This window comes from Hordeum vulgare, chromosome 7H (assembly GCF_904849725.1).
Source record: "Hordeum vulgare subsp. vulgare chromosome 7H, MorexV3_pseudomolecules_assembly, whole genome shotgun sequence".
In the NCBI taxonomy this organism is placed as follows: domain Eukaryota; kingdom Viridiplantae; phylum Streptophyta; class Magnoliopsida; order Poales; family Poaceae; genus Hordeum; species Hordeum vulgare.
Genome location: NC_058524.1, coordinates 334,097,980 through 334,242,158, shown reverse-complemented (window position 1 = coordinate 334,242,158; position 144,179 = coordinate 334,097,980).

Sequence of the window (144,179 nt, the reverse complement as noted above, 5' to 3'; positions counted from 1 at the left end):
ACAACCCCAATAACAGCATTGGTGGGAAGACCAACAACTTTGGGTAGGTCACGTGCTTTGGGTGTGGTTAGCCTAGACACATCTCAAAGTAGTGCTCAAACAAGAAGTAGTGACAGAATGGCAATCTCCAAGCAATGAAAGAAAGTCAGGAGCTTCCTCGGACTCGCCGGATATTGCCGCAAGTTCTTTGAAGGGTTCTCAAGCATTTCTCGACCTATGAATCAACTCTTGAAGAAGAACAAGAAGTGCGAATGGACATCGAAGTGTAAAGAGAGCTTCCAGGAGCTCAAGAAGAGATTGACAATGGACCCATTATTGGCCACTCCCGATATTCACTAGGAGTTTGTGATATATTTTGATGCATCAAGGATCGTTCAGGTGTTATGATGCAAGAAGTCGGGGTCATAACATATCTATGTAGATAGCTATTTCCCCATGAAGAGAACTATGCCACTCACGATCTTGAGTTGGCAGTAGTGGTTCATGCCTTGAGGACATGGCAACATTACCTTGTGGGAAAGCGATGTGAGATATATGCACACCACAAGAGTTTGAAGTATATTTTCACTCAAAAGAAATTGAACATGAGGTAGCGAACATGGTTGGAGTTGATCAAAGACTACGACCTCGGTGTTCAATACAACCCTGGAAAGGCCAATTTGGTAGGGTGACGCCTTGAGTAGAAAGGCTTGTTCCTTGAAAGCTATGGTCAAGGAATGGCTACCCGCCCTATATGAAGAACTTGAAAGCTTCGGTTGGAGCTCGTTGCACCAGGATTTCTGGCCAACCTCGTAGTGAAGCCTACGTTGATGGATGAGACCAAGGAAGCTCACAAGGAACACGAAAGAATCAAAGGCATTAAGAAGAAGATCAAGAAAGCCAAGGCCCCATGATTCTCACAGGATGAACAAGGAGTCGTGTGGTTTGGGAATCGCATCTACGTACCCAACAAAGTAGAGCTCAAGAATCTGATTTTGTAAGAAGCACATGACACTGCGTATTCCATCCATCCTGGAGGAACCAAGATGTACCAAGACCTGAAAGCAAGATTCTGGTGGCATGGCATGAAGAGAGAAATAGATTTTTATGTTTCTAAGTGTGACATATGCCAGGGAGTCAAAGTTGAGCATCCACGACCCGCTGGACTGTTACAACCTCTCAAAGTTCCCAAATGGAAGTGGGACAAGGGCGAGATGCACTATAACACTGGATTGCCCACATCGAGCAAAGGACATGATGCCATTTGGGTCATTGTCGATCACCTAACCAAGGTGGCAGACTTTATTCCCGTAAAGACCCCTTACACTGGACACAAGCTAGCTAGTCTCTACCGCGAGTGTATTGTGAGCCTACACGGAGTTCCTAAGGAGACCATGTCAGATAGAGGTACTTGGTTCTCCTCCGAGGTTCTGGAAGCACTTTCACGAAGCCTTGGGAACCGAGCTATATTTTAGTACTTCTTTTCACCCTCATACGGGCGGAAAAACGGAACAAGTAAATCAGATCCTCAAAGACATGATTCGTGCTTGTGTTTTTGCATACGGAGCCAAATGGGAGGGCTTCTTACCCTTTGCCAAGTTCTCTTACAACAACGACTATTGGTCCAGTCTTCATATGGCACCATTTCAGATGTTGTATGGACGCAAGTGACACACTCCCCTCAACTGGTCAGAAATCGAAGAAGGACTTGTCTTTGGACCGGATATTCTCCGTGAAGCAGAAGAGAAAGTTCACCTTGTTAGAGAATGTCTAGAGACCACCAAGTCAGGATAGAAGTGCTAGTCTGACTCCCGCCATCGGGAAGTGTGTTTCAACAACGGAGACCGTGTCGACCTTCGAGTCACACCTCTCAAGGGAACCAAGCGCTTCCACGTCAAGGGAAAACTTGCACCAAGGTACATAGGCACCTTCAATATCACAATACGACGAGGAGGATTTGCCTACCACCTAGAGCTACCTTCCGAGCTTTGGTATGTGCACAACATTTTCCATGTGTCACAACTCAGGAAGTGCCCCCAAGTTCCCAACCGCCCCAATCTCTACAAGGACATAGATCATCAAGCCACCAATCTTCAGCCATACCTCACTTATCGTGAGATACCTATTCGCATCTTAGATGAAGCCGAGATTTGCACCCGAAGCCTCACCATCAAGTACTTCAAGGTCCAATGGAGCAACCACATGGAAGCAGATGCAACCTCGGAGCGTGAAGACTACTTTAGATCAGAGTTACCTTATCTCTTTTGCTCTTAGCCTAGGAATATTGGGGATGAGATTCTTGTAAGTGGGAAGTGTGTCACACCCTCTGTTTGTACCGCTTTTCCACAATGTGTTTTTTGTAAATTTGGAACCATTTAAACCTTTTGTGTGCATGTAATGATTGAATTGGTTGCTATGTGCTTGTATGCCTATTTGGGTTTTTTATTCACAAAATTATTCCCTCTCTCAATACTCATCTTGTTTATCCAAATCCTTGCCCTATAATCATACCATGTATATAGGACCTAAAACTATTTTTACAAAATATTATTTTGACCCAAAAGGCATTTATTCATTTTAACGCTTCAAAACCCCCTGAATTGAGATTTGTACTACAAATCCTTAATTTAGGAGGAATGTTCTCCCACAAATATTTTATTTGGATTTCATTATCAAAAAGACTTCCCAAAACCATAAAATTATTATTTTAAAAGTTAATTTTTGGTTTTAATTAAATACCTCTTTTTGACGCCACAAATGGTCTTTCATAGAGAAAAATTCTTTTATTGCTTCAAAAATATTTGATTTTTTTTAGAAAAACTCAGTGGACATATATTTTCCATATATAAGAGTTTAACACATGGTCATATTCAAAATATTGGAGAAACCCCTCAAAATACTCTCTCCCTATTTCAAGCTTTTGAAATATTTTCATAAGAAATATTCTCAATAAATTCGAGGAAACTTCTAGCAAGTAACACATGATATATGTGATGATCTTCCCAAGTTTCATTTCAATCCAAATTGATTTGGTCCTCCAAAATATTCCAAAACCCTCTCAACCCAGAAACAAATTTGAGCAACTCTACATTTCCAAGTTTCTCCAATTGCTCTCAAACTTTGGAGAAGTGATCTAGACCCCAAATAAGGATACTACACCATGTTGTGAATTTGTGGGAGTTCATTTGCCCAGCTAGATCTATAGAAATGTGAGTCTTTTGATTTCTATGGTTTTCTATGTTTGCATTGCCAACTTTATCCAAATGAGAACAAACTTGGTGATAAAGCTCCATTGTTTCCACCATTTGATCCTGTTAAATATCACAACAAGTGGGTAAGGTGATATTTCCCAGAACTCCATCAGACACCTTCAAACAGAATGTAAAAGTCACTTTTTTGACCTCCAAAGCTATTCCCCTTGTCCCCAAATTATTACCACAACCTCATAGGAACCCAAAGCATCTCCAGGATTAACCTCAATGGCTAGCTCGATGATTGAGGGGGTGAAAATCCACTTGCACCACTTTGGACAACCTCTTTTCTCCTCTCTCTCTCTCTCTCTCATCTCTCTCCCGCCTGGCCAGTCTCTAGAGCATCCCATCCACCTTCCCCCTTTGTTAATCTCCTTGTAACTGATGGAGACAAGTGGCCGTGCCAGAGTGCATCAAGGGCATAATCATGTCGGCCAAAAGTGCACTCTGGAGCATGGTACACGATGCCCGAGGGTGGACATTGATCCATGCCCATCCCTGGCTGCCACGAGCCCCTCCCCTCGTGCTAGTCGAGGTTCCTCGGTGTCCGCAACATGCCAGTGTGTCGGGAGCTTCCGCTCTCTCTCATCCTCCGCAGCGCGTGCCAAACACCGCCCTGCTCAACCAGTAGGTGAGCTCGCACGCGTGACATCCGTAGCCCCTTTCCCGCTCCCCTCTATCTTCCTTTGGTCGTGGACGATGCCCACGAACGTGTAAGCTCCAAGATGCGACACTATCCATATTTGGGGATGAGGCCTTAATATGGATAGAGATGCATCGCGGCGTTTACCAAGTATAGAAATCATTGCAGATACTTTTAAAGAGGAAATGAGTATATGAGTTGGCTTGCGCTCGCCACATGCTAAACTATAATACATACAAAATTTATTCAAACATCCAGAAGGTACAGTGTGACTATGGACGATTCTAATGATAAAATGCTATGAAGTATATCTCTCTATCCCAGGAGGCCCTTCTACACATCCGAGTAGGTCACATACATGGACGTGTTGTCCTCATCTTACTCCGCCTGGAGCTGCGAAGCAGCAATTACCTTAGGATATGCGATAGCTGAACCTGTGGTGTTGTAGCTATATGTGAGCTATGGGGACTCACCAATATCGTGACCATGATCTCAAGACTAATTAAGTTATTTGGGTAAGGCATGGTTAAGTAGTGAGGTTGCAGAAACACTAACCATTATGTTTGTGGCTACCTGACGGGTACATAATGAAAATTGAGTGGTCTATGAATAAACGGATGTGATCTAGTAATGATCAAGAAGTGATCTTGAACACCTACTTACATCAAACATAACCCTGTCGTGTCCTCTCTCAGAGTTGAAACTCACGAGCAAAGACAGTCACGGTTGCGCACGCAGTTGACATATTTTAAATTTGTTTACTTCAAGTTTTCTATAACCGAATGTGAAACAAATTTCCAAGTTGCCACATAACCGCGGGCATGACTTTTCCAAAGATATTAACCCTGCAAGGGTGCTTCAACTCGTGCTCATAGGAAAACCTCGACCTTTGAAAACCCATGATCTCCTCGGATTCCTGGTGGTAAACCTCAACCTTGAGGTAGCCCAAAGTATCCTAGGAATCCCGGTGCACAATATATATGGAGAAGGTAAAACAAATCCAACAAGACCGCCCGACGTGGTGACCAACCATATAAGAGCCGCATATCTTATTCTTAGGACATGTCAGATTAGCGAAGCGTACAGTGGCATGATGCTCTAGCTTGGACCAACACTCTTGAGGAGCACTGGCCCGGGGGTTGATTAATTATCCACGGGGTAGCTATTCCCTATGCATTTTTATTATTAAGTTGATTAGCAAATGGAGTGCGAAAATTGGGGCTTGCCAGATGATTTTTAAGCTAAAACGATTTATCAAGGGGGTCCCCATAACACTCCAAGCGTGTTAGGAGCACTCAATATGGAAGATAACACCAGTAATCGAAACTAGGGAGGCAAAACCGAAAATATCACCGAGAAAAAGGCCAAGACTTCTGCCTTTTACCAAGTATATAGGTGCATTAAATTAAATATCAATAATCAGATGATATTCCAAATATCCATGTAAACACATGGATCAACTTGCACTTGCAACTATATCACTATAAGAAGCAATGAACAAACGCTATGTTAGCCAATCAAAGTTTGCTAGGAGGTGGAGGGGTTAGAGCCTTTTATGACATTTTTTAGGCTTGATGTTTAGGTGGTAGGCAGCACTAATTAACAATAGAAACGAGAGAGCTAAGCATAACCAAATTAGAAATGATATCAAGGACACGATCATCTTGCGTGGCACTTCTTCTCGGGGTAACACTCTTGCTCTTCAGGAACTTTCTCAATGGGATCCTCGTACTCATACTCTGCACCTGATGCTACCCAAAATAAAATACAATATCCAATGAACACACATCCATGACACAATGCTCAAAAAATGTGATGCGTGAATATGATGTGAATGAAGCATGACAATGCTAGACTAGTCATCTTTCAAGTGCAATTATTTAGTTATTATCATTCTGGACAGAACTTCAATATTAATTATTAGGAAATGCATGAACATTGAAAAAATGAATGCATCACGAGAAAACGATACAAATGCATCTAAGGATTATCGCAAACTGACTTGACGATATCTCCGAACTCTCACTACAAGGTATGGAAGGCAATGATGATAAAATCAGAATTTGACAAAGGCTATGGGAAATTCCTTGGCATCCCAAGTATACCACTAGATTGGGCACGAAATTCTAGGTCAAATGGACATAAGATCATGCAAAACAAAGGGGTACAACTCTCACAAATTGCAAAACAATTATACAAGCAATCTCTCAAAAAAAAGGCAACATGTCACTTTGCACACTCAAGATGCATTCATTTATCATGATGGCATGTTGACATCAATGAAACACTATTCTATAGGAACTTCCATGGCATGAAATTCAATAGGGTGATAGGGGGCAACAAATACTAAAATTAATAAAAACTAACACTCAACTAATACAACACAGATTAATTGGTAGCATCCATCCAACATGGCATGGTGATTTAAGCAGATTTTCTGACTTGGCCAAATTTCACAAATGTAAAACACAAGAGTTTACATCAACTTGGAGTGTTTAAGAGGAACAATAATTACGATGAAAAACCTATATTTCAAAGTATTGGTAAAATTTAACAGAGGACAACATGCTCTATCATTTCCACCATTATACCAGCACAAATAACCTGTAGATGCTTAGCAAACCTCATGTCAACACAACTACTTGAGAACAATTTTCAGACTTGGTCATATTTCATACTACCAAATCAACACATTGACATAACATGTTGACGGCAAGGGTCTTACAAGTAGACAAGGTTTTCATGTGTGGGCACCCCGACTTACGAGTCGAGATCGCCGAATGAACGTGCTCAGTGATCCCAGAGAGTCGAGCACGTTCATTCGGTGATCTCGACTCATAAGTCGGGCTCCCCATACGTGAAAACCGAATGTGTGGGGACCCCGACTTACGAGTCGAGATCGCTGAATAAACGTGCCCGAACACACAAATACTGAATATTAAGAGTCTTACATCCAAATACCGAATTATTACAAGTTCACAAGGTAGGGCCTATAAGGCCAAATCACACGGATACAACTAGTAGCGGAAATCTTAGGGGTAAGCGGGTGCCCATGCCATCAGCCTACACCAACATGCATTCTGACTGGGAAGCGTCCTAGTTCGTAGGGGCGTCTCCGAAGATGTACTCATCTCCAAACTCCCCTTCCATGTCTGGTCAATAATATAACCAATGGCAAGCCAACGAGTACTTTTGAATGTACTCGCAAACAGCCCATGATATGAATAATGCAAGTGAAGTATAACAATAATATGCATCTTTGGTGGACAACTACTTGTTGTAATAAACATGATCATGTGTATGCAATAAAGCTAAATGTTGAGTTGAAGAACAGGTTACAGATATCAATTTATTTGTCGTGGGCTGAACACTCCGGGTTCACCCTATATGCCAAGTCACCAAACTTGGTCAGATCAACTCTTTCATATAAACTCCATTTTCACACACACTTAGTTTATGCGGAAACGTCTGGATGTAGTTTTAGCAGTACCACCCAACTATCCTTGATCATGTACACGGCTATTCAAATAGTTTTCCACTCTGTAGAGGTAGTACGTTGGACCCACGAGATCCGGGAAACTTCCGTGTCATCCAGGACTCGCGGTATATATCATTCCCGAGGTAAGTACCCGATCAATGCCTTTCCCCTGACAATACTAGACAAAGAGGTCCACTCGATTGGTACCTAGCCCACATGTTGTACGTCTTACGAGCACCGACTCTGGACAGTATCAACCATGCGGGGACCAACGGTGTGCGTGGAACACGTAAAAACGGCATTCTTGCCCTACCTGGCACGACCCCATCATGAGAGTGACCACACATCACTCCCGTCACTAGTAATGTGGCCCTTTGCTAGCACCAACCAGAGTAATCAACAAAGCCCCGTCCCATAAAGGGGTAACGTGGTCTTACATGTAAGGTTGGGACGGTCGACACATCATAAATCTAATCCCATTTCCGAAAACATATTCACTCAAAATATCCGGTGCACCACTTCTCCGAAGGTGGCCACCTAACTCATCATCACCCTCGGGCATTAGTGGCACCCAATAGGGTTTTCATAAACCTTTGATTTATGTCATCATCATGCTAATTCTAATACTATTCTAACTTTACTTGTCAACATGATATTAGCATGACCTAAGGGTGGTAGGATCCAGCTCAATGCATGAGCTCCGGAGGAGCCATCGGTAACATCACCTTAATGATTTACCGGTAGTTATGATCATATGCAACGAAAATAATTGCTACAATAGCATGCATCGTAATATATGCTCAGTCATGGTCAAAGGGCTGCTTGCTTTGGTCACCTAGGTATCCGGGGTCTTCGAGGTCTTCCGCTCCGACTCCTTCGTCACACGGGTTCTCCATCATCGTATAAATATAAAATAATAAGTAGCTCACTCTAAAACAGATCACAAAGTCATTTTAAAAATGTTGGTTATTTCTGATAAATCCAGGTTGTTATTTTAAAATATTTGCTTCTATTTTTACTGAAGGATTATTTTTAAAATCAACTTAACACAAGCAAAACTATTCCAATTTAATTATTTTTATTATTATAAAATAGAATAATTGTTGCCAAAATTCAACCAATGGTTCTGTTAAATACTACACCTTTTTAGAAGAATAACAGTGAAAAATTATATTTTTACACTGGTTAAATCTTTTTATAAAAATCATGTAAACTCAGATTTTAAATAAAAAGAAAAAGGGCTACATACCCTGGCCTGGCTTGGCCTGGGACTCGGCCAAGAGCGTCGCCCCCACCTCGACGGTTCTCTGTAGCGCGCCCAGAGCGCAGCTTTGGCATGCCACGGCATGCTGGCGCGCTCTGGGGTGCCTTGGATGTGTCTAGCGTGTCGTGGGCACTGGCTGAGAGATGCCTAGACGTTGGAGACCCGTGGGAGCTTCGACTGGTCAAGGGGGACAAGGAAAACAAGTGTTGTCAGCCTTGAGCTGAATCGTAGATTGGGACTTTTGGCATTTCTACTTTGAACCAGAGAGGGGCCAGTTGAGTGGGGCTTGGCATTGATGTTGGCCACCTAATCTGAGAGTTTGGGAGAAAGGGTTGGGGTTTAGCTAAGGTTAGGAGGGTCTTACCCATGTGTCAGAAGGTGCTTGACAGTGGTTTGTGGTGGTTGCACCCCACCACTAGCTCTGCAACTTAACATGATTGGGTTTGGTGCTAAAACAAGGGGCTTCACCAAGTTTGAGCTCCATTGGACATGTTTAGCTTTGTAAACTTGGAAACTTCTCCAAATGAACAAATATGTTCCTTCCAAAGAGAGTGTGGGCAAATTAAGTCCCACAAATCCCATTTTTAGTATGGAGCCCTCATTTGAGGTATTATTCACTCATGCAAAGTTTCAACTCCATTGGACAAACTTTGCTATGTAGAGTTGCTCCACCTTCAATCTGGACAAAAGGGGGTTTGCAACTATTTGGTGTCCTTAATCACCTTGGATCAAGGTGAAATTTTATATGGGCACTAAATATGGCTTTGGGATACCACTGGAATTTTATAGTAATTTATTGAGAATATTTCCTTTGGAAGTATTTCAAAAGGTCAAAACAGACAGAAAGGGTTTTCAGGGTTTTACTCAAATAATAATAATATAAATAGGGGTTGAAAATCTTATGTATAGAAAATATATGTCCTTCTGATCATCTCCAAATTTTCTCGGATTTTTCTAAAGCAGAAAAATATTTTTCCATATAGGAATACCATTTCTGGCCTCAGAAATGGACCTGCAAATAAATTAAGAAAACAATTCATAAAATAATTATTTTGGGGTTTTGGTGCACCAAAATGGCGCTAGAACCAGATCACCAACTTTGGGTAAGAACACTTCTTCCCATCAAGGACTTGTAGTGCAATCCCAAAGCAGGGTTTCAGTTTAATCAGAAACAATAAAAAGGGTTTTGAAAATAATTAGGTCATGAGAAATGTGGTTTGTGATATCACATGATCAAGCATACAAGCATACAATGACAATCATGGCACTCAGAACATTAGTTTGGAATTTTTTTTAATAAACTAGTATTTTTTGAATTACAGAAGAAGTGATAGTGAAAACATGGTGTGAAATCATGGCAATCAAAAATACAAGGGCCTAGTACTCCTAACACACTACAACTTTCATGTTGACAAGTTTTCTAAGGGAGCAAGAATTTCTTCATACAAAAATAACAGAAGGACATCATGATGAAAATTAGCATGCACACCAACTTGCTCGAAAGACAAAACTAATGCCATTGATGAATTCCTTGGATTTTTTACCCCAAATTCATATATCAAACCTATATTGCGGTATAAAATGGATCCACAACCCACAATCAAAACTACAACAACTAGATAAAACCTAGTATATGCCAAATTTGGCATATGCCCAAAAAGGACATGGGCAGAAATGGAAACTTACTCTCTTTGGCATATTACAAATCAGCAAATAAAATAAAACAAAAATTAAAAAATAGAAATGCCCGGGGGTCCACGGGTCAGTCACACACGCCCCCTTAGGGATTGACAAGTGGGACGAGGGCCCACTTTTAGCCTCAGAATAAATCAACACCCACGGGAAAATAAAAGAGGCTCACCAACTTGCTCGAAAGACAAAACTAGTGCCATTGATGAATTCCTTGTATTTTTTTAACCCAAATTCATATATCAAACCTATATTGCGGTATAAAATCGATCCACAACCCACGATCAAAACTACAACAACTAGATAAAACCTAGTATATGTCAAATTTGGCATATGCCCAAAAAGGACATGGGCAGAAATGGAAACTTACTCTCTTTGGCATATTACAAATCAGCAAATAAAATAAAAAAACATTAAAAAATAGAAATGCCCGGGGGTCCATGGGTCAGTCACACACGCCCCCTTAGGGATTGACAAGTGGGCCTGCTCGAAAGACAAAACTAATGCCATTGATGAATTCCTTGGATTTTTTACCCCAAATTCATATATTAAACCTATATTGCGGTATAAAATCGATCCACAACCCACAATCAAAACTACAACAACTAGATAAAACCTAGTATATGCCAAATTTGGCATATGCTCAAAAAGGAAATGGGCAAAAATGGAAACTTACTCTCTTTGGCATATTACAAATCAGCAAATAAAATAAAACAAACATTAAAAAATAGAAATGCCCGGGGGTCCACGGGTCAGTCACACACGCCCCCTTAGGGATTGACAAGTGGGACGAGGGCCCACTTTTAGCCTCAGAATAAATCAACACCCACGGGAAAATAAAAGAGGCTCAGGGGGATCGTACCCAAGATTTCCCGTTGTTGACTAGAGTGGCGAATCAGTCTAGCTGGTGGGTCTGGCTTGACTTTAAGGGCGCCTCGATTTGATTGACTCCGCTCTGCACTAATCAGGGCCCACGCTGCAGCTGCACACATGTACACTCTACTCTAGCGACCAAGAGCGACGACGACAGAGGCTCATGGACACCGTGGCGCTGCTACGGTGACCCAACGACGCGACGGAAGGCTCAAATCACACCACAAATATCTTCCGCATGCAAAGACATACCTGCCACCTACCGTGCAAAATAGATCGATGCAAGCGACAGAAAACAGAGGTAGAGATGATGACCTTGGCTAGCTGACTATGGTGGTGCATATGACTAATCAACGGCAAAAATGGAACCACACCATGACACATACGCCTAACACGCTCCTACACGCACCAAACGAAGTTGGAGTTCTCTCCGGAGACGAGGTTCGACTATGGCGCTCTTAGGCATTCAAAGGGGCAAATGACTGGGAACACACCGATGCTCATGAGGAGGGGCTCGACGTAGGCGTACAAGATTGAGGACGACGCACTGCGACAAATTGCTGCCGGCCAGGAGCTTCTGCTAAGGAAGAATAACAGAGATTGCTCAATGGCCTTGACGTCCTCCAGGGAAAGACCAGGAAAAGGTGCAGCTTTTGGACGCTCAGCTCCTCCTTGGGGCTGTCCGAAGGCTCGCCGAGGACGACGGGCTCGTGGACACTCTCTGGACAGGGGCTAAACAGGTGGATCTAGAGGACTAGTTCACCTGGCACCGGCAGAGAGGTGGAAGAGCGAACCCTAGCGTCTCAAACACAGAGGGAGGGTTTAAATATAGGGGCTAGGGCCCTCGCTAGCTGCCACGACGTCTCTCCAATGCCGGCGCGACGAAAGTTATTATGGGAGCGCGGGGAAGGGGAAAGCAACGTTTCGGTCCCTGGTAGGTGGGGTCACCTACGCCCTACGGCGTTCAAACTGGAAAGGTGCTCTCACGCGAGAGGCTGGCTGTGGCTGCCTCTGCTGGGCTGCGGTGACGACGCTACTGCTGGGCCGCACGGCTAATGCTGCTGGGTTGGGCTGCTCTATCCACGGAAAAGGTTTTCCCTTTTAATAAAACCTTTTAGAAAGAGAATTCACCACGGAAAAAGGAGAGGTCTTTTGGATGGCGTAAAAATACATTTGGGATCACCAAAACAAGCTGTGTTTTAGAATGCACCTTGGACATTTTTAAGAATCAAGGTTTTAAATGCACCTAATTTAGCCTACCAAGCATTTGGAGTTTTTATGAAATGGCAGAGAGGTGCACAAGGCTAAGCTTAATTTTAAAAATCCAATCATAATATTTACAAGCTTGGCAACATTTTGAAAGGAGTTCGACAAGCAGAAAGTCACTACATTGCTTATTTGAAATTAAAGAGCGGGAAGGAGGTAATTTAACGAATTGCATGAAGGGGTTTCTTTCATGAACCACACTACACTTGAAACCACATCATCGCAACACCAACCTCACTTCTACCAACACAAGCAACAAGAAGAATAAAATAAAATGCATGCCATGATGATAAGATGATGTGATGCAAATGAAGTTATGAAACACCAAACTTATAAAATGAAAGCGAGGTTCCCAAGTATTACAAGGTTCAACATGCAAAGGTTATAGAGTTTTGCACTTGGGCTGTTACAGAACGCCCCAAGCCATTCCCACCTCCTGTGGTGGTCGCCAGCACCGTTGCCGCGGAGGCCGAGTCCCCCGTCCATGGTGCACTGACGGCCCCACTATTTAATCCCTCCCCGACCCCTCTCTCCCATTTGGCCTCCCTCTCCACCTCTCAATCGAGTAACACAACTAATCAAGCCCACTAGATCTCCATGTGCTCTCGATCGACTGGAGCTCCACCGCGTCGGGCCACCATCGATCTCCGGGTAAAACTACTCTCTATGCCTCCTTTCTTCTCCTACGGGCTTCCTTGCCTCCGTGATGTTTTCCCCTCTCTTTCCCTCATGGATTTCTGCAAGCAACATTGGCTTGGAGCTTGCCCTATTCTCCTCTACCGCGACCCCTTCATCGCCGGCGACTCCAGCTACCCAAACACCTACCTCAACCCCCACAAGAACGGTGGCTACCTCATGAGCTCATTCTTGAACCCACCTCTCCTTGGCGTGCCCTGGAGCATCGCCGGTGAGCACCGCCACCTCCTTAGTTGGAGGTTAACGATGACTTGACAAGTGCGGCCACTCGTCAGCCTCCCCTCTCTCCCTCTTTCGACCTATCGCTAATCACTCGGCCCCGTGCGTCAGGTTTAAACCTGACAACACGCGTGTGCCTGGCTCGCTCGGGCCTAGTTCGCTGGCTGGGCTACTTTGGACTGAAGAGTGCAGGGTCAACTTTTCCAAGGCTTGTCCAAATTGGTCTCGCTCCATAGCTGCACGGGAATGTGTAAGCCTATGTGGATCACATTGTTGTCAAGACCAATGATGAGGCCACGCTGGTTCAAAACCTTGAAGAAACCTTTGTAAATTTGCGCAAGATCAACTTGAAGCTCAACCCCGAGAAGGGCGAGTTTGGAGTCCCATCCGTCAAGATCCTAAAATTCTGTGTGTCACATCACAAAATAGAAGTAAACCCCACCAAGATTGAAGCCATTAAATAGTTGGAAGCTCCGAAGCGCGTCAAGGATGTACGCCGCTTGGCGGGCTGCATCGCAGCCCTCAGGAGGTTCATCTCCAAGTCTACGGAATGCGCCCTGTCATTTTTCAAGATCTTGCAAAAGGGTGATCCTATGAAATGGACTTCGGAGGCAGAGGCTGTGCTGGAAGATTTGAAGAGGCATCTGTCCTTTCCACCAACCCTAGTCGCTTCTTTACCCGAGGTACCATTGCTGCTATATCTGGCGGCAACAAACCAAGTGGATAGTGCTGCATTAGTGGTACAGAGGGAGGCTAAGGAAGACGAGGAAGTAGCCACTAAGATGACAAACGACAAACCAGGGCCATCCCCGTCAAGATAGGCAGCCGACATCAAGGGCTTGGTGCAGGAGGTTGGACGACGGGTTGTTCAAAGGAAGGAAACAATGAACGATCAATGGACTTTATCAGCTCTTTCCTGCAGAGGGGTAGATCAAAGTACTCCGGGATACATAAACTGCTCTTTGGTCTTCTGAGGGCCTCCCGGAAGTTGTACTACTACTTCTAAGCACACCACATCACCGTCATCACCTGCTTTGCGCTTTGGCGTATCCTTAGGAACCAGGAGGCCACCGGTAGGATTGTTGAGTGGTCCCTCGAACTGGCTAGCTTTGATCTAAGTTTTGATACCACAATGACCATATAGGGGAGAGCCATGGCATAATTCATTGTTGAATGGATGCTAACGCCACATGAAGAAATCCCAGAAATAGCCCTTCACGGCAAGGAGAAGACTCAGTTATGGATCATGTACTTCGACAAGGCTTTTACGCTACAAGGCGCCGGTGCCAGAGTGCTGCTTTTTGCACCCACCGAAGAGCACCTCGAGTACGTGATCCATATGCACTACCAATGAGAAACATCAACCAACAACACAACTAAGTATTAAGGGATGATTGTCGGACTACGGATATCAACCGATCTTGGCATCAAGAAGTGGATAGTCCGAGGGGATTCTTAGTTTGTGGTCCGCCAAGTGAATAAAGATTACGAGAGTCCTCTCATGGAAGCGTATGTCGATGAAGTGGGGAAGTTGGAGGAGAGTTTTGACAGTATGGAAATGGAGCACATCCCCCTTGTGGAAAATGATATTGCTGATAACCTGTCAAACGAGCCGCTCACAAGTCGCTTGTGGAACCAGAGACTTTCGTACTCCGACTCACTCAGTCATCCGGTACACCATTAGATCGATGAGCCAATAAAAGGATGGTTAACTCCGGCGACTATTTCCCGACAGAGCCATCAGTGGCCGCGAAGAAGGTTGCCACGGACGATAGAACATTTGTGGGTGACAATCAAGCTCCGGCAGGCCCAACGACCCTTGCCATGGAAGACAATGCTCCCGCAGTATAAGAAATGTCGTTAGTCATTGTCGTTGAGCCACTCGCTCCAGCATGGGAGCAACAGATCGTCTCATTCCTCCAACCAAAATATCTCCCTCAAGATCAAGAGTAAGCCAAAAGAGTAGCCCGATAGTCAATTATGTAGAACAAGCGGCCAATCGGGTTGAAACGGAGGTGCATCTGTTGGGAGGAAGGACAACAACTGTTTGCAGAGATACATGGAGGGATTTGTGGCTCCCATAATGGGTTGCGGGCCCTTCTCACAAAGGTGTTCCGACAAGGTTTAAATTGGTCGGCCACGCTCCAAGACGCCTTCGCGGTGGTGACAATGTGTGAAACATGCCAATACCACAAAAATCAAACACATCAACCCGCACAAGCCTTTCAAAACATAAGTCTCTCCTGGTTGTTCTCAATTTGGGGGTTGACATAGTCGGGCTCTTCCCCCGTGCTACTAGGGCTTTGAGTTCTTATTCGTTGTAATCGAAAAGTTCACAAAGTGGACTGAGGTAGATACAGTGGGAAAGGTAATGGCACTGGCAAAGTCAAGTTTCACACATGAATAGTCCATTGTTTTGATGTACCCAAGTGGGTCATCACTAACAATGACACATAGTTCACCAGCAACACCTTCATCCAACATTGCCGAGATGTAGGTGCCAAGATCAGTTTTGCGTATGTTGCTCGCCCAAGGAGCAACGACCAAGCAGAGAGGGCAAACTCTGAAGTGTTCCGGGGCCTCAAGACAAAAACTTTTGACAAGTTGTTCAAGGATGGAAGGCACTGGGTTAACAAGATCCCGACAGTTCTTTGGTCAATCAGAACGACTCCAAACCGATCCATCAGTGAGACACCGTTCTCCCTCATCTACGGGGCCGAAGTTATGCTCACCACGGAACACACATACGGGTCACCTAGAGCGCAGTCCACTGATGACCCACAAGTATAGGGGATCAATCGTAGTCCTTTCGATAAGTAAGAGTGTCGAACCCAACGAGGAGCAGAAGGCTCTGATAAACGGATTTCAGCAAGGTAATAACTGCAAGCACTGAAAGTAGCAGTAACAAGTCATGGTGTAGTGAGGTGAAACGTAGCAAGCGAAAAGTAACAAGTAACAAGTAGTAGAAATGGTGCAACAAGTGGCCCAATCCATTTTGTAGCAAGGGACAAGCCTGAACAAAGTCTTATAGGAAGAAAAACGCTCCCGAGGACACATGGGAATTTCTGTCATGCTAGTTTCATCATGTTCATATGATTCGCGTTCGTTACTTTGATAGTTTGATATGTGGGTGGACCGGCGCTTGGGTACTGCCCTTACTTGGACAAGCATCCCACTTATGATTAACCTCTCTCGCAAGCATCCGCAACTACAAAAGAAGAATTAAGACAATGTCTAACCATAGCATTAAACTAGTGGATCCAAATCAGCCCCTTACGAAGCAACGCATAGACTGGGGTTTAAGCTTCTGTCACTCCAGCAACCCATCATCTACTTACTACTCCCCAATGTATTCCTCTAGGCCCAAAGATGGTGAAGTGTTATGTAGTCGACGTTCACATAACACTATTAGAGGAAAAACAACATACATCATATCAAAATACCAAACGAATATCAAACTCACATGACTATTATCAGCATGACTTATCCCATGTCCTCAGGAACAAAAGTAACTACTCACAAAGCATAATAATAAACATGATCAGAGGTGTAATGAATAGCATCAATGATCTGAACATAAACTCTTCCACCAAGTAATCCAACTAGCATCAACTACAAAGAGTAATCAACACTACTAGTAACCTTACAAGTACCAATCGGAGTCGTGAGACGGAGATTGGTTACAAGAGATGAACTAGGGATTGGAGAGGAGATGGTGTTGATGAAGATGTTCACGAAGATGCCTCCCCTCCGACGAGAGGAGTGTTGGTGATGACGATGGCAATGATTTCCCCCTCCGGGAGGGAAGTTTCCTCGGCAGGATCGTCCTGCCGGAGCTCTAGATTGGATCTGCTCAAGTTCCGCTCTGTGGCGGCGGCAAAACCACGAAAAAGCTCCCGAATGATTTTTTTTGGAACGAAACCCTTCATATAGCAAAAGAGGGGGGCTAGTGGGCCGTCAGGGAGCCCTGAAGCTTGCCCTCCGCCACCAGGGGGGTGGGAGTGGCAGGGCTTGTGGCGCCCTGGTAGCCCCCCTCTGGTACTTCTTTCACCCAGTATTTTTTATAAAATCCCAAAAAATTCCCCGTAACTTTTCAGGGCATTTGGAGATGTGCAGAATAGTGGACTAAGATTTGCTCCTTTTCTAGTCGAGAATTCCAGCTGCCTAAATTCTACCTCTTCAAATAAACCTTGCAAAATAAGAAAGAAAAGGCATAAATATGGTACCACAAAGTAATATAACAGCCCATAAAGCAATAAATATCAACATGAAAGCATGATGCAAAATGGACGTATCAACTCCCCCAAGCTTAGACCTCGCTTGTCCTCAAGCGAAAACCAAGTTCCATAAAAATGTCCACATGTTGAGGGACGAAGGTGTCGATAAAACATAATACGGACGTGAGGGCATCATGATCACACATAGAACAGCAATACATCATAAAGATTCTTATGGGAAAGTAACAATTCCTTCACAAAGCAAAGTATGAAGCAAAAACCTTACCGAGAAGTAATCAACAATAGTCCATAGTCATTGAAGCAATTGCAATTTATCATAACATCAGAAAGAGTCAATAAGAGCTTGTAAGGCAAACCCACATACTCAATCATCTCTTTTGTTTTCCACAACTGTTACAACTCACGTGGTACTCATGGTGTCAAAGTTTCAGCTGGACACAGAGGAAGATAGGGGCTTATAGTTTTGCCTCCCAATGATTTACCTCAAGGGTAAAGTCAACAACAATAAAGCATAAGTACTCAACTCCAAGTTGATATATGAATATAGATCTTTCCCAAGCATGTGACGGTAGCCAAGACAAAGGAAAAATAGGGAATTGGTGAAGATCACCATGACTCTTACAAGGGAAAAAAGTAAAGGTACAAGAAAGGCCCTTCGCAGAGGGAAGCAGAGGTTGTCATGTGCTTTTGAGGTTTGAATGCGTGTCCTCTTAGTGCGGAGGAACGTCACTTTATATTGCCTCCTGTGATAAAGAACTTTATTATGCAGTCTGTCGCTTTTATGTCTTCCTCATCACAGGTTCGTATAAAGCTTATTTTCCACACACTAATAGATCATACATATTAGATAGAAATTTTTATTGCTTGCACCGATGACAACTTAGTTGCAGGACCTTATTCAATCCATAGGTAGGTATGGTGGACTCTCATGGCAAAACTGGGTTGGAGGTTTATGGATGCACAAGTAGTATCTCTACTTGGTGCGGGAGTTTTGGCTAACATGAGGTGGAAGCAATCGTCACATGCTAAGGGATATCTAATCGTATAACATTGTTTGGAGCCAAGCAAACACAATTCATTATGTTGTCTTCCTTGTCCAACATCTACTCCTAAGCATGTAATAGTTTGGTGAGTGCTCACAATTATAAGAAGTGTCTAAGATGATATATTTATATGTGAACCTCTCTTTCCTTATTACTTCTTATTAATTGCAACAATGACTGAGGTCTATGTTGCTTTATTCTCAACAAGTTTCAGTCATCATACGTGTCATATGTGAAGTTATCACTTTCCATAAGATCATCTCGTGAACTTTCATGCTATCGTTCTTTTCATACTTTTGATCATGGCACAAAGCAAAGCCCTTGACTAAGATACTCTTTATTATATAGCTCACGAGCTCGAATACATCCGGGGAGAGACAAAAAAAGACTCAAACTAAACACTAAAGACTTATTCCTCTAAAAGAAGAAATAAAAACTGAAAAGGAAGGAACTAAAACAAAGATAAAAGCAAAAGATATAAAGGTGATACGATACCAGGGCAACTCCCCCAAGCTTGGCAGAAGCCAAGGGGATTGCCCATACCAATGCTTAGTTGTCTTCCTTTGATGGTGATGGTGGTGGAGTTGTTGGAGTAGTCTGATCCTCCGTCTTCCAAGGCATAGGTCCTCCACCATGGCAGGAAGAACGAGTCGCCGGAATCCTCAAATCTACAGCCAACCTTATTGTTTTAAATATGTACTCATACTCACAGTTTTGGTTCTGTAGGTCATAGATCTGGCCCTGAAGTTGATCAACCCTGTCATAGAGCCTGGAGAGGTGTTTCCCAATGTCAATGGCATCCATCTTGTGATTGCTAGTGAACTCCGTGATCATCATGTGGTTGGTGTTGAGTCCACGCTCCACCATCCCTTGGCACTTGAAGACTTGTTGCTCCATTGCTTCGAGCCTCGTCTCCATGTTTCCGGTCTTCTTAGGCCCCTCAACATGACGGATGTGCAACATCCCCTCGCTCATCTTGATAGATTGAGGGTGTTTCAGCACTTCCTGAGGTAGGGATTGATAACCTTCTCGAAGATCTTGTCCTTAGGAGCATTTGGGGAAGTCATGATGATCTAGATCTGCCACAGAAACAGGCTCGAAACAAAAACAGAGGAAGATTGCGCGATACGGAGATCAAAACCTTCGGGCGAATATATATTGATTTTTTCTGGACCAGAAGGAGTGCTCCGCAAGAAAACGGAGTCCGGGAGGCACACAAGGTGCCCACAAGCCCTCTCTCCGCCACCAGGGGGTGGCGGTGGCCAAGCTTGTGGACGCCTTGTGCGCTCTCCGGACTGCTTTTTATTTTTCTAATTTTCCAAAAATTCCAAAACGGAGGAAATTTCCTATTGGAAAAGCATCGGAGTGCAATTTCTTGCCGAAACAGATACCTCTTCGTTTTCAGGGTCTGAAATAGGCTGATAAACATCCCTTATGTACTCCTCTGGAGTTATGACATTGATGATATCGGTCTCAACATTTATGGGAGTACCAGACATGTAATGCTTGATTCTTTGCCTATTTACCACTCTAGCAAAATTTCCTTCCGTCTTATTGATTTTGAAGGCACCGGAACAATATACTTCCTCGATAACGTAAGGACCTTCCCATTTAGAGAGAAGCTTGCCTCGAAGAATCTCAAACGAGAATTGTATAGCAGGACATAATCACCTACATTGAACTCTCGTTTCTGTATTCGTTTATCATGCCATCTCTTAACCTTTTCCTTGAACAACATGGCATTCTCAGATGCCTGGGCCCTCCATTCATCTAACGAGCTGATATCAAACAACCGCTTCTCACCGGCAAGTTTGAAATCAAAGTTGAGCTCTTCGATTGCCCAGTAAGCTTTGTGTTCCAGCTCAAGAGGTAAATGACATGCCTTACCGTAAACCATTTTATACGTTGACATGCCCATGGTATTCTTATAAGCAGTCCTATAAGCCCATAGTGCATCATCAAGTTTGCTAGACCAATTCTTCTGAGATCTATTGACGGTCTTTTGCAAGATCAGTTTGATCTCCCTATTACTCAACTCCACTTGACCACTAGACTGAGGATGATAAGGAGATGCAACTCGATGGTTGACATCATACTTAGCGAGCATCTTGCGGAAAACACCATGAATGAAGTGTGAACCGCCATCAGTCATCAAATATCTAGGGACTCCAAATCTTGGGAAAATGACTTCTTTAAGCATCTTAATGGAGGTGTGGTGATCAACATTTTAAGTGGGGATAGCTTCTACCCACTTAGTGACGTAATCCACAGCAAGTAAGATGTGAGTGTACCCATTGGAACTTTGGAAGGGTCCCATATAATCAAAGCCCGAGACATCAAATGGTTCAATGACAAGTGAATAGTTCATAGGCATTTCCTGACGCTTACTGATGTTCCCTACTCTTTGGCATTCATCACAAGAGAAGACAAACTTACGGGCATCCTTGAAGAGAGTGGGCCAATAGAAACCTGATTGCAATACCTTGTGGGCAGTTCTATCTCCAGCGTGGTGTCCTCCGTAGGCTTCGGAATGACACTTCTGCAAGATCCGTCCCTGGTTATGTTCAGGCACACAACGTCTAATAACACCATCTACTCCTTCCTTATAAAGGTGAGGATCATCCCAAAAGTAGTGTCTCGAATCAAAGAAGAATTTCTTCTTTTGCTGATAGGTGAAACTGGGTGGTATGTATTTGGCTACGATATAATTTGCATAATCGGCATACCACGGTGCACTATGTGAAGTGCGGATGACATTTAATTGCTCATCAGGAAAGCTGACATCAATAGGTAGTGGGTCATCAAGGACATTCTCTAGCCTAGACAAGTTATCTGCTACACGGTTATTAGCACCCTTTCGGTGAACGACGTGCAAATCAAATTCCTGTAGCAGGAGAACCCATCTAAACAGTCTAGGCTTAGCGTCCTTCTTCTCCATAAGGTACTTAATAGCAGCATGATCAGAGTGAATAGTGACTTTGGAGTCAAGTATATAAGATCTGAACTTTTCACATGCAAACACGACTGCTAAAATTTCCTTCTCCATAGTGGCATAGTTTCTTTGGGCAATGTCTAGAGTTTTACTAGCGTAGTGAATGACATTCAACTTCTTGTCAACTCTTTGTCCTAGAACAGCACCAACAACATAATCACTAGCATCACACATGATTTCAAAGCGCAAGTTCTAGTCAGGTGGTTGAACAATAGGTGCGGTTATCAAAGCCTTCTTAAGTATTTCGAAAGCTTCCTCACAATCCTCATCAAAAACAAAAGGAATATCCCTCTGCAAGAGGTTGGTAAGAGGCCTAGAAATCTTAGAGAAGTCTTTAATGAACCTTCTATAAAAACCAACATGACCTAGGAAACTTCATATACCTCTGATATCTGTGGGAAAAGGCATTTTCTCAATTGCATCAACCTTAGCCTTATCAACTTCAGTGCCTCTTTCAGAAATTTTGTGTCCTAAGACGATACATTCGTTAACCATAAAGTGGCACTTCTCCGAATTCAAGACGAGGTTGGTATGTTCGCATCTCTGTAAGACTCGATCAAGGTTGCTGAGGCAATCACCAAAGGAAGACCCGTAAACGGAGAAGTCATCCATGAAAACCTCAACAATCTTTTCACAAAAGTCAGAGAATATAGCCATCATACATCTTTGAAAGGTGGCAGGTGCATTGCATAAGCCAAAAGGCATACGTCTATAAGCGAAGGTTCCGAAGGGGCAGGTGGAAGTGGTTTTCTCCTGATCAGTTTGTGCACCAAGGATTTGCGAGAAACCTGATTAACCTTCTAGAGAGCAGAAGTGTGTGCGTTTTGATAGCCTTTCTAGCATTTGGTCGATAAACGACAAAGGATAATGGTATTTCCTTGTTGCCTTGTTCAGTTTCCGGAAGTCTATCACCATCCTATAGCCGGTAATAATCCTTTTTGGGATTAGTTCAACCTTATCATTAGGAACGACGGTGATACCTCCCTTCTTAGGTACGCAATGTACTGGACTTACCCAATCACTATGAGCAACATAATAAATGATTCCTGCTTCGAGAAGCTTTAACATTTCTTTTCTAATGACCTCTTTCATCTTAGGATTTAATCTCCTTTGATGATCAGCAACTGGTTTACAGTCAGGATCGGTTTTAATCTTGTGCTGACATAGAGTGGGACTAATACCCTTAAGATCATCAAGAGTATATCCAATAGCAGCACGGTGCTTCCTCAGAGTTCTTAGTAACTTCTTCTCTTCGTGCTCTGAGAGGAGAGCACTAATAATAACAGGATATATCTCCTTCTCATCAAGATAGGCATAATTAAGAGTATCAGGCAACTGTTTAAGCTCGAACACAGGATCACCCTTTGGTGGGGGAGGATCCCCAAGCAGTTCAACATGCAGATTATTCTTGAGAACAAGATATTGTTCTAAGACAATTTTATCTATCTCATCTCTCTCCTCCATATGCATATCATTTTCATGCTCAAGGAGATATTGCTCTAAAGGATCCGTAGGAGGTACGGCAATAGAGGCAAGATCAATGATTTCATCCCTACCAGACGACTCTCTTTCATGGGGTTGTCTTCCAAACTTGGAGAAGTAAAATTCATGAGACACACCCTCGAAACTAACTGTGACAGTCTGCTTAATGCAATCAATGTGAGCATTGACACTGTTGAGAAAGGGTCTACCAAATATAATGGGACAAAAGTTTTCTTGTCCAGTACCAAGGACGAGGAAATCAGTAGGATACTTCGTCTTACCACACAAGACTTCTACATCTCTCACAATTCCCAGAGGGCAGATAGTGTCTCTATTAGCTATTGTAATAGTGACATCAATGGGTTCTAACTGAACAGGTGCAATCTCATCTTTGATTTCATCATATAGAGAACGGGGTATTGCACTAACACTAGCTCCCATATCACATAAACCATGGTAACAGTGATCTCCTATCTTGACAGAAACAACGGGCAGGCCAACTACAGGTCCGTGTTTGTCTTTCGTGTGAGGTTTAGCAATTCTAGCGGAGTCCTCACAGAATTTGAAAACATGCCCGTCTACGTCTTCGGCTAAGAGATCTTTGATAATAGCAATACTAAGTTGAACTCTAATCTCCTCAGGGGGTGCAAGTGGTCTAATGTAACCCCTACGTATCACAGTTGGAGCTTTAGAATAATCCTTTATCCTAGCAGGGTATGGTGGTTTCTCAGTGTAAGCACAAGGAACAACAGGATCACTAAAAGAAATGAATTTCTCCTCAACTAGGTTGGTTCTGGCTATGTTGCTTTCTACAGGAGGATGATATTTAAACCACTTCTCTTTGGGAAGATCAACGTGAGAAGCTACTATCTCAGAGTCAAGTCCATACTTAGCGCTAAAATCTCTAAAAGTGTTTGTCTCAACAAAAGATTTAACGCAATCAAACTAGAAATTCATACCTGACTCCTTACCTTCCTCCAGCTCCCAATCTTCAGAGTTGCGTTTGATTCTTTCCAATAAATTCCACTTGCGAGCAATATCCTTCTTCATTAAAGAACTAGTACAAGAAGTGTCAAGCATGGTGCGATCTTCATGAGAAAGCCGAGCATAAAAGTTTTGAGTGATAATTTCACTCGAGAGCTCATGATTGGGGCATGAATATAGCATTGATTTAAGCCTCCCCCAAGCTTGAGCTATGCTTTCCCTATCACGAGGCCAAAAGTTATCAATAAAGTTCCGATCACGATGTACTAAATGCATAGGATAGAACTTTTGATGAAATTCCAATTTCAATCGATTGTAGTCCCATGATCCAGTATCATCACATAGCCTATACCATGTCAACGCCTTATCCTTCAAAGATAAAGGAAAGACTTTCTTCTTTACCTCATCCTCGGGCAAACCTGCAAGCTTAAATAAACCACAAACTTCATCTACATAGATCAGATGCAAGTCTGGATGTGAAGATCCATCTCCCGTGAAAGGATTAGCCAGCAGTTTCTCAAGCATACCCGAAGGAATTTCATAAAAGATATTTTTCGTAGGTACCTCAGGTTGAGGAACAACTCCTTGTGCTTCCGTTCGTGGTGAAGATACCCCGCACAAACTCCTCAAAGGAACAGTTTCCATAGTGACAAGTGACAATAAATTTCAGCAAAGTATAAAAATGTTTCCTTACAAATTTCCACTTACCAAAGGCGCTTCACTCCCCAGCAACGGCACCAGAAAAGAGTCTTGATGACCCACAAGTATAGGGGATTAGTCGTAGTTCTTTCGATAACTAAGAGGGTCGAACCCAACGAGGAGCAGAAGGCTCTGATAAACGGATTTCAGCAAGGTAATAACTGCAAGCACTGAAAGTAGCGGTAACAAGTGATGGTGTAGTGAGGTGAAACGTAGCTAGCGAAAAGTAAAAAGTAACAAGTAGTAGAAATGGTGCAGCAAGTGGCCCAATCCCTTTTGTAGCAAGGGACAATCCTGAACAAAGTCTTATAGGAAGAAAAACGCTCCCGAGGACACACGGGAATTTCTGTCATGCTAGTTTCATCATGTTCATATGATTCACGTTCGTTAGTTTGATAGTTTGATATGTGGGTGGACCGGCGCTTGGGTATTGTCCTTACTTGGACAAGCATCCCACTTATGATTAACCTCTCTCGCAAGCATCCGCAACTACAAAAGAAGAATTAAGACAAAGTCTAACCATAGCATTAAACTAGTGGATCCAAATCAGCCCCTTACGAAGCAACGCATAGACTGGGGTTTAAGCTTCTGTCACTCCAGCAACCCATCATCTACTTACTACTCCCCAATGCCTTCCGCTAGGCCCAAAGATGGTGAAGTGTTATGTACTCGACGTTCACATAAGACCACTAGAGGAAAAACAACATACAACATATCAAAATACCGAACGAATATCAAACTCACATGACTATTATCAACATGACTTATCCCATGTCCTCAGGAACAAAAGTAACTACTCACAAAGCATAATCATAAACATGATCAGAGGTGTAATGAATAGCATCAAGGATCTGAACATAAATTCGTCCACCAAGTAATCCAACAAGCATCAACTACAAAGAGTAATCAACACTACTAGTAACCTTACAAGTACCAATCGGAGTCATGAGACGGAGATTGGTTACAAGAGATGAACTAGGGATTGGAGAGGAGATGGTGCCGATGAAGATGTTCATGAAGATGCCTCCCCTCCGACGAGAGGAGTGTTGGTGATGACGATGGCGACGATTTCCCCCTCCGGGAGGGAAGTTTCCCCGGCAGGATCGTCCTGCCGGCGCTCTAGATTGGATCTGCTCAAGATCCGCCTCGTGGCGGCGGCAAAACCACGAAAAAGCCCCTGAATGATTTTTTTTGGAACGAAACCCTTCATATATAAAAATAGGGGAGCTAGTGGGCCGTCATGGAGCCCACAAGCTTGCCCTCCGCCACGAGGGATTGTGGCGGTGGCAGGGCTTGTGGCGCCCTGGTAGCCCCCCTCTGGTACTTCTTTCACCCAATATTTTTCATAAAATCCCAAAACATTCCACGTAACTTTTCAGGGCCTTTGGAGATGTGCGGAATAGTGGACTAAGATTTGCTCCTTTTCCAGTCCAGAATTCCAGCTGCTTGAATTCTCCCTCTTCAAATAAACCTTGCAAAATAAGAGAGAAAAGGCATAAATATGGTACCACAAACTAATATAACAGCCCATAAAGCAATAAATATCAACATGAAAGCATGATGCAAAATGGACGTATCATCCATTGGACGTAGCCGAGCAAGAGCGGCTACGGTAAGACGATGCCACACTCCATAAGAATGATCGTCCCCAGGCCGCATTGCGTGTCACTCAGTACCAGCAAGCATTGTGCCGCAATCACAGCCGCAAGCTGGGTGCTAGGAGCGTTGTGGAAAGCGACCTTGTTCTTTGATGGATTCAGTCTACAAAGCAATCCAACAAGTTGATGCCTAAGTGGGAAAGCCCTTACCGGGTTGTACAAGTCACCAGGACTGGCATTGTCCTCTTGGAGGCCAAAGACGTCATCCCGGTGTAGAACTCGTGGAATATCAGGCATCTTCACAAGTTCTAACCGTAAGGCGCGGTTGTTGGGCCCCCGGGTAGCACTTTTGTAGCAGCCTCACGGCCAAGCATGTAATCCTTTGTACAAACCTAGGTGATGACCTTGTGCATAGTAAATAGAGCTAAGTGTTCCCCAAATTTTTCTCAAAGTACATACTTATGTTATGTACTCTTGCATAAATTGTTGTGGTTGCTCATCACTTGTCCAACGTGGATATGAATGCCAAGGTTCCTAGCGTGCTCTATTTTCTCTTCTTCCTTTTTACCAAAGAGGGAAAAGAAGCCCCCCGCCTACAAGTCTTCTAGGGAAGGGAGTGACGGCAAGGACCCCTACGGACGCAGCGACAACCACCTTGCGGCATGTGAGCAATGAGAGAAAATGCTAAGTGAAAATTACTCAAAAAATCCCCGCAACCTAGTTAGCGCTCATGTGAAATGACCTGCATGTGGATGTCCTTTGTCGAATTGCTGAGCGCTTATGTGTTTCGAGTTTACTCAACACCCCTAGCAACCGTAGGAAGGATGACAAAGTGGTCTTGCCGAGGGCGCCACCTTCGTCGAGATTGTAAGGGCTTGGTCCAAAACACACCCGCGGTGAAAACGCGTGCACCGGCAAGCGACACATAGGACCCTTGTCAAAACCGTTGCACGCTTGGGTGTCTTAGTTAAACACTACAAGTAGTCGCAAAAAGGATGGCAAGATGATCCTACCGGCAGCACGTCGGCATGTCTTCCCACAGAACGTAGGAAAGAAAGACACACGAGTGCGGGTTCGCACAACAGAAAGGGTAAGAGAAGGAAAGAGCAATTTTCGTCAATACATGATCGTAATTTAAGACATTTAACAGGGTAGCACCCAATGTTTTGTTCTTATGATCCTCACAGGGTTACACTGGGTATGGTCTAAAGACAAAAGGACATCTACCACTATGATGTCGCGATTGACTTGAAAACGAAATCTCGCGGATGGAGCCCCATTCCCGCATCAATCTCCCCATCTTCTGGGCCTAACTACCGCACAGAGGGCACCTAGTCGGTGTACTCCTGATTGATGCCGAAGAACTTGCGTCATCATTGCTATCACTGAGGAGTTGATGTTGCTGCCTCTTGAGATCTCTGCGCAGCACTCAAGGCGAACACCAGACACCCTGAAGAAATTCAGGGTAAGGGTGGCGGAGCCATCGAACCTGCACTGAAGGAGGTGCCCGGGGCCAAGGCCTTGGTAGCGGGCAAACGAGTCCCACCCTTGCGACAGGAATGTAGCGCTCCCGGGGGTGAGGGAGACGGCCCGCTAGACGGGCCCGTTGCAGCAACAGTCCCCTTGGAGCCGAAGTCCTTGGGGCTAGGTGTCTTCCATAGCCCACGCGAAGGTGTCAGGAAGACGCAGCGAGCTTCGGTGCTGTCAAGGTAGTGCCATGACGAACTTGTGCGCTTCCTCCACCGTGTGGATCCCCACGTGAGGCTACAGGAGAGGCACGCCACCGCAATCACCGTGGTTTGCCGGAGCCACCCTTCTTTAACCCCTAGATGTTGTCCTCGCGCGGTAACTAGAGCCAACCCCCGCCATCCTTACCACTATTCACATCAGGCTCTAGGAGTGCTACTTGTAGGGGAACGAGATCCGTGAATGCGATCGTGACCCATCGCCATCCAAAGAATGCCACGATGAAGAAGAAGGCGAGAAAAAGAAGAAGACACTGGTCAATGTATTGGCAAGTGGGAACGTGAATGAGAAATACCCCTCCATCGACCCCCTCCTTATAGTGCGGGCGAGGGGAAGGGGCTGGCTCTTCGTAACCCATGGCGAGCGCATACTCGTGCAGAGTCAGCACCAGCAACCGCCCCACCCAGCAAATATAGGGTGTCACATGGGGCATGTGTCATTAGAAGTGTGACACAAGACAGAAGAGGAGAAGGCGGAACATGGCGGTGAGAAGTGAGCGGGCATCACCCGCAGTTTCCCTCCCTTCCTTCAAAGGGATCCGAGGGCTGACTGGTTGATGTCTGACGCGACCGCTGGCAGCCAAGCGTGCGAGCTTGGATGACTGCCTTTCTCCGCCAATGGCACACGACTTCTTAAGTGTGACTCTTAGACGCAACTGCCTCGCTCCACCACTCTCACGACCCACAATAAATGCGCATCGTGGGAAAGGTGTAAAAATCATCATAACCACAAAGAATTGCGGCCGCGTGTGCATGTGCAATGTTTTTGGGCCTAGCCTAACAACGTCACAGACGCAAGTGTGGCCCCGGCCCGTGGGCTACTATCTGTGTATTAAAATATGGAGGCTTTAGTACCAGCCATGTACACATGCAGCCACGACATCCATTATAGCAAAACCCTGCCGGACAACGTTAAACATCACGCAACAGCAGGCAAAGGCCAGAAACAATGCACCGACAAGCTGCCGTGCTGGGAGTAAGGAGTCTTGACGGCTGCCGTGCCCGACAGGACTCCTCCGGATCTCCACCGCTCCACCTCATCAGGCTGATTGCCAAATGAGTAAGGTGTCGGGCGGACGGGCGGTTAGGTGGGCCTCGTCAGAAGCCTGTGGCAATTGTCAAAGACATGCAAGAGCTTTAATGAAACCCGTCATGTAGCGTGTCAAGTAAATAAAATGTAATTGGGTGAACAACACACAAGGAGAGGCAATCCTTGGGGGGAATCTCGCTAGCGCGCCACCTCGCGGCGCATTTCATGTGTCTCTCTCTATCCGTTAGAGATAGGTATTTCCCACTATAGCTTCTGTTAGTAGTTTTGGCAGCTACCGTGTGGACTATTCTCCGAGGAAAACACCAATTTAGCCACTCTGGGAACCACCTGGACTATAAAAGGAGGTCTAGGGCTACCTTTAGAAAGGTCAACTCTTCATTCATTCTTCATGTGTAGCCGCTGCCCTCAAGCATCATTGTCGGGCAAGCACACATGTATTGTAAACAAACACATAATCCACAAGAACATAGGATGTAGGGTTTTACTCTTCCGAGAGACCCGAACCTATCTAAACCATCGTGCATGCAACAGTTGGTGATGCTCTTTGTGCACCAATAGTACTCGTAGAACCATAGCGAAGGTCTCTTGCCGGTCCCACAGATCATCAAATCAACGCCCAAAAACGCAGGCAAGAGAGTTGTCAATCCACTTGGACTCGTTACTTACAAGCGATAAGTAGTGGTATATATATAATATAAATATAAGATAAAATAAAAGTAAATAAAGGCAGCGATATTTTGGTGTTTTGTAATAATAAGTGTGGAGACCCGGGGGCCATAGTTTTCGCTAGAGACCTCTCTCACGAAGAAAGGATACGGTGGCTAAACAAATTATTGTTGGCAACTCATAGAAAAGCACATAGTTAAGCAATATTTCTTCATGGCAATGATCATATATCTAGGCATCATGTATGTAAGCAAGTAGAGTGACTCCTGCCTGCATCTACTGCTATTACTCCACTCATCGACCGATATCTGGCATGCACCTAGAGTATTAAGTAAAAACAGAGTAATGCTTTGGGGCAAAGTGACATGATGTAGACAAAGTAAACTCAACTAATTTTAATAAATGCCATCATTTTATCCTTAATGGCAGCAATACAATACGTGTCATTTCTCCTTCTGTCACTGGGATTGAGCACCGCAAGTTTGAATCCATCATAACGCAACACCACTAGTGAAGATAAATCAATCTAGTTGGCCAAACCAGACCGATATATCAGACAAAACTAAGAAGCTATCATAATCATGCATATAAGAATTCAGAGATGAATCAAATAATTTTCATGAATAATGTGAACATAAACCCACAACTCAACGGATCCCAACAAGCACATCGCAAAGAGGATTACATAAGATAGACCACCACAGTTATCATAATTATCTTTGCATTGAAGAACATAAAGAGACACAGAGCCATCTAGGTACTAACTGCAGACATGTAGGTGGGTGGTACTACTCACATATCACCATGGGAGCAACAAGGTTGATGTAGAGGCCCTTCATGATTGATCCCCCCTCCAGAAAGGCACCAATAGAGGGCTCCACATGGGATCACGATGAAATGGAGACTTGCAACGGCAGAACTTTTTTTGGGTGGCTCTCTGGTGTTTTTCCAACATAATAAAATGTATAGAGGTGGAGTTAGGGCACAAAGCATTGGGAGGTGGTCCCAAGCCATCAAGGCGCGATCACCCCCTGGGTGCGCCCTCTTGGCTTGGCGCCACTTCATGTGGCATCCAGTCTCTCTCTGAAGCTTCCAGGTCTTATTTTTGTCTAGAAAAAATCATCAAAAAATTTCGTTGCATTTGGACTTTGTTTGGTACTTCTTTCCTGAAAAGGCAAAAACACGAAGAATACAACAACTTGCACTAGGCACTTAGTTAATGTATTAGTTCCCCAAAATGATATTAAATAGAATATAAATGCATATGAAATATCCAAGATTTATAATATACTAGCATGGAACCATCAAAAATTATAGATACATTGGAGACGTATCGCCTCTTTGAATAAAATTCTCATAGCTAGAAATCTTTATTGATAAAGAGTCCTTGCATAGCTACTTAATTGTTTGTCTACTCATTGATCTTCACTTATATCTTTTGATAGTAGTTCAATGTTTATTCTTGTGCTTCACTTATATCCTAAGAGTAAATTGTGAATGGATTGAAAATCATGAATCTGAAATTGTCCATGTGCTATATGCTTAGTAGTAGTTTCACATAGGGTTTTGAAAGTAAAATCTATTGTAAATTGAAAATAAAAGTATTGGTCAAATAAGAAATTCATGAACTATTAGTATACGGAAGAGAACTGTAGCGACCGACACAATATTGTCAAGTTTCCGTGCTTTCTCTACCATCCATGGGTCAGTACACTAGTACCTATAGTACTTCAATGAAATACCATAACATAACATGTAAAATGAATATCGTAGATCCAGAGTGTAGCTTATATCATAGCAAAACAAAACATTAACGGTGTGGACTCCCATCAATGCCGATAGCAAGTTGAGTGTAGACCGTAACCTTATATCGTACTCTTACTCGTCGTAGAAATATCTACAACATAAGACGTTGCAGACATGTAGGTTAGTACATTGAATGTACTGGAAAGATCACAATAGGAAACAAGATGATAAAACTGTTATGTATGCAACATGGCTTTGTGGCTTTGTGTCTGAGTTTTTGCGTAAAAGCATGTTTCCTACAACGAAGGAAAATCGAAGTCTTCCCTATAGAGTTATCTACCATGACATGGTTCCGCCAACCAATGTTTCATAGCCCACAAGTATAATAAGTTGCCAACAATTAGTTACCAATCTGGTGTTGAGAGTTCAGAGATGCATCCAAGTACAAAGGCTCAAATTGTCCGTAACCGGGGACACGACTAATCAATTAGGTTTTAACTCTATAGAGTGTTGTGCACTTTACTCACAAGAAATATTCCCTCCTTGTAATTCCTCGCACCACCGGGGGTTTGAGAACAAGGAGAACGAAACAAGGTCTTTCAAAGAGTTCCCCAGACAACTATTCGGTGCCCATCCAATCCTACTATCAACTACATTTGCTAGCATCATCTCAGCGAGAGACACATCTAAGGTCAACCAAGCCAGAGCCCATAAAGCTAGAGCACATGGTGACTTTGTTGGAAATATGCCCTAGAGGCAATAATAAAGTTGTAATTATTATATTTCCTACTTCATGATAATTGTATATTATTCATGCTATAATTGTATTAACCGGAAACCGTAATCCATGTGTAAATATATAGATCACAATGTGTCCCTAGTGAGCCTCTAGTTGGCTAGCTCGTTGATCAACAGATGATCATGGTTTCCTGATCATGGACATTGGATGTCATTGATAACGGGATCACATCATTGGGGAATGATGTGATGGACAAGACCAAACCCTAAGCATAGAACTAGATCGTATTGTTCGTCAGCTAAAACTTTTCTAATGTCAAGTATCATTTCCTTAGACCATGAGATTGTGCAACTCTCGGATACCGTAGAAGTGCTTTGGGTGTATCAAACGTCACAACGTAACTGGGTGATTATAAAGGTGCAATACATGTATCTCCAAAAGTGTTTGTTCGGTTGGTACGAATAGAGACTGGGATTTGTCACTCCGCGTGACGGAGGGGTATCTCTGGGCCCACTCGGCAATCCATCATCATACTGAGCTCAATGTGACTGTTAGCCACGGGATGATGTGTTACGGAACGAGTAAAGAGACTTGTCGGGAATGAGATTGAACAGGGTATAGGGATACCGACGATCGAATCTAGAGCCAGTGTCATACCGATAGACAAAGGGAATTGCATACGAGATTGATTGAATCCCCGACATCGTGGTTTATCCAATGAGATCATCAGGGTACATGCAGGATCCAACATGGATATCCAGACGCTGCTGTTGCTTATTGACCGGAGAGGTGTCTCGGGCATGTCTGCATGGTTCCCGAACCCGTAGGGTCTACACACTTAAGGTTGAATGACGCTAGGGTTATATAGGAATAGTATACGTGGTTACCGAATGTTTTTTGGAGTCCTGGATGAGATCCCGGACGTCACAAGGAGTTCCGGAATGGTCCGGAGGTAAAGATTCATATATAGGAAGTGGAGTTTTGATCGCCGGAAGAGTTTCAGAGTTCGTCGGTATTGTACCGGGATCACGGGAGGGTTCCAGGGGCCCACCGGGAGGGGCCACCAGCCCAAAGAGGCTACATGGGCCAAAAGTGGATGGGAAGCAGCCCCTAGCTAGGCTAGTGCGCCACCCACCTAAGGCCCAAGGCGCACAAGGGCAAGAGGGGCCAACCCTAGGGCGTGGAGGGGCTTGCCTTGGGTGGCAAGCCACTCTAGGGCGCCACCTCCTCCTCCTCCTTGGCCGCTGCACCCCCTAGGGTTTCTCTAGGGGTGGACGACCCTCCTTCTCCTCCCTCCTAAATATAGTGGAGGGTTTTGTGGCTGCAACACACAAGTTCTTCCTCCCTCTCGGCGTAGCCCTACTCCTCATCCTCGTCCTTCGTAGAGCTTGGCGAAGCCTTGTTGGAATACGACACAGCTCCACCGTCACTACGCCGTCGTGCTGCCGGAGCTCTCCCTCAACCTCTCCTCTTTCCTTGCTGGATCAAGGCATAGTAGACGTCACCGGGCTGCACGTGTGTTGAACGTGGAGGTGCCGTTGTTCGGTGCTTAGATCGGAATCCACTGCGATCTGAATCGCTCTGAGTACGGCTCCATCAACCGGGTTCTAGTAACGCTTCCGCTTAGCGATCTTCAAATTTATGAAAATGCTCTACCCCTTTGCTCGTTGCTGGTTTCTCCTAGATTGATCCTTGTGTGACGTAGGAATTTTATTGAAATTTCTACGTTCCCAACAGACTTGTGGCTGCATAGGTAAGCTTTCCGGCATGAAGTATTCTTCCATCTCTTTGATTATGGGCAAAGCTTTCCACAATATTTTATGGCTCTTCTCCATGCATCCCGACCATCCAATGATTCCTCGAGGGTGCCCATCAAAACCATCCTTCACCGAGTAGTGTGAAATGAATTGTTGACTCAGTTCTTGAACTCTTGAGGACTTGAAGATGCATGCCTTGAAGTTGCCATCTTGATGTTGTCATCATTGATCGTAGAGTCCTCCTCCACAAACCACTCACGAACACTCATACCAAACCCCGTCTACTATAACATAGCATTTAAATAAATAATGTTCCCGAGGCTTAGTATTAGGGTGTGGGATCCTACCTCATGATTCTACCCAACTAGAAGATTCGATATAACAACTAGAGGAATTTTTGAAGTGGTGACACTAAATGTGATGAATAAAAATATGGTCAAAGTGAACTTGCATAGCAAATTTGATGAAGATAATATCTGTGTGAGAAATAACTCGACAGAACTCTTCATCACTCGCTGGTGAAAATCTATATAGTCAAACATTGCATTTACATTAGCATTTGCTCTAGCAAACAATGTTAGCAATCAACATAACAACCAACAAATAATAAGCAACAAAGAAACCAATAAGAAAACCAAATAAAATCCAGTCAAAACTTCAAAAGAAAACTAAAGAGTTTTTTACCAGAAGTAACACCAAAAATAGTTTTTGTCTTAAATTAAACTGAGCAACAAATAAAACTATAAAATAGTAAATAAATAGAAAGGAAAATACTAAACTAGTAGATAAACATAAATTATTTTATAATAGTTTTCCCTAGCAAAAAGAATCAAATAAGAAGCTTTCCTAAAACTTATTTTATGACCTATACAAGTTTTAACATAAAACGGAAGTAAAACAAATATTTTCAATACTGTAAAAAGTGTCTACTAATGTCTAACAGAAACATGAAATAATTTTTCAAAATTGAAAAAAAATAAAATACGAAGAAATAAAATAAAAACTTTTCTTTTTAATAAAACTACGTAAACAAGTTAGATTAAATCTGATCTCAACAGAAATAAAATATATACTAAACTAAGTTGTATGGATCCTCTCGATAAATAAAACAATAAGAAAACATGAGCAAAATGAATCAACTAAAAATCGATTTTTTACCTCAAATTATTCATAAATTAATAATTTGAGAAAACTTGAAACAATCATATTTAAACTATTCAAACAGCACCAAATTTGCATCCACAGAGATTACATAATTTTTTTGAACTAATGCAAAAAGAATCTCTCAGTTTGGATTATAAACAAAAAAGACGTAAGGAATTTAAAAACAGGAAGCAATTTGTAAAAGAAGAAGAAACGATACAATAAAAATCGCTAAGTGTCGCCTATGGGACACGTGGCGCAGTAAGGTTGGCTCTCGTGTTTATGGTGGAGTTTAACAAGCGAGCGGCCGATAAGATTTAGTGATGTAGATAAAAATGAAAGAAAACCGCTAGTCAGTTTAAACTTGGCAGGTTCAAATAAACTGGACTATTCTAAAAAATAACATAAAAGCCGACGGACTTAGAGCGAGGTCAAAAAATACGGGGACGACTCGGGCATCGATGGCGTCGGTCGACTACGCGACACGATGGCGGTCGAAGGTGATCAACATGATGAAACAATCATGTGGGTGGTGGTGGCGGTGTTTGGCATGCTTGGAGTTGAGCTGGGCATCTCGATGGAGCTTCAATGCTTTGGCGGCTCGGTGTAGATGGTGGTTCACTCCGGTGCGATCTATTCATCACGAAGATGTCAAATAGAAGCGTGCGTGGAAGACGAGTCGAATGACAAGAAGAGAGGGTCTAGGAGGGTCACCGGCGACGAATACTAGCAGGTATAGAGCTTTGGCTGGCAGATCTTGCCAAGGTGGTGCGGTGTGTTAAGGTGGACTAGGGCGGGTGTTTTCGTGAGATCAGACAAGGATGCTCGGGTATTTATATTAGACAAGTCGTGGAGGAGAGGTCGGCTTCAGGGGCACGATCCCGAGAAATGGGGATTTAGTGTCGTGTCGGGCGCGAGCTGGGCATGCTCCCATCATGGGGAGGAATAAGAATGGGGCAGGCCGGCATGTCAATTGGGGTGGGAGGCAAGCAAGAGAGGGAGAGAGGAGGGGCCGGATGACCGAGCGCGTAGCGCTACACTTGCACGAGGCTGTCCCTAGGTTGTTTCTTCTCACTGGGCTAGCAGTTTCCGCTCGCTTGGCGAGACCTTTAATTTAAAATAAAAGATAGAAAATAAAATTGAAGATAAATAAAACATATAAAACTACTATATGGGCATATAATACACCAAAATGATCGGAATTTTATAAGTAAAATTATGAACTATTTTTCAAGTTCATTTGAAATACTTATATTAATAATTATTTTTAGAATTCATGAAATTACTTTGATTCAAAAATCAAATATTTTCAAAATGTTTTTCTAAGTTTATAAATTCACATGTAATCAAATATGCCCCTGGTTTGGAGTGTCATGTTGCTCTTATCTTTATTTTTAATTTGGTCAAAGGCATTTAGATTTATTTCAAATTCAAAATGAAAAGGATTCAAATGGAAGTCAAAACAATTTTCTTTAACTCCCCACTCTCTTTTATTTAACGTTGGAGAATTCATTTCATCTTCTCTCTTGAATGTCCTTGAGTGAAATGAAGTTTGAAATACTCTCAAAATAAAATTTTAAAATCTTGTCAAATAGAAACACTTTTGGGAAAGTCATTTTATTCTCCCTCTTTTCAACTTTCAAAAGTTTTAAATTTCCACTTAACTTCAAACAACCAATCACACAACAATCAAACAAACAATCATATTTTGTCTACTTAATATAACACTCCAAATTAACGAATTTTGGGGGGTGTTAAAAACTACCACACTCAAAATGAATCTCGTCCTCGAGATTCCAAGAGGTTAGAAAGAAGGTTAGGGGTTGGGGTCTTCTTGAAAATTCCATCGATTGTCACAAGGGTGTGGGGTGCTACCATACATAGTTTCAGAGACAAGGATCCATCATTCGTGTACTCCATCCTTAGTGTTGACTGTGTCAATATTCTCATACTCTCCGGGATAACTCTTTCACTAAGGCTCTTTCGATAGGGGCATAACCTTGTCCACAAATTCTTGTCTCCATTCATCCTGGTAAGGTTCTTGTCGGACTAGGTATTCTTAACTGAAGGGGTTGTCTGCAATAGTAAATACTTATAAAAATCTCATGGTGGTCAATCAATTAATGTTCTCTCCTGCAGGAAATGTGTCCGGGTTGAATCTCATCGTATAGCCTATGATTGGCAATGGTTCCCCGTACACGGTTCCATCATCCTACCATTTTAAGGTTTTTGGTTTGTCATGTCGACACTTTTCTATGGTTTTTAAGTCTCTCCGATCTTCCATCAACATATGATAGTTCATGATAAAAGTCTTATGTATGGTGTTCAATCCATCCCGTACTTGAATGATTACTACATATTCGAACACTTGGGAATCCTCACAAGCATTGCAGAATATCTCTTTTCCCCGAACAAAGTTCAGATAAATAAATTGATTCTGCAAGCTAAACAACATCTATCGTTTCTGCACAACTCTCGGGTTATCGTATTCTCCTATGTAACGTGTGCTGACGGCATCATAACTTCTCCAAAATTTCTTTCTTCATCAAGATAGTGCTAGATCCTAGTTAATTACTGGGATCTGTGGGTTGTAGGCCCACTTCAACACTTGTACAACTTTAACTCATCCTTGGAGTTACTAGTGTTCCTTATTCCAACAGTACAACTCCTTTAAATCCAATAATGCTGCATTCCTTCATACTCTTGGGGTAACCATCATATTAACATTATTCTTGGACTTATTTTTGTCCCGACTCCACTTTGTGGCATACATTTTCCTTTCCATTGGTCTGTTCACCATTATTAAGTTCTGGTCCATCATATTATTCTCATATATAATCCTTTATCATATCCTTAATATCTTCTCAAAACTCGAAATCCCAAAATACTTTATTACAAATGTTGTCGTCCACATAGTATGATATGGTCCAGCATTACTTTCATCGGTATTCGTTTGTCCAGACTTCTTGGCATGAATAGTACATTATTTTCCTTGGTTCCTTTCATTTTACCAATTACTACCACACTTAAAATGAAATATAAAAATGCATGCATAGACCATATTTTCTCATATCCTAGGAAATAGTCTGAGATTTTTGTTTATAGAGTAACAACTCATACAATTTAACGTAGAAAATAGTGAAACATTAATTTTTTATTGATTCATGAACTCATTACATTATCTAAGACTACCTTTACATAATTCAACTCCATAACCCCTTGTAAATAAGAGTGCTTCCTATTAGACTTATTACCAATATCAAAATCTCAACTACTCAGTTCCAGCTTTCTTCTTATCTAGACATTTATTAGCATAATGTCCGTGTTCCTTGCAATGAAACAAATGAATTTTGACCACTCTCGGGACTTCCTGGTTTTTGTGTCCGCTCCTTGGATTCTTAGTTCCTTTCCTAGGCAAATATTTGCACAGTGACCTCAATCCTTGCTCTCAAAACAGATGATATGACTCATGTCCTTCTCTACAGAAATTGGGATGTTCTAGGGGCATATTCTTCTCTTCATGGATTTCTTGATTCCGAACAAAATCTTATTAGGACTTCTTTATTTGTATATTATTCATTCATCGCAACTTCTTTGAAACTTTCCTCGAGGGATTCCTTCATGTCTTCCATTTGCGGCTTCATGACTTGTTGTACCTTGGTGTAAGTTTGGTTGTGAGCCAGATAGTGAGTAGGTCCTTCACACAACAAACATGTCACCTGCTTAGTTGGGCATTCTTCCTCTAGGTAATGTTCTTCACAATGGGGTCATCCATGCTAGTGTTCCTGCTGGGTGTGTCCTATGTCTATGCATATCTTGCTGGCACAAGGTTTCTACATTGGTTTATCATAGTGCTTCTGAATAAGATGGGATATCAATAGTGTCTTCTAAAATTCCTCCCAAGTTTTTGCTCTATTACATCCTTGTATGGCTTGATGCATTTTCCACCAGGTTGTAAAGTATTGAAGAGAATATCGAACCTCATACATTGTTGCAATCAAGTTGTTCCTGAAGTGATTCTCCATGTTCTGAATCCATAGTTTGGGCTCTGACTAGGTCATAGATCAAGAGAATACAAGTCCATCTTCATGCATTATTTATTGAGACCAAGTTTTTTGGGATGAGATACGAGAGAGGGTAGAGTGGTATGCACTCAACACAAACATCATAGTTTTGAAAATATATTTTTAGTGTGGCTATTGGAAAAAACATCACACCGTGACAACTCAAAAATTATCGTAACTAATGTGAGTATACAAAAGTGGTTTTGGTATTCTACAGTCATATGGGATTTTTTAGAGTGTTCATAGTCGTCAATTATTGTAGCTTCAATCCTTGTACTCTGAGGTGGTCATGAGTTGATTATTCGTGTGTTCAAAACGTAAAGGGTATTTTCTAACTGCTTGCGATAAGAGGGAATTTTTGATAAAAATAAGAAAATATGAGGGGTACAGTAAAGAATCTTTTTGAAATAAAAGTTTTAGAGAGATATTTTCTTAGGGATCTCTAGTTTATGGTTTCACTTCCTACAACCAACATGTGTTGTGGTACCATCTCTGTAACGACCTGACCCAATACGAGCAAGTCTCTATGCTTTTCTTGCCATCACTGGATCAGTATGCTGTCACACACATTACTTTTATGAAATACCATAACATCACATGTAAAATAAATACCATAGATCCAGAGTATACCTTATATCACATCGGAAAGAAAACATTAAGGGTCTGGAGTCCCATCAATGCCAACGGTAAGTTGAGTGTAGACTTTAACCCTATATTGTACTCTTACTAGTTGTACAAATATTTGCAACATGAGATGTTGAAGCCATGAGATGTTGAAGCCATGTAGGTGAGTACATTGAATGTATCAGAAAGATAACAATAGGAAAGTAGAACATCAAACTGTTCTATATGCAACGTAGCTCTGTGGCTTTGTGTTTGAGTTTTTTTTGCATAAAAGCTGGTTTTATTTTCTTTTTCCAACAACAATGGAATATCAGGAGTCTTCCCTCACTACCGGAGGATGGTCCAAAGACGATACATCAACCATAGACCCTTCGGCAAAACTGTGAGTGATGCATGAATCACAAAAGGTATAGTTCTAGCTTCATCGCCAATAAAGAGAACTGTGTGCTAGGGCGAACCCATCGAATATGATTCATAAAACAATTACGTGTGTGATATGTGGCATACAATTGTTCTAGACAAACTGCTTGCTGTGAGCCAGAATTAGGCAAATGCTTGACTAGACAAATGTCTGTGTGATGTACGACATATATTTCATTCGGATGAACTATTTGCAATGAGGAAAAATAACACAACCAATTCGCCGTCCAAAGTTGTGTGTGATACCACGCAAACAGGTCGCTGTGATGAACAGTTTGTGATGACAAAATTAACACAAATGATTCATCATGACAAGATGTGTGTGATACCCCACAAACAGGGCAGTAATCGGAATTGTGTGGCAAGACCAATAAAAAGACAGACGATCCATAGTAATAAGATGTGTGTCTTGTGGGCACACACTTTCTCACACCCAAATGGGTGTGATTGTTGAAATCATCACCGATGTGTTACTTTCTTTAATCGTAAGTGATGTGATTTTCTCGGTCTTTATACCCTCTATGTTGTGTGTACACAACAAGAACAAGATCACATAACATAAATAAACATCCAAATATATTACTGACTATAGATAACATTTGCACACCTCAATTAATAAGCACATGCATACTTAGCTAGTGGTAAAGATCTTCAAATCATCTATACTCCTTGTGGCGACAGGTGCCGGTCGGCGCAGGACAGATTCCATTCCACATGTCAATGATCCGTTTACACATCTCGTAGCTTAAGTACGCTTCCTTGGTCGCATACTTGTTATGCTGTTCATCCAGTCTTCTAACCCAGGCATGGTGCAAGGCAAACTTATTATTCTTGTAGAGATCCTACATGCCTCTGTGGTAGGGGTCAATGATGGCCATGCTAGGTCATCCAAGGAGTCCTTATGCTTCTCCTCGCTGCCCAAGATCTTGTACCAGGTTTGGATATCCACAAGATTTAGACAGACCAAGCCCACGGTCTTGAGGACCTTTTCATCGTTGGTGATGTCCGCCGTATGCAATATGTCGTCGGGGCCATTGACAAACCTGGCAAAATGCTGGCAAGGCCTTGTGGCACGTAGTAGTAGTAGACGTGGACATAATGGCCCACGCATAGCTGGGAGTCAACAACCTTCTGATCATGCCCGACACGAGCGCCGGTGTACTCGAGGTCAAAGTCGACCACTTTCTACTTGTTGTCGGGAAGTAATTGCTCCATGGTGTGTATGGATTTCTCCACCAAGTCCGGGTTGTTGGTGTACACCACCAAGAGGTCCTTGAACCTTACGTGGGTCTCCACGTAGGCACGAATGGTGAACTGGGCTTGTCGTTGGGGGCGCTCAAAGTGTTGCTATTGGAGCCGAGCAGGATATTCTCTATGTGTTTGGAGTCGTGGGTGTGGTTCTTGTGTTGTGGGTAAAGGTTGAAGACAGAGAGGAGGTTAAATGACCGATGGAGTAAATGGCGACTGGACGGGCTGTAATTGGTACTTCTTGTCATCGTGTTCCTGGTTGAGGATCTTTGGCTAAGCTTGACTAGCGCACAAACATGCGGTTCATTTGGCCACACGGTGGCTCGAAGTGCCGCCAATGTATTATTGATGAGCCCGTCCCCATGCAATTGTGCAGTTGGGCATGCGTTGGCTAGAAGAAGCTCCCATTATTGCGGGCATTAAATGGCAATCAGTTGGAAAAAACAAAGTGTGTGCAATGACTCAAAGGAGCGAACGTGTTCAATACTAAGTAGTGGGTGTGACGATGTGAATGATTGTTGTCGGTTGGATAATATATTTTGTTTGCGATGAGATTGGGAAGGGAAACACAAGCGAGGATGGAGAATGGTAATTAAATCAACTCGGTTACATGTCATGGTGCAGATATATCTCGTCCATTGCATATTTAAGTCAAAATGGTACTGCCAAAATAGTGTTTACAAAACCATGTGTGGTAAGTGCCACTGTGGTCGATATGGACTGCTGTGATCTATGTAAATCCTATGGTTATATACTTCCAATCAACGGGAATGCATTCTAGACAATCACGCACGCATGTCGCGACACATTGTTAGTCATCGCACATGGTTTCAATATGGGAAAATAACCAAGTTTGTAAATCGGTTCCGAAAATCAATTTTTGTGTGATACATCTTTTTTACCATGGTCAACAAGTTTCAAGGTAAGTCTATCATTTTTTACTGTAATATGCATTGTGTTATAAAAACCCCAACACTCACAGGTAGATGTGCTTTGCGGGCCAATGGTTGCTAGTATATTAATATTCCATCAACCAAACTAATTGCAACTCAAGACTGCAATTACATTGCTCTATGTACTACCAGTTCATAAAACAAAGTGTCACCAACATCTAGATCAACACATAATGATAAACATACTCAAGCATACATATAAGACACACAAACTAGCTAGCTAGGGTAGTTTTGGACATGTATATATAACTCAATCCTGATCATACCCACCAACAACGTAAACTTTCTCCAATTACTCCGCGTACGCGGCATGCACTACCCCGCGAGAACACTAGCAAATGCCTGGTTAAGCCTTTAGGCACAGAACAGGCATCCGAAGCCCCCATTCCGGGTCCTAATACAATGATTATTATTTCCCACATAGAGCTTCCTCAACTTTTGTTTCTTGTACCTCTTCTGGTAATATTTATTGCTATCAATGTCGTCAGATAGGACCTATGCATATAATTCAAAAATCATGACATTGATAAATGAAATGCATAAAATGATATCACAAACAAGTTATAGTGCAAGAAAATTATTAAATAATGATTATTGTCAAAAAACTAGGAGTAGCAACTTTGAATTACTACTCCCTCTATCACTATAGTAGTGATCTAAATGCTCTTATACTTATTTATTTATAGAGGGGGTACATGTATACTCCCTTCGGTCTGGTGTATAGGGCTCGCTACAAAAATATATTTGTTCGGACACTACTCAATCTTTAGTCCCGGTTAGTAGTTAATGGCATGATTAAGTAATGTTATTGATTAGCGTGTTAGCAATGCATGTGCTAGTTTCTCGGGTGTGATTGGGAAATTCGTTGACGTCTAGATCCATGCAAATGGTCCACGATGATTGACGTGAGCGATTCGTTGTTGTTTCCTGTCCCTGTAATAAGTATCCAAATTATGGAGGATTAAGCATGATTTTAAGGGGTTGTATTGGCTGAAGAAAATCTCTTGAGCTTTTCTCTCACCGTATCATCGCATGCCATGTCCGGACACTCCTTGTAGCAAGCTTAGTACACAAGACTAGAGGGAGTAATTATCTATGTAGGCCATTCATATCGATTCTAAAATATGTCTATGAATTATTAGTACAATGATTAACCCTGGACGAATTATTAGCAACATGATCATTTTTACGGATCAATTATGAAATCATTATAACTGTAGATAGATTATTAGGATGCCTAACCAGTTCTCCATCATTGTTGGAGTTGTAGCCATCGAACTTCTTGCTGGAGTGGTCATCAGAGAGGCTGTAGTAGTATTTGTGCAACACCGCCTTGTGTCGGGGAGGCACGATGGGGCTTGCAACATCATGGCCACACATCTATTTGCCCGATACGTCATCGGCGGGGAGGGCAACCTCGTCACCCAACATCACGAGATTCTTAGGTGCTTTGCCGGCTCCGACTTCAAACCCCGTGCCACCACTACCTTTGATGGTTCCCTTGGTCGCCATTTTCTACACTTCCGAGAGCGTTAACAAGTGGGAATGACGGCGGGGATGAAGCGGTGCATGAAGAGAGTTGGGAGTGTGGCCGCTTGTTATAACTAGCAGCACATGCGCGATTAATATGGAGTGGTTGGGAGCTAGGAGGGAGGCGTTTAAATGGCTTTCCTCCCGGTGAGCCCACACAATGGTCTTCTCCCATGCCCCACATTGTATCGCACCACTGCACACACGTCTCTTGGTGAGTTTGCACACAAGACAGATTGCACGTGTCCTGTCAATTCACACACCTGATCGCACGCCTCCTGATGAGGCACTCTAGAGCCTTGCTCGCACACATCCCATCAATTTACACACCTGTCGGAATGCCTCCCGGTCAGCCCGAGCAACGGATTGCATGCATGTGTCCCGTCAACTCACGTCTGCTAGCATGACGCACGGGGCTCGAGGTGGTACATAATAAATTGTTGGGCTAACGCATATGTATGTGGATACTTTAATCGGTTGCGATGGTAACGTGACAACTGTGTTTCCCAACCTTTAATAAGGCCCCTTTTTAAAGAAAAGTATATCAAAAACTTGTCTTGAATTTCGCCAAAAAATGTCACAACATATTGGTGTCATATGTATGTATGTATGTATGTATATATATAGGTTTATTCTAACAACACCCCTTAAGAGTCTTATTTTGGCACCAAAAGCTTATTCTGACAGCACTTCGTCCCGGAACCGAACCGCATCAAAACGAAATAAAAATCCCCGACCAAGAAATCCCACACACACCACTACCCACGACCTCCTCCTCCCCCGACCACAACCTCCTCATCGCCCCGACCACGATCCCCCACCTGCCCACAAACCTTCAATGTTACTGAGGCCACCCACCCTAGCCGCCATCTTGGGCGCGAGGAGGCCCACCCGAGCCGCCACCCCAACATCCCCACTTCTCCGCCACGGTGTACCCACCAGAGACACCACCCCACCTTCCTCCAACGATGCACCACGACCACCCAACACCAGAAACCTCTCACATCTCCAACCCCGACCACCTCCCAGCACACCGTCGCTTCAGCAGCCGCCCGCTTCACCTCCTTTACCACATCGTCACTGGGACAACGTACTGCAAGCGGATCCACACCATGACTACAAACCCCGCCGAATCCACCAAAATCTAGGGGTCCCGTCGGCCCATTACTTCCCCTCGGTGGCGGCAGCGCAACTCAATACCTCCCACCGCACGACGGTGCAGCTTACCACCGATCACATCCACCCCTGTGACGACACATCTCCTCTCCGTCTCCATCCCATGCCCCATGGCGCCGCATCGATGAATCCCGCCACTCCCGGCCAACCTCTTCCTGATGCTTCCTCCATCCGGACAAACTGCCTGCGGTGACAGATCCGAGCTCCCCTGCACCTCTGCCTTCCCCATTCCTATGACACCGACTAGCGCCACACCCAGCATTCCCCATCTGGCTGACGGTAGCGATGCAGTGCAGTTCACCGAGCTTCGCCCCCCTTATGCCCCTGTTTGCAGCTCGCTAGTGATGCAGTCACTCTCTACATGGCCACCTCGGTGCAGTGCAGTTTGGAGCATGGTGGAGAGTGTAGCCCCCTTCATTCTCATGATCACATGTGCTCCCGATGAGTAGCTCACTATGTGTACGTGCACCATCCCTGGTACTACAGTTTGGTATGAATCCCTCACCCCATCCTCCTATTCTCTCTCTCTCTCTAAGGTTTGTCTCGTCTAATCTCCTACTGCAGTGCAGGCCATCGGTACCACAAAAGGTCACTACATGTGCTTCAGACATGACACATGCTTGCATGCAGTCTATAGTGCATGGGCGACAACTCGTAAGGTCTTTTGATTATGTGAAGTCTGTCCGATTCCTTACTCGGAAAAAGTAGAATGGAATTTGTTCTGTGGAGCTCGATTTTCGTTGCAGGTGCAGTTGTCATATATTTCATTCTTTAACTGGACAGGTGCAGTTCAACCAGACATCCTATGTAGACCAACGATTCAGTCCGTGCATGCTTTCAGTCCATCGCTACAGTTTGTGGATGCGTCCACTGTGTGCAGTTTTGTCGGAGTGGGGTTGCGGTTTCTCCAGATCAAGCATGCAAAGCAATGACTCAAAAATTTATGAATGCATTTTTATGTGTCTTTTGTGTGATGTTAACTGTTTTGCATTTTCATGAGTGTGGCTGTGTGGAACAATCATATAGATGTTTATGTTTTGATGCCCATTTTGTTCTTTCATGAAGTTTTCTATAGATCTCCTTTGTGCTACACTGGTTAAATGAGAGAAAAAACATCTCAAAGAAAGAAGTTCGCTTCTCATTATATGAATTTCACTTTCTCATTCTCTACGGTGCACTTGTGTGGTCCACGTGTGTAAACAAGTTATTAAAAACACCAACAAAAAGACATGTGGTTCACTTCTCGAGAGTGTTGTGGTTCACTTATGTTCGATGTGAAGTGCACTCCGCTTCCTCCTTTTTAAAAATTCATGTCCGACAAAAGAAACCATGCAGTTCACTATCACATACGATGCAGTGCAGTTTTCATTTTGCAGCAGTGCGCATTTCTCTCTGATGCGGTTCACGCGTCGATTTTGGTGTCCCAAAAAACAGGGTCCACATTTCGGCAATTTCAAAATTGCTCTTAAACCGTAAAGAATTACAGAGAGTGTTCTACATGAAAAAGTAGCACCTCTTCGATATATTTTTAACACCATATCTTTATCATCACTGCGATGAGTGGTTTGAAAAAAATTATGAAATTACGCTCGCTTCCACTTGTAGGCAGAACCACCGTTTTCAAAATTCATTAAAAACTATGAGGAATCTCAACAAATCATCAACATAAGAAAGTTGTGCATGTTCCGCAGCTTTCCAAGACCGTATCACATGGATCTTTTCTACAAACGGTTTAAAAACAATAGCAAAAACCGTATTAAAATATCGAAATTTTTGAGCAACGGAATTCCGCATTTCGGTAAATTTGAAACTTCACTTAAATCGCAAGGAATTAGAGAGTGTAGTCTAGATGGAAAAGTTGCAGCTCTATGATATCTTTCCAATGGAGTATCGTTTGCTTCATTCCGATCAACGGTTCAGATAAATCACGAAAATACGCTCGCAGCCACCCATCACGCGCCCACCGATTTCAATTCTTCTCTTAAACCATGAGGATGTCCAAAAGAATTCAACACGACGAAGTTGCAAAAGTACCCAACGGTATATTATACACCTCGTTCCAACAAGCGGTTTAGTAACTGGACCGAAAAAGTGCCGAAAAATGCATGCATTTTTTCTATGCACATCGCAGTGCTCATTTGATAGTGATGGAGTGCATTCTCGTTAACCATGGAGTTCAGAAGTGATGTCATACATATAGGAGTAGGATTTTCTATCATAGCTTGCCGCAGAACTAGTTAAGGTTTTCAATGCTGTAGTTGTTTCCCAAAATTCTGAAAAATACTGAAACACCAGACCTATAATATAACATGATCCAACGGTGCGATTGAAGAAATTGAATTTTATGTGTCCTGGACAAAAAAAGTAGGTCAGCATATATTTTATGTCAACGCAGGTGAAATGCTTATTTTTTTGCCGAGGACACATAAATGCATATTTTCACAATCCATCTTTTGGATCATCGTGTTACATTAGAAAGATGCTCCATTGCTTATTTCTTATTTTCTTGTAACAAGTTCCCTCGCAAGCTATGGTAGATACAATTTTGCCTATATATACATATATATATATAAATAAATTTGTTTGGTATGTTGTATGATGTATGTTGTATGTAGTATATAAGAATGTTTAGATAGTATATATAAATATATATATATATAACTTTTTATGTAGTATGTACCATATTTTTAACATACTCATTTTTACGTCAAAATATGTACATATTTGATAATATTATAAAAACTATGGATTAACTATATTTTTTTCATGTAACAGAATTTGTAGTATCTTATATCACTAGTGAAATTTGGGAATTTTCCATCAACCAATTCTTTCTCCTCTCCTAGCTGTGGCAAAGAGCCTCTTTGTCGTCAGCTGCAAGAAAACACACGGAAAAGGCATGGCTGATGTCAGAGAACATGTTTTCCATTTGCCAAGCCTTTGTCGTCTGGTAGAGGACGACACAGAAGGCCCAGGAAGATGAAAAAACGGCCCATGCCCCACCCCCCACACTTTGTCGTCAGCTAGCGAATGATATAGGATTGGGAGGTAGACTGCAAAGGTGCGAGGCCCCACCCCCCCTAACGGTTGGTCAATGAATGTGGCTTTGTTGTTTGCTGGCAGACGACAAAGCCGTTTCTAACTAACGGTCGTCACCCCCACCCCGCCCTCTCTCTCCCCCCATCAGTCTCTCACTTGCGGCCACTCCTGACCAACCGCGCCGCTACTGCACCCCTGCCCCACCGCTGACGCAACCACCTTCCCCCACCGCTAGAGCAACCCCTCTTCGCCCACCGATGGATCCACACCCCCTTCCCCCACCACGGCGCCCCAATCCTTGCGGCGCCACCCCCTTCCTCACTGACGAATCCACCTTCACCTCCTACGCTCTTTTAATCATGTTAGTAGATTTCATTTTCATGCTAAGTCGCGTAACCTAGGGATCTCCCGTCCAAAAGGGTTGCATCAATAAATATGCATTCAGTTGCATATTTATCACCGTAACTCTTTCGGATTGTCCAGCGATTTCCACGAACAGCGCGAGTATGTGTAGATTGGGTCTATTCCCCATGCTCTACCCCATTCCAAGACAAAATTTCGGCAGTGCCTCCCCGTTGTTCTCCGGATGTACATTCTCTCGGCTTTTTGCCGAGACATGTATTTGGAGAACAGCGGGGAGGTACTGCCAAAATTTTGTGTCGGAATGGGGTAGATCATGGAGAACGTACTCACTCTACACATACTCGGGTGGGATTAGGACCTATCTTTACCTATAAGCATGTAGGTTGCATGGACGTAACAAAATTGACAAACTAGATTAACTGATGAATATTCATGATGAATTATATACATATATATATATATATATATATATGTGTGTGTGTGTGTGTGTGTGTGTGTGTGTGTGTGTGTGTGTGTGTGTGTGTGTGTGTGTGTGTCTTTAGCATCTAGGAAAGATGAGTGATCGTGCGTGGTTGTACACTGGTCACCCTAGTGAGAAAGAGATGACCAAAGAATGGTTTCTAAAAACCAAGGAGTTTGTGAAAGCCGCATTTGCAAATGGCCAGGAAACAAACTAGGGCCTGTGTCCTGGGTGCGACAACTATGAAAAGAGGACAAAGGCTTAAATGATAAAACACCTAGAGAGGAAGGGTTATAAGCCTAATTATACGGTGTGGACATTTCATGGTGAGTCTATACAACGCACAGAGGTGGGGTGGTTCGTCGTCACACCGATGAGCAAGGTACCGGTATTGAAGACATGGTGCAAGACATTGATGATGCTCGAGATTCGGACGATGAGATGGAGGAATCTGCAAAGGCCTTTCATAAAACGTTGGAGTCTTCAAAACGTCCTCTCCACGAGCACGCTGAGCTTTGTCAACTGGATGCCATTGCACAAGTAATGGCTCTGAAGGCTCAGTTCAACTTGGGAAGAGAATGCTACGACGCGATGATGACACTATTTGGACGCTTTCTACCCGAAGGCCATGTCAACCCTGCAAACTTGTACTAGTCGGACAAAATACTTCGTGTACTTAAGATGCCCTATGAGAAGATAGATGTCTGTGAGAAAGGATGTGCCTTATTTAGGAAGGAGAATGAAGACTTGGACTATTGTCCCATCTTCAAGTCTTCCACGTATGTTGTGGTAGACAACGGTATGGGTGAGAAGAGCCAGACAAAAATCCCAGTTAATGTTCTTCGATATATTCCAATCATACCAAGGCTTCAACTTCTTTTCATGGTCGAAGACACAGCCAGACAAATGACATGGTACAAATTGGGTAAAAGAACCGAACTAGATGCAGATGGGAATAAGATGGCGGTACACACATCGTTCGGGGAAGCGTGGAAAGATTTTGATGGATTACATCAGGATAAAGTTGTAGATCCAAGGCATCCTTGAGCCTGCGTCGCCACAGATGGGTTCAATTCCTTTGGTATGAAGGCAACCCAATACAGTTGTTGGCTTGTATTTGTCATTCCACTCAATCTCCCCCCGGGCAGATTATGCAAAGAAAGAACATATTCCCGACGTTGATATTTCCAGGGCCAAACTATCTGGGTAAGAATATGAATGTGTACATGCATCCTCTTCAGGATGAATTTCAAGAAGCTTTGGATAATGGGGCCAATACATATGATGCCGCTAGAAAAGAAAAATTGAAAATGCATGTGGGGTACATGTACTCGATGCATGACTTGTCGGCGTATGCGCTATTCTCTGGATGGTGTGTGCATGGAAGGTTCCCGCGCCCCACGTGCAAGGCAGCTCTTCAATTTCATTGGTTGCATGCGGGTGGGAAGTATTCTTGCTTTGACTTGCATACAGTTCCTGGATCCTCACCATCAGGTTAGAAAAGACAAGAAGAACTTTACCAAAGGTAAAGTTGTCAAAACATTGGCACCACCTGCATTGACAGGCCAATAGATCATGGATCAGTTAAACACCGTCGAGCCTAATCTAGAGCGAACACGGAATTTCAAGGGGTATAATTGAGAACACGCCTCGACTCACAAGCCATGCTTGTGGGATCTGCCTTACTTCAAAGACCTCCTTCTTCCACACAACATCGAAATGATGCAGACTGAAAAGAATATCGGAGAGGCCATTTTTGGTACATTGTTTGCCATAGATGGGAAGTGATACGTGTCCAATGTATCTACTTTTCCAAACTCTTTTGCCATTATTTCGGACTCTCATTTGCATGATTTCAATGGAAATAAATCGGATTGACGTTGTCTTTAGCAGAATTGCCTTGGTGTTATTTTTGTGTAGAATTAAAAGTTCTTGGATTGACCTAAAAATTTATGGAGAATAATTGTGGAATTAATAAAAAATATTGGAGAAATAGTCAACCGGAGAGGGGCCACAAACCTGCAGGGTGCCCCTTGCCTTGTGGGGCCCCTGTGGCTCCTCCTACCTCGTTTCCACTTCTATATATTCCTATTCGGGGAGTTAAAAATAAGAGAGAAGAGTTCATCGCGTTTTACGATATGGAGCCACCGCCACCTCCTGTTCTTCTTCGGGAGGGCAGATCTGGAGTCTGATTTGGGCTCCGGAGAGGGGAAATCGACTTCGTCATCATCATCAACCATCCTTCATCACCTATTTCATGATACTCTTCGTCGTTCGTGAGTAATTCCATCGTAGGCTTGTTCGACGGTGATGGGTTGGATGAGATCTATCATGTAATCGAGTTAGTTTTGCTAGGGTTTGATCGCTAGCATCCCTGCGATTGATGTTTCTATGACTTTGCTATGCTTAATTCTTGTCACCAGGGCCCGAGTGCCATGACTTCAGATGTGAAGCAATTATGTTTTCATGAATATATATTTGTTCTTGATCCTATCTTGCAAGTTGTAGACACCTATTTTGAGTTATGATCCGCATGTCCGAGGGTGACAATAACTGGGCTTCTTTCCGGTGATTTTCGTAGTTTGAGGAGTTCATGTATTCACTAAGTGCTAATTCTTTGGTTTGGTTCTATATTAAAAGGAGGCCTTAATATCCCTTAGTTTCCATTAGGACCCCACTGCCACGGGAGGGTATGATAAAAGATGTCATGCAAGTTCTTTTCCATAAGCAGGTATGACTATATATGGAATACATGCCTACATTACATTGATGAATTGGAGCTAGTTCTGTATCACCCTATGTTATGACTGTTGCGTGATGAATGCCATCCGGCAAAATTATCCATCACTGATTCATTGCCTTCGAGCATTCCACATATTGTTCTTCGCTAAGTTACTTTTCCATTGCTATTGTTACAATCACTACAAGAATGCTACTGTTACCTTTTCCACTGGTACCGTTACTTCCATACTACTTTGCTACTAAATACTTTGTTGCAGATATTAAGTCTTTCAGGTGTGCTTCAATTCACAACTCAGCTGCTAACACTCGAGAATATTCTTTGGCTCCCCTTGTATCGAATCAATAAATTTGGGTTGAATACTCTGCCCTCGAAAATTGTTGCTATCCCCTATACTTGTGGGTTATCAAGACCTTTTGTTGGCGCCGTTGCCGGGGAACATAGGTTTATTCTCTGAGTCACTTGGAATTTATATCTGTTGATCACAATGAAGAATCTGAAAGACGCTAAAACCAACGTATACCCCTCAACTACAAGGACAGGTAAGGAACTGCCATCTAGCTCTGCACTTGATTCACCGTTTGTTATGAGTAAATTTGTGACACCACCACGTGCTATTGAATCTAATATGTCGCAACTAATTGATGGTACTACTTCTGCTATGCATGTTGCTTATGATGATGCTTTCCTTGATACTATTGTGCCACTTGGTGAATTTCTTGATGAACAAATTGCTAGTGTGAATGCTGAAACAAATGATATTTTTGAATCTGATGAAATTCATGAAACTGAACACTATGATGCACATGCTAGACCTAGCTCTCCTAGATATGAATTCGCTAATATACCGAAGGGTTATGATATGGAAGGAGAAGTAGCTAGGGACTTTCTTGCTTGTAAGGATAGAGATGATCTTAGGAAATTGCTATGCAAGTGGAAGGGAAAATCTCTGAATGCTAGAATACAATATGATCCCAAGTTTGCTACTTCACCTATCTTTGTTACTGATAAGGATTATGAAATCTCTGTCGATCCCAAGTTAATTACTTTGGTAGAATCTAATCCTTTCCATGGTTATGAATCTGAAACTATTGTCGCACACCTTACTAAATTGAATGATATAGCCACCCTATTTACTCACGAGGGAAAATTCGTTAGTACTATATTCTTAAGCTGTGTTCGTTCTCATTAAAGGGTGGTGCTAAGATATGGTTCCATTCTCTCGCTCCTGGTTGTGTGCCTAGTCCCCAGGATATGATATTTTACTTCTGTGAAAAGTATTTTCCTGCCCATAAGAAACAAGTTGCCTTGCAAAAAATATTTAACTTTGTGCGGATTGAAGAAGAGAGTCTCCCACAAGCTTGGGGGAAGCTTCTCTAGTTACTTAATGGTTTGCATGATCACCCTCTGAAGAAAAATGAAATAGTTGATATCTTTTATAATGGACTAACTGATGCTTCTAGGGACTACCTAGATAGTTGTGTTGGTTGTGTTTTCAGGGAAGAAATTATTGAACAAGGTGAACTACTATCTAATAATATATTGAGCAATGATAATGATTGGACTATTCCCGAACCACCTCCAAAACCCACTTCGAAAAAATAGGTATTATATTCCTTAGTCCTGAAGATATGCAAGAAGCAAAGAAATCTATGAAAGAAAAATGGATTAAAGTTGAAGATGTTAAGAATCTACCACCTATTGAAGAAATACATGGTCTTGATAACCCGACACACGTAGTTGACGTAAATTCTCTTCATAGATTTCATGAAGGTGATATTCCTTATAATAAATCTGCTAGCCAATGCTTGGATGAATTTGATAACTTTGTTGTTAAACAAGAAAATTTCAATGCTTATGTTAGTAGACAATTGAAACATAATGCTTAGATGCTTGATCGCTTGGGTGATTATAAGAGTAGAACTGTTAATGACCTTAGGCTTATTAGTAAACATGCTTCCATGGTAACTACTCAATTAGAAAAGGTACTTAAGGCACAAAATGATTTGCTCAATGAGACGATTAGTAAGAACAATGATCATTCTGTTAGAGTTGTGACTAGATGTGGTAGAATGACTCACGAACCTTTGTATCCCGAGGTCCATCCTAATAGAATTGAGCAAGATTCTCAGAGAGTTAATATTTTTGTGCATGGTCCTTCTAATAAAAGAAAAAAGAATGATGATAGGACTTTGCATGCTTCTAGTGAACCTATTGTAGAGTCACATGAAAACCCAAATGATATCTCTATTTGTGATGCCGAGACACAATCTAGTAATGAACATGAACCTAGGGATAATATTAGTGATGACGTTCATGTCGATTCTCAACCTAGTAATGACAATAATGTGGAGATTGAACCTGTTGTTGATCTTGATAACCCACAACCTAGGAATAAGTGATATGATAAAATATATTTTATAGTTAGGAAGCATGGTAGAGAGAGAGAACCATGGGTTCACAAACCCATGCTCATTCCTCCTAAATCATCCAAGAATAAGGATGATGAGGATTTTGAGTGCTTTGTTTAAATGTTGAGACCTGTCTTCATACGTATGCGCTTAACTGATATTCTGAAAATGTCTCCATATGGAAAGTATATGAAACATATTGTTACAAATAATAGAAAGATACTGGAAGCTGAGATGTCCACCATGATTGCTAATTATACTTTTAAGGGTGGAATACCAAAGAAACTAGGAGATCCCGGAGTACCTACTATACCATGCTCTATTTAAGGGAATTATGTTAACACTACCTTATGTGACCTCGGAGTTGGTGTCAGTGTTATATCGTTTTCTTTATATCGTAGACTTGACTTGAATAAGTCGACGCCTACTAAATTCTCTACCATCGTAAAGGATGTGCGTGTTGTGGTTGCAAACGTTACTATCCTAACAAAAAAATTTATTCTTGATATTCCTCAGGACGACAGTTTGTCGATCATCCTTTGTAGACCCTTTGTGAATACTGCAGGGGCTGTTATTGACTACAACAAAGGTAATGTCACTTTTCATGTTAATTGTAATGAGCATACGGTACACTTTTTCCAAGAAACAACCTCATTTTCATAGTATCAACTCCATTGATAGAATTCCAACGTTTACTATTGGAGAGTTTGAATTCGCTCTCCCTATTGTCAAAAAGAAATATGATATACTTATTGTTGGGGACATGCATATCCCCGTTGAGGTAACCTAGTGTCATTCGAAAGTTCTCTGGTTCCATGTCATTCGAAGAAAGTTTGCCTATCGTATTCAGGCCGTGGTGGCCCAGTTGGTGGCAATTTTTTTATTTTTTCCAAGTTTTTTTTGTTTTCTTTTTTGCTTTATTTATTTTTTGCATTGGTACCGGTTGCCTGCCATAGTCGTGGTGCGGTTGAATGTTTAGTCCCACCTCGCCAAGCGAAGGGCTTCCGAGCCTGTTTATAAGCTCCGCCGCGGCTGCAACGTGGAGAGGAACATCTATTTTTAATTTTTTTCCATTATTTTTTGTTTTGTTTTTTTGCGTTATTTTTGTTTTGTTTATTTTTTTAGTTAGCTTATTTTGTTTTGTTTCTCCTTACAACAAAATACTTTTTTTTTGTTTCTAATTACTTATTTATTTTATTTTATGATAATTCTTTTTGCCATTAAAGTTTCTAACAAAAAAAGTTCTTTATGAAAAATCTTTTTGCTTTTAATGATTTTTAACAGAAAATACTTTGATAATTTTAGTTGCATTTACTGATTATTTTTCTTTTATTTTTTGTTTTGTTTATTTTCTCTTGTTTCTACTTAAATTCAAAGTGCTAGTTAGCTTATTTTGTTTTGTTTCTACTTACAACAAAACTGGATGCACTTCGTGTACAAAACGGACAATCTCTTTCGAAGTATCAGGGTTTCATACGGAAACTCGTCTATTACAAAGGGATTTCATTTTTTTGAACTTATTTGAACTCCATAGTTTTTCTGTGTTCAAAATGCACCATTCAAAGCCACATCATCAATTTACAACCCTTTCTGATTTCATTTGTTATTATTCATGCATTTAATGATTATTCTGAGCTATAAGACCATGAAATTGAAAAACATTTGAAATGAACTCTGAAAATGTTCCAAGTTGGCATGGTATCATAATTTCGCCCACATAGCATGTGCGAGAAAGTTGAGAGGGTTACGTCAAAAACTGGATGCACTATGTGTACAAAACGGACAATCTCTTTCGAAGTATCACGGTTTCATACGGAAACTCGTTTGTTACAAAGGGATTTCATTTTTTTGAACTTATTTAAACTCCATAGTTTTTTGTGTTCAAAATGTACCATTCAAAGCCACTTCATCAATTTACAACCCTTTCTGACTTCATTTGTTATTTTTCATGCATTTAATAATTATTTTGAGCTATAAGACCATGAAATTGAAAAGCATTTGAAATGAACTCTGAATAGGTTCCATGTTGGCATGGTATCATCATTTCTCCCACATAGCATGTGCGAGAAAGTTGAGAGGGTTACGACAAAAACTGGATGCACTTCGTGTACAAAACGGACAATCTCTTTCGAAGTATCACGGTTTCATACGGAAACTCGTCTGTTACAAAGAGATTTCATTTTTTCGAACTTATTTGAACTCCATAGTTTTTTTGTGTTCAAAATGCACCATTCAAAGCCACATTATCAATTTACAACCCTTTCTGACTTCATTTGTTATTTTTCATGCATTTACTGATTATTATGAGTTATAAGACCATGAAATTGAAAAGCATTTGAAATGAACTCTGAAAAGGTTTGAAGTTGGCATGGTATCATCATTTCACCCACATAGCATGTGCGAGAAAGTTGAGAGGGTTACGGCAAAAACTGGATGCATTTCGTGTACAAAACGGACAATCTCTTTCGAAGTATCAGGGTTTCATACGGAAACTCGTGTGTTACAAAGGGATTTCATTTTTTGAATTTATTTGAACTCCATAGTTTTTCTGTGTTCAAAATGCACCATTCAAAGCCACATCATTAATTTACAACCCTTTCTGACTTCATTTTTTATTTTTCATGCATTTAATGATTATTTTGAGATATAAGACCATGAAATTGAAAAGCATTTAAAATGAACTCCGAAAAGGTTCCAAGTCGGCATGGTATCATCATTTCACCCACATAGCATGTGCGATAAAGTTGAGAGGGTTACGGCAAAAACAGGATGCACTTCGTGTACAAAACGGACAATCTCTTTCGAAGTATCAGGCTTTCATACGGAAACTCGTTTGTTACAAAGGGATTTCATTTTTTTGAACTTATTTGAACTCCATAGTTTTTTTGTGTTCAAAATGCACCATTCAAAGCCACATCATCAATTTACAACCCTTTCTGACTTCATTTGTTATTTTTCATGCATTTACTGATTACTTTGAGCTATAAGACCATGAAATTGAAAAGCATTTCAAATGAACTCTGAAAAGGTTCCAAGTTGGCATGGTATCATCATTTCACCCACATAGCATGTGCGAGAAAGTTGAGAGGGTTGCGGCTAAAACTGGATGCACTTCGTGTACAAAATGGACAATCTCTTTCGAAGTATCAGGGTTTCATACGGAAACTCGTCTGTTAGAAAGGCATTTCATTTTTTTGAACTTATTTGAACTCCACAGTTTTTCTGTGTTCAAAATGCACCATTCAAAGCCACATCATCAATTTACAACCCTTTCTGACTTCACTTGTTATTTTTCATGCATTTAGTGATTATTTTGAGCTATAAGACCATGAAATTGAAAAGCATTTGAAATGAACTCTGAAAAGGTTCCAAGTTGGCATGGTATCATCATTTCACCCACATAGCATGTTCGAGAAAATTGAGAGGGTTACGGCAAAAACTGGATGCATTTCGTGTACAAAACGGACAATCTCTTTTGAAGTATCAGGGTTTCATACAGAAACTCATCTTTTACAGAGGGATTCATTTTTTGAACTTATTTGAACTCCATAGTTTTTGTGTGTTCAAAATGCACCATTCAAAGCCACATCCTCAATTTACAGCCCTTTCTGACTTCATTTGTTATTTTTCATGCATTTACTGATTATTTTGAGTCAGAACACCATGAAATTGAAAAGCATTTGAAATGAACTCTGAAAAGGTTCCAAGTTGGCATGGTATCATCATTTCACCCACATAGCATGTGCGAGAAAGTTGAGAGGGTTACGGCAAAAACTGGATGTACTTCGTGTACAAAACGGACAATCTCTTTCGAAGTATCACGATTTCATACGGAAACTCGTCTGTTACAAAGGGATTTCATTTTTTTGAACTTATTTGAACTCCATAGTTTTTATGTGTTCAAAATGCACCATTCAAAGCCACATCATCAATTGACAACCCTTTCTAACTTCATTTGTTATTTTTCATGCATTTACTGATTATTTTGAGCTATAAGACCATGAAATTGCTAAGCATTTGAAATGAACTCAGAAAAGGTTATAATTGGCATGGTATCATCATTTTCACCCACATAGCATGTGCGAGAAAGTTGAGAGGGTTACGGCAAAAACTGGATGCACTTTGTGTACAAAACGGACAATCTCTTTTGAAGTATCAGGGTTTCATACGGAAACTCGTTTTTTACAAAGAGATTTCATTTTTTGAACTTATTTGAACTCCATAGTTTTTCTGTGTTCAAAATGCACCATTCAAAGCCACATCAACAATTTACAACCCTTTTCAACTCGGGCATTAGGCCCGGTTCGTAATGTACTCCAAAGTGCGTCGGTCACCGTACATGCATTGGCGGTTCATCTCTATTATAAAATTAAGTATATAACAAAAAAACATAGCAGAACAAAACGAATAGAGAAATGACCAAATTAATACAAGTTCATCATCACATTAAAACCAAAGCACAATAGTGGTCAAATGTTATTATTGAAAAATAAATACATAAAGTTCTCTCATAAAACAACATACAACTATGTAAAACATTTAAATGCAACAACAAACGCGATCAAAATTTCAAGTAAGGTAACAATTGACCCAACAACATAATGATACCAAGCCTCTTTATCAATGGTATATTTTCTAATATTCCTAATCTTCAAGAGCATTTCATCCATCTTCAAGCACATTGCATCCATCTTCAACCGTATCGCATCGATCTTCATCTTGCGATCGTCAATGACCTCGGCAACATGCAACTCCATTTCCATATTCTTATCCTCGATTATTTTCAATTTTTCCTTCAAGTATTTGTTTTCTTTTTCAACCAAAGTTAACTTCTCGAGAAGCATTTCTAGGTGGGTTGGAATTTTCGGTTCACATACCTCCAAGATTAAAAATATATGTCACGTTGGTCATCATAATTGTCATAAACAATAAATGAACCAAATAGTTATGAAAAGATAATATATACCACATATGAATTATAGACAGGACGAGGGCCAACGGGGGCAGATACCAAAACCGTCGCACTATATAATAACAAGGAATAATAAAAGTAAGAAAATTAGACAAGTATCTATGTGAAGTCAGAATATTGTTCTTTGAGAAAGAAGATCGGAACAAGAGGCTCACCACGGTGGTGCTGGCGACGAGATCGGCGCGGGCGATCGACGGCGGTGAAGATGGGGCGGGGACGGGGCGTGACAGACCGCTAAATCTAGACAAGTGCCGTTGAAAATGGAGCTCGGAGGTCGAGTTTCGAGAGGAGAAAGCTTAACTAGTGTGGCTCGGGCATTTCATCGAACACCTCATGTGCATAGGAGGTGAACTAGAGCACCCAAATGCCCTCCCCTCGCCGGCTCGACAAAAACAGAGCACCATGGAGTGCTCTGCTGCGGCGGTGGGTATATATGTAGGAAAGTTATTTGTCCCGGTTCGTGGCATGAACCGGGACTAAAGGTTGTGGGCCAGCAGCGAGGACCATTGGTCTCGGTTCGTGGCTCGAACCGGGACAAATGGTTCCACACGAATCGGGACCAATGCCCACAAGGCCCCGGCCGCCCCCCTGGGCTCACGAACCGGGTCTAATAGCCCCCATTGGTCCCGGTTCTTGAAGAACCGGGACTGATTGGCTTGCCAGGGCCGAACGGTAGCCCTGCTTTCTACTTGTGTGATAGAACCGCGCAAAGTCGTGACGTCATCTATGGCAATGATTATATCTACAGGCATCACGTCCAAAACAAGTAGACCGATACTTTCTACATCTACTACTATTACTCCACACGTCGAGCGCTATCCAGCATGCATCTAGTGTATTAAGTCCAAAGGAACACAGTAACACCTTAAGCAAGATGACATTATGTAGATGGACAATCTCATATCTACGACAGAGCCCACCTTGTTACCCTTGATGGCAACTACATGATGTGTGCCTTGCTGCCCCTACTGTCACTGGGAAAGGTCACCACATGGTAAGAACCCAAAACCAAGAACTTCTCCCATTGCAAGAATCATAGATCTAGTTGGCCAACAAAACCCAAGACTCGGAGATACTTACAAGGATATCAAATCATGCATATAAGAAATCAGCAAAGACTCAAATATATATCATAGATAATCTGATAACAAATGCACAATTCATCAGATCTCGACAAACACACCGCCAAACAAGATTATATCGGATAGATCTCCATGAAGATCATGGAGAACTTTGTATTGAAGATCCAAGAGAGAGAAGAAGCCATCTAGCTACGAACTACGGATCCGTAGGTCTGAAGTGAACTACTCACGAGTCATTGGAGGGGCGATGATGATGATGAAGAAGCCCTCCAACTCCAAAGTCCCCTCCGGCAGGGCACCGAGAAGGGTCTCCAGATGAGATCTCACGGAAAAGGAAGCTTGCGGCGACGGAAAAGTATTTTCGTGGATCCCTTGATTTTTTTCTGTATTTTAGGGAATATATAGGCGAAGGATCTAGGTCAGGGGGGCGTCAAGGAGGCCACAAGCCTGTCCACCGCCGCCCCCTGGTGGCGGATGGGGGGCTTGTGGGCTCCCTGTAGCCCTCCTGGCTTGGCCCACAAGCCCCCTGATCTTCTTTCGTTCCGGAAAAAAATCATTTCGGGGTTTTTATTTCGTTTGGACTCTGTTCCAAAATCAGATCTGAAAAGAGCCAAAAACACAGAAAAAACAGGAACTGGCACTTGGCACTGAATTAATAAGTTAGTCCCAAAAAAGATAAAAAAGGTACATAAAACATCCAAAGATCACAAGATAACAACATGAAACCGTCAAAAATTATAGATAGGTTTGAGACGTATCAAGCATCCCCAAGCTTAACTCCTGCTCATCCTCGAGTAGGGAAGTGATAAAGAATGAAGTTTTGATGCTTTCATGCTACCTAGCATATATGTCCTTTGTAACTCCTCTTATGTGACGTGAATGTTCAGATCCATTAGATTCAAAACAATAGTTTGCTATTGACGTGGAAACAATAATAATTCAAGCAAACTAGCAAGGTAATCATGAACTTTCAAAATAACAAGGCGAAAAGAAAGTTATCCCTACAAAAGCATATAGTCTAGCTATGCTCTATCATCATTGCACAACAAATTTAAATCATGCACAACCCCGGTATTGGCCAAGAAATTGTTTCACACCTTTACTTTCTCAAACCTTCTCAACTCTCACGCAATACACGAGCGTGAGCAATGGTTTTAGCACTATAAGTGGTGTGGAGTGTGGTGGAGGTTGTAAGATAAAAATAAGGAGAAGATGATCACATTAACTAGGCATATCAATGAGCCGTGGAGATGCTCATCAATAGATATCAATGTGAATGAGTAGGGATTGCCATACAAATGATGCACTAGAGCTAAGAGTATGTGAAAGCTCTTAAAGAAAACTAGTGGGTGTGCATCCAACTTGCTTGCTCATGAAGACCTAAGGCAATTTTGAGGAAGCCTATCATTGGAATATACAAGCCAAGTTATATAATGAACATTTCCCACTAGCTATATGGTGGTGACAGGACGAGAGACTCTCAATCATGAAGATCATGGTGCTTAATATGCACAAGTGTGGAAAGGTGGTAGCATTGTCCCTTCTCTCTTTTTCTCTCATTTTTTGGTGGGCTCTTTGGCCTCTTTTTTTAAAATTTTGGTGGGCATCTTTGGCCTCTTTTATTTCCTCACATGGGACAATGCTCCATCAATGATGATCATCACACTTTCAACTCAAAACTTAGAGAAACGATGACTCCATATGGAATGCCTTCGGTAGTGTACCGTGGCAATGATCTAGCATGGCATAGACATTAATGGAAACATCATGCTAGCTATCTTACGATCATGCAATGGCAATGTAGACGTGGTGGCACATGTCATGGTGGTAGTTGCATGGCAATATATCTCGGAATGACTTTGAAAAATCCATAGTAGGTAGGTATGGTGGCTGTTTTGAGGGAGGCTAATGGTGGGTTTTGTGCACAGGCGAAAGTTGCACGACACTAAGAAGATAGTGATGGTGGAAGGTGAAAGTTCATCTAAACCATGAACTATTCAATGCACATGAAGGTGGATGTTTTCGTATCCCTTTGGATAACTACCCCTTTTGAGACTACTTTCAAAGCATAGATCAACTACCAAGCCACGCACCGCTGTGCTCTAAAAGATATAAGTGAAGCACATAGAGCAAAAGTATCTAGCTCAAAAGATATAAGTGAAGCACATGTGAGCTGAATTGTCTACCAAAAGATATAAGTGAAGCTCGACAAAATCACGGTGTGTGCATGTATCTCTCTCTAGGTGTGCAGAAAGGATGATTGTGACACAACAAAAATAAAAGACTCCAATGATACAAGACGCCGCAAGCAAAAACACATAACATGTGGTGAATAAAAATATAGCCCCAAGTAACGTTACCGATGGATTGAAGACGAGAGAGGGGATGCCTTCCCGGAGCATCCCCAAGCTTAGGCTTTTACGACATCCTTGAATCTCTTGGGGTGCCTTGGGCATCCCCAAGCTTGAGATCTTGCCACTCTTTATCTCTTTGTCCATAAGAACTTCACCCAAAACTTGAAAACTTCACAACACGAAACTTAAACAGAAACTCGTGATAACATTAGTATGAGAAAGCAAACCACCACTTCCTTAGGTACTGTAGCAAATTTAATTCTACTTATGCTGATGTTGGGTTACTGTATTTTCAATCTTCCATGGCTAATACCCCCCGATACTATCTAGTTTCATCAAAATAAGCAACCAACACAACAAAAACATAATCTGTTAACAGCAGACCAGTCTGTAGCAATCTGTATATTTCGTATACTTTTGGTACTTCAAAAATTCACGAAATTCTGAAGAATTTGAGTAGAAATCAGCAGAAAAAAGAATCAAGTCCAAAGCTCTTACATAACAAAAATGAAAATTATTTTCATGAGCAGAAAGTTTCTGTCTTTTCCAGCATGACCAAACGATCATCCCCAAGACTAATCATAACGGTTTTGCTTGGCACAAACGCAAAGAGAAACACAAAAAACACAATCATAACAGAATTATGAAAGTGTGGAAAACACAAAACAGAAAGAAAAAGGATAGATTCGTAGGGTTGCCTCCCAACAAGCGGTTTTGTTTAACGCCCTTAGCTAGGCATTCAATGATGCTCTCACAAAAGACAAGAATTGAAGCACAACGAGAGCATCCTAAAGCATGTGAAAACCACATCTAAGTCTAACATACTTCCTATGCATTGGCATTTTATATGAAAACAAATTGTCAAGATAACCAATAGCTGCCATATGCAAGGAAGAAGAAAGAGACAATAGCAATCTCAACATAACGACAGGTAATTTGGTAACATGAAAGTTTCTACCACAATATTTTCCTCTCTCATAGCAATTACATGTGGGATCATATTCGAATTCAACAATGTAACTATCACAAAGGATATTCTTTTCATGATCCACATGCATGCAATGTTGATGCCCTTCAAAGATAGTGGGATTATCATCAAATAAATTCATGAATTCTCCAATCCCACTTTCAATATTGTTGCAAATATCATACTCATCATGAGGCTTAAACAAATTTTGAAGATCATAAAAAAGATCATCACCCCAATCATGATTATTGCAACAAGTAGGGGACATAGCAAAACTAGCATCCCCAAGCTTAGGGTTTTGCATACTTTTAGCATGATTGTCACTAATAGGTTTTATAGTGAAACCATTGCAACCATGCTTTTCATTCAAGGAGCCCTCGTGAATCACTTCATAAGTTTCTTCATCACGATTTTCAGATTCACGCATCTCAAGCAAAACTCCATAAAGATAGTCAAGCGCACTCAACTCACTAGCAATTCGTTCCACATAAGTGGGTCTCTTAAAGAGATTAGCTAGTGGATGAGGATCCATATCAATAGATTTTCAGCAAGCGAAGATGCAAGCATATTGAAGGCACATGGCACTCGAGCAAAGGAAAGGCAAACGAAAACGGCAAAGGAGAAAAGCAAATGAAAATGGCAAATGTAAAGTGGGGGAGAGGAAAACGAGAGGCAACTGGTAAAAAGGTAAATGCAGGAGATGAGTTTGTGAGACCTACTTGGATAGATCTCTCCTTCCCTGGCAACGGCGCCAGAAATACTTCTGCTACTGCAACAAAAGACTTTCCAACGGCGCCAGAAACACGTGCTGACGGGAGACTGTTCTTGTCTTGATTCTCCTCAGCAACGACACCAGGAATCCTTCTGCTACGGCTACGCCTTTATGGACTTCCTAGGCAAATACGCAAAGGATTTCCCCGTGGCCTTGGAGCCTTGCGTTGGTGTTCCCTCGAAGCGGAAAGGATGATGTAGCGCAGCGGTGGTAAGTATTTCCCTCAGTTTTGAGAACCAAGGTATCGATCCAGTGAAGGAGTATCACAAGTGCCTGCACAAACACAAAGGACCTGCTCCCAACGCTATGAAGGGGTTGTCAATCCCTTATAGATTGTTCGCAAAGTGAGAACTAAAAGCAACAAAGTAACAAAGCAAAGTAAAAGCGGAGGTGTAAACAATAGATGTGAATAGACCCGGGGGCCGTAGTGTTTACTAGTGGCATCTCTCATGAAAGCAAGTAGACGGTGGGTGAACAAATTACTGTCGAGCAATTGATAGAACCGCGCAAAGTCGTGACGTCATCTAAGGCAATGATTATATCTATAGGCATCACGTCCAAAACAAGTAGACCGATACTTTCTGCATCTACTACTATTACTCCACACGTCGACCGCTATCCAGCATGCATCTAGTGTATTAAGTCCAAAAGAACAGAGTAACGCCTTAAGCAAGATGACATGATGTAGATGGAAAATCTCATATCAATGACATAGCCCATCTTGTTACCCTTGATGGCAACTACTCAATGTGTGCCTTGCTGCCCCTACTGTCACTGGGAAAGGTCACCACTTGGTAAGAACCCAAAACCAAGCACTTCTCCCATTGCAAGAATCATAGATCTAGTTGGCCAAAAAAACCTAAGACTCGGAGAGACTTAGAAGGATATCAAATCATGCATATAAGAAATCAGCAAGGACTCAAATATATATCATAGATAATCTGATCACAAATCCACAATTCATCGGATCTCGACAAACACACCGCCAAAGAAGATTACATCGGATAGATCTCCATGAAGATCATGGAGAACTTTGTATTGAAAATCCAAGAGAGAGAAGAAGCCATCTAACTACTAACTTCAGACCCGTAGGTCTGAAGTGAACTACTCACGAGTCATTGGAGGGGCGATGATGATGATGAAGAAGCCCTCCAACTCCAAAGTCCCCTCCGGAAGGGCACCGGGAAGGGTCTCCAGATGAGATCTCGCGGAAACGGAAGCTTGCGGCAGCAGAAAAGTATTTTCGTGGATCCCCTGATTTTTAGTGAATATATAGGCGCAAGATCTAGGTCTGGGGGGCGTTAGGGAGGCAGCCTCCCCCTGGTGGCGGAGTGGGGGTGGTGGGCTCCCTGTAGCCCTCCTGGGTAGGCCCACAGGCCCCCTGATCTTCTTCCGTTCGAAAAAATCATTTCGGGGATTTTATACCGTTTGGACTCCGTTCCAAAATCAGATCTGAAAAGAGCCAAAAACACAGAAAAAACAGGAACTCGCACTTGGCACTGAATTAATAAGTTAGTCCCAAAAAAGATATAAAAGGTACATAAAACATCCAAAGATGACAAGATAACAACATGAAACCATCAAAAATTATAGATATGTTTGAGACGTATCACACGCCTGCTTCGCGCCCAGGCGAGTTTCCTCCTGGGACAGCGCTTCTTCCCAGGCGGCGAGCTTGGTCTTGCAGGCCTTGAGTTCTTCCTCCCACAAGCAAAGCTGATCGTCTAGCTCAGCTTGTGCTACTTGGAAGGCCTTCAGGAGAGCCTCTGCCTCTTCGCTGCGTTTGACAGCCGTCACGGCTCCTTTCATCGCCTCCTCGCGCACGGCGCGAACGAATTCAGCTTCCTTGATCGCCTCCTCGCGCGTAGCGCGAGCGGCCTTGGCTTCCTTCTCTCCCCCCGCCATCACGACCGCGACCTTGCCCAGGGCAGCGAAGGCCATGTTCAGGACGCCCTGGACGTATACTCAAGTCCTTTGGATCTCCCCCTGAGGAGCCTCTAGTGCCGTCGCATGCCGTGTCAGCAGGGAGGCAGCATCACGAGGAACAGGGGCTCCGAAGGTTGCTCGGAGATTGCGAGCATTGGCGCTTCAATGGACTGAGGGGCCTCAAGAGCTTGCCCCTCGGGCAACAACACCGCCACAACTGCCTCAGGACGCTTCGGGGGCTCGAGGGGGGCTCGGCGATCAAGGCCTGGGAGGTCACCTCGCAATCCTCCCCTTCTTCATGGGCAGGCGGCGATGCGTTGGGGAGGGCCGGCGGTGCGTCACGAGTCGCCTTCAGCTTGACGACATCCTTGTTCTTCTTCACCTGCAGCGAGGCAACACCCCTAGACATCGGGCAAAAAGGGAATCAACCATGCACGGACGATGGACGCGCAGGGCGAGACGAGACGAGTCACTTACTCTTGGACGTTGACCCACCTCCTCTTACTCTACTCCCTGGCGAAGGTAGGGGCGACATGGACCCCCACGCACGGGGGCGAGCCCGGCGCCTCAGACTGCCCATCGGCGGAGGCAGGGTGCGCCAAGGGCGATTCAGCCCCGTGCTCCCGAGGGGAGAGCACGCACGCGGACCGCGTGGAGCACGGGGAGATCCTGGTCAGGCGCGGGGAGATCACCGAGGAGCCTTCTCTGGTGACATCATCATCTTCAAGCTCATGAAGAAGGATGGCCCATGACGGGAGAGGCGCGCTCAGCGGGCAGTAGTCGACGGTCTTCTCCGAGTCCTCCCCACCGAAGGTGTCGTCCGATGACACCTCTACCGGACCAGAACCCTCGCCCAGGAAGAGCCCCCGCTAATCAAAGACAAGCAGCGCGGCGATCAGGTCGGCCCGGTCGTCGAGACGGTACAACGGACCCAGGCCTCGGGCAGGTCACCACGGTCACCGCCCAGCAGGTTCGCCATGACCTTGTTCAGCTCCTCAGTAGGAAGGTCCTTGGACCGGATCTCCTCAGATCATGGTTCGCCCGTGCTAACTGGACTCAGCCACCGTCCAAGGGACAATGGGGGTAAGATCCACATCCTTGGAGAGGGTGCACTCCAGGAGCGGAGGAGCCGAGGCATGACCTTGCGTCTCTGACTTCTGCTTGCCAACGGGCGCCATCGCTGAATCAACAAGGGAACGATGCGGTGCTAGATCTGGGAGACGCCGGTTGGAGTCGGTGACCGAGGAGGAAGAGCGAGTGCAGGAGAAAGGAAAGGAATAATGAACCAACGTAACAAGTAAGATTCCTGATAACTCGAGTGAAGACAAAAATCAAGGGAAACCCGACATCAGCCGCGTGACACGCGCCGGACCTGGCCCACACGCATATAGGGCTCGTGACGCTCCGGGCCGACCCTAAGGCTCCGCCCGAAGCAGGCCCGAGAACGCCTCGGGCCCTGGGTCTACTGTCGGCGTTCTTGGAACGGGGGTACTCAGACTTGACTGCCTGTGGTCCAGGGCTAGCCCACTTCATTGACCAAACACAACCAGGCACGACACCACTCAGAGCAAGGTCCTGGCGATGGTCCGAGCCTCCCGAGGAGGGGAAACACCAAGACCCGTAGGGGGGCCTCCTCAGGGCCCTTCCGTAGCGGCGGATATTCTGAAGCGATAGCCGACCTTAGGAGTCAAGGATGACGAGGGGAAAGGAAAGGCGAGCAGCAGATTGCAGGATGGTGCAGTTTCCCCTTTCGTGCAAAAGGAGGGAAGGACGTACGCGGGTTCCCAAGGAATCTTCTAAAGGTTTCCATTCTGGTGCAACAAGACCAACGCCGTCCGCCAGTAGGACACATGTCATCCCTGGACCCGTCCCTACAGCGCTGGCAGCCACTTTGCAGGCGAAGACCACCTTTGGACAGGGGGAGCATATTCCCGTGTTCCTCTTCAAAATTGGCCGTTGTTGGATCAATTCCCGCCCTTGCGGTAAGGGAAGAGGACCCGAGCCGACACTATATATAGAGGATAGGTTACTTCGTACAAGGGATCCGATCCATTCATTCGCCCACGGGCACCACACAAAGGCCACCCAGCCTTGGGAGGCCCTTGAACACTGTACTAGTACATCCACCAATCTCCACGAGAGGGAATCCACCAAAGGAGTATGGTATTACGCTTATCAACGGCCCGAACCTTGGTAAACTGCCGTGTTCTGTGACTTCCTCCCCATCGAGTGATTTCTCTGCCGTCCCCATCGAGTAGCGAGTTAGGTGAGGCGAGTCCGCGAGAGATCTTCATACAAGCCCCTGAGTTCTAATCTTTAGGTTTTTGTGGAGCCCAATATCCAACAATATGAGTCCATGATACCTACCTATATGCGGTATTTACCTGCCGACCAAACTAAATTTGCATGTGCCATACTCTAACCCTTGAAATAAATATTATGTTTTGTATGCCCGAATCGCTCATCTATTGACTAGGGGTTGTCAGTATCTTCCATGCTAGGTGGGTTATTCCCAAGATATGTGTTGATTAAGTATTATTCATGAGAAAGTGGCTGGTAATTGGGATGCCCAGCCCCATGCTCAAAAGTCAAATCAAAATATAATGAAACAAATCTCCCCCAGGATTGTTGTTTGTATGGACAGTACCCGTGGATTCGGTCCGCCGTCGAGTGTGATCGATTGGTGGAGGGGGAGTAAAAACTTTATTATTCTGTTTGGGAACCGCCTATAATGTATCTACAATGGAAGATATTGAGATCTCTTAGTTGTTATGTTGACAATGAAATCATACCGCCCAATATTTTTATTCATCCCTCTTTTAAAATCTCGACGTCTAGCACCTCTCTAAATCAATGCTTCCCTTTGTGAAGGCCCTATCTATTTTACTTTACTGTTGAGTCATCCTCTTCTTAAAAAAAGGCACCTATTAGAGAGCACCTCCGTCATTTGTATGCTTTGTAAATGATTGATATTGAGTATGAGTATGACTGGATCTCTTTTACCATGAATTATAATGTCTAGTCAATCCTTGTTCTTCGGAGGTGCTCTGCATTTATGTTTTGGGGTCTGAGCAAGGGCTAGCGAGATACCAGTTTATCATATTTTATAATGATTGTTTTGATAAAATTGTTGTCATCCGAGACATATTATTATTGCTCGCTAGTTGATTATTCTATTGCCATAAGTAAATGTGAGACCTAAATATTATTGTGAATGTGGTTAGTCTATAATTTTAGGTGAAGATCTAAACATGAGTTCGACAGACTTACAACATCAAGATCAAACAGAGTTTGTAAAAGTTTTTCTTTATCACTTTGAATTAATCGGCTGAATTTCTTGAGGAGAAGCAAAGGTTTAAACTTGGGGGAGTTGACACGTCTTCAATATATCTACTTTTCCAAACTCTTTTGCCCTTATTTTGGACTCTAATTTGCATGATTTGAATAGAACTAACCCGGACTGACGTTGTTTTCAGCAGAATTGCCTTGTTGTTATTTTTGTGCAGAAATAAAAGTTCTCAGATTGACCTAAAAATTTATGGAGAATATTTTTGGAATGAATAAATTTTTTTAGAGAAAGAATAAACCAGAGAGGGGCCACTGATTCGTCTGAAACGTATCTATAATTTTTGATGGTTTCACGCTGTTATCTTGTCAACTTTGGATGTTTTGTTTACCTTTTATATCTTTTTTGGGACTAACTTATTAACTCAGTGCCATGTGCCAGTTCCTGTTTTTTCTGTGCTTTTGACTGTTTTCAGATCTGATTTTGGAACAGAGTCCAAACGGAATGAAATCCCCAAAATGATTTTTTGCAGAACGGAAGAAGATCAGGAGGCTTGAGGGCCAAGCAAGTGGGCCCATAGGGAGCCCACAAGCCCTGTTGCCGCGGCCAGGGGGAGGCCGCGGCAACCAAGCTTGTGGCCTCCCTCGCACATCCCTGCCCTAGGACATTGGATTATATATTCCCTAAAAATCCAGAAAAAATCAGGGTGTCCAAGAAAACACTTTTCCACCGCCGCAAGCTTTCGTTTCCGCCAGATCTCATCTGGAGACCCTTCCCGGTGCCCTGCTAGAGGGGACTTTGGAGTTGGAGGGCTTCTTCATGAACAGCATCGCCCCTCCAATGACTCGTGAGTAGTTCACTTCAGACCTACGGGTCCATAGTTAGTAGCTAGATGGCTTCTTCTCTCTCTTGGATCTTCAATACAAAGTTCTCCATGATCTTCATGGAGATCTATCCGATGTAACCTCTTTGGCGGTGTGTTTGTCAAGATCCGATGAATTGTGGATTTGTGATCAGATTATCTACGATATATATCTGAGTCTTTATTGATTTCTTTGATGCATGATTTGATATCCTTGTAAGTCTCTCCGAGTCTTGGGTTTTTTTTGGCCAACTAGATCTATGATTCTTGCAATGGGAGAAGTGCTAGGTTTTGGGTTCTTACCGTCTGGTGACCGTTCCGAGTGACAGTAGGGGCAGCAAGGCACACATCGTGTAGTTGCCATCAAGGGTAATAAGGTGGGCTTTGTCGTAGATATGAGATTGTCCATCTACATCATGTCATCTTGCTTAAGGCGTTACTCTGTTCTTTTGGACTTAATACACTAGATGCATGTTGGATAGCTGTCGATGTGTTGTGTTAAAAGTAGTAGATGCAGAAAGTATCGGTCTACTTGTTTTGGACGTGATGCCTATAGATATAATCTGATCTTGGATATATTTGCGATCTACCAATGAGTATCATTTCCAAAATACTTCTTGTCCTTGACAATTGGTATTCCCATCATGTGGTAGGAATTGCTAATTGTGTTTACATTGGATTTTGTGTTTCGTTTGTCTTCCTTGCCTCTTGTGGATCTATTTTAAAATTTCTAGTGTTTTTATAGATATAGAGAAGTGATGATCCCATCTTGTGCATTTTGTATTTAAATGCAAATTCTATATAATGCACGTCCCTTGGGGGAGCTATCCTATTTTCCTTAGAACACTCTCTTTATTCACCCATCATAAAATCTTTTGATCCCCATCAAGTGTGTGTTGATGGGAGGAAAGTCTTGCTCTTTATGATGCTTTGCACCATCATGAAAATTTGTCGAGGGTTTGGTTTGTTGGAACCTAGCTCTCTTTTGGAAATTAGATACCTCGTGTTTGTTTTCCTTCAATTGGTATATTGTTTCCTTTTATTTGGCACGTGCCAATGGATATCTCATTCCTTGAGGTATCTTCTAATTGATATCCTTCAAGTGATAGTTTTTTTTGGGATCTTATTATCACTTGATACCTTGTCTTTTGGTGACTTATCAACTTTGTGTTGAGTTTATTCTTGAGAGTCTTGAGCATGCATATCTATTATATATACAACTTCTTTTGCTTGCTTTCTTTCTTTGACCCAATATATAGGGGAAACTCCACCTTGTCATAAATTGGCGAAAGTGTGCAGGAAATTCAAATTCATATATATATGCACATATGTATGTGGAGTTTGTCCTATGTATTGTTGGTTTTCTACCTCTTTGGTCCCAATGAGTTTGGGCACCATTTTGTTTGTTTTGCTGTTCCAGGAACAACTGGAGATGCATTGGCTGCTCGACTCACCTATAAGGAAGGTGTCGAGACCATGTGATTATTGGAGTCAAGTTAGGATGATCAACGAACAACTATCTACTACATCAATCCAATGTTGTCTCGGTAACAAATATCTACTTCATGCATTCATTTCTTGCAAAGGCCCAAACCTGTCTTTTCTTTTCCAGGTTGCATTATGGCATGAATCTCTTGATTTGTTCTTGTAGTACTTGTTTCCTTTCTCAAAGTATCCAAACGATGATGTCTTATTGCTAGTTGGGATGTCTTTGATGTTCGTATGTTGGAAGTTCATATTGTACAATAAGAAAATATTAGGCCATGTGCTATGCTTCCAAGCAAAGATCTTATTGATATATTTATGACTTCCTTTTGGATATCTTGTTTGTTCCTTCTTGTAATCATTTCGTGTGTACATCATTCTTTGTGGATATATATCATCATGATTGTCTTCTACTTGGAATCTTTTACACATGAGAGAAGTTATATCTCTAAGTGATATCCTCTTTTCTTTCACGTCCACCATTGCATTTCCTTTTTCGTTTTTTGATGGCTTCGTGAAAGGATTTGTCTTGAGTGCGTATCTTATTTTCCTACATCTTGATGCACTCTTTGGCCGTGAAGATTATTTTTCCTCATGATTCTCTTGATGAGGGTTTTGCCATTTTGATTGGTATCCCTGATCTTGACAAGGTTCTTACTTCCTATATTGACCATGGATTGTCACAAGCGTTGGTTCTTATTTTGTTTATTAGTAAGCTTGTGAACCCATTTTCTAGTATGTGTGTGTGGGAATGATATGTCTTGCACTTTGTGTCTCATTTCATCAAGACTATGTTGATGAATAATGCTCATCCTTATCTTAGTCTTTTCAAGTGCTTTGCCATGACTCACACACATTACTTTGGTTGAGCCTATTCTTAAGTTTCTTCTTTTACATGTTTCTCAACCATTTGTTTTGTGCAATTGATATGCTTATTGTCTCATCTATCTTCTTGCACTCGTTGTGTGTTTTTATTAATTTTGGGGGAGCAACGATCCTATTTTGTGCACCTGTATCAAATACAAAAATCTCGTATTAGTGCATAAATCATGGGGAGCTTCTCTAGTTTTGATAAAACACTCTGTTGCCTTTATCATAATATCTTTTATTCATGTGGTTCGAAGGACCATGTGATTGTTTGTTGCATCTAGTATCTTTTGATTGCTTGCCTCTATTTTTTGTATTTCTTTGTGGCATACGATCCTTTTATTTGCAATCTTTGGGTCCTCAATATAGTTTGTTTTCCCCAAACTACTTATCATTGTATTTGTGTATTTCTTTGCACTCATTTGCTGAGAAGTACACACTTTTTGGAGGACCACCTACTATATTGGCTTTCTAAACTTTTCGTCCATTTTGGCAATCGATGCCAAAGGGGGAGCAGTTTAGAGAGTTTACTTTGGATATGTTTAGAGGGTTTTGCTTTTATTGCGTAAGCATTTACATCTTGCATGCATGCATTATTGCTTTGTATGTGTGCGCTTGGTTATGCTTATTTCCTTATATAAACTCTCTTGAAGTGGTTGTCATCAATTACCAAAATGGGGGAGATTGTTAGAGCATATTTCTCCATATGTGGTTTTGGTAATTGATGACAATTCCTATGGACTAATGGTTGCCTTAAGTTATATTTATAGGATTTGTCCATAGGCACTTCTTGAACTCCATCTGTTGGGTTCAAGGAGTTTATATGATGACCAAGATGGTATTCAAGGTATTATCCAAAGAATGGTCATAGAAACACAAGGTTGATCAAGATCTCAGACAAAGAGTAAATCAAGATGATCAACACACAAAGTGTACAAGATATACCGAGAGTGATCAAGTGATCCCATGGTATGGTAAGCATTGTCCATTACGTGTTTGTGTACTAACCCATGGTCTTTGTGAGACTTCTATGTGGGGGTTAGGTGTGCTTCCATGGGCTTGCGTCAAAAGGAAGATCTCATACAACCCTTGAAGGATGACTTCAAGTGGTGATCGTAATCAAGATTGTGGTGTGCAAGTTCAAGTAGATCAGCACGAATATATCATGCTTGATGCTTGCCGTCCATTGTGGTGGCAATGGACTTGTGAAGATATGCTGAAGAGCGGCTCGCCCATAGTGTGTATGGGAGCAATCAACTAGTCTTCATCAAGCCAACGTAATCAAGAAAAGTGGTCCATCTTGAGGAATCCAAGATCATCGTCATCTAGCTCAAGAGGACAAGGTGCAAGGTATAGGTTTCCCCTTGATATGTTTTCTGTTTTAGGATAGATTGTCGTACTGTCAAGGGGGGCTCTCAAGTGAGTAGCTTGATCGTATCGTTCGTTGAGAGCTCAAACCATTTGCATCCTTGCATCATACTTATTGGTTCTTGTTTGGTGTTTCTCTTTGTGAGTTTTAGAGCTTATGTTCATCTTCATGACAAGCTTGAGTTCATCGAAAACGGAGTCCATATGCATCTTCTATGATGTTTTCGATGTTGGGAGTTTTTACCGGTCTTATTCCAAGAAGGGTTCTAACCATTTTATTATGGGACTTTTCTCACTTGCTTCTTATTGATATTTCTATCAATATTGTGTTAGCCCATGTCGTTAGCTTTCCAACAAACTTGGTTTCGTTGAATTTGGAGTCCGTATGCGAAAGTTACAGCAATTTAAGTATCCAACGGTAGTACCGCTCCTGGTCCGAGCGGTAGTACCGCCCCCGGAGAGGTAGTACTGCCCCCGGAGCGGTAGTAATTTTTTACTACCACTCCACGAGTGGTAGTACCGCTCCGCCGGACTATTTTTTGCATACTTTTTGGCCTGAGCATGGTTGGTGAACCTACCGAGCGGTAGTACCGCTCTGTGCGGGCTGTGAGGCTTAACGGTTGAATTTTTCCCCACCTATAAAAGGGGGTCTTCTTCCCCATTGAACGTTATCTCTTGAGCTCGTGTTCTTCCCCCATTGTTGACCTTCTTCGAGCTTGCTAACTCTCAATCCCTCCGATGATTCTTGCTAGTTCTTGAGGAAAAAGAGAGAGGAGATCTAGATCCACATTTCCACCAATCACTTTCTCCTCTAAGTGAGGGGAACCCCTTGGGTCTATATCTTGGAGTTCTTCGTGTTCTTCTTCATTCTTCCTCTCATTTTCCTCCCTAGCATTAGTTGCTTTGGTGGGATTTGGGAGAGAAGGACTTGGGCACTCCGTGTTCCCTTGCTATTTCATTAGTTGCATCGTTTGAGTTCTCCACGGTGATACGTGGAAGTGAAGTTTGAGAAGCTCATTACCTTTGGTACTTAGTACCCTAGATATTGTTCTTCGTGGATGCTTTGGCGTCCTAGAAGCTTGGTGGTGTCTCGGAGCTCAATCATTGTGGTGTAAAGATCTGGGCAAGCGTCGGGGTCTCCAATTTGGTTGTGGAAATTGCCCCGACCAATTTGTACGAGTATCGGTGACCGCCCCCAAGGTTTGCCATTTGTACGGGTTCGGTGACCGCCCTCAAGGGTCCCTTAGTGGAATCATGACATCTTGCATTGTGCGAGAGCGTGGGGAGATTACGGTGGCCTTAGTGGCATCTTGGGGAGCATTGTGCCTCCACACCGCTCCAACGGAGATTAGCATCCGCAAGGGTGTGAACTTAGGGATACATCATCGTCTTCGCGTGCCTCGGTTATCTCTTACCCAAACCCTTTACTTATGAACTTTACTATGTGATAGCCATATTGTTTATTGTCATATATCTTGCTATCACTTAGTTGTTTATCTTGCTTAGCTTAAGTTGCTGGTGCACATAGGTGAGCCTAGTTGTTGTAAGTTTTGTGCTTGACAAATTAAACGTTAGTTTTATTCCGCATTTGTTCAAGCCTAAACCGTAATTATTTTAAAGCGCCTATTCACCCCCCTCTACGCGACATCCACGTCCTTTCAGCTGTTTTTTGGGAAATCCAACTTTTTCATGTGAAACATGTCTGAGATGTAATCTCGAAGGAAATAACTTATCCGCGGGGTATTTCTTGTCATATAACCTTTGCTGCGGCACGTTAACTATGTAGAGGGAATATCCTGAATTTTTTGAGGTGATTAGGCTTTTCTCCCTCAATAGCACATCGTCATGAAGTCTCCTTAGATCGATCTATATGGCCTCTACCGCTGTCTTAGGTAGGATCGGATCACCGGGGATATGGTATTTCACCGCACCTTTGAGAGCTATATGGTCTACAACCCGAGGCTGCACAGGCAGGTTGCTCATAGAAGTAGCTTTGGTGGCATTAGGGCCTTTCTTCGGTCTCTTCCTATGCTTATTTGCTATCGGAAGTGAGCCTATTTTGCCGGGGTATTATAGTGTTGAGCACCATGTTTAAGTAGAGAGTTAAAGCGGGAAAAGAGATGTGACACCGCTGCATAGAGGTGCACAGAGTTTGTGTTCATGGCGGCAAGATTTTTTATGTAGATCGCCATCACGCTCTTTGCCCCAGCGGCACTCCGACGCCACCAAGAGAGAGCGGGAGAGAGCCCCCTCCTTCTTTTTGTTCCTTGGCATCACCCTTAGATGGGAGGAGAGTTTGCCCTTCAATCCATGGCCTCCATGGCAGCGGAGGGGCAGGAGCCCCTCCGAGATGGGACCTCTCCCTCTCTTATCTTCTTGTTCGCGTTCCTGTTTTCCAGCCCTTCTCCGTTTCTCAAATGTTTCCATGTTTTTTTTATAAATTATCATTCTTTCGCCCAAAGAAGTGCCCCAACTGAGTCAATTTGTGGCTACTAGAGAGCAGTGTGTGCAAGGCGGTATGGGTCGCGCCCTTGTGGGTAATGGAGGCCGTAGGCCTTCGTTTACGTTGATTCCACCTCCCAAAAATCACATATATTCCAAAATAATTCTCCATAATTATTTATTGCATTTGTACTTTGTTTGATATGGATATTCTGATGAAACAAGAAACAAGCAACAAATAGAAACTAGCACTAGGCACTGGATCAATGTGTTAGTCCAATAAATTAATGGTGCCAAAAATAAGCGAAAGTTGTATAATATTGGCATGGAACAACAAACAGTTATAGATACGACGGAGATGTATCACAGGTTTATCCGGAGATGAAGTCAAGAAGTAGGTTTTCCCTTTATCTATGGGGGAAGCATTGACATGGTATAGGCTATGTGATTATACATGACCTCGGAACCGAAATCGATAGGAATTAGAGTTTGACCAAAAAATTTATCCTATGCATCTTGTTCATCGTGATCAGGATTTTATCAATAATTTTTGGCCTCATGAAAGAGAAAGTATCGCTCTAGCTGGGCGGAGGCTTAAGTCAATGTTATATTCATGCCCCAATCATGAGCTCTCGAGATAAATTATTATTCAGAATTTTTATGCTCGGCTTTCTCATAATGATCAAACCATGCTTGGTACTTCTTGTTCTGGTTCTTTTATGAAGAAGACTATTGAATTCAGGTGGGATCTGTTTGAAAGAATTAAATGCAACTCTAAAGATTGGGACTCGACAAAGGTAAAGAGTTAGGTATAAAACTTGAGTTTGGCTGTGTTAAATCTTTTATGAATACTGATGCTTTGACAGATTTTAGCACTAAATATGGACTTGACTCTGAGATAGTAGCCTCATTTTGTGAAACCTTTGCTACTCATGTTGATCTCCCTAAAAGAGAAATGGTTTAAATATCATCCACCGATTAATTTTTTTTGAAGAAACAATTAGAGTTGAGGATGAAACTATCATTTAAAATGTTGACCCAGTTGTGCCTACTGCTTATATTGAGAAACCACCTTTCCCTGTTAAGATCAGGGAACATGCTAAAGCTTCAACCATGGTTAACAAAAGTTATGTCAGAACAAGCAAACCCTCTTTGAAAATCAAGGTAGAACCTAGTATTGGTATGGTTAAATATCTCTTGGTCGATAATATTGATGGGCACGTTATTTATTTCTATGATGAAGCTGCTAAAATTGCCAAACCTGATACTAAAGATAAAAATAAACCCATTGTTGGCATGCTTGTCGTCTCAGTCAAAAAAGGAGATCATTGTTATCATGTTTTATGTGATATGGGTGCTAGTGTTAGTGCTATTCCTTTTACCATATATGAAGAAATTATGCATGACATAGAAAAATTATATGTTACGATTAAACTTGATAACAAAGACACCATCACACCACTTGGGATTGTTAGAGATGTTGAAGTCTAGTGTGGAAAAGTAAAATACCCTACTTATTTTCTAGTACTTGACTCACCACAAGATGATTTTTGTACCATAATATTTGGTAGACCCTTCTCAAACACTGTAAATGCTCAAAAATATTGCAAAAAGGAAAATTTTAGTGTTAATTTTGGTTGTATGTTTCATGAGTTTAATTTCTCCAAGTTCAGTAAGCAAACCCATGATAAATAATTGCCTAGTAAAGATGAAATAATTGTTCTTGCATCTATTGCCATTCCTCCCACAGATCCATCAGAACAATATTTGTTAGACCATGAAAATGATATGCATATGTGTGAAAGAAATGAAAGAGAGGAAATGTTCTTTGAACAACAACCTATCTTAAACACAATTTGCCTGTTGAAACTCTACGAGGTGCTCCACCACCCAAGGGTGATCCTGTGTTTGAATTAAAGCAATGACCCGACGCTTTGAAATATGCTTATCTTGATGAATAGAAGATATATCCTGTTATTATCAGTGCTAACCGTATAGAGCATGAAGAAAAGAGAATGTTAAAAACTTTAAGGAAGCACCGAGATGGTATTGGGTATACTCTTGATGATCTTAAGGGCATTAGTCCCACTCTCTGTCAGCACAAGATTAGTATGGAACCAAATGCTAAACATGTTGTTGATCACCAACGAAGACTGAATCCCATGAAATAACTGGTAAGAAAGGAAATATTAAATCTTGTGGAAGTAGGTATAATTGATCACATAGCTTATAGTAGATGGGTAAGTCCCGTTCACTGTGTTCCTAAGAAAGGAGGTATTACTGTTGTTCCTAATGATAAAAACAAACTCATTCCACAAAGAATTGTGACTGGCTATAGAATGGTAATTGATTTTATAAAATTAAAGAAAGCTACTGGAAAATATCATTATCCTTTACCTTTCATAGACCAAATGCTTGAAAGATTATCGAAGCACACACTTTTTTGCTTTCTAGATGGTTATTCTGTTTTTTTCCAAATACACATGTCACAACTTGATCAAAATAAAACCAACTTTAGTTGTCCTTTTGGGAAGTATGGTTATAGACATATGCCTTTTGGATTATGCAATGCACGTTCTACCTTTCAAAGATGCAGGACTTCTATATTTTTTGATTTTTGTGAGAAGATTATTATGGTTTTCATGGATGATTTTTCCATTTATGGAACTTCTTTTGATGATTACTTATGCAACCTTGATCGAGTTTTGGAGAGATGTGAGCAAACTAACCTTGTCTTGAATTGGGAGAAGTGCCACTTTAAATTGGTATTGTCTTGGGTGATAAAGTTTCTGAACGAGGTATTCAAGTGGATAAGGACAAAGGTGATGCAGATAAGAAGATGCCATGAGCTAAAGATATTAAAGGTATATGTAGTTTACTTTTTCATGCTAGTTTCTATAGGAGATTTATTAAAGAGTTCTCTAAAATTTCTAGACCTATTACCAATTTATTACAAAAGGATGTTCCTTTTATTTTCGATGATGATTGTGTAGTAGCCTTTGAAACACTTAAGAAAGCCTTAACTTCTGCACCTATTATTCAACCACCTGATTGGAACTTGCCTTTTAAAATTATGTCTGATGCTAGTGATTATGCTTTTGGTGCTGTTCTAGGACTAAGAGTTGATAAGAAATTAAATGTTATCCATTATGCTAGTAAAACTCAAGACAGTGCCCATAGAAATTATGCTACTAGTGAAAATGAATTCTTAGAAGTTGTATTTTCTTGTGATAAATTCAGATCTTACATTGTTGATTCTAAAGTAATTGTTTACACAAATCATGCTGCTATTAAATATCCTATGGACAAGAAATATGCTAAACCTAAACTTATTAGGTGGGTCCTTTTGCTACAAGAATTTGATCTGTATATCATTTATAGGAAAGGAGTTGAGAACCCCGTAGTTGATAACTTGTCTAGGTTAGAAAAGATTCTTGATGACCTAATGGACAAAGAATAAAGTACTATATTTTAGGTACACCTATTAATGTTGAAACAAATATTATTCAAACCATGACACGGGAGGAATACACAAAGGAGACCTTCTAGAACACTTCAGAACCCTTAAAAAGACGAGGTATGCGATACGGTAAGTAATCGGACTACGAACAATCCGCAACAATATTTTCTGCTAGATTTGGAATATGAAAAAATTAGGAAATTGATAAACACATGGGAAGGCAACCGAGGTGTCCACTAGGCACCCGGGCACGACAGGCCCACTAGCGTGCCCTCGTGGGTAGTGGGCCCCTCGGCACCTTCCTAGCTCCATTTTCTTGTAGGACAAATATTTCCTTGCATAAAAAATATTCATATGTATCTCCCGCTGTTTTGACCCGAGTATAATGGAGAAATCCTCTGTTCTTGTTTTATGTTGTTTTTCTGAAAGATCTAGATCAACATGAATCATCAAGCTCCTCCAAGGACAAGTTCTTCGAGAGGGTCATCAAGCCTACTTGCCGGAGGTGATGAAGCACCCACAAGACATTGAGATGCGTGAGGGGGTGTGTAACGACTAAGATGCGGTTCTTTCCGATTTAGGGAACGAGGCCCCAAAATGGAAAGAAGCGCATCTAAGCGTTTCGCAAGCACGGTAACATAGCATAAACATAATAATAGAATGACAAATAGGGAATCATCTGTCACCTCATAGATAATATCAGAGTTTACATCACACATTTATTCAGACAAGGTAGTTCCGCTACGGACTACATAATAGTAGAAAAGGCTATGCTACCCTGCATGCTTGCCCACGATCACGACCACGCCTCACTCTTCTGGATAGTTCACGTACAAGCGGTCGTTCTCCTCATCGTACTGCCACGCCAGCTGCGTGCCATCGGGATCACCTGTGTCGGGCATACCTGTACCTCTTGGTGTGTGGAAGTCATATGTGAGCCACGGGGACTCAGCAATCTATGACCTCGGTGCCAGAACTAGTCAAGTTATTACGTAAGGAAAGGTTCAGTGTTTAGGTTGCAGCATCCTAAGCATTTATGGTGGCTAACTTACGTAGAACAAGTTATTGAAGGTGGTCTATTCTAACGGTCGATGGTTAGAAGATAACTAAGTGATCCCAAACACCTACTTGCATCAATCGTAACCCCATCGTGTTCCCGGTCGAAGAGAGGTCTTCGAAGGGGACAGTCACGGTTACGCACACAGTTGGCAATTTTATTAGATTAGTTCAAGTTATCTATAACCGGATGTTAACAAATATCCCAAATTGCCACATAACCGCGGGCACGGCTTTCCGAAAGATTAAACCCTGCAGGGGTGCTCCAACTAGTCCATCACAAACGGTCACGGGCCGCAAAGTAATCCTCTATCACGAATCTTGTGATCTCGTCGGATTCCTTAGAGGAAAACCTCAACTCTAGGGAGAACCAAAGCTTCACCGGGATTCCTATACGCAAGATATATCGCTAAGGTAAGACAAGACAAGCAGGACCTCCCGACGTGTCGACGACCCCGATAAGAGCCGCGTATCTCAGTCTCAGGACACGCCGGATGAGCACAGCGTACAGTGGCCTGATAGAGATCTCCCGAGTTGCCCCGGGTTGGCCCCGCACATGACTCTAGTTTGGACCAACACTTATGAGGAGCACTGGCCCGAGTTATTGATTAATTCCTCGGGGTAGCTATTCCCTATGCAGATTATTATAAGTGATTAGCAAATTAACACCAATGTTGGGTCCTGCCGGACAAGTTTTAACACTACACGATTTATAAAGGGGGTCCCCATAACAACCCCGAACGTGTTAGGAGCGATCAGTTATGTAATCAAACACCAGTAGCAGGAAACTATGGAGGCAATAACGGAACAAAACACCCGGCAAAAGGCTAGGCCTTCTGTTATTTACCAAGTATATAGGGGCATTAATGAAATAACAGATTTAACATAATGATATAAACTCATGTTATCACATGAGACAAAGGCACATGCAACTAGCAATGCTAACATTAGAAGCTGAGCAAGCCAACTTAGCCATACAATATTTGCTAGGAGGGGAAAGTGTTTGGGTTTCATGGCAATATCAGGAGGCAATTATTTTAGTGGTAGGCAGCTATCATATGACGAGGAAACGTGAATCTAGCATAACAAGTCTAGAGATGGAATCAAGGTCATATCATCTTGCCTGTGATGTCCTCAGCTTGGAACTGCTCTTGTTCGTCCTGCACGTACTCTCCCGAATCCATGTACTAGCTCTCTGATCCCAGTGCTACCCAAAATAAAAAATAGCATCCAATGAACAACAACACAACAAGATGCAACAAGCACATGATGCATGAGATGAAAATGAACATTCATCTCTATTCTAGTCACTTGCACATGCTTGAGAAGAAAATACAAGCTCCTGGACAGAACTGCACTCTAAGCTATCTTGACATGCATGAAGATGTCATGAACAGATGCACCACGTGAAAACGATGCAAAAACATATAAAGAATGTTACGAACGGAGCTACGGATCAACCGGAAACAACGAAACAAGAAATGGAGTCCTACGTATCAAATCCATCACAACACACTCCAATGGCATACTTCTGGTATTCCCAGGTTGCCAAATCACAAAACGAACAAGTAGGGATGGGGTGGTGCAAGGAATCTCACAACACCATCAACTATGCACTCACAAGCAACAAAACATCAAAACTATACATTCTTCCCTAAACAACATCATAGCAGTTTGAGAGCTACATGCAAAGCACCTACAGCCACCCAAATGTGCCAAATAGGATATGTGGCAGAAGCTATTCAAAAGCTCTACAAGCATGAGATAGAAGATAATACAAAGGAGTTTCACACAGAAAGTTCTACAGCTGCTAACAAGGACAAAAATATCAGTTTTCGGGGACTTAGTGAAAATCTCAGATTCTCACTAGCTGTTTATGCTCTGAAGCATTTTGACAGCATCCAAAACAATATCTACAGGAAGCCAAATGTAAAGAAAATTGACAGAGATCTAGACAAACACAAAAGCTACAACTTCTCAGTTGATTGCAGGGGCTGATTCCCAACACATGAACTCTTGCAAGCACAACTGCAATGGAAGAAAATATCAGCAGTTTCTCACACTTAGTGAATATCACAGATTTTAACTAAAGTAGAATTTTCAGCCACATGCCTACTTTGACTAGGCACAACTTGCACATATAAACTCCTAAGCATGAAACAACACCGCCTTGCCATAGAGGGGTTCACCGTCTACTGCACAACAAGAATCAACATCTTGGGCTCATCACATCACATGGAACCAACCTCTAAACATTGAACAAAACAAAAATATGACATTCCCAAAAAGTGTTCCAAAGTGGAATCTGAACCCACCATTAGATTCCTAGGATGATTCTACCCCAAAAACATATATAATACATAGGCACTTGCATAGAATAAATGGACACCAACTTGAAAGGAAAATCTACATGGAATCACAAGGGGGTAAATAGTGCTATATCACATGCTACTCACTAGATCATCATCTACACATGCACTTGCACACACTCACATATACAATGGTGCACATGAGAGGTAGACCTCATGTTCATGTGCCTTAGCACACCACCACACACACACTTACTTCAAGCACAACTAAAACAAGAACCTACACATGCTAGTTAGAACGCACACACTAACTTACACTCATAACATGCATTCCTACACCTACACATATAAAGTTGCACATATGCTCATCAAGGCACACCATGCCTTGGGCATGTGTGTAGCACACACACACAAGCTCACACACCCACAGCCCCACATAATCACCTACACTACACACAGAGTATGTGGAGGGGGAAACCCACACACACATATATGGTAGCTTGCTCACCCATGCATCACTACTCTTACTAAAAAAATAACTAGGCAACCTGCTGGTTGTGAGCTGAAAATAAATACCACATGAGGTGGCCAAGCATACCACAACACTATGCAAGGAAACAAAGCAAAACAGAGAAGAAATGGCAAAAGAAATAAAAGGAATGGGGGAGGGATTTGAACCCAAGACCCCCTGATCAACTAGCACACTTCATCCACTCTGCTACTGCCCACTTGCTCGACAAAACAGGGGATGCAAGCAGGTAAACTACTTCTCTGTGCTACAGTGCCGAAAAAGAAATACAAAAGGGGTGCACCGAGGGGTTTCGAACCCACGACCGCCCATTACACCAAAACGCACCTACCACTCTGCTACTCGCTTGGATCTTAACAGAGTAGGGGAGGTAACTCTATTGAGCATCCCCTCTGGTATTTCCTCTGCCCGACGGTGGCCGGAACAGGGGAAGCACCTCGCCGGCATTAGACATCAAATTGGACTGCCGCTCGTTGATGGAAGGGAGTAGGGGCTCCCAGGGATCCATTTCACTAACTATCATGCCACGAGACGACCTACAACTACAGCTCCTCGTTGCGTGGCGGCGCCGGTGACAGAAGGGCAATGGTGACGAAGCTACGGCCCTATGCGCCAGATCTATCGACAGGAAGGGGGAAGGAAGGCTTGGGCTCACCCACTGGACGAGGGCGTCATGCCTGTCGGAGAGGACGTAGAGGAAGGTGTGGAAGAAGCCGCGTCGGGGAAGTACGTCGGGGAGGAAGCCGCCGTCGTCGAAGAAGGGGAAGCAGTGCAGATCCGCTTCTCCTAGCTGTGGAATGGGTTCCTTTGAGGTCCCGCGTGAAAGCCGAGGGGTTGGAGAGGACGCAGGGTTACGACAGCGATGGCGAGGACCTCTTCAACTTGCGGCCATGGCGGAGGAGCTCGTTCCCTTACCTGATACCGACGACAGAGAGGGAGGAGGAGATGGGGAAAGAGGTGCCGGCACACGGGAGGAACCATAGCCTTGAACGGATGCCAAGGGGGGTTTATATGGAGGAGGAGGAGGCTAGGGACGCGCGCCTCGACGTTCATGATGGTGTTGCTTGCTGTCTTGGCTCCTTCTGACGAAACTGACGGAAGAGGAGCAGGAAGGAGACGCCGTCTACAGGGAAAGAAAGAAGGTGGGCTGCTTGCACGAGATGAAGGGAGCTGAGCCAGCTTGTGGGAGAAAGCCCACTAGGTGGCGCCAGATAAGAAAAAGGAAAAACCCACAGGGGTTTTCCTATTAAAACAAACAGAGACAAGAAAATAAAACATGGGCAAATCTGTTGAAGCTAAAAAAAACAAAAATGCCCCTGGTCATAAGGAATTATGACCTATTTAAATAAAATGGGAAAGGAATATTTGGAGCATATAAATATTTACAAAACAGAATTTAATCCACCTCTCAACAAAGTTGCAAATCACTAAAACCATAACATCACATCCACCACAAAACATACTAAAACATGGGCATTTTTGAAACGGGAATGGAGCAATTGAATCTTGAGCTTGAGATAAATAGAGAAAGGGAAAGTTCTGAATTCTATTGCAATCCACATAGTGCTTCCTACTTTCAAACAACACCCACATCATTTCACATATCATCATCACATGTCATCACACCACATACACATGATCACAAGGCAACAAACACAAACAAACACAAATAGGCATGGATGAATGGATGCATGAATGCAAAGGGAAAACAAGACAAGGTGACATCACATGAAATAACACATGCATTGATCTCTCATGGCACTCACAAGATGGACCCACATACAGAAGGTTCCAAATAAGGCAAGTTACACTCTTGGGGCATTACAGGGTACTCCACATTCGGGATGTTCAAGGGCCCAAGAAGACAACAATCATGGAGGCGAGGCTCTAGGCGATGGAGGAGGAGATCTTCACGTGCCAAGGCATGGTGGAGAATGGACTCACTGCCAATCACTCCATGATCATGGAATTCACCCGTGATCAAAAGGTGGATGGCCGGTCCTTAAAGGATATCGTCTTCACCCTCAACGAACAAATCAATTTTCTGCAGGACCAAATCTCCGATGTTCATAACCAAATCTTTGAGTATGAAGCAAGATTTAAAGGTATCAGTTTCGCTACCAGTTGCAGGAGTCTAGAGACTTGTGCTCCCTCTTATGATGGTTAGACACCACCATGGAAAACCAGAGGACAAGTTTGCTTCTACCACATCATCTACACTACCACCACCTTCATCTTACTCACCAAAGAAGGAGACTTGAGTACACGGGTATGGGCACTCCCCTTGGTTTGTGACAAGCTTGGGGGAGGTACCCCGGTATCGTATCACCATCACTCTTATTATCTTCATTCATCTTAGTTCAATCTTTAGTTATTTTGTGATTTAGTCAAATAAAAGTTTATTTTGATACATCTTTTTGAGTGCTAGTTTCGTGATCTACCTATCTATGTAATCGAGTGAGGGTTATATAATAAAGCTTATTTTGAGTCTTTGCTTCTTTACTTTCTCGTCGCAGTCAAAATAAAGGAAATAATGAAAAAGATCGAATCCTAGTCTTATAGTTAATAGTGACACCACATAAGTAAGAGTATAAGTGGTAAAATATGTTGAAGATTGACAAACACATCATTGGTCGGTGATGCAACACATGAAAGAATTAATAAGGGAACAGAAGATTTACATGTAAATACACTATCCTTGACATCTTTTATGATTGTGAGGTGCCATTAATTATAGTATGCCAAAACTGTTGACATTGGACAAGTAAGATAACGTAATGATTTATGTTTTTCACAATCACATATAAGTTATACTGTTATAGATCCTCTAACATGTGGTGCTTGCCAATATCCTTTCTAGATAAAACTCTACACTAAGTAGAGATACTACTTGTGCATCCAAAACCATAAACCCAAATCCATTTTTAAGAGTCCACCATACCTACATATGGATTGAGTAAGATCCTTCAAGTAAGTTGTCATCCCTGCACAAGGCAATAAAAATTGCTTCTAAACGTGTGCGATCATTTATGTAAGGGAAATTAAGCGTTGTACGAACTTGTGATGGCGATAATAAAAGCGATAAACTACATAATAAAGTTTTCTATCATACGGTTCAATATAACATAACGTTCCTTTGCACTAAGGGATTTGGCATACAACCAAAAAGTGCATGACAACCTCTGCTTCCCTCTATGAAGGGCCTATCTTTTACTTTTATGTATTTACTTTTATGAAAGATTCAAAGTATTCTTCTCTACTCCATTTTTCTCTTTTGCAATCATCATGTGGCGGGGAAAGATCAAGGTATATATATATATCCACTTGAATGTCTGTGGTCATGAGTTATTATTGTTGACATCCCGCTTGATTTACATAGTGAGGCCACACATTAAGCCCCTATCTTTCTATATGTCCGGTTGAAACCTTTTGCTCATATGTATGCGGTGAGTCTTAGAAATCATAGAAGACTAAATGACGGTTGAGTATGTAGACTTGCTTAAAAGCTCTGATATGTGTCCCTTCCAGAAAATGTGATGAACTATGTTGCAAAGTTGACTGAAAAGAATAATTTGTTAGTTTTCAATAGAATTTATGCTTCATGCTTCGATGTTGTTATGAATTTTTACTTGTTTATGAGAAGTTTTTATGATGAAAGTTATATGTTGAAAATTATGAGATGAAGTATATTATAAAGTTTCTTTGCTACTATAATAATGAGCATGATGCTACTATGTCCGTATTTTGTTTTTATTGACACCTCTCTCTCAAAGCACGTGGTAATGATTTTCATTATCGGCTTTCACTTGAGGACAAGTGTCGGGGAAACAGAAACCTATGGGAAGCTTGAGGAGTGGATGGAGAGAGGTGGCGCTGAGAGCAGAGCTAGCAATCAACACCGACAAGGTCATTTACCCAGGTTCGAGCCGCTTGGCGCGTAAAACCCTACTCGTGCTTAGTTTGCATTGGGTGCTTACTGTAGGGTGATTTGTTTTAGTAACTTAACTGGTGATTAGGGAGTCTCAAATCCAAAAAATTCTAACCCCTAGATAATGAGCCATGGGCCTCCTTTTATAGCCAAGAGGTCACCAACAGTGTGCTCACGGGTTGCATAGTGAACAGGGTTCACCGCTCTTCTTCTACTGTGGTGTCAGGGGCAATAAATGCCTTGTCTGACCCCTGACCTACAGCGAGGTGGTCGTGACATGTACCCAGGTGGATCGACTCCTGGGTCTTGCGCTAGCGCATGAGGGATGCGCTGGAGCGGTCGGACTATGGTAGAAACAGGGGAGGACACTTAGCGAGCGAAAGGAGCTTGCTGGCTTGGCGTCGCCATCGGAGGACCTGATTATCTTCCCGACAAGGTGGGCTTTTCGGGGGCTTGAACATCTTCCCGGCAAGGAGGGCTTTCCGTGGCCTCGCTAGTCTTTGCGAGTCTTCCCGACAAGGAGGGCTTGTCTAGGCCTTGCGAGTCTTTGGGTGTCTTCCCGGCAAGGAGGGCTTGCCGGGGTCTTGCGAGTCTTACCGAGAACGAGAACTTGCCAGGGCCTTGTATCTGGAGCACTTGTACTCTACGCCCTCGGAGAGGGGGCGTGGCATCGGTGGGTCTTAGTTTGTCTTCATGCTAGTCTTCCTTGTGCACTGCTGACAGGGCCATTGCCGGCGCCCGTGCACAAGTCTGGGTCACAAGGGACCCCAGCCTCTAGTGCACCAACACGAGCCCCCGGGCCTGGACCAAGCACGAGCGCGGGGCGTTGTTGGGCTAGGCCTAAAGTGGTGCACGGGCTTCCATGGCAGAGTACTCTTTAGCTTTGGAGCCGTTGTGAGCGGAACTTTCCCCACTTCATGCATTGAACGCAGGAAGTGGGGAGGTGTGCGCATAGTGGCTAAGGTGGCCACACGCACGCTAAGCTGTTGGTTGGGCACACAAGGGTCGGCCTGTGCGTACGCCCCTCTCCGCATAAGAGGGTAAAATGCAAGTGCACAAGCCCTTCGTCCCTTCCCAGCTCTTTTCAATCTCGAAACCGCCGCCGCCTCCTTCCAGCTGAAGTTTTCTCCCCCGCTCCCACCTTTGCTTCTGAGGCCGCGCTCCGGACGGCTGCAGCTTCCTCCATAGTTATGGCGCCTAAGGGAGCCAAATGCAAGAAGGGGAAACCTGTTGTTGCAGAGAAAGAGTTGGGGAAGATGCGGAAGAAGCTTGCCTATTTTCCCCCTGGAACCGACGCGTTCTTCCTGAAGCAACGCTACCGGCACATGTGGGCGGCCAAGACGAAGGCGCATCCGGCCACCCTTGTGACACTAGGAGAGGCGAGCGGTGCTCCAGACAAGTATCCCTTCTTTGTTGATTACTTTTATTGTGGGCTCTGCCCACCCTTTTCTGAGTTCTTCATGGACATCATGTACACCTATTGCTTCCATCTTCTGGATTTCATGCTAAATGCGGTGACATGCATGTCTATATTCGCGCATTTCTGCAAGAATTTCGTCAGGATCACCCCCAACACTGCCCTCTTCCACCACTATTTCATCCCTTGCATCCAGGGAGGGGATGCTCTTTCGGGCTCCATCACTTGGATTCCGAGGACTGGATGCAAGGAGATGTATCTGGATGGGGACCTTCGGGAGAAGTGGGAAGAATGGCGCGGGATGTGGTGCTGGATACACGAGGAGAAGTATCTGCCCTTCCACAAGACCAGGATCGCCAAGATCGATTCCCACGACAAGCATTGGAGCGACCTTGATCCGGATGATAATAAGCTGACTGTCGCCGTCCACACGATCATGCGTCTCACGGCCGCAGGGTTGACGATAAAGATGGTTGGTGCCGATTTGATCCACAGGTGCATCACCCCGATCCAGAATAGGGGAGGCAGGCTAGCCTCGGCCGTCATGAATGCTGCGGACATCATGCGACCGCGGACTGGGTTGATCAACAATCTGACGGTGATGGGGCATGCCTTCATTTGCCAGAAGTTGTTCAAGTCAGACACGAGGCCTCGGCTGCCGCATGGCATCATATCCTTGTGCAACAATTCTGCCTTAAGCGCACTCACGGCAATGATGCCAGAGTGTAACGCTCATGGCGTGGTTGCGACTTGGATCGAGCCCAAGGAGGAGGATGTCTTGTCCTTCTTTGATAGCTTGTCAGCGAAACCTATCACAGAAGAGACCTGCCTCATCCGCGAGACCACCGACGAGGAGGTGGCGTACATCGCCAGCTGGGCCGAGGAGCGGGCCCTTGCTGAAGCGGCGGGGAGCATCGGCTTCTATGATGAGGGAGCGCCCGATGAAGAGGCGTTGCGGGAGGAGGAGCTTTCAAGAGAGCCCAGCAGCTCAGCGGTCGGGGGCCCTTCAGAGAAACGGGCACCCGCTGTAGGGGAGGAGAAGGAGGAGGAAGAGGAGAAGCCTCTAGCCCGTCGGAGGTCCAAGTGAGTGCTTCGATACACCGGCTCAAACCTCCCCGTCCGACAAACCCCACTCGTCGCGCCTGTCAAGCGTTGTAGAGCCGTGTCTCCCCCGGCGGATGTCGAGGGGGATGTGGATTTTGATTTCTCGGCCTTCAGCTCGGGGGAGGAGGAAGTGTGCGTGCCTGACTCTTTACGTTCTTCGAACCCCTCTCCTTGTGCTCTTACTCATTAGGTACTCGTTCTTCTTCTCAGGGACACGGAGACGTTGGCCCAGAGGATGGCGAAGAGGGCCAAGGTGGTGGCAGGCAGCGGTTCTTCGACGGGTGCCTGAGAGGTGTCGCCGGCAGCTTCCACCGCCCATAGCCCAGCCCCCGGCACAACCCATAGCGGGAGCCGCCGAGGCCCGCGACGTCTGAGGATGAGCCCCCGGCAACCGATGTAGTCGGAGAGAGGACAACTGCCCCTCACTAGCTTGACGAGGGTAAGCGTCCCAACAAAGGACGTATGAGATTTTTTTTTCTGTTTCCCTGGATGCCCATCTCGTTCTGATCATCTTCTTCTTTATCTTGTACCTCAGGCTTCTCCCCTATGAAGGAGATGAATGACGACTCTGTCATTGAGGAGACCGAGCGGGACGCGGCTGGTTAGGCCGATAAGGTTGCGGCGAGAGAGTCCGCTGCGGAGGCGCGGTAACGGGCCACCTAGGAACCAACGGAGGAGTCCGGCGAGGGACCGGAGCACAAGCCGGTGATTCTCCTACGGTCGAGGCTGAGGGGGCAATACTAGACGAGGATCCCCATCTTGCCGGCGAGGATGCTCGTGGCGCCAGCCTGCCATGTCTAGGCCTCCGCCAACCAGCGAGGATGTTGGTGGCGACCAACCTCATATGCCTGGCCCCCCGCCAGCCAGCGAGTACGTTCGTGCCGGCGAGGGTCGGTACATCAATCCGCTAGGGGTGTGCCGCACCAGCATAGCCATGGAGGGGGAGAGCTTCGACGCTGAAGTCTCCACCAGTTGTGGGCTGATATGTCCCAAACGTATCTATAATTTTTGATTGTTTCATGCTGTTATCTTGTCAACTTTGGATGTTTTGTTTACCTTTTATATCTTTTTTGGGACTAAGTTATTAACATAGTGCCAAGCACCAGTTCCTATTTTTTCTGTGTTTTTGACTCTTTTCAGATCTGATTTTGGAAGGGAGTCCAAACGGAATAAAATCCCCAAAATGATTTTTTCCAGAACGGAAGAAGATCAGGAGGCTTGAGGGCCAAGCAAGTGGGCCCACAGGGAGCCCACAAGCCCTATTTCCGCGGCCAGGGGGGAGTCCGCGGCAACCAAGCTTGTGGCCTCCCTGGCGCCCCCCTGTCCTGGGTCTTTGTCCTATATATTCCCTAAAAATCCAGAAAAAATCAGGGCGTCCACGAAAACACTTTTCCGTCGCGGCAAGCTTCCGTTTCCGCGAGATCTCATTTGGAGACCTTTCCCGGTGCCCTGCCGGAGGGGACTTTGGTGTGGAGGGCTTCTTCATCAACATCATCGCCCCTCCAATGACTCGTGAGTAGTTCACTTCACACCTACAGGTCCGTAGTTAGTAGCTATATGGCTTCTTCTCTCTCTTGGATCTTCAATACAAAGTTCTACATGATCTTCATGGAGATCTACCCGATGTAATCTTCTTTGGCGGTGTGTTTGTCAAGATCCGATGAATTGTGGATTTGTGATTAGATTATCTATGATATATATTTGAGTCTTTGCTGATTTCTTATATGCATGATTTGATATCCGTGTAAGTCTCTCCGAGTCTTGGGTTTTGTTTGGCCAACTAGATCTATGATTGTTGCAATGGGAGAAGTGCTTGGTTTTGGGTTCTTACCATTTTGTGACCTTCCCCAGTGATAGTAGGGGCAGCAAGGCACACATCGTGTAGTTTCCATCAAGGGTAACAAGGTGGGCTTTGTCGTAGATATGATATTGTCCATCTACATCATGTCATCTTGCTTAAGGCGTTACTCTGTTCTTTTGGACTTAATACACTAGATGCATGCTGGATAGCGGTCGATGTGTCGAGTAATAGTAGTAGATGCAGAAAGTATCGGTCTACTTGTTCTGGACGTGATGCCTATAGATATAATCATTGCCATACATATCGTCACGACTTTGCGCGGTTCTATCAATTGCTCGACAGTAATTCGTTCACCCAACATCTACTCACTTTCATGAGAGAAGCCACTAATAAAAACTACAGCCCTCGGGTCTATTCGCACCTATTGTTTCCACTTTTGCTTTTACTTTGCTTTGTTACTTTGTTGCTTTTAGTTCTCACTTGGCAAACAATCTATAAGGGATTGACAACCCCTTCATAGCGTTGCGAGCAAGTTCTTTGTGTTTGTGCAGGCACTTGTGATACTCCTTCACTGGATCGATACCTTGGTTCTCAAAACTAAGGGAAATACTTACCGCCGCTGTGCTACGTCACCCTTTCCGCTTCGAGGGAACACCAACACAAGGCTCCAAGGACACGGGGGAATCCTTTGCATATTTGCCTAGGAAGTCCCTAAAGGCGTAGCCGCAGAAGTACGATTCCTGGCGCCGTACTAGGGAAGGTATGTTGTCGCAGTAGCAAGAAGAATTTCTGGTGCCGTTGCCGGGGATGGAGAGATCAAGTCAAGATCTATCCAAGTAGGTGTCACAAACTCATCTCTTGCATTTACCTTTTTTCAAGTTGCCTCTCATTTTCCTCTCCCCCACTTCACATTTGCCGTTTTCATTTGCCTTTCTCCTTTGCCGTTTTCATTTGCCTTTTTCGTTCGCCCTTTTTTCTCGCTTGCTTTATATTTGCTTGTGTGCCATGTGCCTTCAATATGCTTGCATCTTCGCTTGCTGAAAATCTAGTGATATGGATCCTCATCCACTTGCTAATTTCTTTAAGAGATCCAATTATGTTGATCCAATTGCTAGTGAGTTGAGTGCAGTTGACTATCTTTATGGAGTTTTGCTTGAAATGCGTGAATCTGAAAATCGTGATGAAGAAATTTATGAAGTGATTCACAAGGTCTCCTTGAATGAAAAGCATGATTGCAATGGTTTCACTATAAATCCTATTAGTGATAATCATGCTAAAAATATGCAAAACCCTAAGCTTGGGGATGCTAGTTTTGCTATGACCACTACTTATTGAAATAATCATGATTGGGGTGATGATCTTTCTTATGATCTTGAAAATTTGTTTAAACCTCGTGATGAATATGATATTTGCAATAATATTGAAAGTGGGTCTGGAGAAGTCATGACTTTAGTTGATGATAATCCCACTATTTTTGAAGAGCGTCAACTTAGCATGCATGTGGATCATGAAAAGAATATCCTATGGGATAGCTATATTGTTGAATTTGAATATGATCCCACAAGTAATTGCTATGAGAGAGGAAAATATTTTGGTAGAAACTTTCTTGTTACCAAATTACCTCTCGTTATGTTGAGATTGGTATTGTCTCTTTCTTCTTCCTTTCATTTGGTAACTATTGGTTGTCTTGCAAATTTGTTTCCCCATAAAACGCCTATGCATAGGAAGTATGTTAGACATAGATGTGATTTTCACATGCTTCATGATGCTCTCGTTGTGCTTCAATTCTTTCCTTTTGTGTGAGCATCATTGAACTATCAATGCCTAGCTAAGGGCGTTAAACAATAACGCTAGTTGGGAGGAAACCCAACAAATCTATCCTTTTTCTTTCTGTTTTGTGTTTTCCACACTTTCATAATTCTGTTATGATTGTGTTTTTTGTGTTTCTTTTCCGTTTGTGCCAAGTAAAACCGTTATGATTAGTCATGGGGATGATCGTTTGGTCATGCTGGAAAAGACATAAACTTTCTGCTCACGAAAATAATTTTCATTTTTTTATGTAAGAGCCTTTGAGTTGATTCTTTTTCTGCTGATTGCTAGGCAAATTATTCGTACTGTCGTAATATTTCAGAATTTTTGAAGTAACATAAATATACGAAGTATACAGATTGCTATAGGCTGGTCTGCTGTTAACAGATTCTGTTTTTGTGGAGTTGGTTGCTTATTTTGATGAAACTATGGATAGTATCGTGGGGCATTGGCCATGGAAGATTTAAAATACAGTAACCCAACAACAAAATAAGTAGAAATTAAGTTTGCTACAGTTCCTAAGGAAGTGGTGGTTTGCTTTCTTATACTAATGTATCACGAGTCTCTGTTTAAGTTTCGTGTTGTGAAGTGTTCAAGTTTTGGGTGAAGTTCTTATGGACAAAAAGATAAAGAGTGGCAAGAGCTCAAGCTTGGGGATGCCCAAGGCACCCCAATAGATTCAAGGATGCCGTAAAATCCTAAGCTTGGGGATGCCCCGGGAAGGCATCCCCTCTTTCGTCTTCAATCCATCGGTAACGTTACTTGGGGCTATATTTTTATTCACCACATGTTATGTGTTTTGCTTGGAGCGTCTTGTATCATAGGAGTCTTTTATTTTTGTTGTGTGACAATCATCCTTGCTACACACCTATAGAGAGAGACATGAACTCACTGTGATTTTGTCGAGCTTCACTTATATCCTTTGGTAGACAATTCAGCTCACATGTGCTTCACTTATATCTTTTGAGCTAGTTGATTTTGCTCTATGTGCTTCACCTGTATCTTTTAGAGCACGGCGGTGCGTGGCTTGGTAGTTGATCTATGCTTTGAAAGTAGTCTCAAAAGGGGTAGTTATCCAAAGGGATACGAAAACTTCGACCTTCATGTGCATTGAATAATTAGAGAAGTTTGATTCATCTCAATTAGTTTTGAGTTGTGGTTATGGTAATATTGAAGTTATGCTAGTAAGGTGTTGTGGATATAGAAATACTTATGTTGAAGTTAGTGATTCCCGTAGCATGCACGTATGGTGAACCGCTATGTGATGAAGTCTGAGCATGATTAGTCTATTGATTGTCATCCTTTGTGTGGCGATCGGGATCGCGCGACGATTTATACCTACCAACCCTTCCCCTAGGAGTATGCGTTGAATGCTTTGTTTCGATTACTAATAAAACTTTTGCAACAAGTTTATGACTTCTTCATGACTAATTTTGATTCCATGGTTTAGATGCACTTTCACCTTCCACCATCACTATCTTCTTTAGTGTCGTGCAACTTTTGCCGGTGCACAAAACCCACCATTAGCCTCCCTCAAAACAGCCATCATACCTACCTACTATGGCTTTTTCGAAGTCATTCCGAGATATATTGCCATGCAACTACCACCATGACATGTGCCACCATGTCTACATTGCCATTGCATGATCATAAGATAGCTAGCATGATGTTTCCATTTATGTCTATGCCATGCAAGATCATTGTCACGGTACACTACCGAAGGCATTTCATATAGAGTCCTCGTTGCTCTAAGTTTTGAGTTGTAAGTGTGATGATCATCATTGATGGAGCATTGTCACATGTGAGGAAATAAAAGAGGCCAAAGATGCCCACCAAAATAAAAATAATAAAAAATAAAAAAAAGAGGCCAAAGAGCCCATCCAAAAAAAATGACAGAAAAAGAGAGAAGGGACAATGCTACCACCTTTCCACACTTGTGCATATTAAGCACCATGATCTTCATGATTGAGAGTCTCTCGTTTTGTCACCACCATATAGCTAGTGGGAAATTTTCATTATATAACTTGGCTTGTATATTCCAATGATAGGCTTCCGCAAAATTGCCTTAGGTCTTCGTTAGCAAGCAAGTTGGATGCACACCCACTAGTTTTCTTTAAGAGCTTTCACAAACTCTTAGCTCTAGTGCATCATTTGTATGACAATCCCTACTCATTCACATTGATATCTATTGATGAGCATCTCCACAGCTTATTGATATGCCTAGTTAATGTGATCATCTTCTCCTTGTTTGTCTTGCAACCTCCACCACACTTCACACCACTTATAGTGCTAAAACAATGGCTCACACTCATGTATTGCGTGAGAGTTGAATAAATTTTGAGAAACTAAAGGTGTGAAAACAATTACTTGGCCAATACCGGGGTTGTGCATGATTCAAATTCGTTGTGCAATGATGATATAGCATAGCCAGACTATATGATTTTGTAGGGATAACTTTCTTTTGGCCTTGTTATTTTGAAAGTTCATGATTACCTTGCTAGTTTGCTTGAAGTATTATTGTTTCCACGTCAATAGCAAACTATTGTTTTGAATCTAATGGATCTGAACATTCACGTCACATAAGAGGAATTACAAAAGACATCTATGCTAGGTAGCATGAAAGCATCAAAAATTCATTCTTTATCGCTTCCCTACTCGAGGACGAGCAGGAGTTAAGCTCGGGGATGCTTGATACGTCTCGAACGCATCTATAATTTTTGATGGTTTCATGTTATTATCTTGTCAACTTTGGATGTTTTGTTTACTTTTTATATCTTTTTTGGGACTAACTTATTAACTCAGTGCCAAGCGCCAGTTCCTGTTTTTCTGTGTTTTTGACTCTTTTCAGATCTGATTTTGGAACGGAGTCCAAACGGAATAAAATCCCCAAAATGATTTTTTCTAGAACGGAAGAAGATCAGGAGGCTTGAGGGCCAAGCAAGTGGGCCCATGATACATCTCAAACGTATCTATAATTTTTTATGGTTTCACGCTGTTATCTTGTCATCTTTGGATGTTTTATGTACCTTTTATATATTTTTTGGGACTAACTTATTAATTCAGTGCCAAGTGCCATTTCCTGTTTTTTCTGTGATTTTGGCTCTTTTCAGATCGGATTTTGGAACGGAGTCCAAATGGAATAAAATCCCCGAAATGATTTTTTCCCGAACGGAAGAAGATCAGGGGGCGTGTGGGCCAAGCCAGGAGGGCTTCAGGGAGCCCACAAGCCCCCACTCCTCCACCAGGGGGAGGCAGCGGTGGCAGGGCTTGTGGCCTCCCAGAGCGCCCCATGACCTAGATCTTTGGCCTCTATATTCCCTAAAATACAGCAAAAAATCAGGAGATCCACGAAAATACTTTTCCGCCGCCGCAAGCTTCCGTTTCCGCGAGATCTCATCTGGAGACCCTTCCCAGTGCCCTGCCGGAGGGGACTTTGGAGTTGGAGGGCTTCTTCATCATCATCTTCGCCCCTCCAATGACTCGTGAGTAGTTCACTTCAGACCTATGGGTCCGTAGTTAGTAGCTAGATCGCTTCTTCTCTCTCTTGGATCTTCGATACAAAGTTCTGCATGATCTTCATGGATATCTATCCGATGTAATCTTCTTTGGCGGTGTGTTTGTCGAGATCCGATGAATTGTGGATTTGTGATCAGATTATCTATGATATATATTTGACTCTTTGCTGATTTCTTATATGCATGATTTGATATCCTTGTAAGTCTCTCCGAGTCTTGGGTTTTGTTTGGCCAAATAGATCTATGATTCTTGCAATGGGATAAGTGCTTGGTTTTGGGTTCTACCATGTGGTGACCTTTCCGAGTGACAGTAGGCGCAGCAAGGCACACATTAAGTAGTTGCCATCAAGTGTAACAAGATGGGATCTGTCGTTGATATGAGATTGTCCATCTACATCATGTCATCTTGCTTAAGGCGTTACTCTGTTCTTTTGGACATAATACACTAGATGCATGCTGGATAGCGGTCGACGTGTGGAGTAATAGTAGTAGCTACAGAAAGTATCGGTCTACTTGTTTTGGACGTGATGCCTATAGATATAATCATTGCCATATATTTCGTGACGACTTTGCGTGGTTCTATCAATTGCTCAACAGTAATTTGTTCACCCACCATCTACTTGCTTTGGTGAGAGAAGCCACTAGTAAACACTATGGCCCCCGGGTCTATTCACGTCTATCGTTTACACCTCCTCTTTTACTTTGATTTGTTACTTTGTTGCTTTTAGTTCTCACTTGGCGAACAATCTATAAGGGATTGACAACCCCTTCATAGCATTGGGAGTAGGTTCTTTGTGTTTGTGCAGGCTCTTGTGATACTCATCCACTGGATCGATACCTTGGTTCTCAAACTGAGGGGAAATACTTACCATCGCTGCGCTACATCACCTTTTCTACTTCATGGGAACACAAACACAAGGCTCCAAGGCCACGGCGGAAGTCCTTTGCATATTTTCCTTGGAAGTCCCTTAAGGCGTAGCCGTAGTTGTAGGATTCCTAGTGCCGTCGACACACCTAGTTCTGGCGCCATTGGAAGGTCTTTTGCATTAGAACAGCTGACATCAAGAAGTATTTCTAGTGCCGTTGTTGGGGAGGAGAGATCAAGATCTATCCAAGTAGGTCTCACAAACTCATCTCCTGCATTTACTTTTGTTGCTAGTCGCCTCTCGTTTTCCTCTCCCCCACTTCACATTTGATGTTTTCATTTGCCTTTCTCTTTTGCCGTTTTCTTTTGCCCGTTTCACTCTCTCTTCCTGCTCGTTTGTGTGTGAGATAGTCCATCAATGGCTAGACACACCACTCCAAACGGTAGCCCTGAAAATGAAGTTCTCAATTTCAGGAAAAATGAGGAAGAAAATTTGAAGGACGCTTGGTACAGGATTTGCAATGCTCAAAGTAGATCTACTCGTAAGCAATCCATTACCGTCCTCCTTCGCAGTTTCTATGTTGGAATTTCTCCTTGGAATAGGTATATCCTTGATACCATTGTAGGCGGGAACTTTTTGGGGAGCCATACTGTTGACTCCTATAGAGCTGTCATGAATTTGGTAGGCTTACCCCCGCTCATCGTTAATGGAACTACCTTGACCTTGGAACACGTGATGCAAAGGCTTGACGCTATTGAAAGAAAAATTGCCACAGTTGAACTTATTGAGGGTTTGTATAGAAAGATCCACAATCAAATTACTCAGTACGGATCCAAAGTGGGAATTTTTATGAAAAATTTAAGGGAGAAGGAACTTATAGTTAATGATTCTTCTAGAATTGGCAAATTGGAAGATGCCATAACCAACTTGGGTTCCGCTTTTGCCGCTGTGCAAAATACTCCAAATCTCACTCTCAAAAAGACCATCAAGCCTGTTTTTGTTCCTAAAGCTAGTGGTGAGTCATCCAATAAAGATGAAGATCTTAAGATGATAAATGATCACAGTACTTATGGTTTGAGCACCGAAGATGACTATACGTGATTCCATCACTTTTTGCCTAGCTATGGGCGTTAAACAAAAGCGCTTGTTGGGAGGCACCCCAACGAATCTATCCTTTTTCTTTATGTTTTTTATTTTCCACACTTTCAGAATTCTGTTACGATTGTGTTTTTTGTGTTTCTTTTTGCGTTTGCGCCAAGCAAAACCGTTATGATTAGTCTTGGGGATGATCGTTTGGTCATGCTGGAAAAGACAGAAAGTTTCTGCTCACGAAAACAATTTTTTTTTTATGTAAGACCTTTTGAGTTGATTCTTCTTTCTGATGATTTCTACGCAAATTCTTCAGACTGTCGTAATTTTTCAGAATTTTTGAGGTACCATAAGTATACGAAATATACAGATTGCTAAGACTAGTGTGCTGTTAACAAATTCTGTTTTTTGTTGTGTTGCTTGCTTATCTTGATGAAACTATGGATAGTATCGGGGGGTATTAGCCATGGATGATTGAAAATACAGTAACCCAATATCAGCATAAGTATAATTTAAGTTTCCTACAGTCCCTAAGGAAGTGGTGGTTTGCTTTCTCATACTAATGTTATCACGAGTTTCTGTTTAAGTTTCGTGTTGTGAAGTTTTCAAGGTATGGGTGAAGTTCGTATGGACAAAGAGATAAAGAGTGGAAAGATCTCAAGATTGGGGATGCCCAAGGCACCCCAAGAGATTCAAGGATGTCGTAAAAGCCTAAGCTTGGGGATGCCCCGGGAAGGCATCCCCTCTCTCGTCTTCAATCCACCGGTAACGTTACTTGGGGCTATATTTTAATTCACCACATGTTATGTGTTTTTCCTTGGAGCTTCTAGTATCGTAGGAGTCTTTTTTTTGTGACACAATCATCCTTGCTGCACACCTAGAGAGAGAGACATGCACACAACGTGATTTTTTCGAGCTTCACTTATATCTTTTGGTAGACAATTCAGCTCACATGTGCTTCACTTATATCTTTTGAGCTAGATACTTTTGCTCTTTGTGCTTCATTTATATCTTTTAGAGCGCGGCGGTGCGTGGCTTGTAGTTGATATATGCTTTGAAACTAGTCTCAAAAGGGGTAGTTATCCAAAGGGATACGAAAACTTCGACCTTCATGTGCATTGAATAGTTAGAGAAGTTTGATTCATCTCAATTAGTTTTGAGTCGTGGTTATGATAATATTGAAGTCATGCTAGTAAGGTGTTGTCGATCTAGAAATACTTGTGTTGAAGTTAGTGATTCCCGTAGCATGCACGTATGGTGAACCGCTATGTGATGAAATCTGAGCATGATTAGTATATTGATTGTCATCCTTTGCGTGGCGGTCGGGATCGCGCGATGGTTTATACCTACCAACCCTTCCCCTAGGAGTATGCATTGAATGCTTTGTTTCGATTACTAATAAAACTTTTGCAACAAGTATATGACTTATTCATGACTAATGTTGAGTCCATGGTTTAGAGGAACTTTCACCTGCCACCATCACTATCTTCTTAGTGCCATGCAACTTTCGCCGGTGCACAAAACCCACCATTAGCCTCCCTCAAAACAGCCACCATACCTACCTACTATGGCTTTTTCAAAGTCATTCCGAGATATATTGCCATGCAACTACCACCATGACATGTGCCACCACGTCTACATTGCCATTGCCTGATCATAAGATAGCTAGCATGATGTTTCCATTAATGTCTATGCCATGCTAGATCATTGCCATGGTACACTACCGAAGGCATTCCATATAGAGTCATAGTTGCTCTAAGTTTTGAGTTGAAAGTGTGATGATGATTATTAATGGAGCATTGTCCCATGTGAGGAAAAAAAAAGGGGCCAAAGAAGCCCACCAAATTGTTTTTATAAAAAAACATGAGAGAAAAAGAGAGAAGGGATAATGCTACCACTTTTTCCACACTTGTGCATATTAAGCACCATGATCTTCATGATTGAGAGTCTTTCGTTTTTTCACCACCATATAGCTAGTGGGAAATTTTCATTATATAACTTGGCTTGTATATTCGAATTATAGGCTTCCTCAAAATTTCCTTAGGTCTTCGTGAGCAAGCAAGTTGGATACACACCCACAAGTTTTCTTTAAGAGCATTCACATACTCGTATCTCTAGTGCATCATTTGTATGTCAATCCTTAGTCATTCACATTGATATCTATTGATGAGCATCTCCACAGCTCATTGATATGCCTAGTTAATGTGACTATCTTCTCTTTTTTTGTCTTGCAACCTCCATCACACTCCACACCACCTATAGTGCTATAACCATGGCTCACGCTCATGTATTGCGTGAGAGTTGAAAAGGTTTGAGAAAGTAAAGGTGTGAAACAATTACTTGGCCAATACCGGGGTTGTGCATGATTTAAATTCATTGTGCAATGATGATAGAGCATAGCCAGACTATATGCTTTTGTAGGGATAACTTTCTTTTGGCCTTGTTATTTTGAAAGTTCATGATTACCTTGCTAGTTTGCTTGAATTATTATGGTCTCCACGTCAATAGCAAACTATTGTTTTGAATCTAATGGCTCTAAACATTCACATCACATAAGAGGAGTTACAAAGGACATCTATGCTAGGTAGCATGAAAGCATCAAAAATTCATTCTTTATCACTTCCCTACTCGAGGACGAGCAGGAGTTAAGCTTGGGGATGTTTGATACGTCTCAAACGTATCTATAATTTTTTATGGTTTCACGTTGTTATCTTGTCATCTTTGGATGTTTTATGTACCTTTTATATCTTTTTTGGGACTAACTTATTACTTCAGTGCCAAGTGTCAGTTCGTGTTTTTCTGTGTTTTTGGCTCTTTTCATATGTGATTTTGGAACGGAGTCCAAACGGAATAAAATCCCCGAAATGATTTTTTCCTGAACGGAAGAAGATCAGGGGGCCTGTGGGCCCAGCCAGGAGGGCTCCACGGAACTCACAAGCCCACACTCCGCCACTAGGGGGGAGGCGGCGGTGGCAGGACTTGTGGTCTCCCTGAGCGCCCCCTGACCTAGATCTTCGGCATATATATTCCCTAAAATACAGCAAAAAATCAGGGGACCCACCAAAATACTTTTCAGCCGCCGCAAGCTTCCGTTTCCGCGAGATCTCATGTGGAGACCCTTCCCGGTGCCCTGCCGAAGGGGACTTTGGAGTTGGAGGGCTTCTTCATCATCATCATCGCCCCTCCAATGACTCGTGAGTAGTTCACTTCAGACCTACGGGTCCGTAGTTAGTAGCAAGATCACTTCTTCTCTCTCTTGGATCTTCAATACACAGTTCTCCATGATCTTCACGGAGATCTACCCGATGTAATATTCTTTGGCGGTGTGTTTGTCGAGATTCGATGAATTGTGGATTTGTGATCAGATTATCTATGATATATATTTGAGTCTTTGTTGATTTCTTATATGCATGATTTGACAGCCTTGTAAGTCTCTCCGAGTCTTGGGTTTTATTTGGCCAACTAGATCTATGATTCTTGCAATGGGAGAAGTGCTTGGTTTTGGGTTCTACCATGTGGTGACCTTTCCCAGTGACAGTAGGGGCAGCAAGGCACACATTAAGTAGTTGCCATCAAGGGTAACAAGATGGGCTCTGTCGTTTATATGAGATTGTCCATCTACATCATGTCATCTTGCTTAAGGCGTTACTCTGTTCTTTTGGACTTAATACACTAGATGCATGCTGGGTAGCGGTCGACGTGTGGAGTAATAGTAGTAGATGCAAAAAGTATCGGTCTACTTGTTTTGGACGTGATGCCTATAGATATAATCATTGCCATAGATATCGTCACAACTTTGCGCGGTTCGACAGTAACTTGTTCACCCACCGTCTACTTGCTTTCTTGAGAGAAGCCACTCGTAAAGACTACGCCCCCCGGGTCTATTCCCATCTATCGTTTACACCTCCGCTTTTACTTTGCTTTGTTACTTTGTTGCTTTCAGTTCTCACTTGGCGAACAATCTATAAGGGATTGACAACCCCTTCATAGCGTTGGGAGCAGGTCCTTTGTGTTTGTGTAGGCTCTTGTGATACTCCCCCACTGGATCGATACCTTGGTTCTCAAACTTAGGGAAATACTTACCATCGCTGCGCTACATCACCCTTTCCGCTTCGAGGGAACACCAACGCTAGGCTCCAAAGCCACGGGGGAAGTCCTTTGCATATTTTCCTAGGAAGTCCCTTAAGGCATATCCCTAGCTAAAGGATTCATGGTGCCGTCGACACACCTATTTCTGGCGCCATTGGAAGGTGTTTTGCATTAGCACAACTGACATCAGCCCACAGGGAGCCCACAAGCCTTGTTGCCGCGGCCAGGTGGGAGGCCGCGGAAACCAAGCTTGTAGCCTCCCTGACGCCCCCTGCCCTAGGTCTTTGGCCTATATATTCCCTAAAAATCCAGCAAAATCAAGGCATCCACGAAAACACTTTTCCGCCGCCGCAAGCTTGCGTTTCCGCGAGATCTCATCTGGAGACCCTTCCCGGTGCCCTGCCGGAGGGGACTTTGGAGTTGGAGGGCTTCTTCATCAACATCATCGCCCCTCCAATGACTCGTGAGTAGTTCACTTTAGACCTACCGGTCCGTAGTTAGTAGCTAGATGGCTTCTTCTCTCTCTTGGATCTTCAATACAAAGTTCTCCATGATCTTCATGGAGATCTATCCGATGTAATCTTCTTTGGCGGTGTGTTAGTCGAGATCAGATGAATTGTCGATTTGTGATCAGATTATCAATGATATATATTTGAGTCTTTGTTGATTTCTTATATGCATGATTTGATATCCTTGTAAATCTCTCCGAGTCTTGGGTTTTGTTTGGCCAACTAGATCTATGGTTCTTGCAATGGGAGAAGTGTTGTGTTTTGAGTTCTTACCGTGTGGTGACCTTTCCCAGTGACAGTAGGGGCCGGAAGGCACACATCGTGTAATTCCCATCAAGGGTAACAAGGTGGGCTTTGTCGTAGATATGAGATTGTCCATCTACATCATGTCATCTTGCTTAAGGCGTTACTCTGTTCTTTTGGAATTAATACACTAGATGCATGCTGGATAGCGGTCGACGTGTGGAGTAACAGTTGTAGATGCAGAATGTATCGGTCTACTTGTTTTGGACGTGATGCCTATAGATATAATCATTGCCATACATATCGTCACGACTTTGCGCGGTTCTGTCAATTGCTCGACACTAACTTGTTCACCCACCGTCTACTTGCTATCATGAGAGAAGCCACTAGTAGAGACTACGCCCCCGGGTCTATTCACATCTATCGTTTAAACCTCCGCTTTTACTTTGCTTTGTTACATCGTTGCTTTCAGTTCTCACTTGGCGAACAATCCATAAGGGATTGACAACCCCTTCATAGCGTTGGGAGCAGGTCCTTTCTGTTTGTGCAGGATCTTGTGATACTCCTCCACTGGATCGATACCTTGGTTCTCAAACTTAGGGAAATAGTTACCATCACTGCGCTACATCACCCTTTACGCTTCGAGGGAACACCAACACTAGGCTCCAAGGCCACGGGGGAAGTCCTTTGCATATTTTCCTAGGAAGTCCCTTAATGCATAGCCCTAGCTGAAGGATTCATGGTGCCGTCGACACACCTATTTCAGGCGCCATTGGAAGGTCTTTTGCATTAGCACAACTGACATCAACCCACAGGGAGCCCACAAGCCCTGTTGCCGCGGCCAGGGGGGAGGCCGCGACAACCATGCTTGTAGCTTCCCTGGCGCCCCCCTGCCCTAGGTCTTTGGCCTATATATTCCCTAAAAATCCAGAAAAAATCAGGGCGTCCACGAAAACACTTTTCCGCAGCCGCAAGCTTCCGTTTCCGCGAGATCTCATCTGGAGACCCTTCCCGGTGCCCTGTCGGAGCGGACTTTGGAGTTGGAGGGCTTCTTCATCAACATCATCGCCCCTCCAATGACTCGTGAGTAGTTCACTTTAGACCTACGGGTCCATAGTTAGTAGCTAGATGGCTTCTTCTCTCTCTTGGATCTTCAATACAAAGTTCTCCATGATCTTCATGGAGATCTATCCGATGTAATCTTCTTTGGCGGTGTGTTTGTCGAGATCCGATGAATTGTGGATTTGTGATCAGATTATCAATGATATATATTTGAGTCTTTGTTGATTTCTTATATGCATGATTTGATATCCTTGTAAGTCTCTCCGAGTCTTGGGTTTTGTTTGGCCAACTAGATCTATGATTCTTGCAATGGGAGAAGTGCTTGGTTTTGGGTTCTTACCGTGTGGTGACCTTTCCCAGTGACAGTAGGGGCCGCAAGGCACACATCATGTAATTGCCATCAAGGGTAACAATGTGGGCTTTGTCGTAGATATGAGATTGTCCATCTACATCATGTCATCTTGCTTAAGGCGTTACTCTGTTCTTTTGGACTTAATACACTAGATGCATGCTGGATAGCGGTCGACGTGTGGAGTAACAGTAGTAGATGCAGAAAGTATCGGTCTACTTGTTTTGGACGTGATCCCTATAGATATAATCATTGCCATACATATCTTCACGACTTTGTGCGGTTCTGTCAATTGCTCGACAGTAACTTGTTCACCCACCGTCTACTTGCTTTCATGAGAGAAGCCACTAGTAAAGACTACGCCCCCGGGTCTATTCACATCTATCGTTTAAACCTCCGCTTTTACTTTGCTTTGTTACTTCGTTGCTTTCAGTTCTCACTTGGCGAACAATCTATAAGGGATTGACAACCCCTTCATAGCGTTGGGAGCAGGTCCTTTGTGTTTGTGCAGGCTCGTGTGATACTCCTCCACTCGATCAATACCTTGGTTCTCAAACTTAGGGAAATACTTACCATCGCTACGCTACATCACCCTTTACGCTTCGAGGGAACACCAACGCTAGGCTCCAAGGCCACGGGGGAAGTCCTTTGCATATTTTCCTAGGAAGTCCCTTAATGCATAGCCCTAGCTGAAGGATTCATGGTGCCGTCGACACACCTATTTCTGGCGCTATTGGAAGGTGTTTTGCATTAGCACAACTGACATCAGCCCACAGGGAGCCCACAAGCCCTGTTGCCGCGGCCAGGGGGGAGGCCGCGGCAACCATGCTTGTAGCTTCCCTGGCGCCCCCCTGCCCTAGGTCTTTGGCCTATATATTCCCTAAAAATCCAGAAAAAATCAGGGCGTCCACGAAAACACTTTTCCGCAGCCGCAAGCTTCCGTTTCCGCGAGATCTCATCTGGAGACCCTTCCCGGTGCCCTGTCGGAGCGGACTTTGGAGTTGGAGGGCTTCTTCATCAACATCATCGCCCCTCCAATGACTCGTGAGTAGTTCACTTTAGACCTACGGGTCCATAGTTAGTAGCTAGATGGCTTCTTCTCTCTCTTGGATCTTCAATACAAAGTTCTCCATGATCTTCATGGAGATCTATCCGATGTAATCTTCTTTGGCGGTGTGTTGGTCGAGATCCGATGAATTGTGGATTTGTGATCAGATTATCAATGATATATATTTGAGTCTTTGCTGATTTCTTATATGCATGATTTGATATCCTTGTAAGTCTCTCCGAGTCTTGGGTTTGTTTGGCCAACTAGATCTGTGATTCTTGCAATGGGAGAAGTGCTTGGTTTTGGGTTCTTACCGTGTGGTGACCTTTCCCAGTGACAGTAGGGGCCGCAAGGCACACATCGTGTAATTGCCATCAAGGGTAACAAGGTGGGCTTTGTCGTAGATATGAGATTGTCCATCTACATCATGTCATCTTGCTTAAGGCGTTACTCTGTTCTTTTGGAATTAATACACTAGATGCATGCTGGATAGCGGTCGACGTGTGGAGTAACAGTAGTAGATGCAGAATGTATCGGTCTACTTGTTTTGGACGTGATGCCTAGAGATATAATCTTTGCCATACATATCATCACGACTTTGCGCGGTTCTATCAATTGCTCGACAGTAACTTGTTCACCCACCGTCTACTTGCTTTCATGAGAGAAGCCACTAGTAAAGACTACGCCCGCGGGTCTATTCACATCTATCGTTTAAACCTCCGCTTTTACTTTGCTTTGTTACTTCGTTGCTTTCAGTTCTCACTTGGCGAACAATCTATAAGGGATTGACAACCCCTTCATAGCGTTGGGAGCAGGTCCTTTGTGTTTGTGCAGGCTCTTGTGATACTCCTCCACTGGATCGATACCTTGGTTCTCAAACTTAGGGAAATACTTACCATCGCTGCGCTACATCACCCTTTCCGCTTCGAGGGAACACCAATGCTAGGCTCCAAGGCCACGGGGGAAGTCCTTTGCATATTTTCCTAGGAAGTCCCTTAAGGCATAGCCCTAGCTGAAGGATTCATGGTGCCGTCGACACACCTATTTCTGGTGCCATTGGAAGGTCTTTTGCATTAGCACAACTGACATCAGCCCACAGGGAGCCCACAAGCCCTGTTGCCGCGGCCAGGGGGGAGGCCGCGGCAACCATGCTTGTAGCTTCCCTGGCGCCCCCCTGCCCTAGGTCTTTGGCCTATATATTCCCTAAAAATCCAGAAAAAATCAGGGCGTCCACGAAAACACTTTTCCGCAGCCGCAAGCTTCCGTTTCCGCGAGATCTCATCTGGAGACCCTTCCCGGTGCCCTGTCGGAGCGGACTTTGGAGTTGGAGGGCTTCTTCATCAACATCATCGCCCCTCCAATGACTCGTGAGTAGTTCACTTTAGACCTACGGGTCCATAGTTAGTAGCTAGATGGCTTCTTCTCTCTCTTGGATCTTCAATACAAAGTTCTCCATGATCTTCATGGAGATCTATCCGATGTAATCTTCTTTGGCGGTGTGTTGGTCGAGATCCGATGAATTGTGGATTTGTGATCAGATTATCAATGATATATATTTAAGTCTTTGCTGATTTCTTATATGCATGATTTGATATCCTTTTAAGTCTCTCCGAGTCTTGGGTTTGTTTGGCCAACTAGATCTGTGATTCTTGCAATGGGAGAAGTGCTTGGTTTTGGGTTCTTACCGTGTGGTGACCTTTCCCAGTGACAGTAGGGGCCGCAAGGCACACATCGTGTAATTGCCATCAAGGGTAACAAGGTGGGCTTTGTCGTAGATATGAGATTGTCCATCTACATCATGTCATCTTGCTTAAGGCGTTACTCTGTTCTTTTGGAATTAATACACTAGATGCATGCTGGATAGCTGTCGACGTGTGGAGTAACAGTAGTAGATGCAGAATGTATCGGTCTACATGTTTTGGACGTGATGCCTATAGATATAATCATTGCCATACATATCGTCACGACTTTGCGCGGTTCTGTCAATTGCTCGACAGTAACTTGTTCACCCACCGTCTACTTGCTTTCATGAGAGAAGCCACTAGTAAAGACTACGCCCCCGGGTCTATTCACATCTATCGTTTAAACCTCCGCTTTTACTTTGCTTTGTTACTTCGTTTCTTTCAGTTCTCACTTGGCGAACAATCTATAAGGGATTGACAACCCCTTCATAGCGTTGGGAGCAGGTCATTTGTGTTTGTGCAGGCTCTTGTGATACTCCTCCATTGGATCGATACCTTGGTTCTCAAACTTAGGGAAATACTTACCATCGCTGCGCTACATCACCCTTTCCGCTTCGAGGGAACACCAACGCTAGGCTCCAAGGCGACGGGGGAAGTCCTTTGCATATTTTCCTAGGAAGTCCCTTAAGGCATAGCCCTAGCTGAAGGATTCATGGTGCCGTCGACACGCCTATTTCTGGCGCCATTGGAAGGTCTTTTGCATTAGCACAACTAACATGAGCCCACAGGGAGCCCACAAGCCCTATTGCCGCGGCCAGGGGGGAGGCCGCGGCAACCATGCTTGTAGCTTCCCTGGCGCCCCCCTGCCCTAGGTCTTTGGCCTATATATTCCCTAAAAATCCAGAAAAAATCAAGGCGTCCACGAAAACACTTTTCCGCAGCCGCAAGCTTCCGTTTCCGCGAGATCTCATCTGGAGACCCTTCCCGGTGCCCTGTCGGAGCGGACTTTGGAGTTGGAGGGCTTCTTCATCGACATCATCGCCCCTCCAATGACTCGTGAGTAGTTCACTTTAGACCTACGGGTCCATAGTTAGTAGCTAGATGGCTTCTTCTCTCTCTTGGATCTTCAATACAAAGTTCTCCATGATCTTCATGGAGATCTATCCGATGTAATCTTCTTTGGCGGTGTGTTGGTCGAGATCCGATGAATTGTGGATTTGTGATCAGATTATCAATGATATATATTTGAGTCTTTGCTGATTTCTTATATGCATGATTTGATATCCTTGTAAGTCTCTCCGAGTCTTGGGTTTGTTTGGCCAACTAGATCTATGATTCTTGCAATGGGAGAAGTGCTTGGTTTTGGGTTCTTACCGTGTGGTGACCTTTCCCAGTGACAGTAGGGGCCGCAAGGCACACATCATGTAATTGCCATCAAGGGTAACAAGGTGGGCTTTGTCGTAGATATGAGATTGTCCATCTACATCATGTCATCTTGCTTAAGGCGTTACTCTGTTCTTTTGGAATTAATACACTAGATGCATGCTGGATAGCGGTCGACGTGTGGAGTAACAGTAGTAGATGCACAATGTATCGGTCTACATGTTTTGGACGTGATGCCTATAGATATAATCATTGCCATACATATCGTCACGACTTTGCGTGGTTCTGTCAATTGCTCGACAGTAACTTGTTCACCCACCGTCTACTTGCTTTCATGAGAGAAGCCACTAGTAAAGACTACGCCCCCGGGTCTATTCACATCTATCGTTTAAACCTCCGCTTTTACTTTTCTTTGTTACTTTGTTGCTTTCAGTTCTCACTTGGCGAACAATCTATAAGGGATTGACAACCCCTTCATAGCGTTGGGAGCAGGTCATTTCTGTTTGTGCAGGCTCTTGTGATACTCCTCCACTGGATCGATACCTTGGTTCTCAAACTTAGGGAAATACTTACCATCGCTGCGCTACATCACCCTTTCCGCTTCGAGGGAACACCAACACTAGGCTCCAAGGCCACGGGGGAAGTCCTTTGCATATTTTCCTAGGAAGTCCCTTAAGGCATAGCCCTAGCTGAAGGATTCATGGTGCCGTCGACACGCCTATTTGTGGCGCCTTTGGAAGGTCTTTTGCATTAGCACAACTGACATCAGCCCACAGGGAGCCCACAAGCCCTGTTGCCGCGGCCAGGGGGGAGGCCGCGGCAACCATGCTTGTAGCTTCCCTGGCGCCCCCCTGCCCTAGGTCTTTGGCCTATATATTCCCTAAAAATCCAGAAAAAATCAGGGCGTCCACGAAAACACTTTTCCGCAGCCGCAAGCTTCCGTTTCCGCGAGATCTCATCTGGAGACCCTTCCCGGTGCCCTTTCGGAGCGGACTTTGGAGTTGGAGGGCTTCTTCATCAACATCATCGCCCCTCCAATGACTCGTGAGTAGTTCACTTTAGACCTACGGGTCCATAGTTAGTAGCTAGATGGCTTCTTCTCTCTCTTGGATCTTCAATACAAAGTTCTCCATGATCTTCATGGAGATCTATCCGATGTAATCTTCTTTGGGGGTATGTTGGTCGAGATCCGATGAATTGTGGATTTGTGATCAGATTATCAATGATATATATTTGAGTCTTTGCTGATTTCTTTTATGCATGATTTGATATCCTTGTAAGTCTCTCCGAGTCTTGGGTTTGTTTGGCCAACTAGATCTATGATTCTTGCAATGGGAGAAGTGCTTCGTTTTGGGTTCTTACCGTGTGGTGACCTTTCCCAGTGACAGTAGGGGCAGCAAGGCACACATCGTGTAATTGCCATCAAGGGTAACAAGGTGGGCTTTGTCGTAGATATGAGATTGTCCATCTACATCATGTCATCTTGCTTAAGGCGTTACTCTGTTCTTTTGGACTTAATACACTATATGCATGCTGGATAGCGGTCGACGTGTGGAGTAACAGTAGTAGATGCAGAATGTATCGGTCTACTTGTTTTGGACGTGATGCCTATAGATATAATCATTGCCATACATATCGTCACGACTTTGCGCGGTTCTGTCAATTGCTCGACAGTAACTTGTTCACCCACCGTCTACTTGCTTTCATGAGAGAAGCCACTAGTAAAGACTACGCCCCCGGGTCTATTCACATCTATCGTTTAAACCTCCGCTTTTACTTTGCTTTGTTACTTGCTTGCTTTCAGTTCTCACTTGGCGAACAATCTATAAGGGATTGACAACCCCTTCATAGCGTTGGGAGCAGGTCCTTTGTGTTTGTGCAGGCTCTTGTGATACTCCTCCACTGGATCGATACCTTGGTTCTCAAACTTAGGGAAATACTTACCATCGCTGCGCTACATCACCCTTTCCGCTTCGAGGGAACACCAACGCTAGGCTCCAAGGCCACGGGGGAAGTCCTTTGCATATTTTCCTAGGAAGTCCCTTAAGGCATAGCCCTAGCTGAAGGATTCATGGTGCCGTCGACACACCTATTTCTGGCGCCATTGGAAGGTCTTTTGCATTAGCACAACTGACATCAGCCCACAGGGAGCCCACAAGCCCTGTTGCCGCGGACAGGGCGGAGGCCGTGGCAACCAAGCTTGTAGCTTCCCTAGCGCCCCCCTGCCCTAGGTCTTTGGCCTATATATTCCCTAAAAATCCAGAAAAAATCAGGGCGTCCACGAAAACACTTTTCCGTAGCCGCAAGCTTCCGTTTCCGCGAGATCTCATCTGGAGACCCTTCCCGGTGCCCTGTCGGAGCGGACTTTGGAGTTGGAGGGCTTCTTCATCAACATCATCGCCCCTCCAATGACTCGTGAGTAGTTCACTTTAGACCTACGGGTCCATAGTTAGTAGCTAGATGGCTTCTTCTCTCTCTTGGATCTTCAATACAAAGTTCTCCATGATCTTCATGGAGATCTATCCGATGTAATCTTCTTTGGCGGTGTGTTGGTCGAGATCCGATGAATTGTGGATTTGTGATCATATTATCACTGATATATATTTGAGTCTTTGCTGATTTCTTTTATGCATGATTTGATATCCTTGTATGTCTCTCCGAGTCTTGAGTTTGTTTGGCCAACTAGATCTATGATTCTTGCAATGGGAGAAGTGCTTGGTTTTGGGTTCTTACCGTGTGGTGACCTTTCCCAGTGACAGTAGGGGCAGCAAGGCACACATCGTGTAATTGCCATCAAGGGTAACAAGGTGGGCTTTGTCGTAGATATGAGATTGTCCATCTACATCATGTCATCTTGCTTAAGGCGTTACTCTGTTCTTTTGGACTTAATACACTAGATGCATGCTGGATAGCGGTCGACGTGTGGAGTAACAGTAGTAGATGCAGAATGTATCGGTCTACTTGTTTTGGACGTGATGCCTATAGATATAATCATTGCCATACATATCGTCACGACTTTGCGCGGTTCTGTCAATTGCTCGACAGTAACTTGTTCACCCACCGTCTACTTGCTTTCATGAGAGAAGCCACTAGTAAAGACTACGCCCCCGGGTCTATTCACATCTATCGTTTAAACATCTGCTTTTACTTTGCTTTGTTACTTCGTTGCTTTCAGTTCTCACTTGGCGAACAATCTATAAGGGATTGACAACCCCTTCATAGCGTTGGCAGCAGGTACTTTGTGTTTGTGCACGCTCTTGTGATACTCCTACACTGGATCGATACCTTGGTTCTCAAACTTAGGGAAATACTTACCATCGCTGCGCTACATCACCCTTTCCGCTTCGAGGGAACACCAACGCTAGGCTCCAAGGCCACGGGGGAAGTCCTTTGCATATTTTCCTAGGAAGTCCCTTAAGGCATAGCCCTAGCTGAAGGATTCATGGTGCCGTCGACACACCTATTTCTGGCGCCCTTGGAAGGTCTTTTGCATTAGCACAACTGACATCAGCCCACAGGGAGCCCACAAGCCCTGTTGCCGCGGCCAGGGGGGAGGCCGCGGCAACCATGCTTGTAGCTTCCCTGGCGCCCCCCTGCCCTAGGTCTTTGGCCTATATATTCCCTAAAAATCCAGAAAAAATCAGGGCGTCCACGAAAACACTTTTCTCCAGCCGCAAGCTTCCGTTTCCGCGAGATCTCATCTGGAGACCCTTCCCGGTGCCCTGTCGGAGCGGACTTTGGAGTTGGAGGGCTTCTTCATCAACATCATCGCCCCTCCAATGACTCGTGAGTAGTTCACTTTAGACCTACGGGTCCATAGTTAGTAGCTAGATGGCTTCTTCTCTCTCTTGGATCTTCAATACAAAGTTCTCCATGATCTTCATGGAGATCTATCTGATGTAATCTTCTTTGGCGGTGTGTTGGTCGAGATCCGATGAATTGTGGATTTGTGATCAGATTATCAATGATATATATTTGAGTCTTTGCTGATTTATTTTATGCATGATTTGATATCCTTGTAAGTCTCTCCGAGTCTTGGGTTTGCTTGGCCAACTAGATCTATGATTCTTGCAATGGGAGAAGTGCTTGGTTTTGGGTTCTTACCGTGTGGTGACCTTTCCCAGTGACAGTACGGGCAGCAAGGCACACATCGTGTAATTGCCATCAAGGGTAACAAGGTGGGCTTTGTCGTAGATATGAGATTGTCCATCTACATCATGTCATCTTGCTTAAGGCGTTACTCTGTTCTTTTGGACTTAATACACTAGATGCATGCTGGATAGCGCTCGATGTGTGGAGTAACAGTAGTAGATGCAGAATGTATCGGTCTACTTGTTTTGAACGTGATGCCTACAAATATAATCATTGCCATACGTATCGTCACGACTTTGCGCGGTTCTGTCAATTGCTCGACAGTAACTTGTTCACCCACCGTCTACTTGCTTCCATGAGAGAAGCCACTAGTAAAGACTACGCCCCCGGGTCTATTCACATCTATCGTTTAAACCTCCGCTTTTACTTTGCTTTGTTACTTGGTTGCTTTCAGTTCTCACTTGGCGAACAATCTATAAGGGATTGACAACCCCTTCATAGCGTTGGGAGCAGGTCCTTTGTGTTTGTGCAGGCTCTTGTGATACTCCTCCACTGGATCGATACCTTGGTTCTCAAACTTAGGGAAATACTTACCATCGCTGCGCTACATCACCCTTTCCGCTTCGAGGGAACACCAACGCTAGGCTCCAAGGCCACGGGGGAAGTCCTTTGCATATTTTCCTAGGCAGTCCCTTAAGCCATAGCCCTAGCTGAAGGATTCATGGTGCCGTCGACACAGCTATTTCTGGCGCCATTGGAAGGTCTTTTGCATTAGCACAACTGACATCAGCCCACACGGAGCCCACAAGCCCTGTTGCCGCGGCCAGGGGGAGGCCGCGGCAGCCATGCTTGTAGCTTCCCTGGCGCCCCCCTGCCCTAGGTCTTTGGCCTATATATTCCCTAAAAATCCAGAAAAAATCAGGGCGTCCACGAAAACACTTTTCCGCAGCCGCAAGCTTCCGTTTCCGCGAGATCTCATCTGGAGACCCTTCCCGGTGCCCTGTCGGAGCGGACTTTGGAGTTGGAGGGCTTCTTCATCAACATCATCGCCCCTCCAATGACTCGTGAGTAGTTCACTTTAGACCTACGGGTCCATAGTTAGTAGCTAGATGGCTTCTTCTCTCTCTTGGAGCTTCAATACAAAGTTCTCCATGATCTTCATGGAGATCTATCCGATGTAATCTTCTTAGGCGGTGTGTTGGTCGAGATCCGATGAATTGTGGATTTGTGATCAGATTATCAATGATATATATTTGAGTCTTTGCTGATTTCTTATATGCATGATTTGATATCCTTGTAAGTCTCTCCGAGTCTTGGGTTTGTTTGGCCAACTAGATCTATGATTCTTGCAATGGGAGAAGTGCTTGGTTTTGGGTTCTTACCGTGTGGTGACCTTTCCCAGTGACAGTAGGGGCCGCAAGGCACACATCGTGTAATTGCCATCAAGGGTAACAAGGTGGGCTTTGTCGTAGATATGAGATTGTCCATCTACATCATGTCATCTTGCTTAAGGCGTTACTCTGTTCTTTTGGACTTAATACACTAGATGCATGCTGGATAGCGGTCGACGTGTGGAGTAACAGTAGTAGATGCAGAATGTATCGATCTACTTGTTTTGGACGTGATGCCTATAGATATAATCATTGCCATACTTATCGTCACGACTTTGCGCGGTTCTGTCAATTGCTCGACAGTAACTTGTTCACCCATTGTCTACTTGCTTTCATGAGAGAAGCCACTAGTAAAGACTACGCCCCCGGGTCTATTCACATCTATCGTTTAAACCTCCGCTTTTACTTTGCTTTGTTACTTGGTTGCTTTCAGTTCTCACTTGGCGAACAATCTATAAGGGATTGACAACCCCTTCATAGCGTTGGGAGCAGGTCCTTTGTGTTTGTGCAGGCTCTTGTGATACTCCTCCACTGGATCGATACCTTGGTTCTCAAACTTAGGGAAATACTTACCATCGCTGCGCTACATCACCCTTTCCGCTTCGAGGGAACACCAACGCTAGGCTCCAAGGCCACGGGGGAAGTCCTTTGCATATTTTCCTAGGCAGTCCCTTAAGGCATAGCCCTAGCTGAAGGATTCATGGTGCCGTCGACACACCTATTTCTGGCGCCATTGGAAGGTCTTTTGCATTAGCACAACTGAGATCAGCCCACACGGAGCCCACAAGCCCTGTTGCCGCGGCCAGGGGGAGGCCGCGGCAGCCATGCTTGTAGCTTCCCTGGCGCCCCCCTGCCCTAGGTCTTTGGCCTATATATTCCCTAAAAATCCAGAAAAAATCAGGGCGTCCACTAAAACACTTTTCCGCAGCCGCAAGCTTCCGTTTCCGCGAGATCTCATCTGGAGACCTTTCCCGGTGCCCTGTCGGAGCGGACTTTGGAGTTGGAGGGCTTCTTCATCAACATCATCGCCCCTCCAATGACTCGTGAGTAGTTCACTTTAGACCTACGGGTCCATAGTTAGTAGCTAGATGGCTTCTTCTCTCTCTTGGAGCTTGAATACAAAGTTCTCCATGATCTTCATGGAGATCTATCTGATGTAATCTTCTTTGGCGGTGTGTTGGTCGAGATCCGATGAATTGTGGATTTGTGATCAGATTATCAATGATATATATTTGAGTCTTTGCTGATTTCTTATATGCATGATTTGATATCCTTGTAAGTCTCTCCGAGTCTTGGGTTTGTTTGGCCAACTAGATCTATGATTGTTGCAATGGGAGAAGTGCTTGGTTTTGGGTTCTTACCGTGTGGTGACCTTTCCGAGTGACAGTAGGGGCCGCAAGGCACACATCGTGTAATTGCCATCAAGGGTAACAAGGTGGGCTTTGTCGTAGATTTGAGATTGTCCATCTACATCATGTCATCTTGCTTAAGGCGTTACTCTGTTCTTTTGGACTTAATACACTAGATGCATGCTGGATAGCGGTCGACGTGTGGAGTAACAGTAGTAGATGCAGAATGTATCGGTCTACTTGTTTTGGACGTGATGCCTATAGATATAATCATTGCCATACGTATCGTCACGACTTTGCGCGGTTCTGTCAATTGCTCGACAGTAACTTGTTCACCCATTGTCTACTTGCTTTCATGAGAGAAGCCACTAGTAAAGACTACGCCCCCGGGTCTATTCACATCTATCGTTTAAACCTCCGCTTTTACTTTGCTTTGTTACTTGGTTGCTTTCAGTTCTCACTTGGTGAACAATCTATAAGGGATTGACAACCCCTTCATAGCGTTGGGAGCAGGTCCTTTGTGTTTGTGTAGGCTCTTGTGATACTCCTCCACTGGATCGATACCTTGGTTCTCAAATTTAGGGAAATACTTACCATCGCTGCGCTACATCACCCTTTCCGCTTCGAGGGAACACCAACGCTAGGCTCCAAGTCCATGGGGGAAGTCCTTTGCATATTTTCCTAGGAAGTCCCTTAAGGCATAGCCCTAGCTGAAGGATTCATGGTGCCGTCGACACACCTATTTCTGGCGCCTTTGGAAGGTCTTTTGCATTAGCACAACTAACATCAGCCCACACGGAGCTCACAAGCCCTGTTGCCGCGGCCAGGGGGAGGCCGCGGCAGCCATGCTTGTAGCTTCCCTGGCGCCCCCCTGCCCTAGGTCTTTGGCCTATATATTCCCTAAAAATCCAGAAAAAATCAGGGCGTCCACGAAAACACTTTTCCGCAGCCGCAAGCTTCCGTTTCCGCGAGATCTCATCTGGAGACCCTTCCCGGTGCCCTGTCGGAGCGGACTTTGGAGTTGGAGGGCTTCTTCATCAACATCATCGCCCCTCCAATGACTCGTGAGTATTTCACTTTAGACCTACGGGTCCATAGTTAGTAGCTAGATGGCTTCTTCTCTCTCTTGGATCTTCAATACAAAGTTCTCCATGATCTTCATGGAGATCTATCCGATGTAATCTTCTTTGGCGGTGTGTTGGTCGAGATCCGATGAATTGTGGATTTGTGATTAGATTATCAATGATATATATTTGAGTCTTTGCTGATTTCTTTTATGCATGATTTGATATCCTTGTAAGTCTCTCCGAGTCTTGGGTTTGTTTGGCCAACTAGATCTATGATTCTTGCAATGGGAGAAGTGCTTGGTTTTGGGTTCTTACCGTGTGGTGACCTTTCCAAGTGACAGTAGGGGCCGCAAGGCACACATCGTGTAATTGCCATCAAGGGTAACAAGGTGGGCTTTGTCGTAGATATGAGATTGTCCATCTACATCATGTCATCTTGCTTAAGGCGTTACTCTGTTCTTTTGGAATTAATACACTAGATGCATGCTGGATAGCGGTCGACGTGTGGAGTAACAGTAGTAGATGCAGAATGTATCGGTCTACTTGTTTTGGACGTGATGCCTATAGATATAATCATTGTCATAGATGTCGTCACGACTTTGCGCGGTTCTATCAATTGCTCGAGAGTAATTCGTTCACCCACCATCTACTCGCTTTCATGAGAGAAGCCACTAGTAAACACTACGGTCCCCGGGTCTATTCGCACCTATCGTTTCCACTTTCGGTTTTACTTTGCTTTGTTACTTTGTTGCGTTCAGTTCTCACTTGGCAAACAATCTATAAGGGATTGACAACCCCTTCATAGCATTGGGAGCAAGCTCTTTGTGTTTGTGCAGGCACTTGTGATACTCCTTCACTGGATCGATTCCTTGGTTCTCAAAACTGAGGGAAATACTTGTTGCCGCTGTGCTAGATCACCCTTGCCGCTTCGAGGGAATACCAACGCAAGGCTCCAAGGCCACGGGGGAATCCTTTGCATATTTGCCTAGGAAGTCCCTAAAGGCGTAGCCACAGCAGCAGGATTCCTGGCGCCGTACCAGGGAAGGTCTGTTGTTGCAGTAGCAAGGGCTCGAGATCGTGGAGGGATCGGAGCCTCGCGGTGGGAAGCTCAGCGAAGAGCAGCTCTTCCAGTCTGTGAGGGACAACGTCAGCCATCTCCAAGCCCTTTAACAGGCCTGGAAGGAGAAACTGGACTCCCGGGCGGCGTTTGTTGAGGCAGGAGAGGAGGCCTTCGAGAAGCGCTTCGTGGAGACGCGACCCCACTTCTCCCAGGCTCACCAGGAGTTGAAGTTCGATCGTGAAAAGTTGAGGGCCGAGCAGGACGAGCTCCTTCCGAAGACGTCCGACATCCGGATGGAGGAAGAAGAGGCCCGACGCTGTATTTTCGACGAAGACGCCCGCCTCAACGCGCTTCAGATCAGTCTCGAATCCCAAGGACGAAGAAGTTGAGAAGCTTGTGGCACAGCGTAGCGAAGAGCTCATGGATCTGCATAAGTACACCCTTGCCGCACAGGATTTGGAGCTTGCCGGCAAGTTGCAGGAGGTTGCCGACAAGGCTGCCAGTGCCGAGGCTGCTAGGGAGGAGCTTGCCTGCAAATTGAAGAAGCTGGAAGGGGATCTTAAAGGCCTCTGCAAGGAGATCTCCACCCTCGCACTTGAGAGACCAGCATGCTCTCTCCAACTTGACAGAGACCCAAGCTTCCGTTTCCAACAAGAGTGCTCAACTCTGCTTTGCTAATGCCTACCTTGCTGCCTTGCAGGATAAACTGGCTCCTCTGGAGCGGGCTCTTGAAGAAAGCAAGGCCCGCGAGGAGGTCTTGGCCCAAAAACTCCATGGCGTGCTGAAGCAGATCGAGGCCGCCTCCGCGCCCGCAAAGGCTATACGCACGACGTGGAGTTGTGGACCGAACGTCTTGTTAACACCGTGGAAGGGATTGCCGCGCAACTGTCTTCTATGGATCTCCAAGGTTTCAGTTATTCTCCGGACCCGAAGGTGTCTCCAAGCGCCAAGCTGACCCTGTTCTTCGATAGCGTGATCGACGCTTTGAAGCAAATGCGAGCCGGCGAGCCAGCGCGCCTGGTGAACAAGTCTCGAAGATTTTGCCAGGGCGCCCTTCTCAAGGTTCTCACCAAGTTGGCGTACAAGAATCCTGTCATTGACCTCACCCTGGGGCATCTACCAAAAGAGGCACACCTCAAGGAACTCAAGAACCTGATCATGTCCATTGTCGACAAGGTGGACGAGATCAAGAGGGTGCAAGGTCCGCGCCGGGATTAACTCTTCTCGTTCTCCCGCTGTTGCGATTCTCAATCGAGAGCTGCCGTATCTTGTTCATGACTGTTAGTATTGTAATATACTAGATGTTCTTGATAAGTATTACCTTCTTCCCTTGCTCATTTTGCACGGGTTATCCTTGTGATTCGCTGTGGGTTTTCCAGCTCAATTGGCTTTGCCGCAAGCGCTTTTGAGGGGCGGCTCTTGCCGGAGTCGTCACTGTCGGCAAGGTCTCTTGCCTCCCTCTAGGTTTTTGATAGGTTGTCGAGCACGCTCTTTAAGCAGAAGGGGCATGCGAGGTGGTCCGCTTAAGTTATCGAGCGCGCTCTGAGACAACATTTAGGAGGCTTGTGGCGGAGTTCCCTTGCGCACAAGTTTTCCATACAAATGTGTCAGTGACACGTAAAGGGAAGGCTTGTATCTGCCCGAAGACTCACTTGATGTTTTTGCAACTTATCTTTAGGTTGCGGTTCTTCTTTCTATCTTCGGTAGATCGTCCTTGTCCTTTCCGCTGCCGTGGGTCTCCCCACTATCTTCTCCCAACGGCAAACTTGTGCGTGGGGTTGCAACTGTCTTTTAAGAAAAAGAAAGAAGAGAAAATTCGTGTTGGGACCTTGGCAGTCCATTAGTTCAGGCGTTTCACAAGATCTTATATTATGCAATCTAAATGATCATGTGGAACGCTATGCTTTATTCAACTGCGCACAGGGTCTTCGCCTGGCTTTGTACAATGGATTACATGCAACTTCCGCAAGACTTGTACAAAAGATGGTCGCCGGGTGGCCCGACAACCTCTCCTTATGGGTAGAACTTTCGAACATGCTGAATGTTCCAGGAATTGCTCACCGGTGTGCCATCTTCAGTCTCCAGGCGGACAACTCCGGGACTGGTGACTCATACTACCCGATATGGGCCTTCCCACTTTGGCGTCAACTTCTTTGAATTCCTGGCCGACTGAACATGCCGAAGAACAAGGTCGCCTTCCTCAAGACTTCTGGCTAGGACCTTGCGGCTATGATAGAGATGCAAGGCTTGCTCATAGCGAGTGGCTTGCACCGCCGCCTGAATCCGGGTCTCCTCGAGGAGCACTGCATCGTCCTGACGCAATTGCTCTTGCTCACGCTCATCATAAGCGAGCACCCACGATGACCCATAAATGAGTTCTGTGGGAAGAAATGCCTCCGCCCCGTCGATTAGGGAGAGGGGCATCTGGCCGGTGGCTTGATTTGGCTTCATTCTGATCGACCAAAGAACCTCCGACAGTTCATCAATCCAGTGCTTTCCATGCCTTCACAGCTTGTCGAAAGTTCTCGTCTTGAGCCCCTGGAGTACTTCGGCGTTTTCTCTTTCAGCTTGACCATTGCACTTTGGATGGGCAACAGAAGTGAAGCATATTTTGCTGCCGAGGTCTTGGGCGTACAGCATGAAGGCGCGGCTCGTGAACTGGGTGCCATTATCCGTGATGACACTGTTCGGGACCCCGAAACGGCAGATAATTACTTTGAAGAACTTGACGGCTTATTGGGTTGTCACCTTCCTCAATGGTTCTACCTCTTGCCATTTTGTGAACTTGTCAATTGCGACGTACAAGTACTCAAAGCCCCCGGCAGCGCGGCGGAAAGGGCCAAGAATATCGATCCCCCAGACCAAGAATGGCTAGGAGAGAGGGATCGTCCGGAGAGCTTGAGCTGGCTGATGAAGCTTCCTTGAATCAAACTGGCACGCTTCATACTTAGTTACTAATGCAGCCGCATCCTGGAGGGATGTGGGCCAGAAGAAGCCTTGCTGGAACGCCTTGCCGACAAGGGCTCTCGACCCTATGTGTGAGCCACATATCCCCCATGTATCTCGGCCAAGAGCTCCAGTCCTTCCTCTTGGGGGATGCACTTCAGTTTCACACTGTTCAGCCGCCTCCTATATAGGGCATCATCCACGAATTGGTACATGCTAGACTGACGGGCTACTCTTCTTGTTGCTTCCTGCTCTTCGGGCAGGTCCCCAGTTTGCAGGTAGCAGACTATGTGCTGCACCCATGCCGGAGCCTGAGGTTCGAAGGCAAGGACTAAAGGCATATCCTCTGCATGGGTGGTGTCTCTCCCAGCAGGCTCTGTATCTTCCCCGGCAACTTCCTTTCCGGCAAGATCCTTGTCGGGGCTCCTTGGTAGGTCCGCCGGAAAGTACTTGTCGGAGCTTAGCTTCCTCCTCTTTTCCAGCTTGGTGGATGGTGTCACGGAAGGTGGACTCAGGCATAGCACAAAAGTTCCTGGTTCCACAAGTAACTTAAGGGTTGCGCACTTTGACAGGTCATCGGCGATGGTGTTTTCGTCACGGGGGACATGCTCCATCTATAGACCATCAAAGCACTCTTCCAACTTCCTCACTTCCTCCATGTAAGCTTCCCTCAATGGTCTCTAGTAGTCCTTGTTGACCTGCCGGACTACCAGCTGTGAGTCTCCTCTAACGATGAGCTTCCTGATCCCCAGATATGCCGCGATCCTAAGGCCGGCAAGCAGTCTTTCATATTCGGCGGTGTTGTAGGTGGACTTCTCCTAGGGAAAGTACATCTAGATTACGTACTTGAGGTGTTCTCCAGTAGGCGCGACTAGGAGCACGCCGGCTCCAACGCTTGCAGTGAGAACGCTCCATCAAAGTACATGATCCATGCTTGGCTGGACTCCTTGCCTGGGAGCATTGATTCTGGTATTTCCTCGTGGGACGTTGGTGTCCATTTGGTAATAAACTCTGCCAAAGCTTTTCTTTGGATGGTTGATGTTCTTTCGAACATGAGGCCGAAGCTGGACAACTCCAACGCACACTCCACCATCCTTCTAGTTGCATCGGGGTTCCACAAAACCATTTGCAGCGGAAAGTGGCTGACGATGATGATCTCGTGTGCTTGGAAGTAGTGGCGCAACTTCCTCGAGGCCATGAGAAGGCCGAATAGAAGTTTTTGCACCCTGGAGTATTTCGATCTACCCCCTGTAAGAGGGAACTCACCAAATAGACCGGGCTCTGGACCAACTTCTTCTTCTCTACTAGCCTACCCACTAGCGGGGGTTCCTCTTGATCGCCCCCGGACTCTATCGGGGGTCCCTAGTTGCCGGTGCACACTTCCTCCTCTGATGATATTGCCTTTGGTTGTGTATCTTCATCGTCTTTGCTCTACGCCACCAGGGTGGCGCTAACCACTTGGTTGGTTGCCGCTAGGTACAAGAGCAGCGGTTCTTGTGGTTTGGGCGCTACCAGGATTGGCGGAGAGGAAAGTTATCGCTTTAGGTCTTGTAGCGTTGTTTCTGCCTCGGCGGTCCATTCCATCGGTCCCGGCTTCTTCAAGATTTTCAAGAATGGCAGGGCGCATTCGACAAACTTGGAGATGAACCCGCTCAGGGCGGCTACACAACCGGCAAGGCGTCGCACATCCTTGATGCGTTTTAGTGCCTCGATTTGTTCAATGGCCTTGATCTTGGCGGGGTTAGCTTCGATCCCGTGTTGGGACACGAAGAACCCAAGAAGCTTGCCGGATGGAACACCGAACATGCACTTTTCAGGGTTGAGTTTGAGGTTAATCTGAGCAGGTTGGCAAATGTCTCATCCAAAACTTGCACGAGTGTCGACTTGTCCTTGATTTTGACCACTATGTCATCCATGTAGGCTTCCAGGTTCTTGTGGAGTTGGAGCTCAAAACCAATCTGTATCACTCTTGCAAAAGTGGAGTTGACATTCTTCAACCTGAAGGGCATCCGTACAAAGCAGTACGTGCCACAGGGGGTGATGAAGGCAGTTTTATCTTCATCTTCCTCGGCCATGTAAATCTGGTGATACCCTGGTCGATGCGCGGCAAGGGAAAAGGGTCTTTTGGGCAAGCTTTATTGACATCGGTAAAGTCGATACACAACCATCACTTCCGGTTTGCCTTGCGCACTACAACCGGATTGGCCAGCCATGTGGGATGGATGATTCCTGTGACGAGTCCCGCTGCTTCTAACTTCTTGATTTCCTCGGCAATGAACTCCTGCAACTCCAGGGCTTGTTTCCTCACCTTTTGTTTGACTGGCCGTGCGTGGGGGCATACAACGAGGTGGTGCTCAATCACCTACGTGGGAACACCAGTGATATCTCATCGTTGCCATGCAAAAACATCGAGAATCGCCCACAGGAAGGTGACGAGCGCGCTTTCCTATTTGCTGTCAAGGGTGGAACTTATGGTGAAAGTTCCACCCATGCCGTCCTCTCGGGCGGGTAGCTTCTTGGTCTCTCGTGGGGCAGCCCTGGATCTCTTGTTCCGGGCAGTGGAGCTTTCCGGCGCATCCTGGGCGGCAGCAGCGTGCTTGCCGGGATCAGCATGGGAATCCCTCTTGCCGGGATTATTCTCTCCGGGGGATGGTTCCTTGGCGGCGGGCGCCGCCACTACCTCCCGGTAGAGGCGGTTGGTGCACAGGACTACGTCCTTCTTGTCGGCGTTGATGATGATGACGCCCACTAGCCCGGGTATCTTCCAGGTGTTGTAGGCATTGTGGGAAGCCACCATGAACTTGGTGAGTGGAGGGCGCCCGAGGATCCCGTTGTACAAGAACGGATAGTCAGCAACGTTGAAGATGACCTTGTCCGCTCGGTAGTCCTAGTCACTGCCGAAGGTCACCGGCAACGTGGTCTTGCCCTTCGGTTAAATCTTCCCTGGGTTGATTCTTTGGAACGCTCCTGTTTCCTCAAGATCTTCGTCGGGAATCTGCAACCTCCGGATCACGTCGGGGAAGATGAGATTTAGACCTGAAACGCCATCCACCAACATCTTCGTCACCTTGAGGTTGCGGATCATTGGGGAGACCAACAATGGCAAACATTCCACCGCCATAACGCGGTCTGAATGATCCTCCGAATCGAATATGATCGGTATGTGTGACCACCTCAAGGGCCTATGAGTGTCGATGGAGGGCTCCGCCGTGCTCACCTCACGCGCCCACTTCTTCAGTTGGCCGTGGGAAGAGTGAACTGGTGGTCATCCATCGAGGCACATCATGTCTCTTCCCTTCTAAAACTCGTGGTCACTAGAGTCGTCGTTTGAGCAGTCTTGGTCCTCATCCTCCTCCTTCCTTTCCCGCGCCTGCGCGGGCTTCGCCTTTTTGTTCTGGAACTTGTCGGGGGGACCCCCTCGCCGCCCTTCTTCCTGCCTAATCCTTCACCACTGTCTCGGGCCTTTTCCTTGTCACGTCTCTAGTACTCCGCCCTCTTCTTCTCGGCAAGTTGTTCAACTTGCCGGCAGTGCTGGAGGTCGTGACCCTTGGTGCGGTGGATTTTGCAGTACTGGGCGTTAGAGCCCTCTGGCTTCGGCGGCCGCCATGGCTTGGCAAGAGCCGCACCCGACAACGTCTTTGCCGGAAGCCTTGGCCTTCGCCTTCTTGGAGGTGTCGCCGCTGCCGGATGTCTCGACGGCAAACACGGCTTTGCCCTTCGACCTCTTGTTGCGTCGCTTCCCCTTTTTCATGGGGGTGTCGGCGTCTTCGTCTTTGGAGTCGGCCTCTGCACCGGCATTTTCGCCGGGAAGCCTCCTCCCCTCTTCCGCTCGAGCACACTTGTCCGCCAGGGCATAGAGCTCGGCGACATCGTGGACCTTATTGATCGCAAGCTCCTCGCGCATCGTCCGATTTCGCACGTTTTGATGGAACGCACTGATGACTGCGGCTGATGGAACACGCTGATGACTACGATTTCGCGCATCCGAGATGTTGTGCTGTATGCGGCTGAATCTCTGAATCTACTTGCGCAAAGTCTCACCCTCCTTCTGGGGGATGATGTTCAAGTCTCTCTCCTTGCCAGGGGCCCGGTGGCCTCCCATGAAGGCGCCAACGAAGTCCTAGCACAACTCCTTCCAAGAGGAAATGGAGTTCTTGGGTACGTGCATCAACCACGAGCTAACGTTGGGCTTGAGCACCAATGGGAAGTAGTTGGCCAGTATCTTGTTGTCTCGGCCCCCAGCAACATGCACCGTGATGGTTTAGATTCTTAGGAACTCAGACGGGTGGGCTGTCCGGCATTTACCCGCGAGTTGCGGCAGGTCCAGTGGCCCAGCTCCCATACCTTCAAGCTGGACAGCCCACCTCGTAGGGTAGGTCGCCAGTATACCCCGATGCAGGAGTATCTACAACGGCTGCAGCGCGTCTGTCTGATTGACGGCGCGTTTCTTGTCGTCGCTCGATGAGGGTACACGCGTCCTCCTTGCGCCGCTCGTTCAGGACGTCGCGTTGATCGTGGCGGGTTCGTGGGTCGGAAGACCCGGTCGAATCATTAGAGACGATGACCCTTTGCCGCCATCGTCGAAGAGAGTGTACAGTGGCGGTGGCAACTCGAGTCTTTTCCGTGCGGTCGTGGGCACGTTTGCTGGAGGGTCGTTTCGACATCCCCGCCTGCTATGGCCCATAACCATTAGCGAGGGCGACGAGACTCTGGATGGTGGCCCTCCACTCCTCAAGCCTGTCCGCTGTCGGAGAGAAGTCCAAGAGTAGTTGAGCTCGCTTCAGGGCTTCTGCCGGCATGGGTGGCGGGGATATGTGCGAAGACCGCGAGGGGATCTTACTTCTAACTACGTTAAAAGGAGCGCCCCCTTGGTCCCGCGGTGGTGCGCCACCCTGGACATTCGCACAACGTGCGTGTCGGCCCTGCGAATCCTAGGAACGAGGTCCCGGGGTCCTTCGCGGGGGCGGCGACTTGCTGTTGTTCTGACGAGGTCCGTCACGCGCTCCCTAGGAAGGCCGGGGTGGGTCCGTCCGCTTCGTCGTCTTGGAGGATGTCCTCACATCCCTTGAAATAGCGGCGCCACCCCTCGGTCCCAATGGGGTGTGCACATGCATCCTTCGATGTCCCGATGCATGGATGGTCGTCTCGGTCGCGGACGATACCACTCGCCTGTGTGTGCTCTCGAGAGTGTTGCGTAAGTTTGGGACCTCCACCTCCTTGTCCCGCGCCCGCACTGTCGCCCGCCCGCACAAGGGCAGGAGCATTGGGTGCGGGTGTGTCGGTCGTCCGAGCCCCCCTCCTCTTGGGGGCCATGGCGGTGAAGAGGGACTAGTTCGCTGGTAGCTAGGTTGGATCAACGCGACCTCGAACCCCCTACCTGGCGCGCCAAAGATTTCGGGAAAATCGACACCTATGGGAAGCTCAAGGAGTCCCTTGACCGTTCGGCGAAGGGAGAGAGGTGGCGCCGAGAGCGGAGCTAGCAATCAACACCGGCAAGGTCGTTTACCTTGGTTTGGGCCGCTTGGCGCGTAAAACCCTACTGCTTAGTTTGTATTGGATGCTTACTATAGGGTGATTTTCTACAGTAACTTAGCTGGTGATTAGGGAGTCTCAAATCCCAAAACATCTAACCCCTATAGAATGATACTTAAGCCTCCTTTTATAGGCAAGGTGTCACCAACAGTGTGCTCATGGGTTGCATAGTGAACATGGTTCGCCGCTCTTCTTCTACGCTGGTGTCAGGGGCAGTAAATGCCTTGTCTGACCCCTGACCTGCAGCGAGGTGGTCGCAACACGTACCAAGGTGGATCGACACCTGGGTCCCCCGCTGGCGCATGAGGGATGCGCTGGAGAGGTCGGACTGTGGTAGAAATAGGGGAGGACACCTGGCGAGCGAAAGGAGCTTGCTGGCCTGGTGTCCTCGTCGGAGGACGTGGTTATCGTCTCGGCAAGGAAGCCTTGCCGGGGCTTGAATATCTTCCCATCAAGGAGGGCTTGTCGGGGCCTTGCCAGTCTTTGGGAGTCTTCCCAGCAAGGAGGGCTTGCCGAGGTCTTGCGAGTCTTTGAGGGTCTTCCCGACAAGGAGGGCTTGTCGGGGCCTTGTGAGTCTTCCCGGCAAGGAGGGCTTGCCGGGCCAACTCCACACTCTCTTTAATTTAAGGTTAAAGAATTCATTTCATCTTCTCTCGTGAAGCTCCTTGAGTGGCATGAAGTTTGAAATACTCTTAACATGAAATTGTCAAATCATTTCAAATAGGAACACTTTTACGAAAGTCATTTTATTCTCCCTTGTTTCAACTTTTAGAATATCAAATATACATTCAGTTTCAAACAAGCAATCACATAACAATCGAACAAACAATCGTAATTATCTATTTAACATAACATTAGAAAATTTAGAATGTTGGGATGTTACAAGTAATTCCATATACAAATATATTATGCTAGGCATCTTTTATGGTTATGCATACCAATTAATTATTTGTAACCTTAATCAATTTTTTTGAAGTTGGACAATGAAGACACCATAATGAGTTATGTTTGGTTATATTTGTATAGAAGTTATATTGTTGTGGATCCCCCAACCTGTGTTGCATCTTTAGAACCTTTTGCTAGCCAAAACTTCATACTAAGTAGAGGTACTACTTGTGCATCCAAATAATTGAGCAAATTTTCTTCGATGACAGTCCACCATACCTACCTATTTATGGTATTTCACTGCCATTCCAAGTAAATTGGCAGGTGACATCTCTAAACCTTTAAATAAATGTATGTTTTGTGTGCACGTAACGCCCTTGGAGCGATCAGGGCGGTCAATATCTTTCATGTTAAGTGGATTATTCTCATGATGATTGTTTATTCCCGTGTCATTGCACGAGAGAGGATGGTAAAAACGATGCATAGTCCTGCATAATACTCTCACACCCTGTTTTCACTTCACTTTTACTGTAGTTAAAAAAACTGAGTTTATTAAAACTTTTCAAAAACCAGTGATGTGAGTGCCATGGTTGTCATTGTATGCTTGTATGTTTGCTTGTGTATTATCAAAACCATATTTTTCATAACCTGAATATTCTCAAAATCATATTTCTTATTTCTGACTATTTCAAAACCCTGATTTGGGTTGCACTACAAGTCCTTGGCAGCAAGTGAGTGCTTTCACCCAAAGATGGTGATCTCGTTTTAAAACTATTTTAGCTTACCAAAACCATAAAATAATTATTTTATAAACTATTTTCCTATTTTATTTGCATGTCCATTTTTGAGGTCAGAAATGATATTCCTATATGGAAAAATACTTTTCTGCCTTAGAAAAATCTGAGAAAATTTCTAGATACTCAGAGCACATATATTTTCCATACATAAGATATTCAACCCCTATTCATATTCAAAATATTTGAGTAAATCCTTAAAACCTATTCTGTTTGTTTTAATCTTTTGAAATATTTCAAAATATTTCTAATAAAATAACGGAAAATTCCAGCAACCTTCCCAAGCTATATTTAGTGGCCACACCAAGTTTCACCTCATTCCAAGGTGGTTTCGTTCACTAAATAATTCTAAAACCCTTTCTGTCCAGAACCTAGTTGACACGTCTCTACATTGCAAAGTTTATCCAAATGGGTTGAAACTTTGCAGGAATGTTAAACACCCCAAATGAGGAGTCTCCCAAAAATGGGATTTGCAGGATGTAATCTACCCACATTCCCTTTGGAAGGAACATATCTGCCATTTGGGGGTGATTTCTGGTTTGCATTGCCAAACTCATCCAATGAGGATCAAATTTGGTGGAGTATCTTATTTTTGCACCCAAGCTAATCCTGCTAACTCTCACCACCAGTGGTGACCTGTTGCTACTCCAAACACATGTCGAGAACCTACTTCCATAATAGCAAAACTGTTGGGGAACGTTGCATGGGAAACAAAAAAATTACTACGCACACGAAGACCTATCATGGTGATGTTCATCTACGAGAGGGAGATTGGATCCACATACCCTTGTAGACTGCTAAGCGAGAAGCATTAAGAAACATGGTTGATGTAGTGGTACAACTTCGTGATTCAAATCACCGTCATCCCACGATCCGTCCCGATCTAGCACCGAACGGACGTCACCTCCGTGTTCAGCACACGTACAGCTCGATGACGATCTCTACCCTCTTGATCGAGCAAGAGAGACGGCGAAGTAGATGAGTTCTCTAGCAGCGTGACGGCGTGTCGGTGGTGGTCATGATCTATTCCTGCATGGCTTCGACCGAGCTCCGCGGAAATCCGATCTAGAGGAAGAACTACGTGGTATAGGTTTGAGTTGCACGTGGCAAATTTGCATCTCAAAAACCATAAAACCAACAGTGTATATAGGAGGAGGGGAGGGGCTAGACTTGGGGCTCAAGAGAGACCCATGGGCGCCGGCCGAAGTAGGAGATGGTCTCCCACTCCAATTCGGTTTGGAGGAGGAGTCCACTCCTTCCTTCCCACCTCCCTCTTTTTTTTCTTCTTTTCTTTGGTTTTCTCCTTGTGGCGCCATAGCCCACTTGGGCTGGCCTCACCAGCCCACTAAGGCTGGTGCGCCAGCATAGGACTATTGGGTTCACTCCCTGGTGGGTGGGCCCCTCCCGGTGAACACCCGGAACCCATTCGTCACTCCCGGTACACTGCCGGTAATGCCCAAAATCTTTCCGGTGACCAAATGTAACCATCCTATATATCAATCTTCGTTTCTAGACTATTCCGGAAAACCTCGTGACATCGGTGATCTCATCTGGTACTCCAAAAAACCTTCGATCACCAACACCTATAACTGAACTATACTAAAACATCATCGAACCGTAAGTGTGCAGACCCTGCAGGTTCGAGAACTATGCAGACATGACCCAAGACACTCCTCGATCAATATAGAATAGCGGGACCTAGATGTCCATATTGGATCCTACATATTACACGAAGATCTTATCGGTTGAACCTCTGTGCCAAGGATTCATATAATCCCGTATAATATTCCCTTTGTCCTTCGGTATGTTACTTGCCCTAGATTTGATCGTCGGTATCTCTATACCTATTTCAATGTTGTTACCGGAAAGTATCTTTACTCATTCCGTAATACAAGATCTCATGACTTACACTTGAGTCACATTGCTTGCAAGGCTTGTATGTGATGTTGTATTACCGAGTGGGCCCCGAGATACCTCTCCGTCACACGGAGTGACAAATCTCAGTCTTGATCCATGTTAACTCAAAGGACACCTTCGGAGATACCTGTAGAGCACCTTTATAGTCACCCAGTAACGTTGTGACGTTTGATCCACACAAGGTATTCCTCCGGCGTCATTGAGTTACATGATCTCATGGTCATAGGAATGAATACTTGACACGCAGAAAACAATAGCAACAAAATGACACGATCACATGCTACGTTCATAGTTTGGGTCTTGTCCATCACATCATTCTCCTAATGATGTGATCCAGTTATCAAGTGAGAACACTTGGCATATGGTCAGAAAACCTTAACCATCCTTGATCAACTGGCTAGTCAACTAGAGGCTTACTAGGGACATTGTTTTGTCTATATATCCACACATGTATCCATGCTTTCATTCAATACAATTATAGCACGAATAATAAACGATTATCTTGAAATAGGAAATATAATAATTACTATTGTATCATTGCCTCTAGGGCATATTTCGAACACAGCTCCTACCCCACTCCACACTTAAGCTCTTCCCTCCAAACTTGTTGACCAAGTAGCGAGCACCACTGCCCAACTGCACGAGAGTGGTCCCACTTTGAATCAAAGCAGAAGGCCCCAAAATCTTCATACTAATTTCTGGTCTAACACTGGCATTTCTTCTTTCCTCTCCTCCCATGGGCAACAGTGAGCCCCTCGGCTCCCAAACGGCTAGGCATTTCCAAGCCAAGCCCTAGGGCAGCCCACACAAGGCCAAAGCGCACCAGAGCGCGCCAGCATGCCCTGGCATGCCAAAACTACGCTCTCGGCACGCTGCAGGGCACACCCGAAGCGAAGGTGGCCAGCCCGGCGGGTTCAAGCCTCCCCATGTTGCCATTTCGAGTCCCCGACCACCTCTCTACATCAGGGCAGCTCCAGGGCCCCTCCTCCCTCGCTCTGTTGACTGGAGCGACACTACGGGGACCCCAACCTACGAGTCGAGATCACCGAATGAACGTGCTCAGTGACCCCAGAGATCAATGCTTACCGAATACACATATACTGAATATTTGGAGTCTTACATCCATACTTACCGATTGATACAATAAATGACCTTATAAGTCAAGTCTTACATATATAGGGCCTTGAGAGCCAACACACCGATCGGACTAATAGCGGAATTATTGGTCGAAAGCGTAAACCCATGCCATGAGCCTAAACCTACACGCATTTTGACTAGGAAGCGTCCTAGTTCACAAGAATGTCGCAGAGTTACTCTTCATCATAGCCTATTCTTTGATACCTGGTCAATGAAATAACCAGTGGCAAGCCAATGAGTACTTTTGACTGTACTTGCAAACAGCCCATGATATGAACAATCAAAGTGAAGGATAACAACAACATGCATCTTTCGTGGAACTCATCTTGTTGGAATGATCATGAATATGCATCAAGTTAAAGAATTACTCATGAAGAACAGGTTACAGATATCAATATATCTGTCGTGCGCTGAATCATCCGGGTTCACCCTGTTGGGTAACGTAGCATAAATTCAAATTTTTTCCTACGCATAATCAGATGTTCCTATGGAGAGACCAGCAACGAGAGAGGGGTGAGTGCATCTTCATACCTTTGAAGATCGCTAAGCGGAAGCGTTTCTAGAACACGGTCGATGGAGTCGTACTCGCGGCGATTCAGATCGCGGTGTCATTCCGATCTAGTGCCGAACCAGGGCACCTCCGCGTTCAACACACGTGCAGCCCGGTGACATCTCCCGCACCTTGATCCAGCAAGGAGGAGGGAGAGGTTGGGGAAGATCTCCGGCAGCACGACGGCGTGGTGTCGATGGAGAGACGAGGTCTCCTGGCAGGGCTTCGCCAAGCACCGGCAGAGAGGAGGAGAAAGAAGAGCAGGGCTGCACGGAGGGAGAGGCAGATTAATGTCTCCAACAGCCCAAAGTGCCCACTATATATAGGGGGAGGGAGGGGCTGCGCCCCCTTGAGGGTTTTCCTCTCCTGGGAGGGGCGGCATCCCTAGATGGGGAGGAGGTGTGGCGGCCAGGAGGGGAGGTGGGGTGGCGCACCCTTCTGGTGGGCCTTAGGCCCGCCTGCGCTAGGGTTCCCCCCTTCCCCCTCTTCTTGGCCATGGGCTGAGTGTGGGGGGCACACCAGCCCACCTAGGGCCTGGTTCCCTCCCGCACTTGGCCCATCTAGCCTCCCGGGGTCGTGGCCCCCTTCCGGTGGACCCCCGGGGACACTTCCAGTGGTCCCCGTATGTTACTGGCGACGCCCGAGACACTTCCGGTGTTCAAAACCATCCGTCCTATATATCAATCTTTACCTCCAGACTATTCCGGAGCTCCTCGTGACGTCTGTGATCTCATCCGGGACTCCGAACAACTTTCGATAACCTCGTATAACAATTCCCTATAACCCTAGCGTCATCGAACCTTAAGTGTGTAGACCCTACGGGTTTGGGAGGCACGCAGACATGACCGAGACACCTGTCCGGCCAATAACCATCAGTGGGGTCTGGATACCCATGGTGGCTCCCACTTGCTCCACGATGATCTCATCGGATGAACCACGATGTCATGGATTCAATCAATCCCGTATACAATTCCCTTTGTCTGTCGGTATAGAACTTGCCCGAGATTCGATCGTCGGTATACCTATACCTTGTGCAATCTCGTTACCAGTAAGTCTCTTTACTCGTTCCGTAGCATGTCATAATGTGACTAACTCCTTAGTCACATTGAGCTCATGATGATGTTCTACCGAGTGGGCCCAGAGATACCTCTCTGTCACGCGGAGTGACAAATCCCGATCTCGATTCGTACCAACCCAACAGACACTTTCAGAGGTACCCGTAGTGCACCTTTATAGTCACCTAGTTACGTTGTGACGTTTGATACACCCAAAGCACTCCTATGGTATTCGGGAGTTGCACAATCTCACGGTTGAAGGAAAAGACACTTGACATTACAAAAGCTTTAGCATACGAACAATACGATCTAGTGCTACGCTTAGGATTGGGTCTTGTCCATCACATCATTCTCCCAATGATGTGATCCCGTTTATCAATGACATCTAATGCCCATGACCAGGAAACCATGATCATCTATTGACTAACGAGCTAGCCAACTAGAGGCTCGCTAGGGACATATTGTGATCTATTTATTCACACATGTATTACTGTTTCCTGTTAATACAATTATAGCATGAACAATAGACGATTATCATGAACAACGAAATATGATAATAACCATTTTATTATTGCCTCTAGGGCATATTTCCAATAGTCTCCCACTTGCACTAAATAATCTAGTTACATTGTGATGTATCGAACACCCTTAGCATTATGGTGTTGATCATGTTTTGCTCGTGGAAGAGGTTTAGTCAACGGGTCTGCAACATTCAGATCCGTATGTACATTAAAAATCTCTATTACTCCACTCTGGATATGGTCCTGGATGGAGTTGTAGCGGCGTTTGATGTGCTTTGTCTTCCGGTGAAACCTGGGCTCCTTGGCTATGGCAATGGCCCCAATGTTATCACAGAAGAGTGTCATTGGACCCGACGAGCTTGGAACCACTCCAAGGTCGGTGATGAGCTCCTTCATCCAAATTCCTTCATGAGCTGCTTCTGAAGCAGCTATGTACTCTGCTTCACATGTAGATGCTGCCACGACTTTTGCTTGCTGCTGCACCAGCTCACTGCCCCACCATTCAACACATATATGTATCCGGTCTATGACTTAGAGTCATCCGGATCTGTGTCGAAGCTAGCGTCGACGTAACCCTTTACGACGAGCTCTTCGTCACCTCCATAAACGAGAAACATCTCCTTAGTCCTCTTCAGGTACTTAAGGATATTCTTGACCGCTGTCCAGTGTTCCATACCGGGATCACCTTGGTACCTCCCTACCAAACTTATGGCAAGGTTTATATCAGGTCTGGTACACAGCATGGCATACATTAGAGAGCCTACGGTTGAAGCGTAGGGGACAGTACTCATCTTCTCTCTATCTGCTGCTGTGGTCGGTGACCGAGTCTTACTCAATCTCATACCTTGCAAAACTGGCAAGAACCCTTTCTTTGAGTTTTCCATATTAAACTTCTTCAATATCTTGTCAAGGTATGTACTTTGCAAAAGACCTATGAGGCGTCTCAATCTATCTCTATAGATCTTGATGCCTAATATGTATGCAGCTTCTCCAAGGTCCTTCATTGAAAAACTCTTGTTCAAATAGGCCTTTATGCTCTCCAACATCTGTATATTATTCCCCATCAATAATATGTCATCCACATACAGTATGAGGAAAGCTACAGAGCTCCCACTCACTTGTACAGACAGGCTTCTCCATAAACATGTATGAACCCAAACACTTTAATCACCTCATTAAAGCAAATGTTCCAACTCCGAGATGCTTGCACCAGCCCATAGATGGAGCGCTGGAGCTTGCACACTTCGTTAGCACCCTTAGGGTCGACAAAACCTTCCGGTTGCATCATATACAACTCTTCCTTAAGGTTCCCGTTAAGGAATGATGTTTTGACGTCCATTTGCCAAATTTCATAATCACAAAAGGAGGCAATTGCTAACATGATTCAGATTGATTTTAGCTTCGCTACGGGAGAGAAAGTCTCTTCGTAGTCAATTCCTTGAATTTGTCGAAAACCCTTTGCGACAAGTCGAGCTTTATAAACGGTTACATTACCGTTTGCTTCAGTCTTCTTCTTGAAGAGCCATTTATTTTCTATGGCTCGCCGGTCATCGGGCAAGTCCACCAAAGTCCATATTTTGTTCTCATACATGGATACTATCTCGGATTTCATAGCTTCAAGCCATTTGTTGGAATCCGGGCCCGCCATCGCTTCTTCATAGTTCGAAGGTTTATCGTTGTCTAACAACATGATTTCCATTACAGGGTTGTTGTACCACTCTGGTGCGGAGCGTACCCTTGTAGACCTTCACGGCTCAGTAGTAACTTGATCCGAAGCTTCATGATCATTATCATTAACTTCCTCTTCAGTTGGTGTAGGCGCCACAGGAACAACTTCCCGCGCGGCGCTACTATCCTGTTCGAGAGGGGGTGTAATTACCTCATCAAGTTCTACCTTCCTCCCACTTACTTCTTTCAAGAGAAACTCTTTCTCTAGAAAGGATCTGTTCTTGGGAACAAAGGTTTTACCTTCGGTTCTAAGATAAAAGGTATAATCAATAGTTTCCTTAGGGTATCCTATGAATACACATTTCTCCGCTTTGGGTTCGAGCTTTTCTGGTTGAAGTTTCTTCACATAAGCATCGCAGCCCCAAACTTTAAGAAACGACAACTTAGGTTTCTTGCCAAACCATAGTTCATACGGTGTCATCTCAACGGATTTAGACGGTGCCCTATTTAAAGTGAATGCTGCAGTTTCTAATGCGTATCCCCAAAATGATAGCGGTAAGTCGGTAAGAGACATCATAGATCATACCATATCTAATAAAGTGTGATTACGACGTTCACACACTGTTGCGTTGCGGTGTGCCAGGCGGCGTCAGTTGTGAAACGATTCCACACTTCCTTAGGTGTGTGCCAAACTCGTGACTCAAATATTCTCCTCCACGATCAAATCGTAGACACTTAATTTTTCTATCACGTTGATTCTCGACCTCGCTCTAAAATCCCTTGAACTTTTCAAATGTCTCAGATTTGTGCTTCATCAAGTAGATATGCCCATACCTACTCAAATCATCGGTGAGAGTGAGAACGTAATGATAGCCACCGCGAGCTTCAACATTCATTGGACCACACACATCAGTATGTATTATTTCCAATAAGTCCGTTGCTCTCTCCATTATTCCTGAGAATGGAGTCTTAGTCATCTTGCCCATGAGGCACGATTCGCATGTGTCAAATGATTCAAAGTCAAGAAACTCTAATAGTCCATCAGTATGGAGCTTCTTCCTGCGCTTAACGCCGATATGACCAAGGCGGCAGTGCCACAAGTATGTGGGACGATCATTATGAACTTTACATCTTTTGGTACTCACACTATGAATATGCGTAACATCACGACCGAGATTCATCAAGAATAAACCATTCACCAGCGGAGCAAGACCAGAAAACATATCACTCATATAAATAGAACAACCATTATTTTCTGACTTAAATGAGTAGCCGTCTCGCATTAAGCAAGACCCTGATACAATATTCATGCTCAAAGCTGGTACTAAATAACAAGTATTAAGGTTTAAAACTAATCCTGACGGTAGATGTAGAGGTAGCGTGCCGATGGCGATCACAACGACCTTGGAGCCATTCCCGACGCACATTGTCACCTCGTCCTTGGCCAGTCTCCGCTTATTCCGCAGTTCCTGCTTTGAGTTGCAAATGTGAGCAACAACACCGGTATCAAATACCCAGGAGCTACTACGAGCACTCGTAAGGTACACATCAATAACATGTATATCACATTGACCTTTAACGTTGCCGGCCTTCTTGTCCGCTAAGTATTTGGGGCCGTTCCGCTCGCAGTGACCCTTTCCCTTGAAATAGAAGCACTCAGTCTGAGGCTTGGGTCCATTATTTTTCTTCTTCCCGGCATCTGGCTTACCGGGCGCAGCAACGACTTTTCCTTCTTTCTTGAAGTTCTTCTTACCCTTGCCCTTCTTGAAACTAGTGGTCAACACTTGATGCTCTTTCTTGATTTCTACTTCTGCAGACTTGAGCATCGAGTACAACTCGGGAATGGTCTTCTCCATCCCTTGCATGTTGTAGTTCAACACAAAACCTTTGTAGCTTGGTGGGAGAGACTGGAGGATTCTGTCAATTATAGCATCATCCGGAAGTTCCACTCCAAGTGAAGTGAGACGACCGTGTAACCCAGACATTTTGAGTATGTGCTCACTGACATAACTGTTCTCCTCCATCTTACAGCTAAATAACTTGTCGGAGACTTCATATCTCTCGACACGGGCATGAGCTTGAAAAACTAGCTTCAGCTCTTGGAACATCTCATATGCACTGTGTTGCTCAAAACGCCTTTGGAGCCCCGTTTCTAAACTGTATAACATGCCACACCTAACCAGAGAGTAGTCATCACTCCGCGTTTGCCAGACGTTCAGAATGTCCTGGGCTGCTGCGGGAGCGGGAGGGTCACCTAGCGGCGCATCAAAGACATAAGCCTTTTTAGCTGCTTCAAGGATGAGCTTCAAGTTGCGAACCGAGTCCACATAGTTGCTACCCTTATCTTTCAGCTTGTTTTTCTCTAGGAATGCGTTGAAATTGAGGTTGGCGATGGCCATCTACAATATTTATAAAGACAACTTTTAGACTAGGTTCATGATAATTAAGTTCATTTAATCAAATTAAGTATGAACTCCCACTTAAATCGACATCCCTCTAGTGATCTAAGTGATACATCATCCATGTTGACTAACCCGTGTCCGATCATCACGTGAGACGGACTAGTCACCATGGTGAGCATCTTCGTGCTGATCGTATTCAACCAAACGACTCATGTTCGACCTTTCGGTCTCTTGTATTCGAGGTCATGTCTGTACATGCTAAGCTTGTCGAGTCAACCTAGGTGTTTCGCGTGTGTAAATCTGGCTTACACCCGTTGTATGTGAACGTTAGAATCTATCACACCCAATCATCACGTGGTGCTTCGAGACAATGATCTTTCGCAACGGTGCACACTTAGGGGAACACGTTCTCAAAATTTTAGGAGGCATCATCTTATTATGCTACCGTAGTTCTAAGCAATAAGATGAAAAACATGATAAACATCACAATGCAATCATAAAGTGACATGATATGGCCATTATCATCTTTGCTCTTTTGATCTCCATCTTCAGGCATCACATGATCATCATTGTCACCGGCGTGAGACCATGATCTCCATCATCATGATCTCCATCATTGTGTCTCCGTGAAGTCGTCACGCCAACTACTACTATCACTACTACTATAGCTAACTGTTAGCAATGAAGTAATAGTAGTAAGCACATGGCGTTGCATCTCATACAATAAATTAAGACAACTCCTATGGCTCCTGTCGGTTGTCATACTCATCGACATGCAAGTCGTGAAACCTATTACAATAACATGATCATCTCATACATCATACATGCAACATCACAACTTTGGCCATATCACATCACATGTCAAACCCTGCAAAAACAAGTTAGACGTCCTCTAATTGTTGTTGCAAGTTTTACGTGGCTGATTTGGGTTTCTAGCAAGAACACTTTCTTACCTATGTGACAGCCATAACAATGATATGCCAAAGCTATTTACCCTTCATAAGGACCCTTTTCATCAAATCCAATCCGACTAGAGTAGGAGAGACAGACACCCGCTAGCCACCTTTATGCACGGTGTGCATGTCTGTCGGTGGAACCAGTCTCACGTAAGCGTACGTGTAATGTCGGTCCGGGCCGCTTCATCCCACAATACCGCCGGAAAAGAATAAGACTAGTAGCGGCAAGCAATTGAAAAATCATCGCCCACAACCTTTTGTGTTCTACTCGTGCATAGAATCTACGCATAGAAAACCTGGCTCGGATGCCAGTGTTGGGTAATGTAGCATAAATTCAAATTTTTTCCTATGCATAATCAGATCTTCCTATGGAGAGACCATCAACGAGAGAGGGTGAGTGCATATTCATACCTTTGAAGATCGCTAAGCAGAAGCGTTGCTAGAACGCGGTTGATGGAGTCGTACTCGTGGTGATTCAGATCGTGGTGTGATTCCGATCTAGTGCCGAACCACGACACCTCCGCGTTCAACACACGTGCAACCCGGTGACGTCTCCCGCACCTTGATCCTGCAAGAAGGAGGGAGAGGTAGGGGAAGATATCCGGCAGCATGACGGCGTGGTGTCGATGGAGAGACGAGGTCTACTGGCAGGGCTTCACCATAGACCGGTGGAGAGGAGTAGAAAGAAGAGCAGGGATGCGCCGAGGGAGAGGCAGATTAATGTCTCCAACAGCCCAAAGTGCCCACTATATATAGGGGGAGGGAGGGGCTGCTCCCCCTTGAGGGTTTTCCTCTCCTGGGAGGGGCGCCGGCCCTAGATGGGGAGGAGGTGCGGCGGCCAGGAGGGGAGGAGGGGTGGCGCACCCTTCTGGTGGGCCTTAGGCCCGCCTGCGCTAGGGTTCCTCCCTCCCCCTCTTCTTGCGCCATGGGCTGAGTGTGGGGGGCGCACCAGCCCACCTAGGGGCTGGTTCCCTCCCGCACTTTGCCCATCTAGCCTCCCGGGGTCGTGGCCCCCTTCCGGTGGACCCCCGGGGCCACTTCCGGTGGTCCCGATACGTTACCGGCGACGCCCAAAACACTTCCATGTCCAAAACCATCCGTCCTATATATCAATCTTTACCTCCGGACCATTCCGGAGCTCCTCGTGACGTCCGGGATCTCATACGGGACTCCGAACAACTTTCGATAACCTCTTATAACAATTCCCTATAACCCTAGCATCATCGAACCTTATGTCTGTAGACCCTACGGGTTCGGGAGGCAGGCAGACATGACCGAGACACCTCTCCGGCCAATAACCATCAGCGGGGTCTGGATACCCATGGTGGCTCCCACTTGATCCACGATGTTCTCATCGGATGAACCACGATGTCAAGGATTCAATCAATCCCGTATACAATTCCCTCTGTCCATCGGTATAGAACTTGCCTGAGATTCGATCATCGGTATACCTATACCTTGTTCAATCTCGTTACCGGTATGTCTCTTTACTCGTTCTGTAGCACGTCATCGTGTGACTAACTCCTTAGTTACATTGAGCTCATGATAATGTTCTACCGAGTGGGCCCAGAGATACCTCTCCGTCACACGGAATGACAAATCCTGATCTCGATTCGTACCAACCCAACACACACTTTCAGAGGTACCTGTAGTGCACCTTTATAGTCACCCAATTACGTTGTGACGTTTGATACACCCAAAGCACTCCTACGGTATCCGGGAGTTGCACAATCTCACGGTCGAAGGAAAAGACACTTGACATTAGAAAAGCTTTAGCATACGAACAATACAATCTAGTGCTACGCTTAGGATTGGTTCTTGTCCATCACATCATTCTCCCAATGATGTGATCCCGTTTATCAATGACATCTAATGCCCATGACCAGGAAACCATGATCATCTATGGACTAACGAGCTAGCCAACTAGAGGCTTGCTAGGGACACATTGTGATCTATTTATTCACACATGTATTACTGTTCCTGTTAATACAATTATAGCATGAACAATAGACGATTATCATGAACAAGGAAATATGATAATAACCATTTTATTATTGCCTCTAGGGCATATTTCCAACACACCCTATATGCCAAGTCACCAAGCTTGGTCATATCATTACTTTCATAATAACTCCTTTTTCAACACAACTCACACACACTTGGTTTATGAGGAAACGACTTGACATAGTTTAAGCAGCACCACCCAACTGTCCTTGACCTTGGACACGGCTATTCAAATAGTTTTACACTGTGTAGAGGTAGTACGCTGGACCCACGAGATCCGGGAAACTTCCGTGTCATCCACGACTCGCGGTATATAACATACCCGAGGTAAGTATCCGATCTATACCTTCCCCTGACGATACTAGACAAAGAGGTCCACTCGATTGGTACCTAGCCCACATGTTGTACATCTTACGAGCACCGACTCTGGGCAGTATCTACCATGCGGGGTCCAACGGTGTGCCTGGAACTCATAAAAATGGCATAGTCGTCCTACCTGGGATGACCCCATCACGAGAGTGACCACATCAGTCCCGCCACTAGTAATGTTGCTCTTTGCTAGCACCGACCAGACTAATCAACATAGCCCCGTCCCATAAGGGGTAACATTGTCGTACTATTAAGGTTGGGACGGTCGACACATCATAAATCTATTCCCATTCCGAAACCGTACGCACTCAAAATACCCGGTGCACCACTTCACCAAAAGTGGCCACCTAACTCATCATCACCCTCGGGCATTAGTGGCACCCGACGGGGTTTTCTTAAACTCCTGATTTATACCAACATCATACTCATGTTATTTACTCTATCATTACTTGTCAACATGATAATAGAGTGATCCTAAAAAGGGGTGGGATCAAGTTCAATGCATGTGCTCCGGAGGAGCCATCGGTAACATCACATCAAATGATTTACCGGCACTTATGATCATATGCAACGGAAATACTTGCTATCTTAACATGCCATATAACATATGAGTAGTCATGGTCAAAGGGCTGCTTTCCTTTGCTCACATACGTCCTCTGGTCTTCGAGGTCTTCCACTCCAACTCCGAGTACTCGGTCTACCTGTCAACTGAGGCTTGCCATAGGAGGTCTGGAGCATCAGGGATTTCCGAATGGAGGAAAGGAGGAGTAGAGGATTCTTTATGAACCCATAGGAAATATTATGATAAAAATGTGTGGAGGCACTCATTTAATAAAGAATAATTGAAGAAATATTTAGGAAGTTGATTCACTGGATTTTGAGTTGAAATGAATATTCTAGTAATTTTCTAAAATGGAATAAATAGCAATCGAAAACTATTTATTTAATACAACAGAATAAAGCCTGATAAAAATGTTAACCAAGGCTCTAAAACTAGGGCATGATATAAGAAGGATCTGGAATTTGGAATCACTCCAATTGGAGTTGATTTGACTCCTCTAGGATTTTCACAAAGTGGGGCCAAATATACTCAGATTTTGATTTAAATAGATACTCCCCAGGAAGTTGCTCTGGAAATAATTTCCATGCACATATTTGGATAGGTTTTTAATTTAGGAACCTGTAGAAATTTGAATCATTCGAATCGGAGCTAAAATTAATTTATAATGGGTTTTTGAAGTTTAAGCAAAAATAGGAAAAGGAGAAAAAGAGCTCAGCCTCGTGGGTTATCTTGCGCTCGGGCGATAGATAGGCCTTCAGGCTGGCCCTGCAGCTCGGGCCGCCAGCGAAGGGACACGCCGAAGGCGGTTTTCGCTAGTGCACCTTCGCCGCGGGATGGTGCACTCCCACGGAGGCGCGACCACTAGAGGTAGTCGGCCTGACCCAACTCGCTGACACGGGGCCCCGACTGCAGGGTCATCCCCTTCCTCGCGTCGGCATGGATGAACCGCGGGGGAGGAAGGTAGCCGCGCGGGGGCTGCTCCTGCGGCCATCCCCTGCCCAGGCAATGTCGCTGGCGGGCTCAGGAGACCGCGCCATCCCCATTCCCAACCAAAGCGCCCGCGGAGAGGCTGCAAGGGGGCGGGCGACGGTGGCTGCGGGAAGACCGTCGATCTCCCTGGTTTCGGCACCAGCAGCGAAGGGAGGGAGCCGGAGGTGCTTGGGAGGAGCAACGCCAACTAGGAGGAAGCCTTGGGGAGGCTAGACGCGAGGAGACCCCCCCCCCCTGGTTGGCCTCGCTTGAGCGAAGGCCCCTGGTGGGCTTCGGCCATGGAATGGCAGGAGGAGGAGGAGGGATTGGGGAGAGAGCACATGCTCAAAAAGGAAGCCTGGGATGCTCACAAGGAAGGGGAAAACAAGAGAGACTCGGGAGAAGGGAGATAAGAGAGTTAGGGGAAGGAAGAGAGCTTGGAAGCTCTCGGGAGCACTCGTGGGCATGGGTGCCACATGTTCCAAAGGAACCTTGGAAACTAGCTACTGGGGGAAATGGTTTGAACGGTCAAAGGAAAGCTCTAAGACACACTGGGACATCTTGGACCAACTAGAAATGGACTGGAGGAAGGAGACAAAGTGCAGAGCACCATTTCTACACTCTAGGGAGGTGGTCACCACCCCACTTGATGTCCTGGACCACTCCTTGGCTAGGACAATGTGTCAAAGAATCAAGGCATGCCGGCTACAAGGCACTGGTGAAGTTTGGTTCCAAGTGGAGCTGGTTTGAATAGATTTTGACTGGAGCAAACATTCCAGCAGGAAACTAGGGGCTGATAAAAGTAGTTTTCACATGCAGGGATGGGAGGTGAAACTATGTCCTGGAGCATCTGATATGGAAGGACTACACCACTTCAAAGTTTGAGCTCTTGCAAAGAAGTGTAGCTAGCACTTGCTGTACAAAGCTACCTTTCAGCCACAGATCAATTTGAGGATGTGCTGCTCATTTTCTCCACATGAGCATGCCATCTCTTGGCTTGAAACAATGCCTTGGTACGCTAGGTACCCTCTGGAAAGGGATGGGGGCTTTGGC